General features: G+C 42.0%; 4 protein-coding genes and 2 long non-coding RNA genes across 11 annotated transcripts; 4 read left to right on the plus strand and 2 right to left on the minus strand.

The window, feature by feature from the left end:
• Positions 1 to 8,629: 8,629 nt before the first annotated feature.
• Positions 8,630 to 16,991, minus strand: LOC116354446 (uncharacterized). Its single transcript, XR_004203752.1, has 2 exons — positions 16,820 to 16,991; positions 8,630 to 8,885 (listed from the first exon to the last, which is right to left on the minus strand). It is a non-coding gene; the product is annotated as an uncharacterized LOC116354446 (long non-coding RNA).
• On the plus strand, positions 15,531 to 32,554 carry LOC109866372 (uncharacterized). 3 transcript variants are annotated; one of them, XR_004203751.1, is made up of 9 exons: positions 15,531 to 15,730; positions 23,560 to 23,717; positions 24,422 to 24,507; positions 24,644 to 24,742; positions 27,211 to 27,537; positions 27,778 to 27,971; positions 28,283 to 28,496; positions 32,199 to 32,349; positions 32,437 to 32,554. It is a non-coding gene; the product is annotated as an uncharacterized LOC109866372 (long non-coding RNA). The 3 variants fall into 3 exon arrangements; XR_004203750.1 differs by having other exon boundaries at positions 27,211 to 28,228; positions 28,339 to 28,496; XR_002251680.2 differs by having other exon boundaries at positions 27,211 to 27,971.
• Positions 32,555 to 33,433: 879 nt separating this feature from the next.
• Positions 33,434 to 34,794, plus strand: LOC109904208 (tetratricopeptide repeat protein 21B-like). Its single transcript, XM_031802102.1, has 2 exons — positions 33,434 to 33,637; positions 33,999 to 34,794. Exons 1-2 carry the CDS (start codon positions 33,434 to 33,436, stop codon positions 34,530 to 34,532), a joined length of 738 nt encoding a protein of 245 aa, XP_031657962.1. The 3' UTR covers positions 34,533 to 34,794.
• Positions 34,795 to 37,137: 2,343 nt separating this feature from the next.
• LOC109866337 (polypeptide N-acetylgalactosaminyltransferase 3) lies at positions 37,138 to 54,518 on the plus strand. Its single transcript, XM_020454977.2, has 11 exons — positions 37,138 to 38,736; positions 39,061 to 39,636; positions 40,350 to 40,522; positions 42,370 to 42,519; positions 42,961 to 43,195; positions 43,345 to 43,462; positions 43,659 to 43,859; positions 51,095 to 51,226; positions 51,448 to 51,549; positions 51,662 to 51,814; positions 52,024 to 54,518. The coding sequence occupies exons 2-11, from the start codon at positions 39,137 to 39,139 to the stop codon at positions 52,135 to 52,137; spliced, it is 1,878 nt and encodes a 625-aa protein (XP_020310566.1). The 5' UTR covers positions 37,138 to 38,736; positions 39,061 to 39,136; the 3' UTR covers positions 52,138 to 54,518.
• Positions 53,984 to 86,631, minus strand: LOC109866352 (cysteine/serine-rich nuclear protein 3). 4 transcript variants are annotated; one of them, XM_020454995.2, is made up of 7 exons: positions 86,516 to 86,631; positions 86,346 to 86,423; positions 85,526 to 85,569; positions 61,679 to 61,858; positions 58,299 to 58,558; positions 57,410 to 57,706; positions 53,984 to 57,101 (listed from the first exon to the last, which is right to left on the minus strand). In XM_020454995.2, exons 4-7 carry the CDS (start codon positions 61,827 to 61,829, stop codon positions 55,995 to 55,997), a joined length of 1,815 nt encoding a protein of 604 aa, XP_020310584.1. In that variant the 5' UTR covers positions 61,830 to 61,858; positions 85,526 to 85,569; positions 86,346 to 86,423; positions 86,516 to 86,631; the 3' UTR covers positions 53,984 to 55,994. The 4 variants fall into 4 exon arrangements, with proteins under 4 accessions (XP_020310584.1, XP_031650615.1, XP_031650608.1 ...); XM_031794755.1 differs by adding an exon at positions 70,661 to 70,832 and having other exon boundaries at positions 86,346 to 86,631; XM_031794748.1 differs by having other exon boundaries at positions 86,346 to 86,631.
• A 31,495-nt stretch (positions 86,632 to 118,126) lies between these two features.
• LOC109866383 (xin actin-binding repeat-containing protein 2-like) lies at positions 118,127 to 139,784 on the plus strand. Its single transcript, XM_020455035.2, has 9 exons — positions 118,127 to 118,256; positions 121,298 to 121,795; positions 122,758 to 122,886; positions 123,757 to 123,849; positions 124,127 to 124,184; positions 125,798 to 125,886; positions 126,294 to 136,230; positions 137,886 to 138,016; positions 138,428 to 139,784. The coding sequence occupies exons 2-8, from the start codon at positions 121,736 to 121,738 to the stop codon at positions 137,975 to 137,977; spliced, it is 10,458 nt and encodes a 3,485-aa protein (XP_020310624.1). The 5' UTR covers positions 118,127 to 118,256; positions 121,298 to 121,735; the 3' UTR covers positions 137,978 to 138,016; positions 138,428 to 139,784.
• Positions 139,785 to 144,179: the final 4,395 nt, after the last annotated feature.

Below are 144,179 nucleotides of genomic sequence, written 5' to 3' on the forward strand. Positions count from 1 at the left end.
GGCATCGAAGAGGCTAAACCAGAGAAAGGCCAGGTGAGCTCTACTCTTCGCCAGGTTCCAATTCACGCTTTCCTATAGGCCAGACTCTAAGAACGTGAAGGCAGACGCCCTGTCTCGCCTCTATGATGCAGAGGAGAGGCAGGGAGAGGAGACCCCCATCATCCCTCTGTTCCGTATCATCGTGCCTGTGGTGTGGGAAATGGACGCCGACTTACGGCAGGCCCTGCAAACGGAACCTGCACCTGCACAGTGCCCAGAGAACCGTGCCTACGTGCCCAAGTGACCGCCTCCTTACCTGGGCGCACATGGCATCTGTGTCGGGCCATCCTGGGATAGGTCATACCATCGCCTGCCTGACTGAGTACTGGTGGCCCATCTTGGCTAGGGACATCCAGGTTTATGTCTCTTCCTGCTCCAGTTGTTGCCCAGTCTAAGACACCCAGACACCTCCCTTATGGAAAGCTCTTTCCCCCTGCCGGTTCCACAATGACCCTGGTCTCACCTCTCGGTGGACTTTGTCACTGACCTTCCCCCTCCCAGGGGAACACCACCGTTCTTGTAGTTGTGGACCAGTTTTCCAAAGCTTGTCGCCTCTTTCCTCTGCCTGGGCTCCCGTTGGCCTTGCAAACCGCGGAGGCTCTTTTTTCACACGTCTTCCGGCACTACGAGATCCTGGAGGACATTGTGTCAGACCGTGACCCTCACAGTTCACCTCACGCGTATTGAACTAATGTGCAGGTGGAGAGGGTCAATCAGGAGGTGGTAAGGTTCCTGAGGTATTACTGTCAGGACCGGCCGGGGGAGTGGGCAGATTTTCTTCCTTGGGCTGAGTACGCACAGAATTCCCTTTGCCACTCCTCCACTAACCGCACTGCTTTCCAGTGCGTGTTGGGCTATTAGCCGGCCCTAGCACCTTGGCATCCATGCCAGACCGAGGCCCCTGCGGTGGACGAGTGGTTTCGGTGCACTGAGGAGACCTGGAGCACTGTGCACACTTGTCTCCAGTGTGCTGTGCATTGGCACAAGGAACAGCGCCTGTTGCTGAGCTCATGGTTTGTGGGGCCGTTGAGAGTCCTGAAGAGGGTTAATGAGGTAACGTACAGTTTACAACTCTCTGCTGATTACCGCATTAACCCGACTATTCATGTGTCTCCCCTCAGGTACGGGGCGTCTCCAGTACCTCATCGACTAGTAGGGGTACAGCCCCTACCAACTGTAGAAGATAATGTTCTGCAGTTGTAATATGCTTGCCGTGCCTATTCCATAATTATAAATGTTATGTATTTGACCACGAGCCATCAAGGACAAACATGTCTACCACACCCTCTCTCCTTGGCACGTATGTACAGACCCCTGTCTTTACCTTTGTTTCCCTCATGGTGTTGTGCATGTTTGTTCTGTGTTAAACTGTCGCTTATATTTGTGAGCTGGATTATTTTTCTGGATTATATTTTGTTGTTCATCTTGTTGGCTGACGAAAAGTAAATGTGGACAGTCCAATTTCTTCAATATGCACCTTGGAATTGGATAAGGACGCATGCAGTTGTGTCCCTGATGTGGTTTCCACACATATGCTGGCTTCCACAGATAGCCTACAAGCCCCCGATGCATACCTTTAGAACATATGCATTTTAAATAGTCTAATAGATCCATTTAATATAGCCTATATCTTCACAATCAATCCACTATTTATTTTAGACAGGTCTAAAGAAGCATGATATAAAGAAAATGTAGTCTATTTCAAAAGAACGGAATAGCATACTCTGAGTTGTGCTTGTTAGCCAAACAATTTGAGGTCGCACATGCGTCTATTCTGTGTTGAGCGCTTAACAAAGAAATAGGTATTCCTACATGCTTAATTGAAAGTTATTATTAATGTAACTTTAGTTGTTCTACAAACGTTGGGCTATATGTTTCGATTTTTAATAGCAATACGAGGTGGATATTATTACAGCATAATCTGACAGATGGCTAGGGGCTAGAGCTGACCTGGCTAAATTCATACATCTCAGTTGAGAGGGGATGAAACATTAGCTAACATCAGTCAACTCAAGAGTAGCCAGTATATGCACTGCTTGATTTTGCAACTTGGAGAAAGAGCGCAACACATACACACCGTCAACAGCTGCCTCTGTTCAACTCTCCCTTGCCAGTTCTAAACCAGCCTTTCAGACACAGACTGTCCGATCGCTCTGCTCTGAGGCGTCCGCATGGTCCTAACGCACATCCCTACAATGATAAAACTGCGGGGGGCAAAAATGCTATTTCAGAATGTGTTGGGGACATGACCCCCCTGTACTCAGTGAAAGTTATACCCCTGTTTAATGTAATTGATGTTCTCCAAATAACTGCTGGGTCAACCCAACACCTACTGTAGTTATGTCATCACTATAGTGGATAGGATGAACAATTTAGGAATTGTTCAAATTCAAATGCATTGCTGTGACCCATGTCCTTAGTTAAAACTGCATTATCCAAAGTTAATGAGAGAGCAACATGGGGTTACTGTGTTACTAAATATGTTCGGTGACTAAAAAGAGCAGATAACCCCCTTGATGTAAACAGTGGCAGGTCTGGGGGAGCTCTTATTGGAGTCAATTAAATGAGGAGTTATGCTGCAGATTCTCCTCGCCTGTTGCCTGGCAACCTGACATCCCAGCTACTCTGTGTGAGTGATCAGCTGGTTCCTCATTTCTCAGACCTTTACTGCCTGCCTTCCAGAATGCTCTGTACAAATGGGAAATCTGCCCTGGCTGTCCTCCCCTCCCCCACTCTTCCCCTTCATTTTCATGTGCGAAAATGTCCATCTATCTGGAGGGCAAATGCAACTATGGAGTTTGCCTTGATCTTGGCCATATGATGGGTGTACATAAAGAATACAACTGTGAAAAAGAGAAACATAAGAACAGATTTTTTGCTTTATATAGATGGAATGGTCTTCTTGACAGGAAAGGGATTCCCATTAGCTATAGATAGTGAGGACCCCACCTCCCGCAGCACACGTACACTGACACAGCACAAACAGGCATGGACACCTGAGCTAATAGCAAATATTTCCGCCGGCGGTTAGCTGGGATGCCCAAGGTAATGAGCCAGAAAGGTTGATGCCTAACCTATTTACTCTCAATACACATGGTTAGTAATCTGATATTATGCTTTTATGCAAAGAGCAGTCCTGTTTATGCTGCTATAGATTACCATCATGAAGATGTATGCATTTCTCTCACCCTTAATACAATCACTAACCGTCCAAATTGACCTACTGTAAAGCTATATTAATTAATAGGATCATACAGTAAGCTACTGTATATGTATTTGAAGTATCACATTTTTATTAAGCCAAAAGAGAAGTGTGTGTTATGGAGTGGGACACTTGGATCAACAAGTAGCCTATTACAGAGAGAAGCCACAATGGAAGAGGCCAGTAATATATAGCAGGATACAGCCCAGGGACACATTTAACAGGTTTTTGTAATGGGTTCTTGTTACCAGCTACTGTACAATATCCTACTGCTCCTCACAGTGCTAATCCCTCAAACGACAACACTACAGTTCCACAATAACATGTACAAACATTTTGTTCATGTGTGTTTATGGGGTTGTTTCTACAACTATATAAAAAAAACAACACTCAAACCGCATTTGACATGTAGTGGTTTGTTAATTTATCCTTTATGATCAATGACTGTTTAGCAGCAGCTCTGTGAGATCACAACAAGGTGTGTACTACAGTACATGTTAAAGGGGATGATGTATGGCCCACAGTTGCCCATGCTCAGAGCTCGACAGCAACCTGATTTACTCATCCATTAATGTGTACTGCAGAAAGTAATGATTTATGTGCCCGTGTTTGTGTTAAATAGTGTCTGACAAGGCATGGAAAGGTCTCCCATGGGACAGCTGTTCTGTGCACATGCACACTGGACATTGGATGTTCTAACCATGAATTCCCATATTTCCATCGCACATGAGAGGAACCAATTTGTGGGAAGTGGGAGTTCGGACAACATGCTATGACTAACAGCAATAGTCATAATGGTTTCTGATAAGTATACTGTGCCTGGACTTTCGTTTAACCTATCTATGGTTGTGTATTTTCCCGGTAGTTTACAAATCGTCCATCACCAGAAAAATTCACTATTCTTCCACGTTACCGCCAAAACCGAAAGTGTCATTCAAAAGCATTATAAAATATATACTGTAAATGTCTGGATTTGATCAGAGCTTTGATCAGCATGAAATGCTACATGTGCCCGATGAGCAATGTATTAAACACATATTATGAGCCCTACATTAATGACATTTAATGAGTCCAAGCCCATAAAGGCCCAAATGATTGTGTTGTTATCTAATTGGCTACATACTGTAGGTACATTAAGCACTACAGAAAAATGTAAGAACCCATAGATGTAATTAGCTATATGCTCCCTTAAGGTAAATAAATTGATCTAGCTCCAGTAGGCTAATCTTTTTGAGTGTGAACTATATTACTGTATTGTGTTATACTGTATTATATGGACTGAAATTACGCACATCGTTCAAACCATGGTAAAGCAGAAGAGAACGTGCGATTCTGGTGCAGCACATGCGGCCTACAAAATTACCAATATAGGCTAGCAAATTTGATATTGAAATATAATTGTTGTATGCCTATTTGTATAATTTGCAGGCTGACGCATACGGTACAGTGCATTCGGGAAAGTATTCCATCCACATCAATCTACACACAATACCCCATAATGACAAAGCGAAAACAGGTTTTAGAAATGTTTGCAAATGCACAAAAAATTCAAAACAGAAATACCTTATTTACATAAGTGTTCAGACCTTTTGCTATGAGACGAAATTGAGGTCAGGTGCATCCTGTTTGCATTGATTATGTTTCTACAACTTGATTGGAGTCCACCTGTGGTAAATTCAATTGATTGGACATGATTTGGAAAGGCACACACCTGTCTATTTAAGATCCAACAGTTGACCGTGCATGTCAGAGCAATAACAAGGCCATGAGGCCCGAGACAGGATTGTTTCGAGGCACAGATCTGGGAAAGGGAGCATTGAAGGTCCCCAAGAACACAGTGGCCTTCATCATTCTTAAATGGAAGAAATTTGGCACCACCAAGACTCTTCCTAGAGCTGGCCACCCAGCCAAACTGAACAATCAGGGGAGAAGGGAATAGGTCAGGGAGGTGGCCAAGAACCTGATGGCCACTCTGACAGAGCTCCAGGGTTCCTCTGTGGAGATGGGAGTGGCCAGACGGAAGCCACTCCTCAGTAAAAGGCACACGACAGCCTGCTTGGAGTTTGAAAAAAAAGAAATGTAAAGGACTCAGACCATGAGAAACAAGATTCGCTGGTCTGATGAAAACACGATTGAACTCTTTGGCCTGAATGCCAAGCGTCTGGAGGAAACCTGGCACCATCCCTACAGTGAAGGATGGTGGTGGCAGCATCGTGCTGTGGGGATGTTTTTCAGCGGCAGGGACTGGGAGACTAGTCAGGATCTAAGTAAAGATGAACGGAGCAAAGTACAGAGAGATCCTTGATGAAAACCTGCTCCAGAGTGCTCAGGACCTCAGACTGTGGCCAAGATTCACCTTCCAACAGGACAATGACCCTAAGCACACAGCCAAGACAACACAGGTGTGGCTTCGGGACAAGTCTTTGAATGTCCTTGAGTGGCCCAGCCAAAGCACGGACTTGAACCTGATCGAACATATCTAGAGAGACCTGAAAATAGCCGTGAAGCGACGCTTCCCATCCAACCTGACAGAGGTTGAGAGGATCTGTTGAGAAGAATGGGAGAAACTCCCCAAATACATATGTGCCAAGCTTGTAGCATCATGCCCAAGAAGACTCAAGGCTGTAATCACTGCAGAATAATTTTTTAAATTTTTTAGAATAACAATAAACTAAGAAGACTTGGGGGACCAAATAAAATCACCTATTTGAGAACCCTATTAAATTATTGCCTATTGGGGAACCCTGGTCTAGGGTTAATAATATATTTCAAAATGGCCCCCTAGGGCTTCTATTGGTCATATTTTGTACAACTCATTTACCAGTCACATCATGTTTTTTATTTTTATTCCTGTTGTGATTGGTCCCTGAACCCACGAGGCCATTTTGAACTATATAAAGCCTCATTTGTCAATCAATCTGTGAAACCCTATCGGGCAGATGGGAATTAACAATGAAGAAGAAGAAGAAGAAGAAGAAGAAGAAGAAGAAGAAGAAGAAGAAGAAGAAGAAGAAGAAGAAGAAGAAGAAGCAGCAGCAGCAGCACTGGCTTTAAAACTCCCACAGTCCACCAAGGGTTGACAAATGTCTTTATCACTTCAGATCACTCTTAATTCATGGTGCTTAGTTGAAGAGCAAGGTCTTGGCAGAGTTCCCTTCCCTTTGCAAAGTTCTCAGAATGAGGCCTATTTCTGACTCGTTTCAGGAAACGAGGCATATGTGGTGTATCACTACTTCACAGGAGAGGCAGTTAAATGTAAACATTTGATTTTTTATCAAGAAATGGCAGAAATGCCTTCTGGATAATGTTCCTTAATAACAAACTTATATGCCACGTGTAAATACGAATACAATTGTTAAATTACGAGCATAGTTGGTTTAGCCATGGAAAAAGAAGGGGACCTTCCCGCTAGCCATGATTGGCTGAGATAATGGATGGGCTGGGCATGCCTAGAAATGAGTTCTGATTGGTCTGAAATGTAGCACGCTTCTGTCTATAACATGAGCTTCCCAGTATGTGTAGGTAGTCCTTTCTGAGACAGCTTTTTTGAAAGATATCGCAAAGATATGCAAAGGTGTTTGATTGCAAATATGCGGAGGCAGTCAAAAAGAGAAAGGGCAACCATGGCATCTGTTAAATAGATAGTTTACATGTGTAATTTTGTCAGAAAGTTGTTTTCATGGCAAGTTAACGTGTACTTTTAGCTAGCTAGCTAACTTTACCTGGCTGGCTCGCTAGCTAACGTTACGAGTATGATCTGTGCAGTAATAGTATTCGTATCTCATAGCCATTTGCATTACTATGAATAGCCCAATGTTAGCTCGCTAGCTAACACTGAACCTAGTTGGCTAGCTTTAGCTACAGATTCATGCAGGGTAGTAACATTATGTGTTGGGGTTATGGTTCATCATTTGAGTTTATTTTATTTTTACAGGGACAGTGCACATTAATCAACGTTTCAGTAAAAGTGCCAGTTTTAGCCAGCCGGTTAATTTTCAACCGCAGTCCCTGGGCAGGTTATTAAAAACAATTACAATATAGACAATCATTGAGCAGTGAGCACACGCAGAGCAACATAGGTCAAGCAAGACATAGCATACAGACAAAGCAACATAGGACAAGCAAGACATAGCATACAGACAGAGCAACATAGAACAAAAAGACAAAATTCATAAAAGCAACAAAGTGTTTCCACACCTCACAAGCTACAGACAACAGACAGCATAGAAAGCGGAAATACACAGCTAGGGATTATGTTCACAAATCTGATTCACCTTTAGCCATCTCTTCATGCATTTTGTGAAACTGTGATATGTGGTGCAGTTATGTGTGTCTGGTGGCAGTGTATTCAAGACATGGGAAGCTCTCACAGAGAAAGCGGATTTACTAAAGGTGCTTTTCCTTAAGGGAACTATACAGTCACCTTTCATGGCAGACCTTGTGGATCTGCTGCCATATGTTTGGGTTTTCTGTTTAACAAAAATAATGATTGGAGGGGGAGCCAGGGCATTTAGGATTTTGAATACAAGACATGCGTCGGTGTATTGCACAAGATTTTCCCAAGTCAGGAGCTCGTGCTCTCTGAGGATGTAACAGTGATGATGGCTATTGGGCTTCTTATCAAGCACTTTGAGAGCCTGTTTGTAGACAGACTGAATAGGTTTTAATGTTGTACAGCAAGCTTGGGCCCCAACTAGTCAAGCAGTATGTTAAGTGGGGGAGTATCATAGATTTGAAGTACTGTTTTGCTACCTCTGTAGTCAAACAATTTCGTATAAATCGGAAATTAGCTAGTTTGAATTTGGTTATCTGAATTACCTTTTATCACATGCTTTTTAAAAGAGAGGTTGGAATCAAGTATGATGCCAAGGTACTTAAAATCAGATACCACCTGGAGCATCTCCCCTGACACATAGACATCTGGCTCAGTAGCATCTGTTTCCCTCTTTGTGAAGAACATGCAAACAGTTTTTTTCACATTGAGATGCAAACACGAGTTTAGCTAGCTACATGTCTAAACAAAAGACTCCATCCACTATGCAAGTAACCATTTTACTGTACTGTTTACACCTTCTGGATCCTGTGCATGTGAGAAATAAACATATATTTTATTTTATAAAGTGTGTGTATACCAGAGAGGGAAATGTGAAGAACAACAGGACCTGCACAAAAGTCAAATTAGGATGTATCGTTATGCCAACGAAACAGTGTCTAAGTTCTAAAATTCTCTGGTAGAATGCCCTTCTTTATTTCTTCACACTCACAACCATAAGTAATTTTCTGTAATTAGCTCGCCATTAACTTGTAAATCAGGATCTTGTTGTGAGTTTATTTTCTTGTAATAATTTATACAAATTGTTGTGCACTTGAGTGAGGACCCAAAAGCGGTTTAACAAAAACAGAGTCCTTTAATGTAAACACAGGGAAGACATAGATCCTCTTCAGATGTAGATAATGGGAAAATAGACAACCCGCAGAGAGGGCGACAAATGAAACAAAAAGTCCTTCTGATAATTACAAAAGAGCCCCCTTCTTAGCAGCAGAGGAGAATAGCTGGGTTAGCGGCGACAGGCTGCAGGTCTCTCCGGGTAGGCGCGGGTCGTAGAGGAACAGTGGTACCTGATCTCACGTAGCATCAGATGAACTGGACACAGTACAAACGATAAGACAGTTAGCTGAGTACAGGATGCACTTGCCAGGCAGATTCCGACAGGACGGGACAAGGGTGAAGCAAACGAGACGATACTTTGCTTCTGGCATGAGAAACTCAAACGAGAATCTGACAAAGAAAGAAGCAGGAACAGAGAGAGAAATAGAGACCTAATCAGAGGGAAAAAAGGGAACAGGTGGGAAAAGGGTGAACGAGGTAGTTAGAGGAGATGAGGAACAGCTGGAGGAGGAGAGAAAGAGAAGGTAACCTAATACGACCAGCAGAGGGAGACAGAGTGAAGAGAAAGAACAGGAACAAGACATAATATGACAAGACATGACACAAATGAGTTAAAATTAAGATGTTGTCAGCTATATGATATGGTAATTATTTGAACAGGCTAGCCAGCTAACTTAACATGAGGTAGCTAGCTAACAAGCTAGAAACGAACTATAACATTGTTTAGAAAGTTGCGTTTAGTTGCCTGGTTTGCTAAACGGACATATACTGAATTCATTTTTAAACTGATGGGTTTATTGGTGTTAAAATACACCAGTTATGTCTTTTGGACCATCAGGCTGTTGATGTCATGCAGCCTGTCATTTTTTGTTGTGTTTATATTTTTTCATAATAACAATGACAAGTTTGATGTCAGGTGACAATAGAATGTTCATGATGTCACTGCGACAAATGTCTACCAGCCTTTAGCCTTAATCTTTGGTTGTTTAGTACACTACTGTACACACTCTGTTTAGCACATGACCTCACATGTGAATCATTAATGAGATGGGTGGGGCTAAGGCTTAATTAAGAGGGTGTGAATGATGCTGAATGGGTGTAGGCAAAGAAGAGCTCTCCAGTAGGTGTACCAAAACATTCATTTTCTCAAACGTGGCATTACAAGTTTATCAACCTTCGAAGCTGAATTACTTTCCCATTGTTCCTCAACTGTAGTGTATGATATACAATTTTCTATCTCTGAGTCTCTACTTTTATCCCATGTAAAAAAAAAGCACAATTTAAAATGTTTCTACATAAGACTCGAATCGAGCCAGTTGGTCACATTTAGGCCAATATAATATGGCTCTGCTTAAGCCTATTGTACACAGTATGTAGGGAACAGACCAAAAAATCCATGACATATTACAGGTAGGGCTAGTAGGCCGTTCCATCTCTATGGGATCGAAAGGGTCCCGAAGGAGATGGAGGAAGAGGTTGAGCACTAACAGGTATTTTGACCAATCAAATCAGCTCTGGAAAAAATTGATGTGAAAAGATCTGATGTGATTGGTATTGACATTTAGTTACAAAATGTAAATGTACAGGCTTTACATACTGTATGCATTCACAAACAACCTGAGAAGGTAGGTCACTATGAGGTCAAAAACAAACAATGGCACATTTCAAACAGAGCACACAGACACTCTGCATGTAAAAATAAGGTTGTCTCTTTGAGTATATGTCAATGATTCCATTTCTGATTTGCCAATTGCTCCCATCCACAGAGGTCGAATCTGTGTGGTCACACGATTGTCGTGTGTGTGTATGGGCCATCTGTTTTTCAGATGTGCACACTTCCAGCAGCAAAGCGTTGCTCAGGGTTTTCCAGTCAAATATGCAGACACATGGAAATAAAACCAGAACATATGGAAAAGAGCAGCGCTATGAGGTTTCTGGCTTGGGAATTGCAGGTCAGACACCAAATATAGGCATAAAGTAGTATAGATTTAAGGTTGAATGGCGGGAACCCGGTTACTGAGATTTACTGCCCAAAACCACTCCATTTTCTAGGGTAAATAACTGTGAGAAACCGGTAAATTATAATAAATTATTTATATGAACAACATGGTGTTAAATGGAACTCTTAAAATATATGCTATGTCTAAATCTGACTTCTCTACAGCCTCTGCATGATGAATAATCAATGCTCAGGATGGGGACAGACAGCCCATATCAGTATGGAGCATGTAGGCCTATCATCTCATCATGGTAACTTATTTTTCCTGTGACAGGTAGACCTACATTTGCTGCAGCATAGCCCATGCTCCAGTAATATAAAGAGAATGCACATCTAATTTATCCATCTCCATCTGGCTTTCAGTGCAATTAATTAACAAGGTGACCATCAGTCTTTTTTTATTGCAGCTACAAATCAAATCAGATCAAATGTATTTATATAGCCCTTCGTACATCAGCTGATATCTCAAAGTGCTGTACAGAAACCCAGCCTAAAACCCCAAACAGCAAGCAATGCAGGTGTAGAAGCACGGTGGCTAGGAAAAACTCCCTAGAAAGGCCAAAGCCTAGGAAGAAACCTAGAGAGGAACCAGGCTATGTGGGGTGGCCAGTCCTCTTCTGGCTGTGCCGGGTGGAGATTATAACAGAACATGGCCAAGATGTTCAAATGTTCATAAATGAACCTTGAAATCAGCCCTTGCCTTGACAGGAAGCCAGTGTAGGGAGGCTAGCACTGGAGTAATATGATCAAATTTTTGGGTTCTAGTCAGGATTCTAGCAGCCGTATTTAGCACTAACTGAAGTTTATTTAGTGCTTTATCCGGGTAGCCGGAAAGTAGAGCATTGCAGTAGTCTAACCTAGAAGTGACAAAAGCATGGATGATTTTTTCTGCATCATTTTTGGACAGAAAGTTTCTGATTTTTGTAATGTTACGTAGATGGAAAAAAGCTGTCCTTGAAAAAGTTTTGATATGTTCTTCAAAAGAGAGATCAGGGCCCAGAGTAACACCGAGGTCCTTTACAGTTTTATTTGAGACGACTGTACAACCATTAAGATTAATTGTCAGATTCAACAGAAGATCTCTTTGTTTCTTGGGACCTAGAACAAGCATCTCTGTTTTGTCCGAGTTTAAAAGTAGAAAGTTTGCAGAGTACAGAGTTTTAAAACATCTTTTTACTCAAATATCTTAGCTTTAAATCCATGCAGGTGCGAGCACTCAGTCTTTCTCTCTCTCCATCAACGCCATTCAAATTGCATCCAAAATCGCTAATCCTGTTCTATATATAACCCTATATATAGATGTCTTAGCCTACCTCATTTCAGGTAATACATTCAATGCAGTATTGGCCTTATGTCTTGATAGAACTTATAGCCTCTGGCTCTTTCACAATACACAAGCACCTGTCCTCCACTGGCCTCTCCTTAAAAATCTTACATGTAGTTTGAAAGAAGAGCGACCGCGCGATGGCAGTAGGCCATAGCAGTTATTTATTCAAGGATGTTATTTATTCAGAGGTATAACATCAAGGATGTCATTATAATTGTAAAGATATGGACAAGAAACGTATTTAATTTATTAACTGTTGAAAGCGAGGAAGGAATGAAGTAACAATAGAGAAAGAAAGTGGAGGTAGTCTAATAACTACCTCCATGAAAGATACTAGATACCATGAAAGATACTTTTGGTCATGTTGTCTATGTGGACACCTGCTGGTCGAACATCTCATTCCAAAATCATGGGCATTAATATGAAGTTGGTCCCCCCTTCGCTGTTATAACAGCCTCCACTCTTCTGGGAAGGCTTTCCACTAAATGTTGGAACATTGCTGAACCTTCTTCCATTCAGCCATAAGAGTATTAGTGAGGTCGGGTGCTGATGTTGGGCGATTAGGCCTGGCTCGCAGTCAGCGTTTCAATTCATCCCAAAGGTGTTCGATGGTGTTGTGGTCAGGGCTCTGTGCAGGCCAGTCAAGTTCTTCCACACCGATCTCAAGAAACCATTTCTGTATGGACCTAGCTTTGTGCATGGGGGCATTGTCATGCTGAAACAGAAAATAATCGTTACGAACGTCATTGTATGCTGTAGTGATACGATTTATCTTCACTGGAACTAAGCGGCCTAGCCCAAACCATGGAAAACAGCCCTAGACCATTATTCCTCCTCCACCAAACTTTACAGTTGGCACTATGTATTTGGGCAGGTAGCGTTTTCTTGGCAGCCACCAAACCCAGATTCGTCCATCAGACTGCCAGATGGCAAGCTTTACACCACTCCAGCCGACGCTTGGCATTGCGCATGGTGACCTTAGCCTTGTGCACGGCTTCTCAGCCATGGAAACCCATTTTATGAAACTCCCGATGAACAGTTCTTGTGCTGACATTGCTTTCAGAGGCAGTTTAGAACTCGGTAGTGAGTGTTGCAACCGAGGGCAGACAATTTTTTATGGGCTACGCGATTCAGCACTCGGCGGTCCCATTATGTGAGCTTGTGTGGCCTACCACTGCGCGGCTGAGCCGTTGCTGCTCCTAGAAATGTAAACACACCAGCACTTACTGATGCCTGGGGCAGCTCTAGCAGGGCAGAAATTTGACAAACTGACTTGTTGGAAAGGTGGCATCCTATGACGTTGCCACGTTGAATGTCCCTGAGCTCTTCAGTAAGGCAATTTTACTGACAATGTTTGTCTATGGAGATTGCATGGCTGTGTGCACGATTTTACGACTTTTGTATATATAGTGTATGTACAGTGCATTCAGAAAGTATTCAGACCCTTTTTCCGCATATTTTGTTATGTTACAGTCCCATTTTAAAATGTATTAAATAGTTTTTCCCCCCTCATCAATCTACACAAAATACCCCAGAATGACAAAGCAAAAACAGGTTTTATACATTTATACATTTTCGCAAATAAAAAACTAAATTATTCAAAAAATTAAAGTATTCAAACCCTTTCCTCAGTTTAAAACTTTTACTTAACTAGGCAAGTCAGTTAATTAAGTAAAAATACTTTCAAGTACTACTTATTTTTGACCACTTTTACTTTTACTTCACTACATTCCTAAAAACAATTATGTTCTTTTTACTCCATACATTTTCTCTGACACCCAAAAGTACTTCTTCCATTTTTAATGCTTGGCAGGACAGAAAATGGTCCAATTCAATCACTTATCAAGAGATCATCCCTGGTCTACCCTACCGCCTCTGATCTGTCAGACTCACGACACAAATGCTATGTTTGTAAATTATGTCTGAGTGTTGGAGTGTGCCCCTGGCTATCCGTCAATAAATAAAAACAAGACAAGTGGGGTTATATCCTTCCTGTTTGGCCCTGTCCGGGGGTGTCCTCGGATGGGGCCACAGTGTCTCCTGACCCCTCCTGTCTCAGCCTCCAGTATTTATGCTGCAGAAGTTTATGTGTCGGGGGGCTAGGGTCAGTTTGTTATATCTGGAGTACTTCTCCAGTCCTATTCGGTGTCCTGTGTGAATCGAAGTGTGCGTTCTCTAATTCTCTCCTTCTCTCTTTCTTTCTCTCTCTCAGAGGACCTGAGCCCTAGGACCATGCCCCAGGACTACCTGACATGATGACTCCTTGCTGTCCCCAGTCCACCTGGCCGTGCTGCTGCTCCAGTTTCAACTGTTCTGCCTTATTATTATTCGACCATGCTGGTCATTTAGGAACATTTGAACATCTTGGCCATGTTCTGTTATAATCTCCACCCGGCACAGCCAGAAGAGGACTGGCCACCCCACATATGCTCTCTCTAATTCTCTCTTTCTTTCTCTCTCTCGGAGGACCTGAGCCCTAGGACCATGCCCCAGGACTACCTGACATGATGACTCCTTGCTGTCCCCATTCCACCTGACCGTGCTGCTGCTCCAGTTTCAACTGTTCTGCCTTATTATTATTTCGACCATGCTGGTCATTTATGAACATTTGAACATCTTGGCCATGTTCTGTTATAATCTCCACCCGGCATAGCCAGAAGAGGACTGGCCACCCCACATAGCCTGGTTCCTCTCTAGGTTTCTTCCTAGGTTTTGGCCTTTCTAGGGAGTTTTTCCTAGCCACCGTGCTTCTACACCTGCATTGCTTGCTGTTTGGGGTTTTAGGCTGGGTTTCTGTACAGCACTTTGAGATATCAGCTGATGTACGAAGGGCTATATAAATACATTTGATTTGACAAGTGTGAGTCTGGTTTGCTTAATTTAAGCAATTGCAAGTTATGTATACTTTTACTTTTGATACTTAAGTATATTTTAAACCAAATAGATTTAGACTTTTACTTAAGTAGTATTTTACTGGGTGACTCATGTCATTTTCTATTAAGGTATATTTACTTCTACTCAAATATGACAATTAGGTACTTTTTCCACCACTAGCAATATGTTTGGAACATCAAATCAGAATAAAATCACAGTTTGAATCGCAATACATATAGAATCGTGAGAGTGGCAAAACATATCATATCGCCACCTAAGTATCGAGATAATATCAAATATTGAGGTCCATGGCAATTCCCAGCCCTAACAGACAGACTGGGGGCCTGGGTTTTGGCCATACATTTCTGGTAGAGAAACATCCCAAATAAATGTTTTTATTATTTCATCGATAGTATTTACAATAATGTAATTTTAGCTCACGAGACAAAGACTCAGTGACTTTGAGTGACTAAAGAATGTTTTCAAAGAAACTATGAAATTTGGAAACATATTAAAGGGAGTTCTGTTCACCACTGATACAAAGTAGCCACAAGTGTCCTCTTCTCACAGCCACCGTGCTAAACCACCACAAGCACAAGCATGCGGGTGGTTCAGTATTTTACATTTAGCTTGCTTGGTGCGCCACCTTGTGAAACATTAGTGTTAAATCTAATTTTCAACTTCCTTTACCATTTGAAAATGGCGGCGGTGGTTGTCAAGTAAACGAAAGACGCTAACTAGTTTTTGTAAAATGGCGAAAATGTAGCTAGAATTGGTTGTAGCTTGTTGATTGTTAAGGTGGCTGCGGTATTCAGTGAAGACTTTTACCATCTACTTCATTGCTGCTGTTTTAAGTGAAACATGGTCATGGCAGAAACAGAGGATGAAGAGTCAACTCTGGTAAATTGAAGTGTTGCACCGTAGCTAATTCTCTATTCACTGATTGAGATATGTCACAAAAGTAACCGAGGTAAAAAAAAACAGTTTCAAGTTGGATATTCGCGCTTTCAAACCACTTGAACCACAGACTTCAAATAAGATGTTGAAAAATTGCGCACACATTGCGCAGGTATTACTTTCACGATTTGGAAATGAATTTGCTTTCCAAAACTACTAAACGTGGAAATGTGAGCAGCATTTTGTATTCCGAGTTGAATTAGTTAGGGAGTGTAAACAAAGTACAAACTTTTGTAAACATTCCAATGTCAATAGCTCCTTGGTCATGTGACCTACTTGACTCAAACAAGGTTCAGAATGTCCACTGACTACCCTTCTATATTGCACACACTTTGGTTTGTTCATTTTCATCTCACACGTTTTTACATGAATTTTCAAACTTTCTCATTTCAAAAGCTCCTTGGTCATGTGATCTACTGACTTCAAACAAGGTTCAGAATGTACACTCAGTGGGCCTACACATTGCACACCCTTTAGTTTGTCCATTTTCATCTCACTCAATTTTACATAAATTTTTCAAACTTGAAAATATCAATAGCTCCTTGGTCATGTCAGTTACACACCTAAGAAGCATGCAGTGGATATACACCCATATTACTTAACCTCTAGTCATGTATCTTCTATATTGTTGTATATTAATATTAGTTTGAAAATTAGGGGGTTCAGTCCAGTCCAGTATTTATCTATAATAATTGGTTGTTCTAAGTACTTACTTTACCTTTTTTTAAATTTTGCCACTGTATTTAACAGCAGTACACAATAGGAGAGAGACAGATAATATCTCCTTTCATCGTTAATATCAATCATAAAGGAAAAGGGCAAAGTTCGAGAGTCATGCTATCAATTGTCCAAAGCAGGGTTGGAGAGTGAGCTAGTGAGGTAGGCTGCAGTGGGTTAGCTGGTCAATACATATACTGAACATGTAACCACAGTAATGGTGGCCAGAAAATCAATGAATAAAAATGGATTTTTGACAAATTAAACAGAAATTGTAGAACTGTAATCTTTTCCAACATGTCAACAGACACTTACCTTCAAATAAGTACAAAACATTTCAGTGTTAACTTTCTCTTTATCCCTGGTTGATGTACGTTTCAGAGCCTCTTCAGTGTAGCATACACTTTCAACAACAAAGACAGCACTTCCAGTTTGTGTTCTTCACTCTGAACTCTTGTCTTCATTCCTAGGCACAGCACATGGTTAACCCCCCCCCCCCCCCCCCCCCCCCCCCCCCCCCCCCCCCCCCCCCCCCCGTTGGTATGCAAAACATTAAATCTAAAACAAAACAAAGCATAACACGTTATAAATATTATCAAATTTCAATGCAGTATGACGAATTAGCCATCCATTGTGTTGTATCATAAATTGTCATACATGCCGTCACTGTTGTCAAGAGATTATAAACATGTTAAATAAAGTTACTAACCCAGTCAGTCTTTGGCCCACATCCAGGTTCTTTATCAGTGGTACACATGAAGCAGTTGTTGGCTTTGTTGAACTCTGAAATCATAGGCATGAACTGAATTTATGGCTGTCCCACACAACTACATAAAAATAAAGAATTTACATTTACTTAGAATTAAATGTCATTACATACCAGCCATTTGTAGTATATCCTTTAGCCATTTCTTTTCGCAGTTTGTGAAGGTTCTATGTCAATTTGGGAGGGGATGTTGGGGAAGTTCTGTGCAACTTCCTTGGCCATCTACTCTAAAAAAAATTGACCTAATTGTCACATAACAGCTAACCATTCATTATTGAAAATATAACTATCAAACCTGCATTACAAAGACCCCACAGCTGAAGGTGTCCTGCTGCATGGTGTGAGTTATTTCCCCTCCTTTCCACTTCATGTCCACCCAGTCATCTTTTCCATGGCAGGATCTTCTCATTTTGAAGTATCCTATTTTTTATGTAAACATAATGGAATTCTGATTAGTTATAGGCAAATTAATTCACAGGCCAAAACTGTATGCTGATTTCCTTATCACTATAATCTAGTAGAGGTCATTTCCTTTATGCCCCATTCTACACACAGCCTAAATTATAGGCACTGAACCATTTAAAGGAGAATAATAAAAGTAGCATATAGGATCCAACCCTGTCAGAGTGAATAAATGTAGAGCGTTTGTAGACTTTAAGAAAAAAATATTAAGTGACAGTTTCATCAGTACGTGCTTAAAGAAAGTCATATCACATAGATCACAGATGACAGTGCCCATCAAGTCTATGACAATAGAGAATGAATTATAAGCACCAAAGTGTGTTAAAGTGTGTTTGTCAAAATAATATCTGAAAATGTCAGTTGTTGAACATAATACTTCTATTTGCCATAGCAATTCATGATATATGCAGTTGAGGAATATTCCATGAATCAACACTTCATGTAGGACGGACATAAGCAATTCCCACATACAGTATACACACAGAGGCATTTTTCAGCTATGATTTTACCACTCAGAATCCAGAATGGATATGACAATGGGGCCAGCACAGGATGCATAACACCCTTACACCAATTTACTTTTGGATTTTCTTGACTTCTTATCTGGTAAACTGTTACTGTGTAACAGTAACAGAAAAGAGCCCCAATTATGGCTTAGTGTACTCCAGTAAAAAAGGTCTGGTTTAGATTAAAAACTATTGCCCTGTGTCCCCATTCATAGGGGCATGAGAGACTAGTCACTGGTAGAATTGAGTTGGCACTTTATTAGCCCAAACACCCACAGACCCACAAGGTTGAGGTTACTCATGGACAGTAATTAGTATTCTTTTTTATTTTTTTGCATTAACACATTGTGTCTTATAACTGTCCAAGAATAGGATCCGAATTGTTAGGAAATATTTGTTCCCATAAATACAAAGGAGGATGTCTCTCCTCATACCTCTGGTATTTAGTCAGACTGCCAGACTGTGTAAAAACTTTACGATGGGGCTGGCAATGGAGTTCCCATTAACTAAGCACTACAGAGACCAATAAGGAGAGAATACATACAGGTCAAGGGTGCCAATTGAATGTCAAGGGGTGTGTCTGTGCCTTTTGGATTACTCTCTCTTTGCAGAGAACCCCTGTGGTTCAAGTCAAGAGCTACCCTTCCCCTTTCAGTCTGCTCTGTGCATGTCTGAAAGTGGGTGTAGGCCTGCAGCCAAGAGATTTTTTCACAAAATGTCATATAAAATTATTACACTTATGAATGTATGTAAAATGCTAATATGTATTAGATCCAGTACAATGGAATAACTATAGTAGCTACCCTTATATAGTCAGTGGACCTTTTGAACCTTGTTTGAAGTCAGTCGGTCACATGACCAAGGAGCTATTGAAATGTTAAAGTTTGAAAAATGTATGTAAACATGTGTGAGATGAAAATGGACAAACTAAAGGGTGTGCAATATATAAGGGTCGTCGATGGACATTCGGAACCTTCTTTGAGTTCAGTAGGTGACATGACCAAGAAGCTATTGAAATGTTAAAGTTTACAAATTTAATGTAAAAACGTGTGAGACGAAAATGGACAAACTAAAAGGTGTGCAATATGTAGGCCCACTGAGTGTACATTCCGAACCTTGTTTGAAGTCCAGGCTGAACAGATCTGACCACTGGTAAGGATGCATAGAGAAGAAGGCTGGGAAATACTTTGACGAAGGCTTGAAAGAGAAAGCAGACATTTTTGCTCTGATGGGAAGGTACGAAGGGCACCTGCGTTGAGAATAAATGTTTCACCGCAAAATGCATGATAAAGAGGATTTTGAAACCAACAATCTCAGATTGTTCTGAAATCGTTTCTGTGTATAGTTACAGATACGATTAGCTTTCCTGAAACATTATTTTGTTGAAATACAATTTGATCTCTGAGAAATGAGGCTAATTGTCGGCCCCAAATTGTCAATTTACATTTTCAGGATTCAGATAATATTCAACAAATATTGTATCAAACATCCATTTTGAAGCAAACTTCTTAGTGCCAATAGGTAATTTTTTTTGTTGTTGTTAAAAGCCACCGGAACCCCCACACATCATGCGGCTATTGTTTCTCCGTACTATGTCATGTATTCCCTGTGTATCTGGTGATATTTTTTTCCCTGTTCAGAGAAATTAATCATTGAAGTTGCTTGCATTATTTACCATAAAGTAGTGTGAAAGTACAAGGTTCTGACCACTAGATGCAGTTGTTGTTGCTATAACAACACACTCTTTTATACATTTTTCTGGTCTCTTGTGTTTATTATACAGTTGAAGTCGGAAGTTTACATACACTTGGAGTCATTAAAACTCGTTTTTCAACCACTCCACAAATTTCTTGTTAACAAACAATAGATTTGGCAAGTCAGTTAGGACATCTACTTTGTGCATGACACAAGTAATTTTTCCAACAATTGTTTCCTGACAGATTATTTCACTTATAATTCACGGTGTCACAATTCCAGTGGATCAGACGTTTACATACACTAAGTTGACTGTGCCTTTAAACAGCTTGGAAAATTCCAGAAAATGATGTCATGGCTTTTGAAGCTTCTGATGTCTGATCTGATGAAACAAAAATAGAACTGTTTAGCCATAATGACCATCGTTGTGTTTGGAGGAAAAAGAGGGAGGCTTGCAAGCCGAAGAACACCATCCCAACCGTGAAGCATGGGGGTGGCAGCATCATTTTGTGGGGGTGCTTTGCTGCAGGAGGGTCTGGTGCACTTTACAAAATAGATGGCATCATGAGGAGAGGAAAATTATGTGGATATATTGAAGCAACATCTCAAGACATCTGTCAGGAAGTAAAAGCTTGTTTGCAAATGTTTCTTCCAAATGGACAATGACCCCAAGCATAGTTCCAAAGTTGTGGCAAAATGCCTTAATGATAACGAAGTCAAGTTATTGGAGTGGCCATCACAAAGCCCTGACCTCAACCCCATAGAAAATTAGTGGGTCGAACTGAAAATGCGTGTGCGAAGAAGGAGGCCTACACCAGCTCTTTCAGGAGGAATGGGCCAAAATTCACCCAACTTATTGTGGGAAACTTGTGGAAGGCTTCCCAAAATGTTTGACCCAAGTTTTACCATTTTAAGGCAATGCTACCAAATACTAATTGAGTGTGTAAACTTCTGACCCACTGGGAATGTGATGAAAGAAATAAAAGCTGAAATAAATTATTCTCTTTGCTATTATTCTGACATTTCACATTCTTAAAATAAAGTGGTGATCCTAACTGACCTAAGACAGGGAATCTTTACTAGGATTAAATGTCAGGAATTGTGAAAACTGAGTTTAAATGTATTTGGCTAAGGTGTATGTTAACTTCAACCGTATATATCACAACATTTTCTTTGCAACTTTGGGTAGAAAACCAATATTATGAAATAAAATTGTGTGGTCGTCCTCCATGCAAGCAATTCAGTTTGTCCTTCTCATAGCTACCAAATGCTTCAACCACACTCTCCTTGTATAGTCCAACAAGTAGCTGCTCTCTGAGAGGGCTTTCCCTATGCAATTGTCATTTGAAACTTTCCCCATGCCCTAAACTTTGATGGAGAAACAGTCTAGCTACTAAAATAATGAATTGCATGGCAGTCAGATGTTTTTGAAAATATGTATTGTGATTAGTGACATTCAACATTAAACCCAACACAAACCAATACCATTATAATTGCAAAATATGGCACAGTGTGTGTTTGGGCCTTTTACCATTGAAGACCACTAGAGACCTTAACATTTAAACCATTAGAACTGATGTAGCCTAATGGTTTGCTTGTTCACCAGGAATGGTCTAACAGTAACTAATCCCTTTTTTGAAGTGAATAAACCACACGCAAAGGGGCCATTTCCTGGAGACAGATTAAGCATATTAGAAGGACAAACTCATTTGCTTTTATGGAGGACTGGCTTGACTTGTGAGGATGACCACAGAAAGGATTGTCATCATGAGCAAATCTATTGTTTTTTTTACCCAAAGTTGCAAAGGAAATGTTGTGATCTGTTTAATAATTAGGGATAGCCCCTTTAAAAAAAATGTTTGCCTAAAATGACATACCCAAATCTAACTGCCTGTAGCTCAGGCCCTGAAGCAAGTATCTGTATGTTCTTGGTACCATTTGAAAGGAAACACTTTGAAGTTTGTGGAATGTAGGAGAATATAACACAACAGATCTGGTAGAAGAAAATACAAAGAATAAACTAACCGTTTTGTTTTTTTCTACCACCATCTTTGAGATGCAACAGAAAGGTCCCAAATCTAGCCATCACTCTGGTTGTTTCACACTACTTCACTCAATCCGATGGTGTCCACAAGATGACAGCAGTGTATGTGCAATGTTTCAGACGGATAACTCGAAGTATGAGCAAACTACATGACTTTTAGTGTGAAGTCCCCAGGTACATTTGGGGAAATCATGAAGGAGACATTCGCATTCATATTCCATTTTTCTGCAAGAATATTATCAAATCTGTATACTTGGACTTTGATTTAGCTTTCCAAGTATTAGTAGCCATATTATAAATTCAACATTTGCAAAAAAAATTGTACAAAAGGAAAAGGCTTGCTGTCGCACAAGGTTAGCAGCTACATTTTGTGACAGATACGTAAAGCCCAGCTCATAGGCTATCTAGCTAGCGTTGTTTGACCCCGATTGGTGCCTATTTGACAAAGTTACAGTCGATCAAGTGAAGACCGCCCGCATCATCGGCGTGCCATGAAAGCGTTGTTCTCAAATGTGGTGTCCTATAGGATATACTACACCCTTAATGATATGGTGAAGTCTGGTTACGTTGTAGGATCTCTGAGGAATAAGTATGAATGTGATTTGACTGGTTGAAACAACGTTTAGGGTTAGATTTTCGCAGATTCCTTTCTTTGCAAATTGAACGAGTGAAAATACACAATCGTGCATGCTATATGGACCTTTTTAGGATATGAAAAAGGATTTTATCTAACAAAATGGCACTTCCTGCTATCTCTGAGACCCTTTGGATGATAAATCAGAGCAGGATTTCAGAATGAAAGTACACATTTCACCTTTAGAGGTGAATTTATCAAACCTATCGTGGTGAAAAAAGTGTTTTGTTGTTAGGAGCTCTCAAACAATAGCATGGCATTTTTTCGCAGTAATACTACTTGTCAAACATATAGAAATGATACTGTACAGTATAATGGTTGTTGGGGTGGGATGGGTGTGGGGGATCTGTGGGTGGCTTCTTACAGTTTTTGGGGATTCCTTATGTGTTACTCATTGGTAGGAAAAAGTTTGGTCCAAATCTGATGTTGGGTACTATATTTATTCAATGTTATCTGAATCCTATAAATTTAAATTGCCAATTTGGGTTTTATCAATGAATTTCTCTGGGATAAAATGACATTTCAACAAAATAATGTTTCAGGAATGCCAATCTTACCTGTTTCTAACTACAGAAACCATTTCAGAACAATCTGAGATGGTGGGTGTCATGGCAACTCATTGGAGACATTGTTGAGTCACTTCTCATAATTTCATGTGGCGCTTAGTTACTGTACTTCAATGTGCTAGATTTTCTGTGTCCCACATCCTTACTAGGATGACTGAGTTTATTATTCACTAACACAATCTGTGTCTCAATTTGTGTCATATCTAACCATATATTGAATCGATCGTTTTGCCTTATCTGTGGTAATACAGTGAGACCTAATGCTAGCTTGCTTCCTTTTGCTCTTTTTGTAGAGTAATTTTCTGTTGAAACAGATGTACAACAATGCGTTTGACTTTCCCTCGACATGTCCATAAATTATGTGATATTTTGTCTGTTTCAGGCACATTACTATGAGTATCAACATAATTATTCCGGAGCTTTGGAGGCAGTCAACCAAGTGACTGTTAGTTTCCCTGGGTTTCTCCCTGCCTTTATTAAGAATATGAAGCTTCTATTGACCCTGCAGGACTGTAAGAAAACTGTAGGCGCAGCACAGAGGTGAAGTATCCCATCTTATAGGTGTTTTTGCTCTAGAAATGGGGTTTTCTTGTTAACTTAAAATAATGATACTGGAAATATTAGCTGGCTTAATTTGCAGTTTATAAAGATTTGTTTGGATCAAATAAACACTTTCATTACTGGATTTGGCCAATCAATAGCAGCCATGTAAAGAACGAGCCAGTCAGCCTTTGCAAGTGGGTCCGTATTCAAGTGCAAATGAAAATGGAGCGTGATGCCTGGAACCAGTGCATAATGACTAAACCATTGTTCCTGACTGCTCGCCCGCTGGACCCTGGCCAGAGCCAGAGAATATAAAAAGGCCTTTGAGTTGAAGCGCTAGAGCTACACGTTTCCCAGGATGCACTCCTCCAGGTTCTATGAACTGCAGGAAGGAGGATCACTCAGGTGGAGCCTGTTTCTAAGGGAATTAAGCCCAAGACCAGAGCCACTGGTTTAGCCCTGCTGAGCCGTAGCTTTGTGAACAGGGATGGACACATGCAGTGCACAGTCCTGCTCTTTTTTTTCTCATTGTCTAACTCGGTGTTCTTCCTTAGATTGTATTCTCTACTTTTGCTCCAGCCTTGTCTGTCACATAAGCCATCATGGGAAAAACTAATATAAAACCCTGACAGCACCAAGTTTTCATTAGGATCAAACAAACAGTGTTGGTCATTAATGTGATGTTTCCTACCCCATTCCAGACTCTTGCAGAAGGATTAAAAACAACCTGAAAGCCCTGAGAATGCTCACTTTTCCCTCCTTATGCAGAGAGGGAGACATCACAGAGGTAAAGTTCAAACAGTACGAGCTAACATGGGAAACAGATTACACTATAACCCATTGCCACACAACTAATTGTGAAGGGTGACTGTTTTCATGATGTGTACGTGGTCAAACGGGATACCCTTTTTCCTTTTTGGCAGTCAGTGAACCAGCTCTCAAATCTCATCAGCAGCTTGGACACCCAAGAGCCTCACAGCCCAGAGCTTTTCTACAGGATGCCCTTCGCTTTCACATGGGTGGTAAGACGTGTTTGATGGTTTGCAATAAACATATTTTACGTAAAAGACACTGGTTACACCTCTGAAGAGATGTCGAACCCCTTCACTTCACCCTTGTAACATTGCACAGTCTCTGAACACAGTCTCTGAACCAGTACATGCCATGTGTGACATGAGGTATACACAAAGAAATACTCTAAAATTATAATTTACTAGTGTGGAAGAAATCAAATCAAATGTATTTATATAGCCCTTCGTACTTCAGCTGATATCTCAAAGTGCTGTACAGAAACCCAGCCTAAAACCCCAAACAGCAATCAATGCAGGTGTAGAAGTACGGTAGAAATAGAAATTAGACAGTGATTCAGCAGAACCACATCATGGTGGACAAAGCCTTCTCCCAAGCCCAAGGGGATGCTTATCTGGCCACAGAGCTGCGCTACCAGTTGGTTCTGCAGGGAAGAATCAAATGGGCTATGAAGTGATACAAGACTGCCATGACTCTGGATGAAACAAGTGTCTCAGCTTTGACAGGTTAAGCTGATTGTTCTAGCATATGCTTTTTAGCTTTAATGCAGCAATGTACAGTGCCTTGCGAAAGTATTCGGCCCCCTTGAACTTTGCGACCTTTTGCCACATTTCAGGCTTCAAACATAAAGATATAAAACTGTATTTTTTTGTGAAGAATCAACAACAAGTGGGACACAATCATGAAGTGGAACGACATTTATTGGATATTTGAAACTTTTTTAACAAATCAAAAACTGAAAAATTGGGCGTGCAAAATTATTCAGCCCCCTTAAGTTAATACTTTGTAGCACCACCTTTTGCTGCGATTACAGCTGTAAGTCGCTTGGGGTATGTCTCTATCAGTTTTGCACATCGAGAGACTGAAATTTTTTCCCATTCCTCCTTGCAAAACAGCTCGAGCTCAGTGAGGTTGGATGGAGAGCATTTTGTGAACAGCAGTTTTCAGTTCTTTCCACAGATTCTCGATTGGATTCAGGTCTAGACTTTGACTTGGCCATTCTAACACCTGGATATGTTTATTTTTGAACCATTCCATTGTAGATTTTGCTTTATGTTTTGGATCATTGTCTTGTTGGAAGACAAATCTCCGTCCCAGTCTCAGGTCTTTTGCAGACTCCATCAGGTTTTCTTCCAGAATGGTCCTGTATTTGGCTCCATCCATCTTCCCATCAATTTTAACCATCTTCCCTGTCCCTGCTGAAGAAAAGCAGGCCCAAACCATGATGCTGCCACCACTATGTTTGACAGTGGGGATGGTGTGTTCAGGGTGATGAGCTGTGTTGCTTTTACGCCAAACATAACGTTTTGCATTGTTGCCAAAAAGTTCAATTTTGGTTTCATCTGACCAGAGCACCTTCTTCCACATGTTTGGTGTGTCTCCCAGGTGGCTTGTGGCAAACTTTAAACGACACATTTTATGGATTTTCCATAAAGGCCAGATTTGTGCAATATACGACTGAATGTTGTCCTATGGACAGAGTCTCCCACCTCAGCTGTAGATCTCTGCAGTTCATCCAGAGTGATCATGGGCCTCTTGGCTGCATCTCTGATCAGTCTTCTCCTTGTATGAGCTGAAAGTTTAGAGGGACGGCCAGGTCTTGGTAGATTTGCAGTCGTCTGATACTCCTTCCATTTCAATATTATCGTTTGCACAGTGCTCATTGGGATGTTTAAAGCTTGGGAAATATTTTTGTATCCAAATCCGGCTTTAAACTTCTTCACAACAGTATCTCGGACCTGCCTGGTGTGTTCCTTGTTCTTCATGATGCTCTCTGCGCTTTTAACGGACCTCTGAGACTATCACAGTGCAGGTGCATTTATACGGAGACTTGATTACACACAGGTGGATTGTATTTATCATCATTAGTCATTTAGGTCAACATTGGATCATTCAGAGATCCTCACTGAACTTCTGGAGAGAGTTTGCTGCACTGAAAGTAAAGGGGCTGAATCATTTTGCACGCCCAATTTTTCAGTTTTTGATTTGTTAAAAAAGTTTGAAATATCCAATAAATGTCGTTCCACTTCATGATTGTGTCCCACTTGTTGTTGATTCTTCACAAAAAAAATACAGTTTTATATCTTTATGTTTGAAGCCTGAAATGTGGCAAAAGGTCGCAAAGTTCAAGGGGGCCGAATACTTTTGCAAGGCACTGTATGTGATCACACAGGGTAGCCTAGTGGTTAGAGCGGTGGACAAGTTACCGAAAGGTTGCGAGTTCAAATCCCCCAGCTGACAAGGTACAAATCTGTCGTTCTGCCCCTGAACAGGCAGTTAACCCACTGTTCCTAGGCCATCATTGAAAATAAGAATTTGTTCTTAACTGAGTTGCCTAGTAAAAAAAAATAAAAAAATACCTATACAAAATAATATTTACTGCTTAGTTGAGAAATTAAAGCAATCTATTAACTAATATTAAACCGTTTTTAAATGACTTACACATTATCTGTATTTCCAGGTATTATCAGGTGCCAGCTGATCGAGGGACACTTAGAGGATGCAGAGCAACAGCTGGAGTGTCTCATAGAGATCCGGCAGTCTATCGGGAAATCAGGGTTAAGGCTGATAGAGGAAAGATATTACTCTGTTTAATCCAGTTCAAAGGCCAAGCCAAAGTAACCCTATTACACTTTTGACATTCTTATCCACTATGTGGAAATAAAGTAAAGCCCAGTAGCCTTTTGCACAACTTTTTGTTGAGTAATTCTTGGTATTTTCTGTGTTTGTTAAGCCATTTACAGTGACATCAGCCTGAATGAGTAACCTCTGAGTAACAGCTGGTTCTGTGAGTCTTTAGTTTTATGGCCTCTGCTGGTCCAGAGGATACTCTCTGGTTATGTCCCAAATGCATTGCTTTTGTAGTACACTATGAAGGGAATAGGGTGCCATTTGGGATGCACATTCTGCTGTACGATTGTGGTATAAACAATACTGTTTATACCAGTAGAGCTACCCTAGTCCTACTGAGCTGAATACTGTGGAGACCCTGTGACACACCCTTGGCTTGCTCTCTCCTCTCATTCAGGAGCTGCTGTACCTGCGCGCTGTGCTGGCTGTGAAGAAACACAGGCCACAGGATGATGTCACCAACCCACTGAACGATGCAGTGGACACACACACTGCAGGGCCTGCCGCTGGTGGTGGAACTATTTTGAGAAGCTCGACCCTGACTTCCTGCTGGAGATTGTCACGGAGTACATAGAACTCTGTCCTGCTAAGGTCAGTCTGGAGGGGGATGTGTGTGGATACATTTGTTCAATACATAATTTCACACTTTATTCAGACAGTGTGGAAATTGTAAGGGGATATACAGTAGAAGGGGCTCTGCACATCTATGGATCCATTTATAGAGATTACTGTCCAGCCTCCTGCCGCTCAGCTCCAGCATTAAACATCTGTTTTGGACACTGTGGTCAAGATAGTACCTGGACTCCTTCAGGGTGGCTTGCCATTGGCCAAAGTCAGGTTTCAGTCAGGTGAGTTTCAACTGTATTGCATGTGACAGAATTCTGCTCTGTTTTCATGCCAAGGGGTTCTCAACATGGATGACAACAATAGGTTTGATGGCAATGCTGATGTCCTTTAGGTGACATTGACACTGCACAGAGCAGCCTCCAATATTGCCTGGACCAGTGTCCCTCCCATGCTGAGGCCTACCTGCTCATGGAACAGATCCACCTCTAACAAGGCAATTACAAGCTCTCCTCCTAGTCTCTAGAGTTCTGCCTCAGCCACAACTTTGAGGTAAGAACAGTATTCCAGATGAATGTGATATTAGATCAAACGAAACTGTAATGGGAACACCCCTCCTCGAATAACTCTGTGTGCCTCTCCCTGCCAGGTCCATGAACATCCTGTGTATCACCTAATAAAGGACCAGGCACAGAATGAGAGAAACTGTAATGACTGAAATATATTATTATGATCATGCGTCTAGGTCTCACCCAAGATATGCGCATAATTCACAACATTGCTATTGATTAGATATACGTGAACCCAGCCTTGTGCTGACCTTTAGGCCTGGGATGTACAGGCCAAGGTGTTGGAGCAGCCAGACGCCGTCCCTATGCAGAAGCAGCCCGCTGCACAGATCTGTGCCGAGATCGCTAAACACTACACGAGTCTTAGAGGCTATGAGAGCGCAGTGAAATTCTACAAGGAAGCTCTTGTCTATTGTGAGAGGGATAGCAAGTTCGGTGCAGCTGAATCAAGCCTTCAAGTGTGTGCTCTCTGCAGCTGTAATTGTGAATCCCTAGCATCTCTTTCTGTCTCTGTTCTGTGCTGTTTTTGTATAGTTTGCTCATTTGCTTATTATGATAGTTTATCTTATCCGCTAAATTATAATATAAATAAGTGACATTTTTGGGGGTGAATGTATGTTTCACACCCGGCCAGATATATTACTACATGTGCTCATAGGAAAGGATAATATTATTACGATGTTAGAAGATAATCGGTTAAGAAAGCTTAATTTTTAATGTTTTCATTGCTAGTAGGTAATGTTGGAGCTGGCTCGGTTGTACCTTACTCTAGATTATGTAAATGGCTGCCAACTGCAATGCAGTGTCATTCTGAAGAGTGACCAGGTCAATGAAGATGCAAAACTGGTTAGTATATGCCATCTCTGTCGAGTCCCATTTGAAAATCTTGTTGTAAAACTTGATTAATCAAATCAAATTGTATTTGTCACATGCGCCAAATACCACAGATGTAGACATTACCGTGAAATGCTTACTTACAAGCCCTTAATCAATAGTGCAGTTCAAGAAATAGAGTTGAGAAAATATTTTCTAAATTAACTAAAGTTAAGGAATTTCATCCCGCTCCACTACAGCAATGTCGTGGTTAATGGGGGCCTGTTCGGCCCTCCTTTTCCACGAGTAGCTCCTTTGTCTTGCTCACATTGAGGGAGAGGTTGTTGTCCTATCTCTGACCTCCCCATAGGCTGTCTCATCGTTGTCGAGTCATACGTGGCCACGCAGTTGTGGGTGAACAGGGAGTACAGGAAGGGACTAAGCACGCACCCCTGAGGGGCCCCAGTGTTAAGAATCAGTGTGGCATATGTGTTGTTGCCTACCCTTACCACCTGGGGGCGGCCCGTCAGGAAGTCCAGGATCCAGTTGCAGAGGGAGGTGTTTAGTCCCAGGGTCCTTAACTTAGTGATAAGGCTTTGTGGGCACTATGGTGTTAAATGCTGAGCTGTAGTCAATGAATAGCATTCTCACATAATGTCGGTGTTCCTTTTGTTCAGGTGGGAAAGGGCAGTGTGGAGTGCGATTGAGATTGCGCTATCAATGTATCTGTTGGGGTGGTTTGCGAATTGGAGTGTGTCTCGTGTTTCTGGCATTATCGTGTTGATGTGAGCCATGACCAGCCTTTCAAAGCACTTCATGGCTACCAACGTGAGTGCTACGGGGCGGTAATCATTTAGGCAGGTTACCTTCGCTTTCTTGGTCATGGGTTCTATGGTGGTCTGTTTGAAACATGTAGGTATTACAGAGTCGGTCAGGGAGAGGTTGAAAATGTCAGTGAAGACACTTGCCAGTTGGTCTGCACATGCCCTGAGTACACGTCCTGGTAATCCATCTGGCCCTGTGGCTTTGTGAATGTTGACCTGTTTAAAGGTCTTGCTCACATCGGCTATGGAGAGCGTGATCATACAGTTGTCCGGAACTGCTGGTGCTCTCATGCTTGCTTCAGTGTTGCTTGCCTCGAAGCGAGCATAAAAGGCATTTAGCTCGTCTGGTAGGCTCGCGTCACTGGGCAGCTTGCGGCTGGTTTTCCCTTTGTAGTCCATACAATTTTTCAAGGCCTGCCACATCCGACAAGCATCAGAGCCGGTGTAGTAGGATTCAATCTTAGTCCTGTATTGACACTTTGCCTGTTTGATGGTTTCGTTTGAGGGCATAGCGGGATTTCTTATTAGCGTCCGGATTAGTGTTCCACCTCTTGAAAGCAGCAGGTCTAGCCTTTAGCTCAGTGCCGATGTTGCGGGTTATCCATGGCTTCAGGTTGGGAAATGTTTTTACTGTCACTGTGGGGATGACATCGTCAATGCCGGTGACTGATGTGGTATACTCCTCAATGCCATTGGATGAATCCCAGAACATATTCCAGTCTGTGATAGCAAAACAGTCCTGTAGTGTAGCATTCGCGTCATCTGACCACTTCCATATTTAGCGAGTCACTGCTACTTCCTGCTTTAGTTTTAGCTTGTAAGCAGGAATCAGGAGGATATGGATGGCGAGGGAGAGGGAGAGCTTTGTATGCTTCTCTGTGTGTGGAGTAAAGTTGGTCAAGAGTTTTTTATTCTCTGGTTGCACATGTGACATGCTGGTAGAAATGAGGTAAAACGGATTTAAGTTTGCCTGCATTAAAGTCCCCGGCCACTAGGAGCGCCGCTTCTGGGTGAGCATTTTCTTGTTTGCTTATTGCCTTATACAGCCCTTTGAGTGCTGTCTTAGTCCCTGCATTGGTTTGTGGTGGTAAATAGACGGCTACGAGTAATATTGATGAGAACTCTGTGTAGATAGTGTGGTCTACAGCTTATCATGAAGTATTCTACCTCAGGGGAGCAATACCTCGAGACTTACCTCAAGAGTTATTGACAAATAGACACACACCCCCGCCCCTCGGGTTACCAGATATAGCTGCCCAGTCCTGCCGATGCACAGAGAAGCCAGCAAGCTCTATAATATCTGTGTCGTCGTTCAGCCACTTCTCGGTGAAACATAAGATATTACCGTTTTTAAATGTCCCGTTTGTAGGATGATCTTAATCGGAGATTGTCCAGTTTGTTTTCCAATGACTGCATGTTGGCCAATAATACGGAGGGAAGCAGTGGTTTACCTACTCGTCTGCAAATTCTTACAAGGCACCCCGCCCTCCTCCCCCTTTTCCTCCGTCTTTTCTATTCGCTAATGATGGGGGATTTGGGCCTTGTCTTGACAAAGCACTATATCCTTCGCATTGGACTCAATAAAGAAAAAGTCTTTGTCCTGTTCAAGGTGAGTCATTGCAGTTCTGATGTCCATAAGCTCTTTTTGGTCATAAGAGGCGGTAGCAGCAACATTAGTTACAAACAATGAGGGGGGAAAAAAAGCCTGTAAATGCCATAGATGCCATAGAATCCCCTCTGGCACCATAGAACCCCCTCCGGCGCCATAGAACCTCTCATTCCTCGTATATGATGGCTGACCTGACTTTCAGGAAGCAGCACTATGAGCAAGTTTTTTTCCCACTTTCAGCAGCTACAGGAGCGCAAACCAGGTGTGACAGGGCTCTGTTACTCCTGGATCTGAATACACAACTTCCCCACTGAAATAGAACTTAAATGGAGATTTGCAAATCTTTAAAAGGAAACTTAAGAACCTCAATGTAAATATACACTGCTGAGTTGACCTCCCCTAGACGGGAAGTAATGTCTTTCCCATATGTTCCTGCTAGACAACTACCCAACACTGGCACGTCTAATCGACCTGCTGAGGAGATCTGGGAAGTTAGAGGAAGTTCCCAGGTTTCTGGAGATGGCTGAAAAACAATCCTCCAGGGCCAAGTTTGACCCTGGGTTTAACTATTGCAAACTACTTTATCTGTGGTAAGTATATGAATAATATTTATTGAATCCATGTACATTTATTTAGAATGGTATGTTTTTAATAATGAGGTTGTATTTGGTGCCCAGGTACACAGGTGAACCCCGTGATGGGTTGTGACACTTCAACAAGGCCTGGAAAGACAACGATTGGGGTCTGTCTTAACCCAGACGACGATACTATGGGAGGAGAAGTCTTTGAGAACTGACATGGTGAGTGTCATTTTGGAGTCACTTTTGTTATAAATAAGAATATAATATGTTTCTAAACACTTCTACATTAATGTGGATGCTATCATGATTATGGATAATCCTGAATGAATTGGTAATAATGATGAGTGAGAAAGTTACAGAGGAATAAATATCATACCCCCCCCCAAAAATGCTAACCTCACCTGTTAGTGTAATGGTGAGAGGTTAGCATGTCTTGGGTGTATGATATTTGTGCATCTGTAACTTTCTCACTAATAATTATTCATGATTCATTCAGGATTATCCGTAATCATGGTAGCATCCACATTAATGCAGAAGTGTTTCGAAACATATTCTGTTCTTATTTACAGTAAAAGTGACTCCAAAATGACACAATACATTGTTTATCATTCCTTTCTATTGGGCTCAAAATATTCTGAAACACAACCAAAACAAACAGAAAATGCATTCAACAAGTTTGTAGAGTCACAAGTAGGAATATGGGACCAAATACTAAACTTTTGACTGCTTTAAAAGACATATTTTCCCCAATACTTTTGGTCTCCTAAAATGGGGGGGGGGGGGGGGGGTCCTATGTACAAAAAGTGCTGTATTTCTCAACAGTTCACCTGATATAGATGAAAATACCCTCAAATTTAAGATGACAGTCTGCACTTTAGCCTCATAGTCATTGTATCATCTCACACCCAAAGTGCTGGAGTACAGAGCCAAAACAACAACAAAATGTGTCACTGTCCCAATACTTTTGGAGCTCAATGTAAAAAAAATGTTTTTTTAACATTAGCTAAATCTGTAAATGAATGTTATCCTTGCTCATTTATCTGGCTGTCAAGTTGTCATTGATGTAACTGCTCTTCATTTTCCATTTTCATCTATGCTCAGGAACTCCACTGAAAAGCAGGAGTCGGAGCAGCTTGCTGTGAGGATGGCAGAGAATCCCCTGAAGGAGTTAAAGCCCCACACAGCCAGTGGACACGTCCAACTACGGATCCTAGAGAACTACTGCTTTCTGGTCACCAAGCAGAAAACCAATGTTGAGAAAGGCCTGAATGTTTTCACAGAGATTGCGAACAATGAGGTAAGTCAACTCCAGATGGTGTACATGAGTGGGCATACACATCCTTAGAGCAACTCTAACCTCACTGGATGCATTATCTCAGGCTTTCTTTTTGCTTAACACTTTATTGAGGTTGATTTTGGAGGTTATCTTAACAGCTTATCTATTGAGCGACTTTCCTTTTTTAAGGTAAGTCGTTTTTACCATAGTCAGAGAAGTTGTGTACGAATGCACAACTTAATTATCCTTATTGCTGACAAGGAAACATTCCAATTTACATTTTTGCATACCCTTGTCTACTTAATAGAAATCAAAAGGCATGTTAGATGTGATTGACTGTAAAACAACACTCAACTAACCAGAGCTCCCTGTTTTAACTTAGAAGGATCTTGTGCCTGCACTGCTAGCCATGGCGACGGCCTACATGATTCTCAAACAAACCCCTCGAGCCAGGAACCAGCTCAAACGCATAGCTAAGATGAACTGGAGCATTGTTGACACTGACGAGCTTGAGAAGATCTGGCTGCTTCTGGCCAACATTTACATCCAGTCAGGGAAAAATGACATGGGCGGGGGCCTCTTGAAAAGATGTCTTTGCCATAATAAGGTCAATGTTGGGGGGTGGGTGGGTGGGGGGAGTAAAATGGTATTTATTACATTATCTGGCTGCATAGTGAAGAGCCATACTGTAAAACCCTTGATCAAAACGAATCAGACTGGATTTTTGTCAATCACAGTAACGGTCATTGTTCATTTTCATGCTGTAAAGCTTCTGAATACATTATGGAGAAGGAGCAGGCATTCCAGGATGCAGCGCAGAACTATGAACCCCACTATAGGTATGTTTAAGGAAATGTTTTATATGCTCATGTTTTCTTTCGGTTTTTGGAGGCTCATCCCAATTATCCAAGGATGAGGAAGGACATCTTTGGACAAAGCTCTGGCAGCTTTGTGGTCTCGGCACACACACACAGAGAGAGAGAGAGAGAGAGAGAGAGAGCGAGAGAGAGACCGTGTTTGATTGTTTGATCTCATTTGATGTTTTTTGTTGACATGCATTATTATTCTTAAGTATTTGGAAGTTATTATGGAGGATATTTTTCTCATCGTGTATCAAGGGAATTTTGGAGAGATGACAAACAGTGCTTTTAATAATCATGTGACTACAATACAAAACACATATTGTTATAGACTTATTTTTACCATGTGTTTTCTTGCAATACAATGAAAACAGTGACTCTGTTGCAACACTCAATGAAGAAAGATATATTGTTGTGCAATAAATGTCACTGAGGCCAGGCACCACTGGCTGAAATGACATTTTAGCATCTACCAATCAATTTGAGATTTGTTGGTATTTTGGTCCATTAATATTAGTATTTTCAAAAAAGTAAACATAAAAATGTCAGTCTTGATGGAAATGTATATTTTCTTTAGTTTATCATACTGACATCATAAAAATGTCAGGAATTTTAACCACTTTAAAATTGACATACACTACATCCATAATTTCAAAGCTCACTACATTGAATTGCACCTCATTTAAAAGTAAATATTATTGAGAATTGAACAAACTGGACTATATGTAGTAACTTACTTTGAAGAGATGGTAATTGGGTCTAAGTAGGTGTTTGGCATTTGGTAGTCTAAATTCTATGTATTTGTCTTTACTGCCATTTCCCGGAAGTAAGACTCTTCCCACACACCAACTCACTTTCCTCAGCTTCAGAAGCATCTACATTCACCAAATATTGTGTGGTTATCCTTAGATATAGGGTACGTTCGTAAATTCACACTGGAGTGCCAGAGTGTGCTCTGGGCATTCTTAAATTCAGAGCGTTTTGCTCTTGGAGATTTCAGGGCGCACACTGGATACTTCTGGCCGAGGAGTAGGGTTGATCAGACATAATTGCAGTCAAGCACTCAAGCTAGATGGCTAAAGGTCCAGTGTTGTACCCTGAACATAAATTAGAGAACATCTCACTCTATTTCTATCGCCCTAGCAGAGCTGGTTAGGCTGTTATCTTACTGCTGGCAATAATTGAATTACGCATTTTTGCTGACGTTTACTGACACCGGCCATATTCAACAGGTGTTGAGCATTTGTAAAATTCATCAATCATTCTGCACGTGTTGAGCGTTCGTAAAATTCATCAGTTATTCTGTGCTCTGGCACATGCAGACGAGAGTGCTCTGAAATCGGAGTAAATAGCCAGAGTGAATATATGAACGCACCCATATTCTCGAGACTTGCCCAGAGGGAATTGTTGATATGTTGTCAGTTATTTATTCTAGAGAACGTTTTCTTCAGAAACATTTGCCAAAAATGCTTTTTACATACACTGTACATGTCTTTAGTATTTTACAGAAAGAAAAATTGTAAAATAATTTATCCACAATCTGCTCTGATTAAGTCCACTTCTGGAGTGTCATAACAAAATAGAACCAAAATATTAACGCTGACTTAGTGTCCTGAAAAATGTATTTGTTGGATATGCAAATACGTGTATATTTACTGAGACTTTGCATATTTTAATACAATATTTCAGATTTTCTTTTAAATATAAAAATAAGTATTATATTGTTATCTACATTCAACTGATAAAAGTGTATTGTGATTTGATTAAGTCATTACATAGCAAATCAGGTCATTTGGGTTATGTCCCAAATGGCCCTGGTCAAAAGTAGTGCACTTCATTGGGAGAGTGCCATTTGGGATGGAGACATGCAGTTATTTCCAAGTTAGGAATGAGTGTGTGCATCCAACTCAGTGCCAGTCAGTTACATTAGGCTTGATTTAGATTTTATGGTGTCATTCACTCTGTTGATAATGTTGTTTTGCTGTTGTTTGTTATACATGTAAGGTTGTTATTTTTTAATGAAGGGAAATACCACTCTGGGAGTGGACAGAACCTTCCCATAGGGAGGTTAAGGGTAGTATATTGAATGTTGACTCCCACTGCCAAGACACACACCCAAACTCGTAAGTATTGTACCAGTAGCCTAATGACCATTGAGCTTTGTTAATGACCCATAACATGTCTTTCAAATGGTTTTCTTTCCAACAGTATTTGAAAAGTCATCTATGAAGTTTTAGTTATAAGAACAGCATGTACATTATGCCAATTACCAGTGTATTGAGAAATAATATTGAAAGGTTCACATACACACCGTAATGGGGAGCAGTGAACTACATGTAGTTCAATTAGTAATTTAATTAGCTTGGTGGTAGTTGAACTAAATTCAAATCGTGGTAGTGTTTTCAGTAGTTAATTCATTTTTGCCATGTAACTAGTGGAACTACACACTACTATTTTTTGCAAAAATAGTTGAAAAGGCAAGAGTTATTTTATTTTTTCGCAATCAGACCTGCCTAATTTTCACATTTTTTTGTGTTTAATCGGCTAAATTACGCATTATGTAAACATCTGACTCCAGAGTGATGTGTTCTTGCAATTTGTAGTCTATGACATTTCACATTTGATCATTTTTCATGAAGTAGTTTGGATGGAGTGAACTACTTTTTCAAAGTAACTTTAGTTCAGTAAACTATATATTTCTTAAGGGTAGCTTTAATGTAGATTAGCTTCTTCCAGAGTGAAGTAATTGGTAGTTTGGTAAACTATGTCTTCAGAGCAGCTTCCCCAACACTGCATGCACACACACTAATGGGAATTGTATGCAGTAACTTCATGTTTTGTAAAGAGTTGATATTAAGAATATAGAATGAATATTCCAACAGTAACTGTTTAGTTTTTACTTTTTCAGTTATGGACATATAAGAGAATGGCTGTTCTACTATTCATATATGCCTATTTCAACTAGAAGATGTACTATAGACCATTCCTGTATTAATGCAAAAGGTCACTTCCACAACTCTGAGCTTGTGCTGTAGGCTAAGTACCAAGAAGGAGAGTTGAGAACAGACATGGTGAATTGTGTCACTTGTTGATCCTACTTGACAAGACTCCTAACTGGGCACCGGAGTATTCCTCCCCCGAATGGCTACCGCGTCCACGTCTTTTCTTTACCCCCTCAAGCATCGGACACTTTATGAATACCATCTGCCAGGGTGACTTGGCAAACAGGAATATGTTGGGATATGTCGCAGAGGGTCCAAAATGTTCGGCGAGTGGCACATTTTCAGTCATTCCTTTTCTTCAGGCTAAAAACTCAAGCTTGGTCTTTGATTTTAGTGTAAACCTCAACGTTAAACGTCGTGTAATGCTCTTTACTGAGCCATCTGATAAGTTATTCTGTAGCTACCGGTTTTGCTTGAATATTTGACCATTCAATATTTGACCGACAGTTCGCTCTCTTATTGTATGACTATACATGACATTCACACGCTACATAATCTAGCATAGCTCAAATTAATATACAGCTATGCTCACTTATTTCTGAAGGGTAGACCTATACTGCGTCTTATGTAGGCGACATTCTGTTATTCTTCTAAGTAGCCTGATTGGATGCGGTGCTTATGAGAGAGGTATAGGATACGTTCCTCCGCTATTTGTAACCCAGCAACCGTCTCAATGAATGGCTGGCTGAACAAATCCTATTATTTTAAGAATTGACACCATTATTAGATCAGACCTATCCCGCAGAGTCGACTATTTCCAATATTGCCTGAGACAAAGTGACTGCAAGATAATACTTTTTTGGGGGGGGGCACACGGAGAGGTCTAGCTTTGTAGCTGGAGTAAATCAAAGTGAGTTTTGCAACTGACACAAATAGACGCATACTTTATGTGCCAAATGACAAATTCATAATTTGTTCTCAGAATGCCTGCTGCTTTGCAATGTTTCACTCATGTAATAATTGCATGGCTTTGGGGTTTGACAGAAAGATCCGTTCTACGTGCACGTGCCAACTAAAAAGGGTTCCACCCTCTACCTGAAAGGAGCGCACCTGGATCCAACGAGACGGAAGTAGTTTGTAGAGATTGAGAAACGCTCCACAACTGTACCGACTCTATTCTTTTGGGGCAACAATTTATCTGGAAATCCGCATATTTTGAAGAGGATTTTCTTTTAGCGATATTCTTGACATAAATTAATTGACTTTTTTTCATCAAGGGTTTTGATTGCAGTTCCCATCCGTATTATGTAATGTTCAGGTAAGTCACATTATCTTTCCGAAAATAATGTTAAACTGCAGTGCTATGACGAGTACATTGTATAGTAGCCTGATCTATCCTGTCGTTTAGGAGACAGTAAAACGTTTCTCCAACTCTTTTAATGGAGAAAGTACTAGAGCCATACTTTCCTGCTTTCACGTGTGGAAGTTCATAATTCAAATAGCATGTAACAGTTCATTCTGTTCACAGCTTTGAAGAAAAACGTTTTTTTTTTCCATGCATGTGAGACTGAGTTATGATCTTGCTTATTGCCTCTGTTTATTTGGCACATTTGTCACATTTCTTTCTAATTAACTTTTTAAGGTTACCTCCTTGCAACTGACTGTGTGTTTGGTGAAGTGCTGTGTCAAATAAATCTACCCCACCCATCTCCAGAAGAATGAGTGGTCTCCGCAGAGTTTTCCGAAGGCGATTACACCCCTTGAAACTGGTGATAGTGGCCCTTACCTTTGTCACATTTTTGTTCCTTATACAACGTGAGGTAGTAAGCCAAAGTCCCACACAAGAAGAGCCCTGGCTGAAGGAGATAGCGGTCAAGCGGGATGCCGTGCTGGGCATGGTGATGGGGGCCGTCAATAACTTCAGGGACGCCATGCCAAAGATGCAGATCAGAGCCCCAGTGCGCCAGCAGGAGACTGCAGGGGACTTTTCCTGTTTGTCAGGGACGTACACGGCTGCTGAGCTGAGGCCAGTCCTAGAGCGTCCACCTCAGGACCCCAACGACCCCGGAGCCTCTGGGAAGCCCTTTCACACAGACAAACTGAGCCCTGCTGAACAGAAGGAGAAGGATCGGGGAGAGGAGAAACACTGCTTTAACCTCTACGCCAGCGACCACATCTCTCTCAGCCGTGACCTGGGCCCTGACACCAGACCACCGGAGTATGTTATTTCTCAATAATTAACTAGCCATTTTTGTGCTGTTATGGTAGCTTTCACAGTTGTTTCCATATACATGCTCTAAAATGTATAGCCGCACTGGCATATGCTTCAGTTCAAACCAACATGGCCATGTAGAAATGTTTAGTAAATCTTGGTGGCCCTGTTTATTATGAAAATTCTATCATTATAGGTTCTGTTGTAAAACAATCTAATGTGAAGCGAACATCTCGAAGGAGGTTTCTCCTCATCACATAGCAGCTCCACCGTGTGGTGTTCAATAGAACCATTCCTCTGTAGAGGGATTCAGTTTCCATATATTTATATGTCTTGTCTCAGTGGCTCAGTATGAAACCAAAGTCACATACTGAATGACCACAGAAGGAAGGAGAAAACAACATTATATATGTCTCCAACGGACAGGATGGTTTTAACCCAAACAAGTCTTTGATATTTTCTTTTAGTTATTGAGGAAAATTTCACTCCAGAGTTTTTCTGTCTGAAACATTGTTTCAGCATGTGTGCCCAGTAACAGTGACTGGGGGACTGTGTCTGATTTTGTTTGCATTTTCAAGGGAGTCTCATATCCCAATGACACAACTGAAACATGCATCCCTTTAAGGGAGGACTTCAGATGTTTCAGCCACAGTCCTGCACTGAAAGCCCTCCCAGGGACCATAAAAGACACCACCTCATTTTGTTATTTTCTTTTGCAGATGTATCGAGCAAACATTCAAGCGTTGTCCACCCTTGCTGACCACCAGCGTGATCATTGTGTTTCACAACGAAGGCTGGAGCACTCTGCTGAGGACGGTGTACAGCGTCCTCCACACCTCCCCTGCCATCTTCCTCAAGGAAATCATCCTGGTGGACGATGCCAGTGTGGACGGTAAGGAACTAACCAGCCGGCCAGGCAGATGGCAGGACCACCGTGTTCTCACTTTTAATTTTAGTCAGGCATCCTGCTTGGTGGCCCGCTGGTGTGCCATGAAATGTGCAGGCTGGCGCCCTGGCTTCTTGTGGAGGGGGTTATAGCAGGAAGCAGCACTGCTAGTGAATGCCTTCCTAAGAGGGGCTAGCTAGTCTGTGGAGAATTGAGTCAGAGTTTGCTCTTGTAAACAGGCGTCAGGCTGAGGGAAACAAGGCCAAGGGAAAATAGGATGGTCATTCCACCTCCAAAAAGCATAAGAAAGATGATTTTAACACCACCATCTTAGATTGTTCTGAAATCGTTTCTGTAATTAGAAACCAATAGGATTAGCATTTATGCAACATTATTTTGTTGAAATATAATTTTATCTCTGAGAAATTAAGCTAATTGATAACACCCAAATTTGCCATTTTAATTTATAGGATCCATATATAGTACCTAACAACCGATTTGGACCAAACTTTTTTCTAACAATGAGTTAGAAATGAAGCGGGCCTCCCGAATGAAGGCACCACCTTGTGGCGGACCTGGCGCCTGCAAGCTGACTTCGGTTGCCAGCTGGACGGTGTTTCCTCCTTCACATTGGTGCAGCTGGCTTCCCCCCCCCCCCCCCACACACACACACACCCCATGCCAATCCCATCCCGACAACAAGTATATAGTATCACTTCTCTGTGTCTGACAAGTACTAGCTGAGCTGCAGCTCAGAGCATAGATTTTTCATCCTATGTAATGTATTCTCAGTGAATTTGGTGACAGTTTCTTTCCCCTGTTTAGTGAAATTAGTCATTGAAGTTGTTTGGTTTATGTCCCATCCTACATCCTGGTTCTGACCACTAGATGGTGCTGTTCCTGCTATTAGGTGATTCTTTTCTAAATAATTTTTGTACCTAACATCCAATTTGGACCAAAATGTTTTGTAAAAACGCGAAAGACATGAAGTGACGAATCCAAAGAAATGATCTATAATTATTGAACATTATGTGAATCCTGTACATTTAAAATGGCAAATTTGTGTGCAATCAATAAGCTAAATTCTCAGATATCAAATTCTAGTTTAATAAAATGTTTCCAAAATGCTTATCTTGTCTGTTTCTAACTACAGAAATGTTTTCAGGACAATCTGAGATGGTGGGTCTCATGGCTTGCTGATATGACATGGAACTCCCCATGATGTTTTGCTAAAGGAAATAGTCAAATGTTAGTGAACCGGGTGAGATGGGTTAGTATGGAGACAACTGAGGGTTGTAAATAAGATTAGAGAGTACTGTATATGTGAGTGACGATAGCTGTAAATAGCAGTAGAAGGTGTATTGTTTGCAGTTAGGGGTGGTAGGTTTGAAATAAAATGGAGGGATTAGAAATTCTGCAAACCATTATTTTTGATATAACCCCAAAACTATCTGCAATATTATACCTGTGATTCCCCGCAGGCAATGCAACCCCACTGAGTGACACTCAAAACTCTGTCATTTGTTGGGAATAGCCTGCTATTAGATGAAAGCCAGGCATCTCACTCACTCTTTCATTCACTCCGTTGAAGTGTAAGCTTCCACACTGGGGGGCCAAGTTGAGGTAGAGGCCTACTCCCCCGGAAACAGTCACTGCGCTGAGGTAGGAATTTTAGCAGAAGATGAAATGACCTGATCATTTCATTGTATTTTGCTTATTGTTTTTTTTACATTTTAAAGCTTTTTTTCTGTACGTCGCTCTAGTAAGTCCTCTCGTATTCAACCTGATTGACACTGTCCATTTATAGATCGGCAGTTCCACAGCTAATGCAGTTGGCTAATTTCCTTTCACAGATGCATTGAAAGAGGAGCTGGATGAGTATTTGAAGCGGCTGCACATTGTGCGCGTGGTACGTCAGCGGGAGAGAAAGGGCCTGATCACTGCTCGGCTGCTGGGAGCCTCTGTGGCCACTGGAGACATCCTCACCTTCCTCGATGCTCACTGTTAGTCCACACACACACGCACACACCATAGCAGTGACGTCAAAACAGCTGAGTCATCAGACTGGAACAACCAGAACAGCTCAGCCTTTTAGACATTTGTTAATCCACCTACACACTAATACTCAGAATACTAGCAAAATTCACATGCTGTTTAGGGCAAGGCAGTAATGCCACAACATATTATTGTTATTAGACTGTAACATGTCTTCTGTTTTTGCGGTGGCTGCTTCCAGGTGGCCTGGTAAAATATCAAATGAGTGTTACATTTATTTGTTCAGCTCACAGGTGATTTAACTTGTGGTATTTTAGGTATATTCTCAAAGTGATTTGCTTTTGTACCACAGGCTTCCATGTTCTTTGTCGATAAAGTGTTTCACATTTAAAATGCAATGCTATTTAGTGGTCGTATTGTTCGGCTGATGGTGAATGCGTATCCAACAGGTGAATGCTTCAATGGCTGGCTGGAGCCTCTACTGGCCAGGATAGCAGAGAACTACACTGCGGTAGTGAGTCCTGACATCACAACCATTGACCTCAACACCTTTGAGTTTATGAAGCCCTCGCCATACGGACAGAACCACAACCGTGGTAACTTTGACTGGGGCCTGTCCTTTGGCTGGGAGAGTCTACCGGACCACGAGAAACAACGGAGAAAGGATGAGACTTATCCTATCAAGTGAGAAGAACTATGTGAATGCCTACTTTCAGGCATGTCAAACACCTCTGTGTATTCCTTGATAGGTGGTTGTGAATGGTCTATTCCTCAGCTGAGTAGAAAAAAAAAGATCTGGACCCTCTATTCAGTGGAATTCTTTTACTTCACAGGACACCAACTTTTGCTGGGGGACTCTTCTCTATCTCCAAGGACTACTTCTATCTTATCGGAAGCTATGATGAGCAAATGGAAATCTGGGGAGGGGAGAATATCGAAATGTCTTTCAGAGTAAGAAAGGGATCACTTGCTTTTCTACATAGATAGATGGACAACAGCATGTGTTAGGGTGTCATCAGTGCTATTGTAAGTGATTCATCCTGTTTTCATATTATGCAGCAATACCGGTTACAGTATAGTCATCATGCCTAGTATTTCTAACAGTGCTGGGTGTGTTACCTCCGTCTGTCTGCCTGCCTGTCTGTAGGTGTGGCAGTGTGGGGGTCAGCTAGAAATAATCCCTTGCTCCATCGTGGGTCATGTGTTCCGCACCAAGAGTCCGCACACCTTCCCCAAGGGCACCCAGGTGATCGCACGCAACCAGGTGCGGCTGGCCGAGGTCTGGATGGATGACTACAAGGAAATCTTCTACCGACGCAACCAACAAGCTGCACAGCTGGCCAAAGACGTATGTGGTATTTCTGAGTGACATTGTTATATTTTTGTACATTTAAACTCAGATAGGCAGGCTGATAACCCCAGAAATAGGACAGGCGTTCTGAAACCATTAATCCATCCCCTACAGCAGGGATGTGTGACTCGCGTCTGGTCCCCCTTTTGAAGGCCCCCGTGTGTGTATTTGATTTATTTACAGTATACCAAATATTAAGAATTAATATTGAGTTGCACCACCCCTGCTGTAGGGGTTGAGGTCAGGGCTCTGTGCAGGCCAGTCAACTTCTTCCACACTGATCTCGACAAACCATTTCTGTATGGACCTCGCTTGGTGCACAGGGGCATTGTCATGCTGAGACAGAAAAGGGCCTTCCCCAAACTGTTGCCACCAAGTTGAAATCACAGAAATGTCTAGAATGTCATTGTAGGCTGTACTGTTACGGGGCCTAGCCCGAACCATGGAAAACAGGCATTTTGGAACTCGGTAGTGAGTGTTGTAACTGAGGACAAAAATGTATATGCACTTCAGCACTTGGCGGTCCCATTCTGTGAACTTGTGTGGCTTACCACTTCGCCGCTGAGCCGTTGTTGCTCTTAGACGTTTCCACTTCACAATAACAGCACTTAAAGTTGAACGGGGCAACTCTAGCAGAACAGAATTTGACATGCTGATATTTTGGAAAGGTGGCATCCTATGATTGTGCCACGTTGAAAATCACTGCGCTCTTAAGTAAGACTATTCTACTGCCAGAAACCGGTGTTGCTGAAATAGTCAAATCCACTCATTTGATGGGGTGTCCACATACTTTTGTACATGTAGTGTGTGAGAGATATATATGTGTGTGTGTGTGTGTATAAATGACTGAACAACTTACTGTTATTTAGAATAGTAGAATACACAAGATGCAATTTCGAAATTTGGTTGAGCATCAGCAGTTTTCATCTTGTTATATCAGTCTCTGATAGTCTGTCAATTAGTCCATGTCAACAAACATTTTGTAGATTGGAAGGTTAGTTTAGCGGGCAGATATCTAAACTTGTTTTCATGGTCGAATTACCGGCCAGGTGGCCCCCATTGATTTTGTTAGTCAGTCTCACTCAGATATCCTATTATACACGGCTAACCTTTCTCTCCACCCTATGGGAGAATGTATAGAATTGCAGCAAACTTGCTTTAAAACTGCAACAGTTTCTCTACACCATGGCAAAATATGTAGAACTGCATGAAATCATTGACATTTTTATCTCAGTTTATATTTTTGTCGTGGATCCCCACCGCCAGCAAAGTTGCCCACCCCTGCCCAACAGTAATGTTTTCACAGTAGCAGTTTGCTTTGGACATACTGATGTTCTCATTCTGACTGCAGATTAGTTATTATCCCACTTGTAAGGGAACATTATTATAAGCCTTCCTCCCCTCGGCAGCCTTCCTCCCCTCGGCAGCCTCCTATGCCACACTCTGGGCCTAGGCCGTCTGTTGGTTACATATAGTCTGGACAAAGTCTGAACAAGGTCACATATGCAAACACATTCTCCAGAAGGGAACATCAATTTTGATGTCCATTGTACAGTAAGTGCAATGGACATTGTATGAGATGTGAAATAAGAAGAATTGACTAATATCCTTTGTGACTGAGAGAAATCCATTTGAGGAAAACCTTCTGTGCTCAAGGCTATTAGTAGGTTATAGTTGTTAACAGGCAGGATGTCTCTAATAGCTTCAGGGAGCACAGCTACAGCAGTTATCAGCACACACACTGCTGTTTACATAATCTGCGTCACTGTCTCTCTCAAATGCTCTCATTACTGAAAGCCTGCCTCGAGAAGATTTCTCAGTTCCTTGAAATACTCTGCGTTTGTACTGTGTGTGAATCAATAACTGAGTAATGTCTGTTCTGCACTCTTTTGAAACGTTGAACGCTGGGTTGATTCCATGAATGAATTTAAATGAAGCAAAGAGAGGGAAAAGGCAGACATTTCTGGACTAGAGGGTTCATAATTTGCAATGGTATTTCAGCTGAGTTGTCTTATGTACAGATTTAGGATCTTAATTCGAGCCAGTTTGCTACAGCAGGAAAATAACGAAATTCAGAAGCCTTTTTAATACTCAAATACACTATAAGCATTGCAGGAAAGTTCTCCTGCAACGGGAGGATCAAATTAAGATTCTACATCTGTATGTGTACAAAAAATGACTTGAAACGGGATTGGGAAGACTGAAACTCTGCCATACATGGTGCTGTCTTTCGAGCCGTCACCCATCAAGTCAATCAATCAATCAAACTTTATTTTTCACATGTGCCGAGTACAACAAGTGTAGACCTTAACGTGAAATGCTTAGATACAAGCCCTTAACCAATGGTGCAGTTCAAGAAGAGTTAAGATAATATTTACCAAATAACCTAAAGTAACAAATAAATACATAAAAATGAAATATATAAAAAATACATAACAATAACGATGATATTTGCGGGGGTACAGGTTATTTGAGGTAATTTTTACATGTACAGTTGAAGTCGGAAGTTTACATACACTTAGGTTGGAGTCATTAAAACTAGTTATTCAACCACTCTACCAATTTCTTGTTAACAAACTAGTTTTGGCAAGTCAGTTAGGACATCTACTGTGTGCAGGACACAAGTAATTTTTCAAGCAATTGTTTACAGACAGTTAATTATAAGTGAAATAATCTATCACAATTCCAGTGGGTCAGAAGTTTACATACACTAAGTTAACTGTGCCTTTTAAACAGCTTGGAAAATTTCAGAAAATGTTGTCATGGCTTCTGATAGGCTAAATGACATAATTTGAGTCAATTGGAGGTGTACCTGTGGATGTATTTCAAGGCCTACCTTCAAACTCAGTGCCTCTTTGCTTGACATCATGGGAGAGTCAAAAGAAATCAGCCAAGACCTCAGAAAAAAATTGTATACCTCCACAAATCTGGTTCATCCTTGGAAGCAATTTCCAAATGCCTGAAGGTACCACGTTCATCTGTACAAGCAATAGCACGCGAGTATTAACACCATGGGACCACGCAGCCGTCATACCACTCAGGAAGGAGATGCGTTCTGTCTCCTAGAAATGAACTTACTTTGGTGCGAAAAGTGCAAATCAATCCCAGAACAACAGCAAAGGAACTTGTGAAGATGCTGGAGGAAACGGGTACAAAAGTATCTATATCCACAGTTAAACAAGTCCTATATCGACATAACCTGAAAGGCCGCTCAGTGAGGAAGAAGCCACTGCTCCAAAACCGCCATAAAAAAGCCAGACGACGGTTTGCAACTGCACATGGGGACAAATATCATACTTTTTGGAGAAATGTCCTCAGGTCTGATGAAACAAAAATAGAACTATTTGGCAGAAATTACATCTTTATGTTTGGAGGAAAAAGGGGGAGGCTTGCAAGCAGAAGAACACCATCCCAACCGTGAAGCATGGGGGTAGCAGCATCATGTTGTGGGGGTGCTTTGCTGCATGAGGGACTGGTGCACTTTACAAAATAGATGGCCCCATGAGGAGAGGAAAGGTAAGGTATGTTGATTTATTGAAGCAACATCTCAAGACATCAGTCAGGAAATTAAAGCTTGGTCGCAAATGGGTCTTCCAAATGGACAATGACCTCAAGCATACTTCCAAAGTTGTGGCAAAATGGCTTAAGGACAACAAATTCAAGGTAGTGGAGTGGCCATCACCAAGCCCTGTCTTCAATCCCATTGAAAATCTGTTGGCAGAACTGAAAAAGCATGTACGAGCAAGGAGACCTACAAACCTGACTCAGTTACACCTGCTCTGTCAGGAGGAATAGGCCAAAATTCACCCAACTTATTGTCGGAAGCTTGTGGAAGGCTACCTGAAACGTTTGACCCAAGTTAAACAATTTAAAAAGGCAATGCTATCAAATACTAATTGAGTGTATATAAACTTCTGACTCACTTGGAATGTGATGAAAGAAAAAGCTGAAATAAATCATTCTCTCTACTATTATTCTGACATCTCACATTCTTAAAATAAAATTCAAATAAAGTGGTGATCCTAACTGATCTCAGACAGGGAATTTTTACTAGGATTAAATTTCAGGAATTTTGAAAAACGGAGTTTAAATGTATTTGGCTAAGGTGTATGTAAACCTCTGACTTCAACTGTAGGTAGGGGTGAAGTGACTGCATATATAATAGAAAGCGAGCAGCAGTGTACAAACATGGATGGTGGGGGGGGTAAAAGTAATAGTCAAGGTGGCCATTTGATAAAATTTTCAGCGGTCTTATGGCCTGGAGGTAGAAGCTGTTAAGGAGACTTTTGGTCCTAGACTTATCGCTCCGGTACCACTTGCCATGCGGTAGCAGATAGACTCCAGTCACCCACGTCATAGACTGTTCTATGACAATTTTATGGCTTTCCTCTGACACCGCCTATTATATAGGCCTACCCTCTGTAGTGCCTTGCACTCTGATGCCGAGCAGTTGCCAAACCAGGCGGTGATGCAACCGGTCAGGATGCTCTTGATGGCACAGCTGTAGAACGTTTTGAGGATCTGGGGACCCATGCCACATATTTTCAGTCTCCTGATGGGGAAAGGTTTTGTCGTGCCTTCTTCATGACTGTTTTGGTGTGTTTGGACCATGATAGTTCTTTGGTGTTGTGGACACTAAGGAACTTAACTCTTGACCCGCTCCCCTACAGCCCCGTTGATGTTAATGGGGGCCTGTTTGGCCTACCTTTTCCTGTAGTCCACGATCATCTCCTTTTGTCTTGCTCACATTGAGGGAGAGGTTGTTGTCCTGGCACCAATCTGCCAGGTCTCTGACCTCCTCCCTGTAGGCTGTCTCATCGTTGTCGGTGATCAGGCCTACCACTGTTGTGTCGTCAGCAAACTTCATGATGGTGTTGGAGTCATGTTTGGCCATGCAGTTGTAGGTGAACAGGGAGTACAGGAGGGGGAGGGGACTAAGTACACACCCCTGAGGGGCCCCAGTGTTGAGGATCAGTGTGGCAGACGTGTTGTTATCTACCCTTACCATCTGGGGGTCGCCCGTCAGGAAGTCCAGGATCCAGTTGCAGAGGGAGGTGTTTATTCCCATGGTCCTTAGCTTAGTGAAGACATTTGTGTGCACTATGGTGTTGAAAGCTGAGCTGTAGTCAATGAACAGCATTCTCACATGGGTGTTCCTTTTGTCTAGGTGGGAAAGGGCAGTATGGAGTGCGATTGAGATTGCGTCATCTGTGGATCTGTTGGGGTGGTATGCTAATTGGAGTGAGTCTAGGGTGCCTGGGAGGATGCTGTTATGAGCCATGACCAGCCTTTAAAAGCACTTCATGGCTACCGACGTGAGTTCTACGGGGAGGTTATCATTTAGGCAGGTTACCTTTCCTACCTTTGGCACAGGGACTATGTGGTCTGCTTGAAACATGTTGCTATTACAGACTCAGTCAGGGAGAGGTTGAAAATGTCAGTGAAGACACTTGCCAGTTGGTCCATGCATGCCCTGATTACAGGTTCTGGTAATCCATCTGGCCCTGCAGCTTTGTGAATATTCGCCTGTTTAAAGGTCTTGCTCACATTGACTACTGAGAGTGTTATCACACAGTCATCCAGAACAGCTGGTGCTTTCGGGCATGCTTCAGTGTTGCCTTTTATGCTCGCTTTGAGGCAAGCATTTAGCTCATCCGGTAGGCTCACTTTGCTGGGGAGCTCGCTGCTGGGTTTCCAGCAATAATAGTTTTCAAGCCCTGCCACACCCGATGAGTGTCAGAGCCGGTGTAGTAGGATTCAATCTTAATCCTGTATTGACACTTTGCTTGTTTGATTGTTCATCTGAGGGCATAGCGGGACTTCTAATAAGTGTCCGGATTAGTGTCCCGCTCCTTGAAAGCGGCAGCTCTAGCCTTTAGCTCGATGCGGATGTTGCCTGTATGCCATGGCTTCTGGTTGGGATATGTACGTACGGTCACTGGGGGGACGACGTCGTCGTCGATGACTGCGGTGGTATACTCCTCAATGCCATTGGATGAATCCCGGAACATATTCCAGTCTGTGCTACTAAAACAGTCCTGTAGCGTAGCATCTGCGTCATCTGACCACTTCCGTAATTGGCGAGTCACTGGTACTTCCTGTTTTAGCTTGTAAGCAGGAATCAGGAGGATAGAATTATGGTCAGGTTTTCCAAATGTAGGGTGGGGGAGAGCTTTGTATGCATCTCTTTGTATGGAGTAAAGGTGGTATAGAGTCTTTATTTTCCTCTGGTGGCACTTGACAATTTTGTAAAACTGATTTAAGTTTGCATGCATTACAATCCCCGGCGACTAGGAGCGCTGCTTCTGGATGAGCATTTTCTTGTTTGCTTATGGCCTTACAGAGTTGGTTGAGTGCGGCCTTAGTGCCAGCATCGGTCTGTGGTGGTAAGTAGACGGCTACAAATAATATAGATGAGAACTCTCTTGGTAGATAGTGTGGTCTACAGCTTATCATAAGGTACTCTACTTCATGCGAGCAATACCTCGATACTTCTTTAATATTAGACATTGCGCACCAACTATTATTGGCAAAAAGACACCCCCCACCCCTAGCTTCTCTGTTCTGCCGGTGCATTGAAAATCCTGCCTGCTCTATATTATCTGTGTCGTCATTCATCCACGACTCGGTGAAACATAAGATATTACAGTTCCTAATGTCCTGTTGGTAGGATAATCGTAACCATAGGTCATCAATTTTATTTTCCAATGGTTACATGTTAGCGAAGTAGGATGGATGGCAGTGGGAGTTTACTCTCTCGCCTACGGATTCTCAGAAGGCAGCCCGATCTGCGTCCCTTTTTCCTCCGTCTTCTCTTCACGCAAATGATGGGGATCTTGGTCTGTTCCCTGGAGAGCAGTATATCATTCTCGTCGGACTCGTTAAAGGAAAAAGTTTTTCTTCCAGTTTGTGGTGAGTAGCAATTCTGATGTCCAGAAGTTATTTTCGGTCATAAGAGACGGTAGCAGCAACATTTATATACAGAATAAGATTAAAAAAGAAGTTACAAACAACGCAAATCAAACTAACAAAATAGCACAATTGGTTAGGAGCATGTAAGACCTCAGCCATCCTCTTCGGTGCCATCTTCAACCACGGAGCTCCAGCGCTAGACGGGTTGTGGGGTAAAGTGGTAATGGAGGCTTCCCTCCCAGTTCAAAGCCTGGGCAGTGTGAGTAATTAAGAAAGTACCCCTCCTCTTTAATGGCTGCTGCCTGGAATTGTTTCCACAGAGGGCCTTCGGAGACATTGCGCAGCGTGTGGACCTCCGGGAGCGACTGCAGTGCAAGAGCTTCTCCTGGTATTTGAAGAACGTGTATCCAGAGGTCTTCATGCCCGATCTCAACCCACTCCACTTTGGCTCGGTAAGCCCCACGTCATTATCCCCTCTCCTAGGCTCTTTCCTGACCACAGAGAGATACAGTATGTCTGGCCACAGTGGGTTTCCATTTAGCAGCTCCAGAGGGCTCAGAGGAGGGCTCCAGGCCAGGGGAGTGAGCAGCTTCGCACCACTTAAGGTAGACGCAGCTGGGCTTGTTTGAACCGCTTGTGTGGCTCACTGAAATCCCTTTCCTTGTGCCTCCAGGTGAAGAATGTAGGTAAAGACTCGTGTCTGGATGCAGGGGAGAACAACGAGGGAGGGAAGCGGCTGATCTTGTATCCATGCCACGGACTCGGAGGAAACCAGGTCAGAGGGAAGGGAATAAAGTGACTGGGTTCAGTCATGAAGGAATTAAGTACTTTGTCTGTCGCTTTCGAAATCAAGAGGATGACTCATCGAGCTCTTTGTTATCCCTCAGTATTTTGAGTACTCGACCCATCACGAGATCCGGCACAATATTCAGAAGGAGCTGTGTTTGCATGGGACGGAGGCAGACGTGAAGCTGGAAGACTGCCAGTATAAAGGCCGCATCACATTTGTAGGAGCAGAACAGAAGTGGGAGTTAAGGGAGGTGAGACCAAAGACGCACATCTCTACTCTAATGGGCTCAGTCAAGATTTCTACTTTAAGTCCTGGGGTTCATCCTTTTGACTGTGAAATAATACCAAATTGTTGGATGTTGATGCCTGCTTCACTTTCATTATCTTCACCATAGACATGGATGTTAGTTATTTTCTACTGAGGATGTTGGTGACTAATCTGTTTCTTCTCTCTGCGTAGAACCAGTTATTCTTCATCCCAGGATGGAATCTGTGTCTGAGTGCCCGTCATGAGCACCCCTCCTTGGTTGCCTGTAACCCCTCAGACAGATACCAACTGTGGCTCTTTGTCTGAGGACATGACACATGGACCTCGGCACTAATGATGACGTGTGCCTGGGCATTCTAGGACCTTTAGAACAAGTAGCAATTGGCGTGCATTTTTAAACATGTTATCAAATTGAATGTGTATTTATTTTTAAATGTAGAAGAACTGCTGCTGGAAAGTTGGGGATTTTGAGGAGAATATGCAACCTCGGGAAGGAAGCATTCAAACTGATACTGAAGAATTAAAAAGGAATACACTTTTTTATTTTTATCACGGTTTGGGTTAAGGGATTATTTTTCTTCTGCCATTCAAGCCAACTGCTGCTTGTGGATTGACGGCACTACCTGGGACTGGAATTAGTGACTTTGGATGGGTACTTAATGAAGAGATTTCCACTTGTCTTTTGTCTCTTCTGTTTCTGTCTTACTCCAGAGGGAAATCAACATTCCATTTGATTTTATTTAATTACAAAGGCTTGTTCTTTATTGCCTACACTGAATAATTTATTAATGCAGTAGATATGTGAAAACCAACAGCAAAATGGAATCTCAAACAATGCAATAGTGAACGTGCATTTTGCATGAACAGAATAGCTAAGATTGTATGCACCAAAGACTCGTCAAGGGTTACTTTTGTATTAAAAGAAATGTTTGTTTTTATAGGTTATTCAATATCTACCACTACTGCCTCTTTTTGTTATGCAAAGTAATTATATCAGGAAGGTACTAGACATGCATTCTCCCTTACCACCGCTAGAGGGTCTAATTCCCCTCTCACCCAGCTAGTTTTCCTCACAAGCCAATTGAGGATCAGAGGCGCTGTCCATAGAGTGCCTCTGGTTATCTTGTGTATATGCTGTACTTTATGAACAGCTAATTATGATTTAAATGTAAATTCTCCAAAGTTGCATTTTAACCAAGGGGCTTGAGTTGTGTGCTACTGTTATATTTGGCATCCCAAATTCATAATAATCTGGTATTTGCAAGATAAGTCATCTTTTCTTTTGCTTTTCCGTATTGCTTTGATGGAGCGTTCAGAGGTGTTTTAATCATAAGTATGTTTACCTTTCTGGGACAGGCTTTAGTAACGTAACATTTTCAAACACAATTCCACAGTCACAGAGGTGGTATTTGAAACAATCTGTTGTGTACAGTTTGACTGCATACCCCCCAAAAAATGTAACTTTATATCTCTACAAGAATAGCTGGATTTTTCTTAGGCCCCAGACCCCAGGTACTTTAAACAAAACATTTAATAAAGTAAACTAATGTTTTTAGATGTCAGGGAATAATGTAAGGTTGACACATCTTAACAAGAGGTACTTTTGGATAGTTTAGTTCTTTGTAATGTCTTTTTCTATGCTTGACAACGCATTTAGAAAATATTTTTCTTTAGACTAAAATGCATTTACATGTTTTTGTATAATGTTCATGGGATCTGAAGAAAGGGAAACATTTTAAGATTTGTTTACAACATGGAATATATGATTGTAGTTTTGATTCAAGTCTGAGTTCCCAGTATCCCACAGACATCAGTGTTTTGATCCAAGGATGTGGGATAGATTTGTATAAACTGTTTGTGTCAGTGTTAACTGACAATGGAATGTTAGAATTTTGTTGAATTTAGGGATATGACTGGTCCTAGAACCAAATGCCCTCGTGACTGAGTCTTCTATTTGGATACTTGAGGTTTTTCATTTCTTATGTTCAACAGGAGAGGGCGCTGTGCACAAAATAATTCATCCTTGACGCATCCCTGTCTATAATTTTTACTGGGCCTTCAGTTATTGCAGGTGTACCCTTTCTCTAAACACACGTACAGCAGATGTTTTTTTTACAGAAAGAGTTCAAGCTAAAATCATTAAACATATGAAGAGAAGTAACACATGGTTTCATTTTATTTCCAAGCGATGTATTGTTAAAAAGCAGAAACACAACAAAAACGAAACATTTTGGCTTTATCTAACGTTAAGAAACCAAAACACATATTGAAACATTTATACCATTTTGGGCAAAAAAGATTGTTTCACAGAAGCAAACATGATAGTAACCAACATAATGAAATCAGGCATATGGAGCTGTACAATTCACAACCATCATAAAACAAGTGAAATTTAAGACCAAAACATGTTTTTATTCAATACAGACTGTTCAGTATACCACAAATACACGTTTAAATATCATTCATAATAAGCACTGAAAATCATACACACAGCAGAATGACTCAACTGGATACAATGTCACCATATTTTGCCTTCTCTTAAAAGCTTTGGCACTGATACTAAGTCATACTAATACAGTGACACTGATTCCCTGACAGCTGGATACACTTTACTTTGCCACTGAGGTGGTAACATTCTTACTCACCTCAGTGAGGAGTCAGGAGCAGAAACTTAAATCAAGTAGTAATCACATACAGGAGTGTATGAGCATGTTGGATGACTACTCCCACTTTAGGCTTCGAATAGGACAACGATACATGCAGGGGTTCCCACTCTTTTTTTATGGTGAGGGAATGTTGGTATTTAATTGTAAAGGCTGTTTGGAGTCACTGCTGTCCCTAACATTTCAGAACAGTTAAATCAATACATATCTGGAAGAATTTAGTTCAATGGCCTGTACTTGTAAGTTATTTGAAGGTGGTCTCAGTTATTTACAGATTTTTGGCTAATTATAGTTTCCTACCAATCCCCCGTGCTGATCAGTCATTTCTTAACTTGGTGCTGATATGAATCATTGGTGTGATTTAACCTTTGATTGTCCAACCTCAATTTTTTTTATTTTTAATATATAGATATTTTTTACAGTAACTGAGATCTGCATTTTATGCGCAACACTGATGTGGCTCTCAAGACTATGACGTGTAGTGATCGTTTGAGCTGTCGTAAACACTTCCACGTGTAAGTTTCATTTTGCATTTCCTGTTACCATTGCACCGTTCAATAATTGCGTCACACAATGTTTGTCCAGACACAAACATCAATCTCATGTATTTACGGTCAGTCGTCATAGGAGAATGGAATGTGGAGCTAAATATGTCCTTGAAATCATTCCCCTGTCCAACTCAGCAATATAGTGTCCTCAGTTAAAAGAGCTACATATTTTTATATTGACATGTATTTGAAATGAGGCCCCATAAAATAGTATTTATTGATTGGATAGTTGTATATGATCTTTGAGAAATGAAGGTCAATGTGCCGCATTAGTATATCACCTTCACAAAAGTGCAAACAGCTGTGAATCATTTAGACTTCAACGTCACCCATGAAATAATGCTCTTAGCATTACAATTCCAAATAAATAACTAAACGTTGTAGTCCGTTTCAAGCTTTTCCAAACAATGTAAAAGATCACAGGCGACAACACAATAAAGGTTTGTACAGTACATTAATACAGATTTTATAAACCCAAATTGAACATGGTCAATTTCTCATAAATGCCATTTGAAAGACCCAAAATAACATGCATTTATAAATATCAAACCATTTATAAGTATACACGTACTTCAGAACCAATAAATAAACTCGGGACAATTCATTTTTTGCACATTTGACATATAGACATAGAAAAGTTCCCATTCACAATATATCCTTAAAACTTTACCTTTAAAATGACAAGATACATTGCACGGGCGTACAGCTTTCAGTTTTTGTTGACTGATTCCATCTCGCAGTTTAGAATACTAGAAATCAGGGGTTTCATTAGAAATGTTTCTCATCGTGGAACCTGCAGCTAAATAATGTCAATCTAATGTATGGTCTTGTAAATGACTTGGTAAGTTGAGCTCCCATTAAAAGGCCATATACTCCATAAATAACACTTGGTCAGCCTTGTTCATTAAGAAAAGACAACATGAAGCCTACACAGACAGGTGAGTTAGGCCCACTAAACTGGTGCGACCTGGGGGAGATTCTCTGCTAATGCAGGGATCTTTGTGCTGACTGCTAAAGAAGGCCCTTCAGACAGACCATTAACGCTAGACACTTCCTTTGGCTGCTCTGCCACAAAACACTTCTTATTGTTCAGGTAGTTGTTGTGGAACTCCATCTGGCTGAGGCCCCCAGGCTGCTCAGGGAATGTTCCTTTAGACGGGACCATGTTGTTCTCCAGGTCAGGTGTGCAGCAGCCCATGGCTGTGGTTGCTGCTGTGCCATTGGTCAGGGTGAAGCGCTGATTGGCGTACTGTTCCTCAGCCTGGCGGGGGTAATCTGTGTACTGCTCTGCAATGTCGACGGCCATGTTAAATGGTTCTTGTGGCACGGTACTGTTAGTAGTGCTTACTGTGTGTGGGAATGATAAGACCTCTCCATAGGGTTCACTGGGTTGGCTGGCTGTCCCGTTGGCTGAGGCAACAGCACTGGGAGTCTCCAACTGATAATAATCTGTTGGGGAGCTGAATAAATAAGAGTTTCCATTTATGTGGTCGTCAATGTGGTTGTCGTGTGGCAGAATGGCATCAGAGTAACACAACACAGAGGACAGGGGGGCAACCTCCGTGTTGGCGACAGGCGGCTTGCTGACTCCATTCTCAAAGTCCTCCGACGTGTCCTCCTCATCGCCATCCTCTTCCTCAGAGTCACTGTTCGCCAAGCTCTGAGTGCTGGAGTCAGACAGTGCACTGCATAAACTGCTGCTGTCCTCTTCATCCTCGTCATCTTCCTCATTCTCCTCATCATCCTCATCTTCGTCTTCATCATCCAGAGGCTCGTCCATGTCGTCAGCAGTCTGGAGGTGCATGAGAGCAGACTGTTGGACTGTTGGGTCTGACAGAGAGTATTGGGTCTGGACCAGCGGGTTGCCATAGCCGTTGCTTTCGCCATGGTAACCGTTGGCAGGGGAGGCCTGCTGCTGCTCGCGGCTCTTCTCCAGCTCTAGCTTCATGATGGTGTGCAGGAAGTGGGTCCGCACGCGGATGGGGTTAAACTCCACCCGGCCGGCCGCGTTGCTACAGCCCTCTTTGGTACAGCCACAGGGAAAAGACATGCGGTCCACCTGTAGATTGGACCACCTTGGGTTATATGACCATATATTCTGCAGTTTGCATGTAATAGATTAATGAATGTAATACTTTGGCAATATCAGATAAGCTACTGTAGATGATACAGTACTTTTTCAATGATACAGTACTTTCATCTACAACGTCTAAAATATTTGATCGCTTAATCACCCTTCCATTGAAATGCATTTGCCTGAAGACTAGGGGCCGCATAGAAGGCTTAATTCCAGAGCGGATAGAGTGTGGCACATCTGTGTCAATATGAGAGTGTGTACAAGTATGGTCAGACTACCCAGGGATTTACCTGGCACTTGATTCCTGCTACACTGCATGCACAGGTCTCTGGGTCACAGAACACTCTGCAGTCGCAGCCACAGTCCTCCCTGGACACCCGGATGGCCCGCAGCTCGTGCTTCTCCTCCACGTCAATCTTCTTCACCCCCGAGGTCCGCAGCAGAGCCCGGCGCTTCTTAGTAGTGAGGGGCTGTAGAAAGAAGTACTCGTCCACCTCTGTGTTTTCCAGATCAATGTCATCGTCAGAGATGTCCTCTGCCATGAGCGTGTTGGCCTCCTCCGACTCCACTGTACCGTTCTTAGTCAGCTGAAAACAAACGAGAAGGGATCACATTTAGTCTGGTTTGAACCAGCTGAAACCAATGACATGCTGCTTCTCGGCAGTTGGAAACATATAACATTCTATATTTATAAAAAGGACACAATATATCATAACTGTATTTATAAACTGGATGGTTCGAGCCCTGAATGCTGATTGGCTGACAGCCGTGGGTTATCAGACCGTATGCCACGGGTATGACAAAACCATTTTTTACTCTTGTAATTATGTTGGTAACCAGTTTATAATAGAAATAAGGCACCACGGGGGGGTTGTGGTATACGGCCAATATACCACAGCTTGGCGCTGTATCCAGGCACTCCACGTTGCGTCATGCTTAAAAACAGCACTTAGCCATGGTATATTGGCCATATATCAAACCCCCTCGGGCCTTATTGCTTAAGTATTTCTTTATTTTATTTTTTATTTAACCTTTATTTAACCAGGCAAGTCAGTTAAGAACAAATTCTTATTTGCAATGACGGCCTACATTGGCCAAACCCGGACGACGCTGGGCCAATTGTGCGCCGCCTCATGAGACTCCCAATCACAGTGATACAGCCTGGATTCGAACCAATACCTTGAGTTTCATGGAGTTGAGTTTCTCCTCCTTCAGATGGTCTCGGAGCATGTCTCTGTGGATTCTCTCTTGCTCCAGGGCAAACTCTCCCAGGGAGTACTGCCTGACACCGCTGTGTCTGTTGGACATGCCCAGAGTACTGCCCCCCTGACTGGGCACACTGGTGAAGCCCTGGCGCCGGCTGAAGTAGTACACCGTCACATTGTCAAAATGTACCCTCCTTGTTCTCACACGCTTCTCCCTCTTCAGTATAGAATCAGCTACAGAGTCAAAAGACGAGGGGAGAAGATGGTGAAAGGAAGCTGGTGATAGCCCACTTCTTCGTACATATAAATAATAGGGAAAGCAGGGTTATTGCTTCATACATGGATGAAAGATTAACCAGTTCGATGTGGTGGAAAGAATAGCCCATTTTAAATCAAGAAAGAGAATGTGAAATCACCAGTATGAGAAAAAGCTAGATTAACCACCTTGACAGCATACGCGCGCACTGTTTCAAGAGAAAGCACTTATTTAAAATCGGAATCATGTACATAGGAAAGAGTTGTATGTTGTTGCTCACCATGTGCTCTCAATGGTGTACAGTATGTGTGCAGCCATACTATAACAAGATAAAACGCTAGTCTGCTTGCTTACGATTTGCAGGATTTGAATGCCTGCTTTTATTTGACTTTTAATGAACCTCGGGAGTCCTCTTGCTAACACTCAGACAACTCAACCCAGCTTAGTAGAGCAGTGTTTCATCATCCCAACTCTGCCAATTGGCATGTCAGTACTACGTGTGGCTTTTCAAAGGACCGTTCTATGAGAGGGAGGGAAGGAGGGAAGGAGGTAGGGAAGGAGGGAAGAAGGGAAGAAGGGAAGGAGGGAGGGAAGGAGGGAAGAAGGGAAGGAGGGAGGGAAGAAGGGAAGAAGGGAGGGAAGGAGGGAAGGAGGGAAGAAGGGAAGGAGGGAGGGAAGGAGGGAGGGAAGGAGGGAAGAAGGGAAGGAGGGAGGGAGGGAGGGAGGGAGGAAAAAGAAAGCAAAGACAGAGAGCATAAATAATCCCCCTCCTGGCTCAGATCTGGAGTGGTTGAGCACAGCTTTCCCAGCGCTCACTTGATGTCAGAAAAACAGGACAAATGGGAACCATCTGGTTCCAGCAGCACTCCACCCTGTGCCATAAGGACAATGCATTCATTACAGGCATGGCAGCGCCAGTCTGGCCTTGTTGATGGGAGTTTCGCTTTATCCTCCCTCCCCCCCCCAAAAAAGGTTTATCAGACTTTGTTTAGGGTATCCATGTGGTTTTACTGAATGAGGTCATTTTCAAGCTTGCAATACATAACAGAGTTCGATATCTCTGTATTTCTTCCTATTTCTTGTTCGGCCATATTCTAGTGACTTGTAATATTAGGGTTGCTATGACCATGTAGTTCTAACAATAAATCTGAGAGAATACATAGAAGCCCTTCGTCAAAGACCTCCCGATTCAGATTCAGAAATTCCAAGGCTTTGTTTTGCTCCTCTAAAAGCAGTCCCACAAGGAGAGGGGCTGGATTATTTCTCCAACACTAACGCAGCCCAAGACGGAGTTGTACTGTATTCTCCAGGCAACAATGCTACTGTACATCTCGGCACCACGCCTGACACAGTGTGACACCTCTTTAGTGAGGAGAAGCTCTGGGAGCCGTGTGCTCTGCTGCATGAACTGCTCTCTGATTCCCTTGGCTTAAAGCAACATCCTCCTGGTTGCCTTTATCTGCAGCATCTGACCCAGAAGGCTCAGGAGTCTGGGGAAACAGCACCCTTGTCCCTGATCTCCTCGCCCCCTGCCCCCCATCCCCACCCCCAAACACGTGCGCACGTATGGACTTACACAAGCGCATACGTGCACACCAGAGGAGGCTGGTGGGAGGCGCTAAAGGAGGAGGGGCTCATTGTAATGGCTGGAATGGAATAAATGTTTGATATTGTTACATTTATTCCCTTTTCAGCCATTACAATGAGCCTGCACACACGCACATGTGTGCAGGCTCCTCCCACAACACAGGGAGGAGCCCTGTCACTTACACCCACAATAAACCAGGGTAGGGTTACTGTATCCGTCTTTCACCAACACACAACATAGATCTGTCACCTGAGGAACCATCCACTGACAATCCACACATTTTCCCCCAGGCTGACTACCAATAACATCTGCTCATAGAAAAAAGCAGGCCATCTAAAACACAGGTCTTTTTAAAAAAAAATTATCAGTGGCACCATCAGATGTGCCTGCCAAACTGACCGAAGCCTTTCCGATGACAGATTTACTTAACTCATAGCTTCTCAGAGCCTGCAAGACACACCACAACGCTAGAGACTAGAGAGCATCAGCTCATTCATCAGGCTGTACTGTGCTGTACTGCGCTGTGCCTGCTGACGCAACACCTAATGAGAGACTGTTGTGCTGCTGCGGCGCTGCATTCATTCCCCTTTATTACAGCCCAGCTACACCAGCCCAGCACAGTCCATCCAGCCGTCCTCATGGCTACTCAGCTGTCCACACAGACACCAGCCCAGCACAGTCCATCCAGCCGCCCAATGGCTACTCAGCTGTCCACACAGACACCAGCCCAGCACAGTCCATCCAGCCGTCCTCATGGCTACTCAGCTGTCCACACAGACACCAGCCCAGCACAGTCCATCCAGCCGTCCTCATGGCTACTCAGCTGTCCACACAGACACCAGCCCAGCACAGTCCATCCAGCCGTCCTCATGGCTACTCAGCTGTCCACACAGACACCAGCCCAGCACAGTCCATCCAGCCATCCTCATGGCTACTCAGCTGTCCACACAGACACCAGCCCAGCACAGTCCATCCAGCCGTCCTCATGGCTACTCAGCTGTCCACACAGACACCAGCCCAGCACAGTCCATCCAGCCGTCCTCATGGCTACTCAGCTGTCCACACAGACACCAGCACAGTCCATCCAGCCGTCCTCATGGCTACTCTGCTGTCAACACAGACACCAGCTCAGCTCGCACAATGCCATGGATTGCATCTCTTCTCCTCTTTTAAAGCACACCCATTGATGCAGCTTTTTGAATTTCCTCTTCAACCGAGTTATCTGAATGACATTTCTAACCGAGGGTTGTAATTGTGCTTCAGCAAGTCATCACAATGACGTGTTATTGGCATGCTGTTTCCTAATACACTCAACGTCCATTTTAGAAGAAACAATTACGATACAGAAGTATAATCTGAATGACACATGCTTCATTCAAAAAGTCTCTTTCACTAAACTACAATATGAATAATGCATGTAGCTTTCTGTCTGTTCGTGTCAGACTGTATCAGTGTTGAGTATATGTATAGCAGGAGAGAGCAGTGTGTGTGTGTGTGTGTGTGTGCTCACGGGTGAAGGGGCCCGAGGTTGAAGGGTTGACACTGTCACTGCTGTCTCCGCTCTCGCTGCAGGAGACCTCGTCATCAGACTCCTGCAAGGAGGAGCACGGCGAGGAGGACGCCTCCACCTCGTCAAACTTCCTCTTAAGTATACCGCTCATGGCCCTCCTCTCCGTCTCCACCGCTGCACCTGCAACAGCCAGCACAAGGAAGGGTACACATTATTTAATGCCCAGCTTAGGCCCTGCCGGCCTCCACAGTCCTCCTCAACACAGTCAATTAGCAGTGAGCCAAAGAACACAACAACCCCTCCTGCTACCCTCCCGTCACTACCTACCCGATGGTCCCCAGGCAATTTATCACCTTGACACAAAGGAGCTCGGGATGCGAGGCGAAGGATGCTAATTGCATGACGTGTCTACCTTGTTCACTCTGCTGTCTTTGATTGAGCGACGACACTGGGGTGAAATTTTGCCTGCATTCATGATGGTATTTCTAAAAACACTGCCTGAATATTTTTTTATCACAAAAGAACAACATGGGGCAAAAATTCAATGAGACGTTTCCGCCCAAAGCAGGATTGTAATATCTGCCCACAGCAGCATATGCAAACTAAAAACATAATGTGACTGTACTTAATTGCTGTTGCACCTCAAAAACACAATGCATGCATCCAGCCGGCTACTGATTCAAAATATCCCTTGGCTTCAAAATTAATTAATTTCCATCTTATGGGAAATTTAAAAAAGGCTGACTACGGCTTTACTTATTCTGGGATAGGCAGTGAATTAAAATATGCCTGAATGTGTGTGCATGCACACGTGAATGTGTGCGCGTGTGTCCGTGCGCTCGCATGTGTGTGCATAAGTAAAATAGTGATTTTGTACAATGTGTAATGTTGCACATTCAGTGCTCCCTAGAGGGGTTCCAATCTGGGGCATGACTGAAGATAGTTTATAGTGGTTAGGAGGATATTATGACTGACATGGTTATACTCTCTATAGAAGAAAGAACGTGAAAATGTTCAAATGGACCGGGGGGAGCACCCAGAGGGATGTGCTGCTGAAGTCAGAGTGTTTAATAGCTCCCAGGTTCATAGAAACTGAGGACAGGCCCTGGCTGCATCTCAAATTGTACCCTATTCCCTATATAGCACACTACTTTTGACCAGGGCTCTGGTCAACAGTAATGCACTACGGTGCCTTCAGAAAGTATTCATACCCCTTGACTTATTGCACATTTGGCTGTGTTACAGTCAATTCAAAATGGGTGAAATAATATAGTTTTCCCCCCTCATCCATCTACACAAAATACCCCATAATGACAAAGTGAAAATATTTTTTGAGAAATGTTTGCAAATATATTGAAAATAAAAGACAGAAATATAATTTTTTATTTATTTAAGTATTGAGTATCAATACATGTTAGAATCACCTTTGACAGCGAACTGCATCAGTGAGTCTTTTTGGGTAAGTCTGTAAGAGCTTGGCACAACTGGATTGTACAATATATGCACATGATTACTTAGAAAATTCTGCAATCTCTGTCAAGTTGGTTGTTGATCATTGCTAGACACCCATTTTCAAGTATTGCCATAGATTTTCAAGCCAATTTAAATCAAAACTGTAACTAGGCCACTCAGGAACATTCAATGCCGTCTTGGTAAGCAACTCCAGTATTATATTTGTCCTTGTGTTTGGGGTTATTGTCCTTCTGAAAGGTGAATTTGTCTCCCAGTGTCTGTTGGAAAGCAGGCTGAACCAGGTTTTCCTCTAAGATTTTGCATGTGCTTAGCTCTATTCCATTTATTTTAATCCTAAAAAAAATGTCCTAGTCCTCAGTGATGTGTGATACTCAGTGATGTGTTGTGTTGGATTTGCACCAAACATAACGCTTTGTATTCAGGATATTTCTTTGCAATTTTTTTAGCAGTTTTACTTTAGTAAACAGGATGCATGTTTTGGAATATTTTTTCTGTAAAGGCTTCCTTCTTTTCATTTAGATGAGTATTGTCATGTAACTACAATGTTGTTGATACATCCTCAGTTTTCTCCTATCACCATTAAACTCTGTAACTGTTTTAAAAGTCACCATTGACCTCATGGTGAAATCCCTGAGCGGTTTCCTTCCTCTCCGGCAACTGAGTTAGGAAAGACACCTGTATCTTTGCAGTGACTGGGTCTATTGAAACACCATGCAAAGTGTAATTAATAACTTCACCATGCTCAAAGGGAAATGTTTACCCATCTACCAATAGGTGCCTTACTTTGGCATTGGAAAACCTCCCTGGTCTTTGTGGTTGAATCTGTTTTTGAAATTTACTACTCGACTGACGGACCTTACAGATAATTGTATGTGTAGGGTACAGAGATGGGGTAGTCATTAAAAAAATCATGATAAACCCTATATTTGCAGAGAAATTCCATGAAACTTATGTGACATGTTATGCAAATATTTACTCCTGAACTTATTTAGGCTTGACATAACAAAAGGAGTTGAATACTTATTGACTCAAGACATTTCAGCTTTTCATTTTTTTTTTTTATATCTAAAAACATAATTCCACTTTGATATTATGGAGTATTGTGTGTAGGCCAGTGACACAGCATTTATATTGAATCCATTTTAAATTCAGCCAGTAACACAACAAAATGTGGAAAAAAGTGTGAATACTTTCTGAAGGCACTGTATATAGGGAATAGGTTGCCATTAGGAATAGGGTGCCATTTGGGATGCACACCTTGCCGAGTCACTCATCCTCCCCAATGCCACTACAGAGGCCAGTGGAGAACAGCCGCCAGTGACAGCCATTAAACTCTGACTGATGGTGTAATTAAACAAATCAAAACAAGACCTGGTTCATCAGTCAACTGCACAAATACTACTGTAAGTGCCAAATTAGGCTACTGTAATAAGTGTTGAATTGTAACTGTCAAACAATGGGTTGTTGGAACTTGCTGCCTTTCCTCCACAAATCATTCTCCATATTTCCATCAACATGTCTTCAGCCAGCCATTGCTTATATCAGTAATCAAGTTGCAATTATTTTTGATCCATTTTGTCTAATATGTCCCTAAACACAGTTGATGTAGTGTATGTGACAACAGTCTGGCTTTTGGTTCTCTTACTACATGATGTGGGTTGCCATCTTCTAAAACACATCTAATAAGATTTTTTTATGTTTAGGGGGTGGATCAGCTTTAATATTGCAAATAGATTGTGGCTTCTATCAATGTAATTGTCTGCATCATTTCCAATTCCATATACAGTGAGGCAAAAAAGTATTTAGTCAGCCACCAATTGTGCAAGTTCTCCCACTTAAAAAGATAAGAGAGGCCTGTAACTTTCATCATAGGTACACTTCAACTATGACAGACAAAATGAGAAAAAAAAATCCAGAAAATCACATTGTAGGATTTTTTATGAATTTATTTGCAAAATAAGTATTTGGTCACCTACAAACAAACAAGATTTCTGGCTCTCACAGACCTGTAACTTCTTCTTTAAGAGGCTCCTCTGTCCTCCACTCGTTACCTGTATTAATGGCACCTGTTTGAACTTGTTATCAGTATAAAAGACACCTGTCCACAATCTCAAACAGTCACACTCCAAACTTCACTATGGCCAAGACCAAAGAGCTGTCAAAGGACACCAGAAACAAAATTGTAGACCTGCACCAGGCTGGGAAGACTGAATCTGCAATAGGTAAGCAGCTTGGTTTGAAGAAATCAACTGTGGGAGCAATTATTAGGAAATGGAAGACATACAAGACCACTGATAATCTCCCTCGATCTGGGGCTCCACGCAAGATCTCACCCCGTGGGGTCAAAATTATCACAAGAACGGTGAGCAAAAATCCCAGAACCACACAGGGGGACCTAGTGAATGACCTGCAGAGAGCTGGGACCAAAGTAACAAAGCCTACCATCAGTAACACACTACGCCACCAGGGACTCAAATCCTGCAGTGCCAGACGTGTCTCCCTGCTTAAGCCAGTACATGTCCAGGCCCACCTGAAGTTTGCTAGAGAGCATTTGGATGATCCAGAAGAAGATTGGGAGAATGTCATATGGTCAGATGAAACCAAAATAGAACTTTTTGGTAAAAACTCAACTCGTCCTGTTTGGAGGACAAAGAATGCTGAGTTGCATCCAAAGAACACCATACCTACTGTGAAGCATGGGGGTGGAAACATCATGCTTTGGGGCTGTTTTTCTGCAAATGGACCAGGATGACTGATCCGTGTAAAGGAAAGAATGAATGGGGCCATGTATCGTGAGATTTTGAGTGAAAACCTCCCTCCATCAGCAAGGGCATTGAAGATGAAACGTGGCTGGGTCTTTCAGCATGACAATGATCCCAAACACACCGCCCGGGCAAGAAGGAGTGGCTTCGTAAGAAGCATTTCAAGGTCCTGGAGTGGCCTAGCCAGTCTCCAGATCTCAACCCCATAGAAAATCTTTGGAGGGAGCTGAAAGTCCGTGTTGCCCAGCAACAGCCCCAAAACATCACTGCTGTAGAGGAGATCTGCATGGAGGAATGGGCCAAAATACCAGCAACAGTGTGTGAAAACCTTGTGAAGACTTACAGAAAACGTTTGACCTCTGTCAATGCCATCAAAGTGTATATAACAAAGTATTGAGATAAACTTTTGTTATTGACCAAATACTTATTTTCCACCATAATTTGCAAATTAATTAATTAAAAATCCTACAATGTGATTTTCTGGATTTTTTTCTCATTTTGTCTGTCATAGTTGAAGTGTACCTATGATGAAAATTACAGGCCTCTCATCTTTTTAAGTGGGAGAACTTGCACAATTGGTGGCTGACTAAATACTTTTTTGCCCCACTGTGTGTGTGTGTATATATAATTTCTTTCTCCTTTATTATTTTCCCCTAACCCTACCACCGCTCCCTTAATTGGAGTAAACTAATGGACAACACCACTTAGGCTTTTACTTCCAGCTTATACATACTATATTTGTTTAATGGACACAGTATATTTTACAATAGTTCTCTTTTGTTTGTTTTTAGTCCCATCCTTCAGCTACCATCAACACCTCCCATCCATCTTTTAAACATCATCCAGTTTTGATTTATTTTTGTCATATATTTTTCAACTGTAATGTTTCACGTCAGTTCTGAACCTTTCTATTCTCATAGTTTCTACAGATTGTAAATTAAAGATAACAATTTTGGCTAAGAGTATTATTATATTATTGATATATTGACTATGACTTTTCAGATCACCCAGCAGTGCTATTTGCAGAGTTCTTCAGCCATTCCTGAACCTGTGACCAAAAACAAGCTACATATGGACAGTACCCAAACAAATGATCTAATGATTCTGTCTCTTCACAGCAAAATATTCAGAGCTGGGATAATTGTACCCCCATATATATAACATTATATTGGTTGCAAGAATTTTGTATGATAAATTCAATGGAAAAACAACGTTTTGAATCTGCCTTCGTTTTGTGTATCAGTTCATAAACCATGTGCCATGAAATACATTTTACATCTGAAATACATCTGAAATCTCTTCCCAACTATTTTGCAATCTGTATGGCACAGCTGTCAATGTTTTGGTCCTTAAATGTAATTGGTATACTTTTTTATTCATCACTCTCCGACTCGTCTTTGACACGGAAATAAAGAAACAGTCTCGGTCCCAGTATCAGCCTGAGCAGCTTGTGGTGGAGTTCCATTCAGAGAGACGTGCCCATTCATCTGGAGCCGCTCTCTGCTATCAACTCATTACACATGCAAATACTGCTGCTGCCTTAAGGACAGTGTATGCGCCCCTATGTAGTGCATTACCTTCACATACATCCCAAATGGCACTATAGTCCCTATATTGTGCACTACTTTTGCACTATATAGGGAATAAGGTGCCATTTGGGACGCATCCAGTGTGGTGGAACCTGGAGAGAAATCACGCCGCTGCCAAAGGACCATTGTTCCCAAGTGTCTGTGGTTGTACTGTGACATGGGTCTGCTTGCACCTGGAGGAGATCCAACGTAAACTACAGTACTTAGCGCTGTGGAATGTTCAATGTTTGGCACCAGGACACCCATTTTAATGATTGTCTGTCCCTCTGCACAGTAGACCAATCATTGAAATACACTAAAGCTAACATATGGAATTGTTTGTTTGATTTTGAATTTTAGGACCCCTGTAGATATTGAAAAACAAATATTAAACCATTACTACTATAGACCATAGAAACGCATTGAATAACACATTCATAAATGGCAAAACAGACAGATTAAAAATAAATCATGAAGAATATGGATTTAATGTGTATTTCCTATATATAAGAAAGCTGGGGGGGGGGGGGGGGGGGGAACACACATATTTAACCTTTTTTTATTTTGGGGCACACTAGCTCCGCACTTCCATTAAAATGTTTCGACCGGTAACGGTGTCCAGTGAGAGCCTCATCTGTCCATAGAGTGGTCATATTAGTTTGTAGCCCAAACGGTTCGGAGGCCACAGACGTTTGTGTGAGAAGACACATTTTCGGGGTTGTTCTGACAAACACCACTGTAGCTTGGCCAGCTTCCACGGAGGATTAAAACAATCTCTACATATTTTGAACCAAAACATATCAGCGTTTCCTGTTGGTACCGTTGATGAAATATTGAATCAGTCTAAAATGGTTACTGGCCCTCATCATTTAGCATTAAAGGTTGCACAAATAACACAGCTATCAGAGACTGCCTGAATGCAAATACATTTTTATGTAGCCTATAACCAATGGAATTACATTTTTATATGGCCTATAACCAATGGAATTACATTTTTATATAGCCTATAACCAATGGAATTACATTTTTATGTAGCCTATAACCAATGGAATTACATTTTTATGTAGCTTATAACCAATGGAATGACATTTTTATATGGCCTATCACCAATGGAATTACATTTTTATGTAGCCTATAACCAATGGAATTACATTTTTATATGGCCTATAACCAATGGAATTAAATTTTTATGTAGCCTATAACCAATGGAATTACATTTTTCTGTAGTTATAACCAATGGAATGACATTTTTATATGGCCTATAACCAATGGAATTACATTTTTATGTAGCTTATAACCAATGGAATTACATTTTTATGTAGCTTATAACCAATGGAATGACATTTTTATATGGCCTATAACCAATGGAATGACATTTTTATATAGCCTATAACCAATGGAATTACATTTTTATGTAGCCTATAACCAATGGAATTACATTTTTATGTAGCTTATAACCAATGGAATGACATTTTTATATGGCCTATAACCAATGGAATTACATTTTTATGTAGCCTATAACCAATGGAATTACATTTTTATATGGCCTATAACCAATGGAATTACATTTTTATGTAGCCTATAACCAATGGAATTACATTTTTATGTAGCTTATAACCAATGGAATGACATTTTTATATGGCCTATAACCAATGGAATTACATTTTTATGTAGCCTATAACCAATGGAATGACATTTTTATATGGCCTATAACCAATGGAATGACATTTTTATGTAGCCTATAACCAATGGAATGACATTTTTATATGGCCTATAACCAATGGAATGACATTTTTATGTAGCTTATAACCAATGGAATGACATTTTTATGTAGCCTATAACCAATGGAATGACATTTTTATTTAGCTTATAACCAATGGAATGACATTTTTAAATGCATTAGTTACTTAGTACCTCCTTTTCTACGGTTGTCATAATGGGCAGCTGGACAATCCTCACTGTAATTCAGGAAGAATACAAAATAGTACAGACAATTTAGTTCTATTTTCCACATGGGATGGCCCAAGTCTATTTTCCACATGGGATGGCCCAAGTCTATTTTCCACATGGGATGGCCCAAGTCTATTTTCCACATGGGATGGCCCAAGTCTATTTTCCACATGGGATGGCCCAAGTCTATTTTCCACATGGGATGGCCCAAGTCTATTTTCCACATGGGATGGCCCAAGTCTATTTTCCACATGGGATGGCCCAAGTCTATTTTGTAATCATTTTAATTAGTTCCCCATTGTTGGAAATCCATTCGTATTCTTAGCCCTCAGCAGATGCTGCAATATGCTATGATAGCCAAAGTGGTTTCCATGGCGATGCCAACATATGAGCAGAAATAGTGATTTCATGTCTGAAAGTGATTCTGCTCCAGTCCTCATGTCTGTGAAACATAAATATCATAGTATGACTACATCTGACAACACATTATCACAGTATAGTTTAAAGAGGAAGATTTGAGGCACACAATTAAGAAAAATTGAATAAGATGGATATAGCTACACTCAAAATCCAAATCAATGCATATCGTTTTCTGTAAGAACAAGGATTACGCTTATTTCATATTGTAGCTGTCCTTAAATAGACCGGTCCAATCTGGATAGGGTATCATCTCCTTAACACAGTGAATAGGCATGACATCAAATGCAACTCAGTGGTTCATGCAAGCAGACTTCACTTCTTCGGGGCTTAGCAGCACAAGCCAGAGAGCAGAGCTAGTTCCTCCTCGACATTTCTTTGTCTCCTCCACTGTTGTGTTCCAACTAATCATGGCTAGGCTGGGCATACACCACGGTGCAAGAGAAAATGCTGGGTGGAAATAATGCAGCAAAAGTCTGCTTGCAAAAGCCCCTCCCTGTGCTGGCTTCACTAAGCGCACACACATGCACCGTACAAACCAACTGTATTCCTTTATGAACTACATCCACAGCCCTACGTGACACACGCATATTCTGAATGTTCCCCGTAAGGTTCATCTATCACTGTACACAGAGGTGACACACAAGCCTCACGCTGCAGACCTGCCATACAGAGAGAGTCACAACGAAAGCTCTCGTTCCCAAGCAATACTAACAAGCCCCAGCATCTGTAGCAAGTCGTCACACATCAGCCCTGCAAAAAAAAAATAGATAACAGGGCACTTTGTGCCAGCCCTGAAAGAAACCACTGACCTGTGTCCACTGGCGTGTTCCGACTCCTCTGGCCCCCTTTCTTAACGTGACACTTGGGAGCAAAATCTAAATGAAGCACTTAGAATGAAGTGAAACATAATAAATGATAGGCTCCCATCTTGCTTTAGTCCACTGACTTGCTGCGACCCCAGTACTCTGAGGGCATGAGAACCTGGTGAGAGGGAGGGAGAGGGAGACACACAGAGACTTGTAAATTTCCCAGCCCTGACGGCCACTGCCGGTACCATATGCTTTATTGTTAAATGACAATATTTAACTCTCCCTTCCTTTATTGTTAAACGACAATAGGTGCCTCTCTTTAACTCTCCCTCTCCCTTCCCTCCTTCTCTCTCTTATTCACCCTAGCCACACAAAGACTCATTAGTTGCTGCCGGCTGAAAGGCTGGAGCCTGACTGGAGCAGAGGGAGGCAGCCTGTGAGATCACATGGGTGGTATGTCTGAGAGAGAGTCAGGCGTGCCTCTGCTCCTGCTGTCTGCAGATCATTTTACCAGCATGAGCCAGGGAGGGAAGAGAGAGAGAGAGAGAGAGATGCTGAAGAAGCGAGAATGGTGAAGGGGAGGGGGAGGGGGAAGAGAGTTCGAGCGAGTGAGTGAGTGAGAGAATAAAGAGGAGAGAGAGGGGCAGGGAGAGGAAGAGAAAGATTTGATTTCAGGCACAGCACAATAACCCAGTCCGATGAATGGTCACAAGGCTTAAAACCGCAGGAGAAAACATTGTGTGGTTCACAACATCGACATTAGAAGCAAAATCTCCAAGTAGTGACAAATCCAGCATGAGAACATTCTTTGTGCTTATTTTAAAAGTCTTCTATCCACGGAAAAATGATGTATGCCTCAGACAAAAGGGAATTACCACATACAAGCTAATTAAACTTAAGTTACCATCATAGGGATCACAGTGAATGCTACAGTATATGACCCACAGCCTGTATATCTATGAAATAGTTATCCCCATTGAAGTGATTACAGTACAACCACTTCCTATCCCAGGAAGTCCTGGTGATTGTAAGTGAGGCCACGGCCAGTGAAGTGAAAGAGGAATGATATCATTCTCACACTCAATTAAAGCACTGCACTTCCTCCAATAGCTTTGGCCTAATCTACTGCTTTACAGCCAGCAGGGAAATAGAATCAACGCTGGAGCAGTGCTGTATTAAGGAGCATGGCACAATCACTAACGTGGCTGATTGCAGACAAAAGACAAACATACAGAGCCAAAGTTACAACAAAGGTCAATAAATCTACTTCATTACACGCACAAATACATTCTATTTACTCCTCTGCTGAGGAAATGTGTATTCCAAGATGAAGACATGTAAACAAATTGTGCCAGTGCCTTATACACAGTGCATAATGTACATTAAATCCACCAGTGCATCTGTCAAAAACCGATGTTTAGTGAGCAGTTTCAGTGTGACGAGCATGTTTTTTGACAGTGTGACGGGATTACATTGTTTTATTGATGAACCATTAAAACCCAACTGCAATTCCTCCCAGGTAGTGGCAGTCTGCTGCTTCACATGTGTCCTCGCTGAACCTACTGAACTTTCCCTTGACAGAGATTCTGCTGCCCTCCTCCTACCCTCTCCTCTCCTCCTCCCAGAGGACTTATCTTCCACTCTGCTGTGACAAGTAGCCTAAATCAAGTCCTGGCACAGGATGAACTCCAACCAACCACAGACAGACCATTACAGTATCTACAGTGAGGCATGTCACCTTTGCACTTTGACCTACGGCTCTTCGACATGAACCACGATGCTTGAGTCATATAGCTATTATACAGGGACTGAAGAGGACCTCTGTTGACAGGAGGCTACAGTTGATCCCTATGTTGATTAGTCCTTTATGCCAAAACAGTTCATAATTGAAACCAGACCCTGGTCACTGTGTTGCCTTGGGGTCGGGTTTTCGAGCCTATTTGTTGATCCCTTTGTGTTACAGTAGATCCCTTTGTGTTAACTAGCATATGTTTTCTGTAACACATCCTTTATGAGACCATATTAGTCTGAGGAGGTTTTTATACATTGTAAACGCAGCGAGAAGTCATTCTGGCCTTTAAGAGACGTGGCTGCTTTGGTACAAGTGATTAACATACCAGCCACAGTGCACATTGTGAACAAGCCCAACGGTTATGCATATTGATAGCGATCTGTGAGCTGCTGAGCTCTCCAACACAAGATTAGAGTAAATCAACTCAAGCTGGACCAGATGTATCACAAGACATGCAAGTTTAATGTCATTCTTTCAGCATTGCTCTAATGCTTTAATAACAGTGGATACTTCAATGACAGTAGGTTAGGCATAGTGAGTTGGTGACTTGTCAAAATAAAAAAGACATTTATGAATGATAAATAGCACACAGCATAAAAATCTAGTGAGAATATATAGTGTATTCAGAATGTATTCAGACCCCTTGACTTTTTCCACATTGTGTTACGTTACAGCCTTATTCTAAAATGGATTAAAACTAAATGTTTTCATCAATCTACACACAATACCCCATAATGAAAAGAAAAAGTGAAAACAGGTTTGAAAAATGTATAAATAAAAAATAAAATGTATTTACATGATTATTCAGACCCTTTGCTTTGAGACTCGAAATTGAACTCGGGTGCATCCTGTTTCCATTGATCATCCTTGAGATGCTTCTACAACTTGATTGGAGTCCACCTGTGGTAAATTCAATTGATTGGACATGTCAGAGCAAAAAATAAGCCACGAGGTCGAAAGGATTGTCTGTAGAGCTCCGAGACAGGATTATGTGGAGGCACAGATCAAGGGAAGGGTAACAAAACATGTCTGCAGCATTGAAGGTCCCCAAGAACAGAGGGGCCTCCATCATTCTTCAATGGAAGAAGTTTAGAACCACCAAGACTCTTCCTAGAGCTGGCGACCCGGCTGAACTGAGCAATCGGGGGAGAAGGGCCTTGGTCAGGTAGGTGACCAAGAACCCAATGGTCACTCTGACAAAACTCCAGAGTTCCTCTGTGCAGATGGGAGAACCTTCCAGGAGGACAACCGTCTCTGCAGCACTCCACCAATCAGGCCTTAATGGTAGTGACCAGACATAAACCACTACTCAGTAAAAGGCACATGACAGCCCGTTTGGAGTTTGCCAAAAGGCACTTAAAGACTTTTAGACCATGAGAAACAAGATTATTTGGTCTGATGAAACCAAGATTGAACTCTTGGCCTGAATGCTAAGCATCATGCCTGGAGGAAACCTGGCACCATCCCTTCGGTGAAGCATGGTGGCGGCAGCATCATGCTGTGCGAATGTTTTTCAGCGGCAGGGACTGGGAGACTAGTCAGGATCGAGGGAAAGATGAACGGCGCAAGGTACAGAGAGATCGTTGATGAAGTCCTGAGCGCTCTGGACCAGGTTCTCAGACTGGGGAGAAGGTTCACCGTCCAACAGAACAATGACCATAAGCACAAACCCAAGACAATGCTGGAGTGGCTTGGGGACATGTCTCTGAATGTCCTTGAGTGACCCAGCCAGAGCCGGGTCTTGAAACCGATCGAACATCTCTGGAGAGACATGGTAATAGCTGTGCAGTGACACTCCCCATCCAACCTGAAAGTGCTTGATAGCATCTGCAGAGAAGAATGGGAGAAACTCCCCAAATGCAGGTGTGCCAAGCTTGTAGCATCATACCCAAGAAGACTTGAGGCTATAATCGCTGCCAAAGGTGCTTCAACAAAGTACTGAGTAAAGGGTATGAATACTTATGTAAATGTGATATTTCAGCTTTTCTTTTTTTTAACCTTTTTTTGAGTTGTCATTATGGGGTATTGTGTGTAGATTGACTAAATCGTTTTTTCCCCCTATCAATTTTGGAATAAGGTTGTAATGTAACAAAATATCAAGGGGTCTGAATACTTTCCGAATGCACTGTACACTGAACAAAAAAAAAGTGTTGGTCCCATGTTTTATGCACATTTTGTTTCACATCCCTGTTAGTGAGCATTTCTCATTTGCCAAGATAAGATGTCTGTAATAAAGCCCATTTTGTGGGGAAAAACATATTCTTATTGGCTGGGCCTGGCTCCCAACTGGGTGGGCCTATGCCCTCCAAGGCCCACCTATGGCTACACCCCTGCACAGTCATGTCCAATCCACATATTAAGTCCTAATGACATTTATTTAAATTGACTGAATTGATTCCTAATATGAAATGTAGCTCAGTCAATTCTTAGTAACTGTTGCATGTTGCGTTTATATTTTTATTCAGTATTCTTTTACTCCGTAGTATTTTCCCCTTACTTCTTCTCTAACTAAATATCCATCATTTTCTAAATGGAATGCAGTACCTTATCTGTATTCTGTTGTATCCTTCTCTTATGGGTATCACATACTTTATGCAGCTACATTACATAAAAATGCAAAAAACATAAGCTAGAGAGATGGCATTTTGTTACAAACACTACCATTGCACCACAGCTATTGACCTATATTGTCTGATTTGCAAGAGGAGTTTTGATTTTGATGAAGCAAGTTTGTGACAGCAGGCATGAAAATAAACATACAAAAAAATATATTTTAATCATCTGTGCCCAAGCTGTGCTGTTGTATTGAGGTCATATGCTAATGACATGTCTGACCCAGAATGCTCAGTCAAGACATGATATTAGAAAATAGGAAATATAATTGAAGAAACATTTTGAAATAAATATATTTACTATATCTCATGCATTGGTGAATAACTAATAATACTGTCCTAGAGTCATATTTCCTCCATAAACACATACCTGTTGTTCATCATAAACACAGGGTCAAATAGGCATTTCTGTGTAATTATCTTAAATCTTGAAGCCGACATTGTGTGGATTGGCTGAGCTGTGACTGAGATTGTATCTGATTAATATGTGTTATCCTGCACATAGTTTTTAAAGCCTACATGCACATCTCCACCTTGAGTTTGTGCTGATCGTTTTAAACTAATCAAGGGCTGAAGAAGCATTAGCAGGAGCCCATATTTCAGGTTTTACTCTATTGAAAATCATATGCACAGTCTCTCTAGATCCCTTGACAGTGTAGTAGTGGTGATGCTGTTGCATAGGTGATTTAAATATAGACTGGCTTTCATCAAGCTGCCCACTCAAGAAAAAGCTTCAAATTGGTTCAGGTTATCAGTCAACCTACCAGGCTAGTTACAAACAGCACAGGAATTAAATCATCAACATGTATGTGTCACACCCTGACCTTAGAGAGACGTTTTATTTCTCTACTTGGTAAGGTCAGGGTGTGATGTGGGGTGGGCATTCTATGTTCTATATTTCGCCGAGTGTGGTTCCCAATCCGAGGCAGCTGTCGATCGTTGTATCTGATTGGGAATCATACTTAGGTAGCCTTTTTTTCCCACCTATGTTGTGGGATCTTGTTTTTGTACAGCTCTTGTAGCCTACGGAACGGTACGTTCGTTTTGGTTTCACTTTGTTATTTTGTTGCTGGTTCTCATTGAAATAAATATGATGACCACAAATTACGCTGCGCCTTGGTCCCCTTCAAACAACGTACGTTACAGTATCGATCAAATCTTTACTAATGCTGCAGACATTTTCTTTAAAGCAGTATCCGAAATCCATCGGATGTAGTGATCACAATATAGTAGCCATATCTAGGAAAACCAAAGTTCCAAAGGCTGGGCCTAATATAGTGTATAAGAGGTCATGACATACCAGCAACAAACGCTGACACTACACATCCAAGTATAAATTAACAAATTATGAAAGACAAGCATTGTAATTTTGAATTCCGTAAAGTGAGTGTGGAAGAAGATGAAAAACGTATTGCTGTCTAACAGCAATGACAAGCCACCAGGGTCTGACAACTGGGAATATTACTGAGGATATTAGTGGACGATATTGCCACTCCAAATTTGTCATATCTTTAATCTAAGCCTACTAGAAAGTGTGTGCCCTCAGGCCTGGAGGGAAGCAAAAGTAATTCCGCTACCCAAGAATAGTAACGCCCCTTTACCGGCTCAAATAGTCGACCAATCAGCCTGTTACCAACCCTTAGTAAACTTTTGGGAAAAACTGTGTTTGACCAGATACAATGCTATTTTACTGTAAAATAAATTGACAACAAACTTTCAGCACGCTTATAGGGAAGAACATTCAATAAGCATGGCACTTACACTAATGACCAATGATTGGCTGAGAGAAATGATTGATAAAAAGATTGTTAGACTTCAGTGCGGCTGTTGACATTATCAATCACAATCTGCTGATGGAAAAACATATGTGTTGTGGCTTTACACCCCCTGCTATATTGTGGATAAAGAGTTACCTGTCTAACAGAACACAGAGGGTGTTCTTTAATGGAAGCATCTCCAACATAATCCAGGTAGAATCAGGAATTCCCCAGGGCAGCTGTCTAGGCCTCTTACTTTTTAAAATATTTACTAATGACATGCCAATGGCCTTGAGTAAAGCCAGTGTGTCTATGTATGTGGATGACTCATTACTATAATCCCTGCTAAACGTAAAAAAGAGCTGTAGTTAGTTTCAGAATGGGTGGCAAGGAATAAGTTAGTCCTACATATTTTAATAACTAAAAGCATTGTATTTGGGACAAATCATTCACTAAACCTTAAACCTCAACTAAAACTTGCAATAAATAATGTGGATATTGAGCAAATTGAGGTGACTAAACTGCTTGGAGTAGCCCTGGATTGTAAACTGTCATGGTCCAAACATGTTGATACAACAGTAGCTAACAAGCGGTGCTCTGACTTTTTAACAACACTATCAACAAGGCAAGTTCTACAGGTACTAGTTTTGTCGCAACTGGACTACTGTTCAGTCGTGTGGTCAGGTGCCACAAAGAGGGACCTCTGGAAAATTACAATTGGTTCAGAACAGGGCAGCACGGCTGGCCCTTAAACGTACACAGGGCGCTAACATTAATAACGTGCATGTCAATCACTCATGGCTCAAAGTGGAGGAGAAATTGACTTCATCACTACTTGTTTTTGTAAGTGTTAACATGCTGAATGGCCCGAGGTGCCTGTTTAAACTACTAGCACACAGCTCAGACACCCATGCATACCCCACAAGACATGCCACCAGAGGTCTCTTCACAATCACCAAGTTAAGAACAGACTGTGAGGCGCACAGTACTACAAAGAGCCATGGCTACATAACTCTATTCCACATCAGGTAACTGATGTAAGTAGTAGAATCAGATTTAAAAACAGATAAAAATACACCTTATGGAACAGCAGGGACTGTGAAGAGAAAACACACAGGCACAGACACACAAACATACACGGATAAGACATGCACTCTACACACACCTACACATGGATTTTGTATTGTAGATATTGGATCGTAGAGTAGTGGCCTGAGAGAACGCACTTGATGTGTTGTGAAAAGTAATGTCATGTAACATTTTAAATGGTATATAACTGGCTTAATGTTGCTGGACCCCAGGTAGAGTAGCTGCTGACTTGGCAGCAGCTAATGGGGATCCCTAATAAATACAAATACAATACAATACAATACAATACAATACAATAGCAGCAACCTGGTCTCAGAGCATTTTGTATTATTCTGTACATAAATCCGTGAACTCAATTTAGTATGATATGTTACGTTTGGTATGGCTTCATAAGACAGAGGGTTATGTAAGGTAAAAACAAAAGGAAGGTGGTTGGTTGGGGTGGATGGTTAGGCGTATAACGCAAATGTCTAACAGCCCAAAAGGTTGCAAGTTTGAATCTCATCACAGATAACGGTTATAATTTTAGCTAATTAGCACATTTTCAACTACTTGCTACTTTGCAACTACTTAGCATGTTAGCTAACCCTTCCCCTAGCCTTAACCATTTACCCTAACTACTAAACTTAACACTAACCCCTAGCCTCGCTAATGTTAGTGAGCTAGCTAACATTAGCCACCTAGCTAGAATTCGTAACATATACGTTTAGCAAATTCAAAACATATTGTACGTTTAGCAAATTCGTAACATATAATACAAATTGTAATGCTAAACATATCATGTGAAATGGGTGATGGACATCCACAAATGAATACATACCATAGGAAACTCAACATGCCCCGGATTTACGTACAGAATAATATGAAATGCTCTGAGACCAGATTGATAATGGACATTGGTGCAGGGAGTGGGCAATGTATTTCTGATTTTGTGAAGCTAGAGACAAGGGAACCGACTATAGACACCACAGCCTACATTCCAAATGACACCCTATTCCCTACATAGTGCACTACTTTTTATGAGGGCCCATAGGAAATAGGGTGTAATTTGGGACATATTCCTGTCGCTCTCTCTCTCTGAAGCCTGGGGAGAGGACCTCGCCAGTCTCAGCTAACACTCAATATGGCGTCTCATTCCAAAGTGCTAGTGTTTTAATTGTCATCATACAGCACTGTGCAAACATCCACGCAACCCAGATGGCTAGGCTGATTTTTGTCTAGTGGGAGATTCAGCTATATGCCAATAGGCAGACTGTCTAGGAGACTAGGGCCATTAAAGCCATACAATGAGATTGCACAGTGAAGAAGAAGAACCCATAACCACTAAAGATCTTCTGCCATGTTAGCAGTCCGAGGTTGGGCTTAACCTCATAAATCACTGGTGTGAGGCACGGCCATAAACAGCAACCTTTAGAGGCAGGCAGGGTCTCAGCTGGGCTCCCTGAGGAGAAGCTGTGGCCTGGATGATTATAGATCTACAGATGATGTCGATGGAGGATTCCTGCAACCGATGGCGGAGGGAACATAAACACAACATTGATGGATTTCACATTCAATGGCACTGTTTAAAAATAAATTATACATGGAAAGGCCACAGAGGAATATGTTTGTTGAGGGGGTCAGAGGGGACTCGCTCTCTCTCTCATAATCATGGGTTCAGGAATAACAGAATGCTCAAGGCAATTTTGTCAAAATTGAGTTATTGACATAGCCTTGTTCTGTTCAATTTTCTCCTCTATATAGTACTCTAAATACCCAAATTCATGTTGTTAAATTCAAAAGAATATACAAGATAGAAAAATTGTTGACACCATTCAAATCAATGAGGGTTCGGAACTTTAAAGCCAATTATCTCAGAATCATCTTTTGCAGATAGAACCTTATAGTCCCAAGTTTCCCAAGCTTTTCGGTATATCAATCCGCACACAAAATCGAATGACATGCATTTGCATACTTAACTATGAAATAATTAAATATGGTGGAGAGGGCATATTTATATTCAAACACTCAACGTTTCTGAGGCACCAATAACACAATAATATAATCTACATCTTACTCATCCATGATCAGATCATGGTCAAATTAAATTGAGAGGAGAACAACAAAGAGTCCAAGAGAATTGGAAAGTCACATGCACAAGGAACCATACACCAATTAAACACAAAGGAATCCATTTAAGGAAATGTAGCACATCTACAGACTTATGCAAATCAGACTTTCGAAATGCGCTCTGTACATTTGTTAACTTGCAGCTGCCTGAGGCTGTAGACTGCTCCACACACATGAAAGGAAAGGAGGGAGTCAGACCAGCCCACTGCTGTACACGGAGGGAGCTTGCCTGCCTGCTGCAGCTAGCACAGGGACCATTGATCTATCTCCCCCTCCTCACAGAACAATAGAGGAAACGCCAGCGCTGTCTTTTATCAATGCAGGTCCAGGGATAAGTGAGATAGAGGCTAATGCCAAGAATTAGGATGTTTAGGGTGATATTATATCAAACTGGGCTGCTCTGTTCCATTTCATAACATCGATAATGCATCGACATACAACTCCAAATAATATGAGTTCAGAGTTGCTAAGGGGGATGTTGTCAGTACAATTCAATGATGGGTAAATAAAATAACATTATGTTGTATGCACCCAATATGGTTGGTTATTGTTTGGTTATTTTCAAAGGCAATTTGTGTATAAAAAAAAAGCAGGTCATTTTATTATTCACATTTCCTCTTTTAAACAAACATTTATAAAATGTTACAATTACTAAAAGGCAAGCTGATGCTTTTGCACATGAATTCATCTGACATTAGTCCGACAACATACACTGAGTATACAAAACATTAAGAACACCTGCTTTTTCCATGACAGGTGAATCCTGGTGAAAGCTATGATCCCTCATTAATGTCACTTGTTAAATCCACTCCAATCGGTGTAGATGAAGGGGAGGAAACAGGTTAAAGAAGGATTTTTAAGCCTTGAGACAATTGAGACAGGAATTGTGTATGTGTTGCATTCAGAGGGTGAATGGGCAGGACAAAATATTGAAGTGCCAGGCGCATCGGTTTGTGTCAAGAACTGCAACGCTGCTGGGTTTTTCCACACTCAAACAATTTCCTGCATGTATCAAGAATGGTCCACCACCCAAAGGACAGTTGGGAAGCATTGGAGTCAACATGGGGGGTGGGGGGGGGGGGGGGGGGAAGGTGTTCACTGTATATCAATCCCTTTTGTCTGCCATAATTAGTCAACCGAATGATGCAAAAACAGCTAAACTTGTTGGTGTAATTCCAGTCATGCACTGTGGAGGCATAATCGGGTACTTTCACCCTAGTTGTCAATCACAATCCTCAGCCAAATTATTCATAAAAGCATATTTTATTTATGGATGCATTTTCCCAAGCTACCTAAAAGTTTGCATAAGCCCTAGCTCTGGCAGAGACAGAACTGCCAAGGCACCTCACAGAGACATAGATGCTTTCATCTCTCATACAAGCAGAGGGAGCCAAGGTGGTGTTGATCCATGTTAGGCAGACATTCTTATCATTTATATATAGTATTATCTGTTGAGATCTTCAAGCATTTTCACATGCAAAACATTAGCTCTGTTATTTGGGAAAATTCATGAAGCAGGTTATACTGTAGTTGTAGGTGGACAGTGCAAATCTAATTGTATTCATCTGAAATGAGAGAGCAAGAAATAAAGATTTCAACTTGAAGATATATTTTATTTGTACTATAAATAATCTAAATAGACCAAATGAAAACATATCGCCTTTGTAGGCTAAAAACGATATGCAGCTCTCACATTTCGGAGGCTAAATTTAGCCTAATTAACTAACTTCATCCTAACGGATACAGACTCCCGCAAGCTGCCTCGGAGATAGAAATAGAGTCATCACCACCAGACAAACTCAGTTATCCATATACAAAACATCATCATTTTACTCACATGATTTTCTTTGTCACTAGAATATCTACTGTAAATGGAAATCAAATACAGTCCATGAATGCAGGGGGATGCAAAAATATGATCATATCGTTATACTCACATAAATATAATGATTGTTTTAATTATGTGGTTACATTAAATCAACCCTTGGTGATTCACACATTTACTGTAAAAAAAAAAAAGATATATTAATTTGACAGTATTACATTATTTCTGACTAATGATCTGACAAAATAAAAACATATACCACAATGGTAGTCAATTTACTAAAGAGTTTTTCGCCACATTAAAACTGGTTGCCATAGTGATGGCAGGCATAATGAGCAGATTAACTGCATGCTGGAAATCATTTGTTGAGAATTTATTCAGAGAAATGTGACATCCCAAACTCGTAGGAATAGGAAAAGGGGTGCTCTTAATTTTCCATGGAATCAAAACAAATTGAGAAAAATTCACTTCCAAACGAAAACAAGTCTTGATAAGTATGCAGGCCCATTACCAATGAGAGTACATCAAATGAGATAGCATAATTATGGTTATAGGTTAAAGTTGGCATAATTATGGTACTGTATCTATCACATTCAGAGTTACTAACAGTAGTAAAATGGATTTCCAGGGCAATATGTTTATGTGGGCTGGGCTCCAGCAACTAACTGTTAATGTCAGATCCTTGTCATTTATTTCCAGTGACACAAAATAAACTACAAGACATAGATAGACTGGGACAGTAACCGAAAGGTTTCTGGATCAAATCCCCGAGCTGACAAGGTAAAAATCTGTCGTTCTGCCCCTGAGCAATCCAGTTAACCCACTGTTCCCCGGGCGCCAAAGACGTGCATGTCGATTAAGGCCCCCCCCCCCCCCCCCCCCCCTCTCTGATTCAGAGGGGTTGGGTTAAATGCAGAAGACACATTTCAGTTGAATACATTCAGTTGGACAACTGACTAGGTAGCCCCCTTTCCCTTTCCTTATAAATAGAACCATCACTTTAAGCTCATCTAAATAAAATGGAGGGGAAAAGAACATTTCAAGTCAACCTATAATAAGCAGGAGAGAGAAAGCACTTTCCACATTGGTGTCATGGCAACATCTCATGGGAGCCAGCCAAACCCTGAACAACCTCGCTAGCCTGCACAGAGCCAGACCAAAGACCCTCAAGGACTCGTCACATCATAGACATTAAGATTAGAAACCAACATTCCTTCTGAGAGTGAGACAAGTATTCTGTTTTATATGAGTTGATATTTGTGCTGTTTGACTTAATTCAATACTGGAATACATATTAAGTCGATAAAATGGATTGACATGGTCTTCCATTTGCAAGAGGGGTGTTACATTTAGTTGAGACATTAAAGCCTTCAGGTGAGAAAGAAAATAAGAATATCATAAAATCATTGTTTCTCCAAGATAGATTTTTTAAAAATAGTGTAATTGTTTTTTTGTTTTTTTTTGTTCCCTGAACAATAAAACAGACAATGTCCTGTTCAGCCTACAGACATGCTTCCTACAGGGCACAACATTCCAACTGATAAACAAGATGTGAACCGGTGATCTAAAGCACAAGCTACTCCCTACCCAAAACAATCTTCTAGCTTGACCTTTTTGCCCGTTTTACAAGTCACTATGAATGGAGCTGCAGGTCAACTTTAAAGCCAAACATGAATCCCTGTCATTTCCACATAAAAGGATGCCAAATTGATTTGGCGCTGAATGTGAACCTCCGTGTGAAGACTACTCACCCGCGCAGGAGTCATGCAGGGAGATTCTACTCTGTACGGTTATCTTTAAAAGCCGTGCCACCTTCCCTGTGAATCTTTAATGGACCCCATTCAATGTGACAGAGCCCAAGCCATCTGTGCTACAATATGTAATAGCAACACATGGCAGATTCAATGTACCAGATTAATGATCCAGCCTAGCACCCAGTAAATACATTTAGTGAATGTTTCAATGTCCCCTAACTATGTCACATGTACTAATTCAATTATATTGCTGACCGATTGGATATACAAACAGATGGATCAGGGAGGACAAAATTCACAGCCAAGGTAAGAGAAGGAGCTCCACTCTTGCCTCACAGATATCAATCTCTTTGCTGGAATGTGTGTGTGTGTGTGTGTGTGTGTGTGTGTGTGTGTGTGTGTGTGTGCTGCACATTGCTGTCTCAGTGGCTCCTTCCTGTTTGACAAAAGAGGATGGTTGAGGGACAACAAAGAGGGTAGTGCTGGATAATGAGGCACGTTGCCATATTCAAACCCAGTTCACTGCTTTACTGGCACAGCGTGCCTTCCCAGCTGCTGCCAATGCTGACATCCAATTACATGACCTTTGCCATCTAACCCATTTTGATAAGGCATTGAATAATCAGCCTTGCAATTATACCTCAAATCTATTGCTATTTTTCGTTTTTTTTTTATTACTATTTGACCGACGTCGATTAAAATATTGAAATTCTATTTAGCTTTTTTTCTGAGCTCAATGCACAGTTTCTCTAGAGATGAATCAGATCAAGCCTGAATAAGGCGATGTATGAGTTATAGTTTCCAACAGGCCAATATTCTACATAGTATAGTGCAGAAAACGTGGTAATTGACTACAATGCCCATAATCCATTGCATTCCTACTTGTCCGGTCTGTGTGGCAACGGAGAGAAGAGAGAAGAACGTGAGATTGAGAGGGATAGAGAGCAATTGCTTCACGAGGTAACTCTACCTGAAAATACATGATCTAAGTGATTGATAGTTGGTATTCAGCAGTCATAAAAGTATACCTCATTTACTTTGAAGAACTACAAACATTTTGATTTTGTCAGCATAGATAGCAGCTCTATAGAGATGAGATGATGACCTGGAATGAAATAATAAAGTCATAAAATAAAATGAATGTAATATACACAACAACTGAAATATTTTTGTAAAGTAATGTAAATAAATGATGGTTAATAAGCCACAAAAAGTATCAAAACTGAAATTTAAAAAATATATATTATTTTTTAATGTAACCGAAACTGAACCGACCGCAAAGAGCACACATTTTTTGGTCTTTTAAAATGGCACTCATCATACTGACGTATACTACTGCTTGGTAAAGCCTGTAATTGTGTCTGTTGAAGAAAATAAAGGCACGTCCACCATCAAGGACTACCTTTTCAGCCTATTATCAACAAGGCCCTATAATGTAAGCCACTGGGTGTTTCCCCACATCAAAAGCCATTGGGAAATTATTTCATGCACTGTAGATTCTGACACATTGCAGCATGTATTGAGTACCTAATGTCTTATTATAATCTCATAATGATCATGACTGAATAACAGCCAACATGCACATGTCATAGATGTTACAATGTGTTTTGTATTCATTTAATATACCAGAAGCTGTGCCTTGTCTAACAATTCCTGACTACTGTATCGTTGTTTCTACTTCATAACCAGTCACTGTTGAGTAGACACTGTAACACAGTTCTCTCTCTGAATATCAAGATCAAATCTTAAGATAGCTTGTTGAGATATTTTGTAGCAAAACTGCAACAGCTGTGCAAAGCTTTTAATTGATTCTCAGAGCCAACGAATTCTACCAAAGGCAGGTGGCATCACATTTCTGCATTCCACTGAAACACATGACATGTTAGGCAGTATAAATGAGAGATACAATATACTTAGCTAGTCTTACCTTAAATAAAAGATGTAGGTATGCTGTAGCAAATTGTCTCTATTCTGTGGAAGAAAATAAATGAATTTAGATGTAAATGAGCCTAGAGTCAACTATTATTTCCAGAGGCAGTGCCACATAAAAATCAGGTTGAAAGCGACTATAAAATATAACCACCAATGAACTCAAGGTGATACAGGTAACAGAGAATACGGTGCTTTACATCTTTTTTCACTGGGAACGTCTGTAAAGATTGACCCGTTGAAAATTGTGTTTTTCATTATTCCTTTGAATAATGCACAGCAACGTTAAAGATAACTACTGTAAATGAATAAATTGCTCAGTTAAAAATGGAAAATGTATCTTGTCATGCCAGCAAGCTCTGTTATAGGAAAAAATATACTGAAAATGTGTGTTGATTAAAATCATGGTAGTAGCCGATTGGCAGTGCTCTTTCTGCACTCACCCTCTCAGTAAGAGAGAGAGAGAGAGGGAGTAGAGTGTGCACTATGCCTGACACAGATACATGTTCTCCAGGAGGACTCTGCAGAGAGCCAGCCTCTCCCAAATCGCACTGCTCTGCATGGGAGCATTTTAGCTACTTGGGTTCACATGTGTATGTACAGATATTAATAACACACACAGGCATGCATTTAAACGCGCGCGCACGCACGCCCACGCACGCGCGCACACACACAAACACACACACACACACACGATATTCAATTATATGCCCCAATATATACACAGATTATACTGTCAATGAAAACTGTAACCAAACACATGATTTAACTCTATGCCAGATTGATAAGGATAATGAGGTCCAAATTGCGGCACTTACCATTCATTTCATGTTTCAGCCGTTGCAACGCCTGCTTGTTCAATGACGTCCCTCTCTCTGAGTAGCCTAATTAAGCATCTAAATTATACGTGTTTTTTTTTGTTGAGAATGTCATTCACTCCATTCATAAAAAAGCTTTTTTAGGCGCACACTATTTCAGATTTGCCTACCTGGCACAGTCGTGTCACATCCACAGTGCACATTCATAGGCAGTTCTTCCGGTTTCTCTTGGAACAATGGTGCAGCATCGGTCTGACAGACACATCAGCAACGTGACTTCCCTTAACCAATCATTTCACATGGTTTAAGGAATCAGGAATCGTCCTCTCAAACCTTTGTACACGGTTTTGCCTACTTTAGGCAAAGCTGGGAAGACAATGTGCGTCAATGCTAGTAACTATAGCCAATGGCAATATGGCGTTTATACACTCAACTTGGATACAATTGTATATTTTATAGTCAACGGTGTCGAACTTGGCGTATGCATAACTTCGTCCCACGGAAGTGTCTGGGAACGGGATTAGTTTATAAATTACAATTAAAAATAATCACATGGTGTTGTTCTCCTACCACATTTAATTTCAATGTAAAGTATTCATAAATAACCTATGAATATAGTCACTACCATCTTCTCTGTTTTAATGCTCAATGTATTATGTTATTGACAAAACATTGTAGGGGAGTGGGGTACAATTAGCTATTTTTTACATTCAGCGTCACCCTGTCAAGGGAAATATAGTATTCTTTCTAACAAAGATATGTGTATATTTCAGGATGTTGCATATCCCTGAAATAATGCAAACATTACAGGTTTGGAAACATAGCTTGTCCCCAAAAAAGTGGTATCTTGGCACAATTTACCCCGGTATGGGGTAAGTTTAGCCACGGGACAGGGTAAATTAAGACACCTACAAATGTCTGTACTTAATGAAATATTACCACTACATTTTTAAAACCATGTCTATCTTTATTTCCCAAACTCAATTCAACACAACCCCAATCGCGTTTTGTCTTTTAATAATTTTAAGCATCTTTTAAATCTGCACTATGTAACCTATGGGGTGACCCAACCAAATTAAAATAGAAATGTGAGTTATAGATCTGTCATTCCCATTGAAAGCAAGTCTAAGAAGCGGAAGATATGTTCTATGTGTACTATTTCTATGCTTCATGTTCTTAAATTTCGTTTTTGCTTTTACTTTCGGTTTTGTCCACCATCTTAAAACAGCTGAAAATACAATATTTTTGTTTATTGAAAATATATTTCACAGAGGTTTAGATGGTACAATGATTCTCAACACTATTTATTGCTTGTTTTGTCAAACTGAAATTAGATTAACTATTAGAATTTTAGGAAAATGGGGGAGAGATTTCTGCATATTAACACAGGCTTGACACCTAACAAACGCTTTTCAAAATCACTTTTAGCATTGGCCAGGCCCTATCGTTACCTCATATCCCAGTGATAATCCCTTGCATTACCCCTGGGATGAAAACACTTCAATTTGCTATACTCGCCATTGCCTCAACTTGCCCCAAGGCAAACATTTTGACTATATTAGCCCACACAGCTACAAGCTTTTAGAGACCCCCAACTGATGTATAGAACAATTATCTACTTTGGTTTACATTCATTTGTGTTGGTAAAACTCGTTTTTCGGACCTAACTTGCGTACCACTTTTTCTATATGGTTTATTCCCTCACAGACTCCATAAAATGATGGCATCTTCCTAAATATTTGGTCAAATTAATTTTGTGTATGGTTTCCTAGAAACAAAGGTGGCTCAATTTACCGGACTCGCCCCTATTAGTATACATTACATAGACCTAGAAAGAAATGTTTCTATAGTCTACACCAAAATTGTGTGTGTACACTATGTTAAGTATTTGGGAAATTATCAAAACCATAAGCCTCGTGTTTACCACCATGATTTGCCTTGACTTAAGTTTCTGACTGTTGCAGATTGCTGAAGTACACTCCCATCTAGTGGATACTATATGAAGATACATTATTTTCTCAACAACGTGTGAGAGATGTTTACCACAGTATTGCACACCCTCTATTGATCAATTCCACCCAGGCCTATGGAAGAAGGGACTCAGAAGACCGACTTCTTTGAGATCCTAAGTCAAAGACGGTACACGTGTGCAGTAGCCTGTGCATTTCAGTGCATTGCAGTAGCCTGTGCATTACCTAGACACCCACGTTCTATGTACACAATGCTCTCTCTAACACCATGGCAGCTGGGTGGGGGATGTGCTTCTCTGAAAGAACAGTAGATGATGCTAGTAGTTCACTTGCAGCAGGGATGTGTAGAAATACACAATATGCTACGGTACTCATTCATTATGCAGTGATCATTATTTTTGAAATGTTTTCCTTATTTTACACATTCTCATTTACAGCAACGACCTGGGGAATAGTTACATTTTCAGTACTGTTTCCTGTACTATTGTATAAAGAGCAATTCATCTACAAGAGGCCTGAATAGAGAATACACGTATCATTCACTGTAAATGACCAATTATCATCCAATTGGTTTGGACTATTTGTGTATTATGAATTGTTAAAAATACTTTTTTTGTGATACATTGCAGTGACTACAGTATGAATTGTGTGAAGATCTACCATTATATAATATTGTGTTTTATTAGTACTACCAGACAGAGAAAAAAACTATTTACTCTACTACTTAGATTAATGAAGTGAACTAAATGTTTTATATTCATGTTGTGTTTTGTAATTCCCTCGTCCTTGTTTTACTCACAGTGACTATTTGTTTTTGGCATCTCCATTAGAATGTATCTGAAGAATTTCCTCTGTAATGCTTATTAGCCCCTGGCACATTACAAAATCGCATAATTATAACCAATGTGTTTATATTCTATGAGAAACAAGGTGCTCATTATTGACTTCATTAATTTCAAAGTTTGAGACAATAATGGCAGCTGTGCTATTATGACTAATGGTGAAACGTCTGTGTTTGTCTGTTAAAGCCGTGTGTAGTAGTATCTTAATTGTCTTTGGTCTAGCTGCCTCTGGGGTGTGTAACACAAGCATTCTGAATAGATAGAGGATCCAGCTCAATGTGACACCCTGCTCTGGCCTGTCCTGAATTATGCAACCATCTCAAGTGAACTGAGGATATCTGGTGTCCTTCCATCACCGTTGTATTTTGGAGACATGTGTCATGGTCGTGCATCAGGATGAAACCTCTCTTCAGTCACAGCAAGCAATGTTTACATTTAGAGAACATTTAAAAGTTAGGGTTTTAAAGTCTTGCCGCGAGTTACGGTGTGGTCAAGTTGCAACGTTAACACTGAAGTATGAAATGTGGTGTAAAAAAAGAGTGTTGAACACAGTAGAATTTCAGTGTGTGCGTGTCTGTGTGTGTGTGTGTGCTCCTCAGAGGTCTTAATGTCCAAAGCCAGTCAGTTATCTCAGTCTGTTGAAAGAGACCTCTCAGACTTCAAAGAAAGTGGAACCCTGTGGAGTGTATTGAGCTGTGTCCTCCCTCCCCATACATGTAGCCTGTGTACCTGGACCAGGCCGATACGGTTTCCCAATGGTGGAAATTCAATCAACCTGCGTATCAACCTGCATAAGTGAGAGGAGCCCTCGACCACAAACGCTCTCGTCTCTCTCCAAACCACAAGTGGTCACTGCCTCTTAGGGCTGGGAATTGCCAGGGACCTCATGATACAATATTATCATGATACTTCGGTGCCGATACGATATATATTGCGATTCTCACGATTCTATATGTATTGTGATTTGATATTGTGATTTTATTGCGATTCAATGTTCCAAACATATTGCTCACCATATGTTTGCTGCAGAGGCACAGGAGAGTTTGTTTTGGTGCAGGTACAGCCAACTATTGCAACTATACGATATATTGTCAAAAGTAATATCCCAAAATGTAACTGCATAGTCTTCCCCCCCACATCACTACTGCCTATAATACACCGGCTAAGGGAGAACTCCAAGTCAACAAGAAGAGAAGGGAGGTTAGGTATTTCAGAGGTAAGACTGAAGAATACCTCAGCACAGCAAACTGTGAGTATGTTGTTCTCTCATGTTATCAAAACACTTGTATTTTTATTTATTCCATTTATGTAGATGGAGATATGGCATTTGGATCATTTTGAAGAAAAGCTTTGTGTAACTTGAGATGCATGGATTGTATGTCTCTAGAGCAGGTCTCAATTGAAATGCACTCGTAAAATAAATAGAGACAAAGTGGAGTTCTGAATGAATTTGTCTCAATACAAGTGCACCATTTCTTTCTGTGACGCCATAAACATTTACGGAAGTGTGTAATTTACATGCATAAAAGCAGCAGGCCCACTGTTACCGAGTGATAGTCCAGCTCTTTTTTTTTCCCTATAAACCATCATTATAGCTAACCTAACGTAGTAGGAGTAAAAGCAATGCCTGAAACTAGATCAAATCAAATTCAAATCAAATTTATTTATATAGCCCTTCGTACATCAGCTGATATCTCAAAGTGCTGTAGAGAAACCCAGCCTAAAACCCCAAGCAGCAAGCAATGCAGGTGTTGAAGCAGGTTGGCTAGGAAAAACTCCCTAGAAAGGCCAAAACCTAGGAAGAAACCTAGAGAGGAACCAGGCTATGAGGGGTGGCCAGTCCTCTTCTGGCTGTGCCAGGTGGAGATTATAACAGAACATGTCCAAGATGTTCAAATGTTCATAAATGACTAGCATGGTCAAATAATAGGTCTGAGACAGGTAGCACGTCCGGTGAACAGGTCAGGATTCCATAGCCGCAGGGAGAACAGTTGAAACTGGAGCAGCAGCACGGCCAGGTGGACTGGGGACAGCAAGGAGTCATCATGCCAGGTAGTCCTGAGGCATGGTCTAGGGCTCAGGTCCTCCGAGAGAGAGAAAGAAAGAGAGAGAGAGAGAATTAGAGAGAGCATATTTAAATTCACACAGGACACCGGATAAGACATTAGTAAGGAGAAGTACTCCAGATATAACAAACTGACCCTAGCCTCCCGACACATAAACTACTGCAGCATAAATACTGGAGGGTGAGATAGGAGGGGTCAGGAGACACTGTGGCCCCATCCGATGATACCCCCGGACAGGGCCAAACAGGAAGGATATAACCCCACCTACTTTGCAAAAGCACAGCCCCCACACCACATCAGAGGGATATCTTCAATCACCAACTTACCATCCTGAGACAAGGCCGAGTATAGCCCACAAAGATCTTCCCCACGGCACAACCCAAGGGGGTTGGGAGATCACATCAGTGACTCAACCCACTCAAGTGACGCACCCCTCCTAGGGACGGCATGAAAGAGCACCAGTAAGACAGTGACTCAGCCCCTGTAATAGGGTTAGAGGCAGAGAATCCCAGTGGAGAGAGGGGAACGTGCCAGGCAGAGACAGCAAGGGCGGTTCGTTGCTCCAGAGCCTTTCCGCTCACCTTCACACTCCTGGGCCAGACTACACTCAAGCATATGACACACTGAAGAGATGAGTCTTCAGTAAAGACTTAACGGTTGAGACCGAGTTTGCTTCTCTCACATGGGTAGGCAGACCATTCCATAAAAATGGAGCTCTATAGGAGAAAGCCCTGCCTCCAGCTGTTTGCTTAGAAATTCTAGGGACAATTAGGAAGCCTGCGTCTTGTGACCATAGCGTACGTGTAGGCATGTACGGCAGGACCAAATCAGAGAGATAGGTAGGAGCAAGCCCATGTAATGCTTTGTAGGTTAGCAGTAAAACCTTGAAATCAGCCCTTGCCTTGACAGGAAGCCATTGTAGGGAGGCTAGCACTGGAGTAATATGATCAAATGTTTTGGTTCTAGTCAGGATTCTAGCAGCCATATTTAGCACTAACTGAAGTTTATTTAGTGCTTTATCCGGGTAGCCGGAAAGTAGAGCATTGCAGTAGTCTAACCTGTAAGTAACAAAAGCAGAAAGTTTCTGATTTTTGCAATGTTACGCAGATGGAAAAAATCTGTCCTTGAAACAGTCTTGATATGTTCGGCAAAAGAGAGATCAGGGTCCAGAGTAACACCGAGGTCCTTCACAGTTTTATTTGAGACAACTGTACAACCATTAAGATTCATTGTCAGATTCAACAGAAGATCCCCTGCAAACTGGTCTTGACTAGAAGGGGAAAAACACTGTCAGGGGAGGTTCTCTTCTGCACTGTTCAACCAATCCAGTGGATGTGGAGGAGGAGTTAAGATGGAGTGTATCCTTGTTTACGTCCAAAATCAGAAGTTTTCTTTCCATTTCAGCTGAAAACCGGAACATCCAGACGTTTGGGACTCGGCAGAGGCTATACACCAGCAAACGTGATATCCTCTTTCATGTTTCATCCATCCCACCTTTTACAATCATAAGTGCTCGACATAAAAGCACTAGGGATAGTGTCAAAACCTGAGCAAGTGATGACGCTACCTCAACAAAACATGGCCTGAGTGCCGTTTTAAGTACAAGAGTAGTACATTACCGCACACAATCTTCATTCAACATTCAAGGACTGCACAAGTAGGTTTGGATAATGTTAAAAACTGAAAACAGTTTCAGTGAGTGAGGAGATAAACAGTCAAAAGCACTCCACGTCTCTGTGGGGTTTATGATGACAACTATGAGATGATCCAAGGTAATTGAGGACCCACCCGCCTAGATTTTTCGCACTCATTTATATGATTATGATTTCACTGTAACCTATTTGTGATGATTAGGCAACATTCTCTTGGTGTCTAACCAGTGGCAGGTTGTGTCTCTGGTTCATTGAGTTGGGTGATTTTTTCCCCCCTTCCTCGCATCCTGATATAATACCTTGTTAGAATAATGTGCTTTCTGTCATGTCAGAGGGAATTAAAGCAGTCTGAAATCCTTGGGTGCTACTCCTACGATATACACTGAACAAAAATATAAATGCAACATGTAAAGTGTTGGTCCCATGTTTCATGAGCTGAAATAAAAGATCCCAGAAATGTTATGCACAAAAAGCTTATTTCTCTAAAATGTTGTGCACACATTTTTTTTACACCTCTGTTAGTGAGTATTTATCATTTGCCAAGATAATCCATCCACCTGACAGGTGTGGCATATCAAGACTGATTAAACAGAATGATCATTACAAAGGTGCACCTTGTGCTGGGGACAATAAAAGCCCACATTAAAATGTGCAGTTTTGTCACACAACACAATGCCACAGATGTCTCAAGTTTTGAGGGAGCGTGCAATTGGCATGCTGACTGCAGGAGTGTCCACCAGGGCTGTTGCCAAAGCATTTGTTTATTTTTCTACCATAAGCCGCCTCCAACGTTGTTTTAGAGAATTTGGCAGCACGTCCAATCGGCCTCATAACTGCAGACCACATGTAACCACACCAGCCAAGGACCTCCACATCCAGCTTCTTCTGAGACCAGCCACCCAGAGAGCTGACAAAACTGTGGGTTTGCACAACTGAAGAATTTCTGCACACACTGTCAGAAACCGTCTCAGGCAAGCTCATCTGCGTGCTCGCCGTCCTCACCAGGGTCTTGACCTGACTGCAGTTCGGCGTCGTAACCGACTTCAGTGGGTAAATGCTCACCTTCGATGGCCACTGGCACTCTAGAGAGGGGAGATGGCATGGCGTAGTGTGGGCAGGTGGTTTTCTGATGTCAACGTTGTGAACAGAGTGCCCGATGGTGGCGGTGGGGTTATGATATGGGTAGGCATAAGCTATAGACAATGAACACAATTGCATTTTATTGATGACAATTTGAATGCACAGAGATAATGTGACAAGATCCCGAGGCCCATTGTCGCACCATTCATCTGCCCCGATCACCTTATGTTTCACCATGGTAATGCATGGCCCCATGTCACAATTCCTGGAAGCTGAAAATGTCCCAGTTCTTTCATGGCCTGCATACTCACCAGCCATGTCACCGATTGAGCATGTTTGGGATGCTCTGGGTCTACGTGTACAACAACGGGTTTCTGTTCCTGCCAATATCGAGCAACTTCACATAGCCATTGAAGAGGAGTGGGGCCACAATCAACAGCCTGATCAACTCTATGCGAAGGAGATGTTGCACTGCATGGTGGTTACACCAGATACGGACTGGTTTTCTGATCCACGACCCTACCTTTTTTAAAAAGGTATCTGTGACAAACATATGCTTATCTGTATTCCCAGTCATGTGAAATCCATAGATTAGGACTTAATGAATTTATTTCAATTGACTGATTTTCTTATATGAACTGTTACTCAGTAAAATCGTTGAAATTGTTGCACGTTGCACATATTTTTGTTCATTGTAGAAATATCTGAATGATTGAATTCAAGTAACACAGCCCTGTAAATGCTGTGTATTTGCAGCCCTCAAGAACAAATACGTTTTAATGGCCTAAGATTCAAACTCAAAATACATTATTCCTGCAAGTCAAAGACATTTGATTCCGTTAAAATGTATACGAATAGGGATCTATGGATGACTCACCGTCTTGATACAGTAATATGACCATTTAAAAACATTAAACATGACATCCACTTTGTTCCAGATTTGGGTGACCTTTAACTCTCATTACTATTATCTGATAGCAGTGTGAAAGTTTAGATCAGGCTTTGACTAACTTTGTGGATTGTGAGCGTGTGGCTATGAGAGGACTGGACTTGTCTTGATTTGTCTAACTTTGGGATAGAAGAGCAGGATTAGGACAGACCCAACAGCAACCCTAATTGCTAGTCTAATGTTGCCCTGACCAAAACGTGCACCAAGTTTTGCTCCCCTGTAGGAAAAAGCCAATCCTCGTACTGTGTGAGATGGCAAGGCTCACAGTGACCACTGATTAGAATGCCCAGTGCATTCACAAACTCTCTCTATCCAGGAATGACCTAGTTGATATGTCTGGGATGAATGTCTGTCACTTCTGTCTGTGTCTAATTTGCTTGAGTAATATATTTTGACCTTCCCTGTATTATAAATAATGAGTTTTAATGACACATGCCCTCCTGTCATTTTCTTTACGGCCACCATCTTGTCCCCCTCTGTCTGTGGGGATTGTTTAATTCACTTTCATCCTGAATCAGATTATTGCTGTGTTCTCGTTTGCAACAAGGTGACCTGATATAAATAATGAGCATGTCTCACGCTGGTGGTAATTATACTCGATCAAGTTGTGGCATTGTGACTGAACTCATGACATTTAATTCTGTAGATTATGGGATTCAAAAGCCAATCAAATTGTCAGTATGTTCTTCATCACTGTCATTTGTGTACCCCCCCCCCCCTCCCCCTGACAAAGTCACGGCTGGACTTCGTAACGTAATATAGGCTACGGCTGTTAACACAATGCAGGGTAATAGGCCTCATTGTTTTTACATTAAATACAACAAAGCCTTAGCCGAGTCAATTGGGTAATACATTTTTCTCTAATGTTTCAGATTTAACTTTGCTTCATTGGACGGTTATGTTGTGCAAGAGATAACAAGCACATAGACTTACACTAATACGAATATATTTTATTTGGAAAGGCAGTCCTATCGCAAGACATGCATGATTACTAGCTTCTTATTCTGCTAATGGAAGCCAATCTTGTCGCTTGTCAGCCCTGTGTATGGCTGATGGATCAGAGTGACGGGACATTAGTGAGTAAATGACAGCCGTGTGATCCATGACAGGCTCGCCATTGTCTAGCTAGCAGCTGTATGGCAGTGCAGGTAAAAGATTTGTGCTTGAACACAACACTTGATCCCTACCATAGTTGAACACTGTAAGGTGTTGTGTTCGATTCATAGTTGAGAATTTTGTATAGGCTCTCTGCAATGCATTGCAGGCGGTCTTCAGTATAGTGTAATGACTTGACTCTACCATAGAGTGGCAGCCAAGAGTCTAGACACCAGCAAATCCAGTGTTCCTCAACCTTTTCTATTATATACCATGGACTGACTCTTTGAGGTTTGGGCCCCCTTCTTGAAAGACTGTCTATATTGAGCTCTTGCAAATGAAGTCACAATGTGACAGACAGGTTCTGTTTATTTTATTTTATTATTTTTTATTTAACCTTTATTTAACCAGGTAGGCTAGTTGAGAACAAGTTCTCATTTACAACTGCGACCTGGCCAAGATAAAGCATAGCAGTGTGAGCAGACAACAAAGAGTTACACATGGAGTAAACAATTAACAAGTCAATAACACAGTAGAAAACAAAGGGGGAGTCTATATACAATGTGTGCAAAAGAAATGAGGAGGTAGGCAAATAATTAAAATTTTGCAGATTAACACTGGAGTGATGAATGATCAGATGGTCATGTACAGGTAGAGATATTGGTGTGCAAAAGAGCAGAAAAGTAAATAAATAAAAACAGTATGGGGATGAGGTAGGTGAAGAAGGGTGGGCTATTTACCAATAGACTATGTACAGCTGCAGCGATCGGTTAGCTGCTCAGATAGCTGATGTTTGAAGTTGGTGAGGGAGATAAAAGTCTCCAACTTCAGCGATTTTTGCAATTCGTTCCAGTCACAGGCAGCAGAGTACTGGAACGAAAGGCGGCCGAATGAGGTGTTGGCTTTAGGGATGATCAGTGAGATACACCTGCTGGAGCGCGTGCTACGGATGGGTGTTGCCATCGTGACCAGTGAGCTGAGATAAGGCGGAGCTTTACCTAGCATGGACTTGTAGATGACCTGGAGCCAGTGGGTCTGGCGACGAATATGTAGCGAGGGCCAGCCGACTAGAGCATACAAGTCGCAGTGGTGGGTGGTATAAGGTGCTTTAGTGACAAAACGGATGGCACTGTGATAAACTGCATCCAGTTTGCTGAGTAGAGTGTTGGAAGCCATTTTGTAGATGACATCGCCGAAGTCGAGGATCGGTAGGATAGTCAGTTTTACTAGGGTAAGCTTGGCGGCGTGAGTGAAGGAGGCTTTGTTGCGGAATAGAAAACCGACTCTTGATTTGATTTTCGATTGGAGATGTTTGATATGAGTCTGGAAGGAGAGTTTGCAGTCTAGCCAGACACCTAGGTACTTATAGACGTCCACATATTCTAGGTCGGAACCATCCAGGGTGGTGATGCTAGTCGGGCATGCGGGTGCAGGCAGCGACCGGTTGAAAAGCATGCATTTGGTTTTACTAGCGTTTAAGAGCAGTTGGAGGCCACGGAAGGAGTGTTGTATGGCATTGAAGCTTGTTTGGAGGTTAGATAGCACAGTGTCCAAAGACGGGCCGAAAGTATATAGAATGGTGTCGTCTGCGTAGAGGTGGATCAGGGAATCGCCCGCAGCAAGAGCAACATCATTGATATACACAGAGAAAAGAGTCGGCCCGGTCTGTGGCAATTGATGTATTGGTTGTTTGTCAATAAGTTTGCCAATCTTTTGACAATACCAAATATCTGTAAAAAATATATATATAATTTAAAAAAATGTCGCCCTGTGTCAATATGTTTATCATAGCAGGATTTGACAGGCATTTTTATGTTACATATCAGTCTCATATTATTTATTCTGAGATGGCCTCGTGAGTCTCTGGCTGCAGTGCACAGAGCCTTTTGGTTTTATCAGATACAGTCAGTATCACACCCATGTCATCATGGCCTCCTGAGAAGATGTTGTTTCATGTACTGTACCTATACATAAGCAGTCATTTCAGGCAACACTCCAACGAGACACACAGCTACAGTACCAGTCAAAAGTTTGGTCACACCTACTAATTCCATTTTGTAATTATTTTTTAAAACTATTTTCTACATTGTAGTGTCATGACTGTCCTGACCAGGTCAGGTTACAGGAGACCACAGCCCTACAGATTATCTATCAACCCCAACAGAGGAGGAGAGATCTAGGGGTCTGAAGATGTGGGGGGTTTTATGACCCCTCACGCCCCTGGTAAATCTCAGGCCACAGACAAATCATTTGTCCTGTTACTATGGAGAACCAACCTCAGAACATTAAACATGAAATAAAGGGACTTTGGAACAATGGTTTCCGTCAGCCACAATGGTGGTCATGACGATAGATGGAATATCATTTTTGTTTTGTTATTAAAGGTTAATAGATGACGTTATTACGAAAACATTGTAATGTGAAGAGTTTTCCTAGTATATGTTTGATGTTTATACATTGTACGTTGTATGGAAAATATCAAAATCAAAGAGAATGTTTTGGGGAAGATGAAATGTTAAGTTAGTTGTCTAAAATTGGATTTGAATAAAATCTAGACCTTGCCTCATTAACTTGGTACGCCCAGAGAATTGCCCTAAAGGCGGTTATGCCCACTTCTGACCCAAGGGTATAAAACCTGTGAGTATAGAATTTACAGGAGGACTATGTGACCCAAGCTGCAGCAAGGTCTAAAAAGTCAACGAACCCAGAACGCAACGCAAGTTTGAAGACAAAATAAATCCTTTTCTACCCAAGCTACGGATGAGTAGCTGTGTCTAAGCGGGTGAATTCAAGTCGAACCACCTAGCCTCCATCTCCCATCGAATCGTGGTATCTAAAGGGTTTCATTCCTATGCTGTGAGCTCTGAGTTACAGATCTGTCTGTCTTCAGAAGACCCCTTCCAGAACAAAGGGTGAGGGAACAGACTCCTAAGCCAAAAGGACATTGGGAGGACGATCAGGGAAGTGCGTCATCGAACAGTTGAACGGTCCACGCAGAGAATCCTCGGAGGTCATCCCCACGTAATTACATCATTATATTCTGACCCATAAGAGCTTCAGTTTGGGGCAAGGCTAGGGTTAGAATAGCATAGCTGACAAATTCACCCAAATGTATATTTCTCTTGTGTACTTTCTTTTTTTCTCTCTCTTTTGAAATCCCCATTGTGGGTAACACGTGCCATAGTGTATTGGCCCGTTATACTAAGTTCTAATCAATAGCCTATAATGTGTTTTGTCTATGTTTATCTTTTATCATTATTTTAGCTTTTTAGTAAATAAATATTCAACTAGGATCGGTGTGGTACGAACTCATTGGTGAGACCCGGGTCCGTGCAGATTCACGGGCTATACGACATTCAGAACGAGATTGGTAGAGGCAACTGGTTAATTAGCAGCTGTTGTAGAAATCGATATTCTGATATTCTTTGAGTTAATTTGGGAAATAGAAACTCAATAAAAACGAGTTTTCCCATGTTGCCCCAGGTTAATGAGTTAATAATTGCTTGATTCAGTTAATCACGCAATTAGAAACTTTAATCATTCGATGAACAACAGTCATCCCATTAACTAATACAACGTCACGACAGTAGAATAATAGTGAAGACATCAAAACTATGAAATAATACATATGGAATCATGTAGTAACTATAAGAGTGTTAAATATATTTTGATTTGTTTGATATTCTTCAAAGTAGCCACCCTTTGCCTTGATGATCATAACCACCATCGATAAAAGACAGTACTGGGCTGCCGTCTTCATCGACCTGGCCAAAGCTTTCGACTCTGTCAATCACCATATTCTTATCGGCAGACTCAGTAGCCTTGGTTTTTCTAATGACTGCCTTTCCTGGTTCACCAACTACTTTGCAGACAGAGTTCAGTGTGTCAAATCGGAGGGCATGTTCGGTCTCTGGCAGTCTCTATGGGGGTACCACAGGGTTCAATTCTCGGGCCGACTCTTTTCTCTGTATATATCAATGATGTTGCTCTTGCTGCGGGCGATTCCCTGATCCACCTGTACGCAGACGACACCATTCTGTATACATCTGGCCCTTCCTTGGACACTGTGCTATCTAACCTCCAAACGAGCTTCAATGCCATACAACACTCCTTCCGTGGCCTCCAATGCATGCTTTTCAACCATTCGCTGTCTGCACCCGCACGCCGGACTAGCATCACCACCCTGGATGGTTCCAACCTAGAATATGTGGACATCTATAAGTACCTAGGTGTCTGGCTAGACTGCAAACTCTCCTTCCAGACTCATATCAAACATCTCCAATCCAAAATCAAATCTAGAGTCGGCTTTCTATTTCGTAACAAAGCCTCCTTCACTCACGCCGCAAAACTTACCCTAGTAAAACTGACTATCGACTTTGGGCGATGTCATCTACAAAATAGCTTCCAATACTCTACTCAGCAAAGTGGATGCAGTTTATCACAGTGCCATCCGTTTTGTTACTAAAGCACCTTATACCACCCACCACTGCGACCTGTATGCTCTAGCCGGCTGGCCCCCGCTACATGTTCGTCGCCAGACCCACTGGCTCCAGGTCATCTACAAGTCTATGCTAGGTAAAGCACCGCCTTATCTCAGTTCACTGGTCACGATGGCAACACCCACCCGTAGCACACGCTCCAGCAGGTGTATCTCGCTGATCATCCCTAAAGCCAAAACCTCATTTGGCCGCCTTTCCTTCCAGTTCTCTGCTGCCTGCGACTGGAACGAATTGCAAAAATCGCTGAAGTTGGAGACTTTTATCTCCCTCACCAACTTTAAACATCTGCTATCTGAGCAGCTAACCGATCGCTGCAGCTGTACATAGTCCATCGGTAAATAGCCCACCCAATTTACCTACCTCATCCCCATACTGTTTTTATTTATTTACTTTTCTGCTCTTTTGCCCACCAGTATCTCTGCCTGCACATGTTCATCTGATCATTTATCACGCCAGTGTTAATCTGCTAAATTGTAATTATTCACTCCTATGGCCTATTTATTGCCTAACTCCTCATACCTTTTGCACACAATGTATATAGATTCTTTTTTTTCTACTATGTTATTGACTTGTTTATTGTTTACTCCATGTGTAACTCTGTGTTGTTGTCTGTTCACACTGCTATGCTTTATCTTGGCCAGGTCGCAGATGCAAATGAGAACTTGTTCTCAACTAGCCTACCTGGTTAAATAAAGCTTTGCACACATTCCCATGGGTAAAATATGTTTTAACGGATGAACGGATGATCTCCGCTTGTGTCATGGCTCTTTTTTCACTTGAGACAGTTATTTTTAGATAATTTCTTTGAGTTTCCGTCGTGGCTTTGAGGGTCTGGGATAGGGTGTCAGGCTTAGGCTTGACTGTGTGTCATAGGACAAGCACAGGCTAAATATATGTTCTGTTACTATCAATGTGGACCTTGTGCTCATCCTAACATGTGTTGCTGTCTACTTGACAGCCGCTGTGTTTGCTGTGTATTTCACACCTTAAGATATGTTTGGTCACAGGTCGTTGAAGCCGAGTTGGGTACATGGTTACGTTGGGATATTTGTCATCTCTCAGCCCACACGTCACTTGTTTTCTCTGAATGCATCCTTTTTTAGGTGTCCCGTTTAGCTGGATTTGACACATTTGTCTGTTATGGTCTTGTTCCTAGCCTCACCATTATCTTTATACTGCTCCTCAGGGCAGCTGGGCCTCATGCTGTGGTAAAGTTAAGAGATGGACAAACTTCTGGTAGATGAGGGTGAAGTCACGGGGGATTATTTTACAGAGACCTGAGGGTGTAAGTCACGGACAGCTGTGCATGTATGTGTGTGGGTAAGCAGAACAGCCATATGTCTGCCTTGTTTCTGTTCAACATAATGATTTGTGGGGAAGGCCATACCTGACATTACATTTGAATGATGTGCCTGCTCAGGTAGAATATCTACCCAAATAGTTTATCAACCTCTGTGCAGTCTTCTCATTACAAGTCATGTCAGACATCGAGCAAAAGAAGTGATACTAATTCACAAAATATTTTTTTAATGGCTCTATATCTCCTGTGGTGTGACGGAGTAAAGTAAGAGGGTAAACCATTTGAATCACAATATGTGAGTCAGATTGGAATATTAGATGTGTCATTTTAATCATCCTCCCATGTAGTAATCCTCCTCCCAAAAATGTGCCAAATAATTTTTGAATTACATTTCAAAACTTGGCCACGGATCTAATTGAGGTGAGGAAAGCTCTCTGACTGGTCTAGAGCTCTCTCACATGTGCTGAATCCCTCCTATTTGTATTTGTATTTATTATGGATCCCCATTAGCAGCTACTCTTCCTGGGGTCCAGCAAAATTAAGGCAGTTATACATTTTAAAACATTACAATACATTCATAACAGATTTCACAACATATTAACTGTGTGTCTTCAGGCCCCTACTCTACTACCACATATCTATAACACTAAATACATGGGTACATGTGTGTATAGTGTTATCATGTGTTTTTATTCATGTGTCTATGTTTTGTGTTGCTTCACAGTCCCTGCTGTTCCATAAGGTATATTTTTATCTGTTTTTTAAATCTAATTTTACTGCTTGCATGAGTTACTTACGTGGAATAGAGCATCATGTAGTCATGGCTCTATGTAGTGCTGTGCGCCTCCCATAGTCTGTTCTGGACTTGGGGACTGTGAAGAAACCTCTGGTGGCATGTCTTGTGGGGTATGCATGGGTGTACCTCTCACAAATACAAGTAGTGATGAAGTAGATCTCTCCTTCACTTTGAGCCAGTAAAGACTGACATGCTCATTATTAATTTTAGCTCTCTGTTTACATCCAAGGGCCAGCCGTGCTGCCCTGTTCTAAGCCAATTGATATTTTCCTAAATCCCTCTTTGTGGCACCTGACCATAAGACTGAACAGTAGTCTTGGTGCGACAAAACCAGGGCCTGTAGTGTGGTGTGGTGACCATGAAGAACACAGGTAGACCAAGCTAATGCTATACTCCAGTCCTTCAGCACTGACCCTCCAGCACCCAGCCTTACATCTCTACTCTTTCCTTCAATACTGACCCTCCAGCACCCAACCTTACGTCTCTCCTCTGTCCTTCAGCACTGACCCTCCAGCACCCAGCCTTACGTCTCTACTCTGTCCTTCAGCACTGACCCTCCAGCACCCAGCCTTACATCTCTACTCTTTCCTTCAATACTGACCCTCCAGCACCCAACCTTACGTCTCTCCTCTGTCCTTCAGCACTGACCCTCCAGCACCCAGCCTCACGTCTCTACTCTGTCCTTCAGCACTGACCCTCCAGCACCCAGCCTCACGTCTCTACTCTGTCCTTCAGCACTGACCCTCCAGCACCCAGCCTCACGTCTATACTATGTCCTTCAGCACTGACCCTCCAGCACCCAGCCTTACGTCTCTACTCTGTCCTTCAGCACTGACCCTCCAGCAACCCAACCTTACGTCTCTACTCTGTCCTTCAGCACTGACCCTCCAGCACCCAGCCTCACGTCTCCACTCTGTTCTTCAGCACTGACCCTACAGCACCCATCCTCACGTCTCTACTCTGTCCTTCAGCACTGACCCTCCAGCACCCAGCCTCACGTCTCTACTCTGTCCTTCAGCACTGACCCTCCAGCACCCAGCCTTACGTCTCTACTCTGTCCTTCAGCACTGACCCTCCAGCACCCAGCCTCACGTCTCTACTCTGTCCTTCAGCACTGACCCTCCAGCACCCAGCCTTACGTCTCTACTCTGTCCTTCAGCACTGACCCTCCAGCACCCAGCCTTACGTCTCTACTCTGTCCTTCAGCACTGACCCTCCAGCACCCAGCCTTATGTCTCTACTCTGAATTAAACATCCAGCCCATACATCCAGCCTTTTCCCATTCTGCCTGCCTGCCTGCATGAATCCAAACGGGTCATTCCTCACATTGTCAAACTGCCATTTGGTTCTTTCCAGTGAGGAGTTTTCTGTGCTGCCACTAAGCTTCACACAAATTAGAATTTTTAATCCACCCACATCCTCGTGAGACCCAGACATCCTTGGTGAGAGGAAGCAATATGCTCTCTGCCTCAGCATGAATTATTCCAACAAAAAGTGTTATCTTCAGGCACACCCTGTCGCAGACCACCACAATACAGCTTCTTAGCCAAATACAGTCAGGGGTTTTATACAGTATATGGTGCATTGTTTTCTTTGTGGAACATATTGTAATAAAGCTCACTAGAAAACCCGAGAGGTGGGGCAAGTACTGGATTGAGCAGAGTAGCGTGATGCTGCCACCACATTCGTTTGACCGGTATGGTCAGCGTCAGAGGGTAGAACACCAAAACTCAACACAGACATAGCAAACAATGATCTTTATTAACGACACAATTTCACAAGACGGCGTGCATGAAGTGCTAGGCGACCTACCTAATTACTGCAGTCTCTGTAACCCAATCAGAAGTGCAGCAATGACCTGAAGTAGGTGTAAGACACACGTGCTGTTAAGTGTGATAACATGCTAAAAAGTGACACTACAAACACTAGTGAGGTATACAGTTAAAGAGAACTGAACATCCAAGGTTCTGCTACTACCTCACTGCAAACCGTGCCTAGCCCAATGAAACGCAATCGAACAACCATTTCAAATTCACTGCACACAGAGGCATAATAACCTACACACGGTCCAGAGACCCACACATGATAATAAAGTCTTTGACCCCCCCCCCACTTTGAGCTACGTAGACTGCACTCCCCGTTCTCTTCGGCCTACATAACCCATGCTGTATTTTTTTTTAAACATCCTGAAAACATTTAAACACCCCCCCCCCTCCCCCATGGAGTTTGGCGTTTGCACCAACCATTGGGCCAGTTGGTGTGGCTAATGGCAATACGGCAGTGGATAAGTGTCCATGGTGCACTGAATAAGTCATACCATGGATCATTTCGCTATTTGATTTGGAATTTTATGTATCCCAAAAATATTTAATTTGGCCTTTACTACTTTAGCCCATAGAAACACACATAATAAGGGGTTAAATATTATTTAACCTCTTGTTTTTGTTGGCACAAAACTACCATACTTCCATTTGTTTGTATTGTTTGTATGGGTTACCTTCAGACGAGTCCTGTGACACTTGTTCGTGAGAGTCTCCTCTTTCCATAGGGTGGTCATATTCATTTGTAGGCCAAACCGTTTAGACGTTTTCGTTTTCGTCTCATGGTCTGACAAACACCACTGTAGCTCGGCCACCTTCCAACTTCCAGATGCGGACGACCGACATAGGAAGATGCTGTGGATTGAGACGCAGCCCATGATGCAGCCCATGCTTAAACTAACGGATCTTTAACTTTCAACTGCGTGAATGACCACTGGCAGTTTCCCCCCCCCCCCCGTTGAAACCGTCTTCCTTTTTCAGTAAACTGGTGCAAAGGGCGTGGCTATTTCAGCTAACCTTTTCACAGGCCGCCTATAACAAGACGCCAGCCCCACAAACCTCTTTACTTCAGTCTGGTTCTTAGGAATGCAGTTTCTACCTTGGCTGGATCTGCCATCACCCTTTCGGCTGACATTTGGCCCAGATACTGTACTTGAGAGACAAAGAGATTGCACTTGGAGGGCTTGACCTTGAGATGAACCTGGCACAGCTTGGATAAAACTTCATGCAAATGGAGATTTTCTTGAAAGGTACAACCGAACACGATAACGTCATCCAAATGTGAATCTGCTAGGACTACGTCCATCAACCTCTGGAAGGTTCTTGGTGCGTTGCATAAACCAAAACTTCAAATGAATTTAAACAATATATTGTTTTTGGTCTGTCTTTAGGGTCCACCTCGACCTGCTTGTGGTCACTGGCCAGGTCGAGGGTGGAGAACCAGCGATCCTTGCTCAAACTGTCAAAAGCATTGTTAATTCTCAGGAGTGGGTAAGCATCTTCCTCAGTGACATCATTGAGTCTCCGACAAAAGCATAATGGGCTGCCCATGAGCTACATGACGGCAGGAGGATGCCAGGAACATCTGCTCAATGTGGTCTATGGCTTCCTATTTCAGTTGAAGGGTGATTCTGAGCGGGGGCCATCTGCCTTACTGGTATCTAACTGATCCACCGTAAGGCGAGTTCGCCCTAGATCTGTATCTACTGAACTAAAAACAGAAGTGTGTCGATGGAGCTGTTCACAAATGGAAGGAAGTTCGCCGGGTTTGAAACCTATCTTCCAAACCAAATTGTACCACAAGTGTGTTTACAGACCAGGGCGGCGTGACGCCCTCTTCATTCCACTTTTCGGAGTCTCCTGCTTCACTGTGTACCTCCACCTGAGTGAACAGTGTGCCAATTTTCATACATATGAGATGTGTAATGCCAAATATGTAAACATTATTAAAGTGACTAGTGTTCCATTTATTAAAGTGGCCAGTGATTTTAATGTCTATGTATATAAGCAGCAGCCTCTAACATGCTAGTGATTACTATTTAACAGTCTGATGGCCTTGAGACAGAAGCTGTTTTTCAGTCTCTTGTTCCCAGCGTTGATGCACCTGTACTGACCTCACCTTCTGGATGATAGTGGGGTGAATAGGCAGTGGCTCGGTTGGTTGTTGTCCCTGATGATCTTTTTGGCCTTCCTGTGGCATCGGGTGCTGTAAGTGTCCTGGAGGGCATGTAGTTTGCCCCTGGTGATGCATTGGGCAGACCGCATCACCCTCTGGAGAGCCCTATGGTTGCGGGCGGTGCAGTTACCCATACCAGGTGGCGATACAGCACAACAGGATGCTCTCAACTGTGCACCTGTAAAAGTTGGTGAGGGATTTAGGTGCAAAGCCAAATTTATTCAGCCTCCTGAGATTGAAGATAAACTGTTGTGACTTCTTCACCACACTCTGTGTGGGTGGACCATTTCAGTATGTCAGTGATGTGTACGTCGAGGAACCTGAAGGTTTCCACCTTCTCCACTACGGTCCCGTCAATGTGGATAGGGAGGTGCTCCCTCTGCTGCTTCCTGAAGTCCACGATCATCTCGTTTGTTTTGGTAACGTTGAGTGAGAGGTTATTTTTCTGGCAGCATACTCCCAGAGCCCTCACCTCCTCCCTGTAGGCTGTCTCGTCATTATTGGTAATCAAGCCTACTACTGTTGTGCCGTCTGTAAACTTGATGATTGAGTTGGCCATGCAGTCATGGGTGAACAAGGAGTACAGGAGGGGGCTGAGCACGTACCCTTGCGGGGCTCCAGTGTTGAGGATCAAGTGGAGGTGTTGTTTCCTACCTTCACCACCTGGGGGCGGCCCACCAGGAAGTCCAGGACCCAGTTGCACAGGGTCAAACTATTGTTTGCGCAGTGCTGTTCTATGTTATTCTGGTACTAACTCATTTTAGTAAAGCTCGTAGGAAGAGAGGAAGATTTTGACCCTGTAGCAGAACAGCTAGCAAGCAGTGACGACGAGGGGAGAGCTGACGAGAACTAGGCGGCAGATCAAAGACCCGTGGAGCCGGAGGTAAAGAGAATGGCTAGCATCAGGAAAAGAGATGTGTTTGAAGACATGCAATAAAACTGGGCAACTTACATTGAACGACTAGAACAGTACTTCATTGCAAACGGCATTGCTGATGACAAGAGAGTACCAGCGTTGTTGGAATTGTCAAAATGAAGCGGCTCGCAAGGAGGCACTTCTGGTGGCCAGGTCTGGATCAACAGATAGAGAATATGGCGAAGAACTGTAGCGGATGTTTGGAAACCCATCACAGGCCTGCTCCTGTCCCAATCCACCCATGGGAATGGCCCACAGAGCCATGGCAGAGAATTCCTGTGGACTACGCTGGTCCCTTTGAAAAGCACATGTTTCTGGTTATACAGTAGTTGATGCCCATTCCAAATGGCCAGAGGTGTTTTGCACTGACTCATACACCTCAGCTCAGACGATAGAGTGTCTCAGAACAACGTTTGCACGCTTCGGATTGCCGCTGCAGCTGGTAAGTAACAACGCGCAAGCTTTTGTAAGTGACGAGTTTACAAGATTCATGACAGTAAATGGAATCAAACACTCAAACTCAGCTCCGTACCACCCTGCCACCAATGGGTTGGCAGAACGCTTTGTGCAAACCCTAAAGCAAAACGAGAGGAAGGGACTTTGCAAACCAAACTGGCCAAGTTCCTGGCCTCCTACCGAAACACCACACATGCCATGACAAATGAAAGCCCAGCCGCACTGATGTTCGGGAGGCCTCTCCGCACACAGCTGGACATCATGAAGCCAAACAGGCGTAATAAAGTGCTGAACAAACAAGCCAAGATGCTCTCCGGTGGCCGGGAGCACCATCTCCAAACAGGACAGGAAGTGATGGTGCGAGATTACAGAAGAGGAGGGAAATGGACAAGAGGGACCGTACATACACAAACGGGACCCAGAACTTACCAGGTTCAAGTGAGCCCAGACATAATGTGGCGGTGTCACATTAACCAAATGCATTCTACGGAAAACAGCACACCAATCGAGAGAGAACAGGCACAGAGAGATCCTGAGTGACACACAGGGAACTGTAGAGGACGGTGGGGCAGTAAAGAGACCCCAGGCTGAAAGAAGGGAACGTGTTGATGAAGGTGCTGCTATAGCAGAAGCTATAATGGAACAAGCACACACTGAGGATGTTCAGGAGCCTCCAGACAATCCGAGGCGCTACCCAGAACGAAGACACCGCCCACCAGACAGACTGGACTTATAAACAAACAAACAGAAACGAACTGTTCAAGTTCAAATTAAAAGATGCAAAATAACTGCAACAAGTTCTGGGAAATATTTCAGTTGTGGTTTGGTACAAAATAACTCTGATTGTATAAGACAAGGAATGTTATGTTCTGGTAATTACTGATGTCCCCTTTAAGGATGGAGCACCCTTGGTCAAGCGCAGTGTTGTTCTATGTTATTCTGGTACTAACTCGTTTTAGTACATGTGAAGCTCCAGTTCAATTTATTGTATTCAGAGTCTTTCTTATTATATAAATAACTAATAAGAGCTAAGACACTACAGTGTTCTTAATGTTTTGTACACTCAGTGTATATGAATACATCTAAGAAAAAGAAGACATTTAACAATAAATGCAATATCTGAATGGGCATCAAAATCACTGAACAAGAGTAAAATGTTGTATGTGCTAAATTTAAGTCAATATCTGCTGTTTTATAAAAATGCAAAACGTTTGGAGTATCTTCATCTATTGTCCAACTGTTGCATTTATTAGAATTGTTTTTAAAACCTTTTAACAATGTCGATGACCATTGCTAGTTGTATAGCACACATATTCCCTCTTAGGTGTCATGAACTACATAATGTATTGGCCCTGATATATCAACAAACACATTATCTTTATATACTGTATGTACTGTAGCACTAAAGGCCCCAAACAGTCCTCAGACATCCACTCAGACAATCCCATAAGCCCGGTTAGTCTACCCTCTCCCATGCTTGAACGGTGGTAAACCCCTAGAAGCCAGTTCAGTGCAGCATTCAGCACTCTGTTGTGTCTGAGACAGTGGCAGAGCTGTGTCTGCAGCTCCATGGCTGGTGCATGTAGGAAAATACCTCTTGATAAAGCCTACAGTGTTGGCTACACATTTATCCAGTCATCAGGGCGGACGGACAGTGCACTTGGTCTCCAATTACCATCTCACAAACACACGCACACGCGCACACACACACACACACACACACACACACACACACACACACACACACACACACACACACACACACACACACACACACACACTGTGCCTGGTGAGGAAGCAGGTCCGCGGTCCACTGCTCATCCACGGTCCCCTGCCATTGCACTTGTCCTCTCACAACAGAAACAAAGAACTGCTGCCTCGGTGCAGTGGATAATCACATTACAGACATAGAGCATCATAACAATTTGATTTGATTTTATATTGGGGCTGTGTTATGAATACACAGGCTAATGTATTCTTCCAGTGTTAATGCTTATGTAGACACAAAAAAGAGACTTATGTACATTGGCAGTTTTAGCTCTGAATCAATATGGACAACACTTGAGGAGAGGTAAATCACATGAAATATATGTACTTGAAGCTTAATGTCCTCATCTTTGATATTCATAAGACATTATTTTTCTGTCTGTGTTTTACTGTTACCAACTGAACTTCTAATAGGCATGTTGAATATGTCCACCTTCTTAGGCAGAAAGTTGACGCTAATCAGCAGCAAAGACTTGACAGAGATTGCAACAGAAAACGTCCCAATCCAGAAAACGATCATGCAAGGCAGTTATGCACAAAATGATGAGCCTGGGAGAAAGAGAGAGTGAGAGAGAGATCTGGAATTTGAATTGAACACTCTTCCTGAACAGTCACACATGAGCTGCCTCTGTCCGTCAGCTTTTTCAAATAAGGCATCCCCAAAAGGCCGGCTTTGCCAAGCTGGGAGGGAGAGATAGAGCTGCTTTTCACACAAATCCCTGGTCTTTCTATCATCGGTGGTGCTCAACAGTCTACAGCAGCACAGGTTACATCTCAATCTGTCTCGCTGATCTGGGTAATCACAATTGGAAATCAGTTGGCACACCCGAAAAACTGACAGACAGAGCCACACTGTTTGATGCGTGGTGATGGCCGGGAATGCTTTCCCTCATAACTGATTGGCAGGGTTGGGTGAATGAAACCATAGTGGCTGCACCATGAGTGTAGAATGATGAATTGTGCTGCTGATAGATCAGACGTTTATGTGTATTGTCTGTGTACAGTATATTTCAACAGAATCCTGTATTAGAGCTATTTGAGGACAAACTGGATTTAGTGCCAAATGGAATGTTGTTGCAATTACTGAAAATGACATTGCTATTTACTTTTGGAAGTATAGATGTTTTCCTTTTTATGCATAGACAGATTAGGTGTTAGTCAGTTACTTTCTACAGTAATCCAACACCGTCTGGGACCTAAATGTGTCTGAGACAAACATAGATATGGATATGTTCCTGAAACCCGGACTCTGAACTCCCGTTTAAATCCGTCACGCTTAATCCTGCCCTCAAACGCAGCACGTCTATATGTATCAGCGTTGATATGTCAGTAAGAAGAATAAAAAAACAACTGTTTTTTGCTCAACATAAATATTTTATTTACCTCGCCGCAAGACAACAGAATGCATTAGTGGGGAACAATCTGTGTTATGTGCTATGAGCTGCAGTGTGGGGTACAAAAGATCACAGTGTATTTTTGAGATATGTTGAAGAGGGAAAGCAGACGTTCTGAGGAAACTAAGGAAGGCAATAATTTGATCCAGGGGGAGGCTTTCAATTATTTTTTTCTTCTCTCCTCTGACTGTTTAGCATTACTGATCTTCCCGGGCTTGGGATTACAGGCAGGCATCACACAAAGCTTTAAAAGTGAGGTTTGAGTTACTTGTGCTTTGCTGGTTGTTAGAGAGGTTTGGCTCTATCTACCTCCCCCTTCTCTACCTAATCCCCCAGAGAGCCTTTTGGGAAGCATAGTCAGGGGTGTATTTTGATTTGCAAACAATTTTGCAAACAAAAGAGAGGTATTTCTGTGCCCTGTAGGGCTGATTAGCAGCTAGGAATATATACTCACAGCTTTAGCTTCTCGCTCCCCTAAGAGCTTTTATACAAAACACAAGAAGTAAGCATATTTTGTGTGTGATGTCACTTACCTTCTCCTCCGTGGCAATTAGGATACAGCTGCCATGGATCTGTTGTAGTGAAATGTTTCTATCCTGTTTCAGACAGTGAGGATGGCATACCGCACAAAACTCACTGCAAATTATGTATGGAATGTGTGGGGAATTTATATGAATACAAAAAAGACCCATCTTGCAGTGGGATTTGGATTATTTTTAGGGTATACTGTTAAGACAGGGAGCATGAATAGCACTGTCATCATTACTCCTTAGTTGTCCTCGCCCCAATCTCTCTCTGGGACAGAAATGTCTGCCAGTACATCAGACAGCACATCACAGACATCTCTCTGGGGAGACGTGCCTGGATGGCCTATCTAGGAGAACTGTAGGTCAGAGGAACAGACCACCAGTGTGACAGAGAAGTGTTTCCCAAATGGCACCCTATACCCTTCATAGTGCACTACTTTTGTTCCAAAGTACTGAACTAAATAGGAAATAGGATGCCACCACTTTTTAGCCAGTATTTCTGAAAGTAGTGCTCAGGAGACAAAAGTGGTCCTGGAAAATATGTACAGATACAGTATGTGCACCACGTCATTGCTCTCTCTCTCGCTCTGCTGTGTGTGCTTCTTGCTAGTTGTCACTCAAATGGTGAGGGGCTGAAGCTCATTGGCTTAAACCCGAATTGCTAGGGGGCTGGCCCAAAAATTTGGGAAAATGGCATAGCACAACTTCTAGGAAACAGTCACTTTAAAACTAGGGATTTCGTGGATAATTTAGGTAAGACAGTAATTATGCTCATAGATTACGCATGTATGAACTACACATTGACACATTCAGCCCAAAGTGGGAGGTTTAAAAAATACCAACGTTAAAGAGCATGTCTTCAGTTGACCACAATATCAACATTTTGCAACGGTCTCCGGACTTGAAACCCATTGAAAACCTGTGGTTTCAATTGAAATGGGCAGTCTATAAGCGCAGACAAAGGATATCAAGGATCTGGAAGGATTCTGTATGGAGGAATGGTCTGTGTTCTAAAACCTTTTAGAAAAAGGCAAAGTGAGGTATTGAAAACAGAGGTGTCAATCATTTTCAAATGTTTATTACAGATAGTGCACTGTCAATCACAGTCGTATTATCGGATGATAAAAGAGTGTGATAAAATCCAAGACGCCTTGTAATTTATTGTTCCATATCTAATAGCATCTCACCTCATTCGGATGCACCCCACCGTGGTATCTTTCGTCTGCCTGCCCTGCAGTGTTCAATGAGCTCAGGAGTAACGCCAACGACAGTAAGGCTCTCTCACTTCTAGAGCCAGAATCAAAAGCAGTTCTATTGCAGCAGTGCTGTACTTTACTGTACAGATGCTGTGAGGAGTCTAGTAAAATAGCATTATGTGACAACCAGTCTGGGAGAGAGGCCAAGGCTGGACACGGACAGTGACATTTGTCTCTGAAGTGCCTGCTTTAGGCACTTAGTGACGGGCATGCTGATTCCTGACATGAGGGTCAGTTGTAGACCAGCAGATGGTGTTATCGCTGAAACCCTGGAATGACTAATTCCCTGCAGTGTGCAGGATCATCACTCACTTCACATAAACCAGAGAACGGAAAGAGGTGACATTCAGGTAACAGTAATAGCACTTGGTTATTACTCTACAGTTAGAATTGGTGACGGTACAGTCATTTCAGTTGACGTGTCTGACGGCTGGGCTATTTAATTAACACTGGCAACAATCTGCGTGATTCTCCAATGATTAAACTGTTGTATTAAAAGCACAGCGGGGAAAAGGTAGATTACATTTCTCATTGTAATTTTAGAATGTTCGGGAGAACATTAGCATTCAATAGGAAAAAATAACTATTTGTAGACAAACATTAAACAAACAAATGGGTTTGCAATTAGCTGGAATATGATGATGTTTCTCAGCCATAACATGACCATTACATAGGAAGAAATGTTGCTCAATGCACATTTACTTGCATTTATAATTTGGTCTGCATCTAACTGTAAGCCTACTGTACAACAATAAGAATAAAAAGCCAATAATACAATTCCCTGCTGAGTTCAATCGTGTACGGATTGAAACACGCTATTTGATGACTCAAAGGAGGACTTACATTACATTTAAAGAATTCATTACAAAAGGAAAGGTAATAAAAGTGCTTCTCTCAGGCAATGGAGATTGTGCCAGAAATACATCAGACAACGATATTTGATGGCTTTTGTGACTTAACTCTGTCTGAACTCTCTTAAACCCGCTCAGTAGAGGAGAACATGTTGTGCTTTCACCGAGTGTCTGTTTATATAAATATAGCTGGAAGACATGTTTCACTAGTCTCTCTTGAAAGGTACAGGATGTGTACTGTAGGCCTATTTGTCATCCCGGTGTACTGTAGATCTTGGTCCTGGATCTTTCTTGTCTCCCTTGCATGTGCCATTTTTTTTGTCACATAGTAAAAAATTGTGATGCGCATTCCAGTGAGCCGTGTCATTTGGCTCTGTTGACGTAAAAGATCCGCGTCATTTGGCTCCCAAATGGCTCTACATTCAAAATGCTTGAAAATCGACCTACTGTAGGACCATGTAAAACGTGCAAATCTCTCATGTAAAGCCCAAAATGTAGGCTCGCATTATGTCAGATGGTGATATGCACCTTCAAATACATTTTTTAGCTGGCCTTCAAAATATGTACAGTGCATTTGGAAAATATTCAGAGCCCTTGACTTTTTCCGCATGTTGTTACGTTACAGCCTTATTCTAAAATGTATTAAATAGTTTTTTCACCTCATCAAAAAATCTTTTTTCGCTTTGTCATTATGGGGTATTGTGTGTAGATTGCTGAGGAACAAAAATTATTTAATACATTTTAGAAGGCTGTAACATAACAAACTGTGGAAAAAGTCCTCACAGTTCCTCAACTGGCAGCTTCATTAAATAGTATCCGCAAAACACCAATCTCAAAGTCAACAGTGAAGAGATGACTCCGGGATGCTGGCCTTCTAGGCAGAGTTCCTCTGTCCAGTGTCTGTGTTCTTTTTATCTGAATCTTTTCTTTGAGATATGTCTTTTTCTTTGCAACTCTGCCTAGAAGGCCAGCATCCCAGAGTCGCCTGTTTTGTGGGTACTATTTAATGAAGCTGCCAGTTGAGGACTTGTGAGGCGTCTGTTTCTCAAACTAGACACTCTAATGTACTTGTCCTCTTGCTCAATTTTGCACCGGGCCTCTCACTCCTTTCTATTCTGGTTAGAGACAGTTTGCCCTGTTCTGTGAAGGGACTAGTACACAGCGTTGTATGAGATCTTCAGTTTCTTGGAATTTTCTCGCATGGAATACCCTTCATTTCTCAGAACAAGAATAGACTGACAAGTTTCAGAAGAAAGTTCTTTGTTTCTAGATATTTTGAGCCTGTAATCGAACCCACAAATGCTTATGCTCCAGATACTCAACTAGTCTAATGAAGGCCAGTTTTATTGCTTCTTTAATCAGGACAACAGTTTTCAGCTGTGCTAACATAATTGAAAAATGGTTTTCTAATGATCAATTAGCCTTTTAAAATGATAAACTTGGATTAGCTAACACAACGTACCGTTGGAACACAGGAGTGACGGTTGCTGATAATGGTCCTCTGTACGCCTATGTAGATATTCCATTTAAAAAATCTGCCTTTTCAAGATAGAATAGTCATTTACAATATTAACAATGTCTACACTGTATTTCTTATCAATTTGATGCTATTTTAATGGACAAAAAAATGTGCTTTTCTTTCGAAAACAAGGACATTTCTAAGTGACCATACACTTTTGAACAGTAGTGCAAAAATGAGCGTGGACCAGAATGACGTGCTCTCCCCACTATTTATTGTATCTGCAGTGACGATTCACCGTCTTCAGATAATTCTTTTTTTTAAAACATTTTGCAGATAATCTTTGTTTGAAGCTCAAAAAGCAGTAGCAGTATGCAAATCAAGGAGCCAAATGAACGTCTCTTTCTGCGATGCAATCCCCAACGCTCAGCAAAAAGAGCCGTTCAAGAAGAGAAAATGTCCCTTTATGAAAGATGTAAATGCATTTTGATACTGTACATTGTGTTCTCTGCAGCAGGCAGTGACAAATATATGAATTTCAACATTTTCCTTTATGGGAAACATTGTCTGTTGATTTAAGTAAAGGGCAATGAATGAGCTCACGCTGCAGTTTCTCTTGAGACCAGTTTAGATTGTTTGCTGAGTTTTCATATGTAAGATATTATGCATAGTGTGCTTGTCTGTCCTTACCGGTAGGCTAATATAAACATACTGTACGCTTACATAATCCCAGACTGTATCGTTACCTACAGTATGTATAGGGTTCTGACCTACTGTATTCTGAAGCTGTCTGTAGAGAAACAGTAACTCATAGTAGCATGTATCTGGGCCCAGAATGAAATACAGCATGGCGCTTCTCCCATGGAGCAGAGGTAGTGAAAGATACTGTCTCTGAAACAGTTAGCGCATTATTCCTTTCCTGGCACGCTTGACATCTGTTCAGTGATATGCAAAGGCTCTAAAGCCTTGTTCACACTGCGTGTCTTAATGCTCAAATCAGTTTTGTTTTTCAAATCCGTTTTGGATTATTGACTGTCCAAACAGCAAGTTACATGTGACCAAATCGTATTTGTGCGTGTTCTGACAGCAGTCATTTGCTGACATGGCTATGCTAGTTGTCATATTAATGACGGGCATGTGAGCAGTGGTGCAGGCTGATTAGTGGTGGTGCTCGTGCTTCCTATCACTCAAAAATTGTGTAGCAAGCTAACGTAACAACAATGACTGCCATGGATGTTTCCCAGTTGATTTGAATGTTCAAAATCATAGTGTAAGAACACTTTTAAAGCCTCAAAGGAAACATTTAAAACGAGTCCTTTTTGGCTATCCACACCAGTCAACTAGCTAGCTAGCCACACCAGTCAACTAGCTAGCTAGCTAGCCACACCAGTCAACTAGCTAGCCAGGTAACGTTAGCTGTTTAGCTCTCTAGCACGTTCACTAATGTGTTTGTAAACACTTAACACCTAGTTATCTACCACATGTTCTTGTCAAACTGTCAACAGAGTAGCTAGTGACCAACAAGATATGCCAAATAACAGTCTAAAAACCACACGAGGGCAAATAAATCAGATTTGACCGTTCAGACATGTCACATGGCCAGGAATCAGATTTGTATCTGTGGCTTGAAATATCCAATTCCATGTGCTTTTTTGGCTGTTCAGGATATGCAAAGAAATAGGATTTGAGTCACTTCAAACCAATGTGAACAAGGCTTTAGTGTCTGATGGAAGTCACTTCTTATCTCCAGTGAGGGGCTGGGTATGGGAATGGGTCCACCTGACAGGCTCTGCTAGTGGAGAGGCTGCTGCTGCCTCCTCTCCACCACTCTGCATGACTTACCCCTCTGTTATGGATCAGAGAACTAACTCCAAGCAGAATAAAAAGAGCCGCTATGAAAATAAGATGAGGCTCAATAAATTCCCTGAAAGTTGGCTGATTGTATTCACATTGACAGTTTCTTTCACTCACTGAGATTGAATGGATAACTAACTTCGGCACCTCCCTACCCTTTAAGAGTAATGTGACTTATTCTTTGGACATTTACTCAAGCCACGAGAAGCGTCCTGTGTCAAATGAATTGAGGCTGTCTCCATGATCAAGATTCATTGGAGAGTGTTGTGTTCGAAAGATCTTAGGTTTCCGTGTAGAGTGGCGGCGGTAGGAATGCGTCAGACGGGGTTCTTTAGGGCAGGTGACATATAGAGAGGCGGGTGTGGGTTACACATGGGGTAAACGGGCCCTGCGGTGATGCATGGCTGCCACGTCTGGCCTCCACACATCCCCGGCCTTCAGGGCATAGCAGAGTCAGCCTAGCACCGCTGCTCTCCAGCTGGGCTAAAGAGGACGAATGAGAGGAGTGAGAGGAGCGAGAGCTCTCCGAACCTCAGGTGTCTCTTGCAATGTCTGCCTTTGGTATTACATCACCGCTGACCCCATTCCAAACCCCTGGATGACGCATCACATGGGTCCGATTTCTCTCTAACTGTAACTTATCATTCAAATGAGCAGCACTTTCCTTGGATCGAGCAGCTCATGCTGCGAGGGGTAATTTAAGACTGTAGAACGGTAGAGATACCTAAAGCATTAGATATATGACTGAATGTGTATGTTTTTGGCGTGTATAAATAGGTCATGATGACAGCTGTAGTTACAGAGTGGACAGTGAGCTATGATGGAATCTGTGATGATGAAACTGCAGTGGTCGGATTTATTAGTAGAGTAGGCTGTAAAAGAGGGTGGCCTAGGAAGTATTCACATGTAGATTCCCCGGACTCAACATGGAAGGCACCAAGGCCTCACCCTCTAAAAAAAGCACCTCTGGCCCATCTTACGGGAGGGGGGGGGGGGTCTAAAATAAAATCAGCTGTCACTGTCTGCTCGTTGGACAGAGGTGATCACGTACTGCTGGAGCTGGACTCCAACGCCAAAAGGGATTTGACTTGTGGCAAGGAAAGACGCCCTGCGGGCCAGGGGTTTCAGTGGCCTTCCTGTGGGATTCTATCGACTGAGTTGCATTTTTCTATTTTTCACAGACCTGGTAGGTGGAGAAGCGTCTTGGAGCAACTTTGTCTGTGTTGGTTGGGTGGTCTTGGACTTCTACATAGCTAATGTTGTTGTTCATAAGCCATTCAAAAGTGATTCATTGATGCATGCATAAATGGCTCCGTTTGCTACTTTTGCACATCATAGGCTTTCTGAGTCATGTAGTATTCATTGATTTCAGTCATTAATATGATGTTAGGAAGCAGAACAGTTGAATTAATATTCGCAGTGGAGAAATAAAAATGTGCTTTAGTTCTCCTTTCCCATGTTTTCATTATGTGTCAGTATTCGATTATGTTATTTAATGCATGGACATAACTAGTAGTTAGAAGGAGAGCTGAGGGGCAAGGTTATGTTCTTGTGCTGTTTGAAAGCCTTATTATTTTCCTCACAGACCAGACATTGTCTTTGAGGTCCTTTCTTGCGAAGTAACAGGCAAATCAGAACTTCCCAAGGGCCAGTAGAACTGTAATTAAATATTTTTGGATTCAGACAGTAAGCTAACCTTGAGTAATGTGAACTGCATTTTTATCTGGAAAATACTGGATTCGCCTCTGTAGCCTTATTGCCCAAGTGGACAGACTGTCATTCCTTGTCTCATAATCGCAGATAGCAGAAGTGCTGATGTCATAGACCACAGCTGAGTTCAATATAGCTTTTGAGCTCTGCATACCAAAAGCAAGGCTCCTGTCTGTCTGAAAACAGTTCCTCAGAAGGTTCTTACTGCCATAGACTACTGAGAGTTTTGAATGGAAAATACAATTAAACTCACTTGATGTGTGGATGTAAGAACATTGTAGGTGTGACCTCAGACACACAAAAAATGTTATTTACATATTACTGTAAGTCCAAAACAGGACAGTCTGGAAATGGGTCTTCCAAGCTTTAAAAATCTTGTCCTCCCAGTTTGTCTCCAGCTCTCACTGAGAAATACGACTCTGCAGGACTCCAAAGTTTAAAATAGGGTGGATTTATTTTTGCAGGTAGTTGGCGCCTAGATTACTTCACTTTCCTGTTATGTGAGCTCTCAACTGAACATAACATGTCACAAGATATCCAAAGATTGTTGACACATTTCTGGGCCTTAAAGTTTCCAAAATCCTTAATTAACACTATAGCTACATGGCCTCCAGTTGCCAAAGGCAATGGTAGGAATTGAACTTTCTCCTATATCTGATATAAGAAAACATTTCCTATGGCGCCAGGTATGTTGAAGCTACCTGGATTTATGGTTTTGGACCAGGGCGAAACGTATCTTATTTTGGGAGGTGGCTATGCTTGTCCTGCTCCCATCCCTCTTGACAGGCTGATAGGTTTACACTAGCATGCTGATCATGCCTCTAGGCTAAAATAGATGGTCAGTTACAGCTTTGCCCCAACACTGTCTTGTCCACACAATCCTATGATACTGTACTTATCAACAGCATCAATCCCCAGCAGGACTATCATTAGGTTTTCATTGTCCTCCTGGGTGATCAAACGTTTAAAGTCTCAATGTGTTTATAGAATGTTTAGAGCACAAATAGATAAGTGTAACAGTGACTAGCCTATTTGTGGCTTCAAGGTAGTATGCATATCCTTCAGATTAAAAAAAATATTATTCACAGCATTTAAAGCTATGAAATACAGTTTGATTTGAAGTGATTCAATCTGTAATTTCCTGTCATTCATATTATGTAAGTGAAATATCATCTCCAGTCTATTCATTTTTCATTCAGTTTGAGAAAGCAACCATTTGTGGCTGTACAGAGATCCAACTTTGTGTAATGCACGTTGAATCTGTTTTTAATTTGATTAATGCTGATTAGGCTTCATACAGCCTGCCAATTAAAAAAAACTGAAATACTCATGAATTAGGACATTCCTCTTAATGAGTGTCCCTTACGTGATTCCAAAGTGATGCTTTTACGGTGGTGTATGTTCCACAAACCCCAAATTATCTTTAGTGCCTCTGTAGTGAAACGTGAAACTGTGCATCCATGCTTCCCTAAAACCAGACCACCAGAGCTGAAGTATGCCCCCATCACATGTCATGAGGTGTCCATGCTGGCTCAGCACCAAGGCTAATGTGCACTCTGTGTGGGTTATAAACAGTTTGGGGTGTCAGGGAAACATTACCATAACCATGTTTTACAGCACACCGACAAACATAAATCTTTATTCTCCCACTGTTTAATTGACCATCCACTGGGACGGCTGTAATTGATTTGAATGATGCTCCTGTGTTGGAGAGGGACTGTCTCATTCACTAGAGCACCTGCGCACCCTCATGGGAAACACTGTGAATTCCCTTTCTGCTGGATGTGTATGGTCGCTGTATAAGAAACGGTTACAACAAAGAATGACTTCACCCACTCTCCATGTCACGATGTTGATTACAGAACAAAAAATTCTAGTCTACTGTCAATGTTAGATTTAAAGATTGAAAGCCTTTTCAAAGCTCAGTTGCCAGTCATTCATGTGGATGTTTGTGTATGTACCCTTCCTTTAAAATAATGCCAAATGGCAGAATGGCACATAAAGCGAACATACTGCCCATCCCTGTGCTTTAAGATTGGACTGTAAACTCGTTGTAAGGTCTTCAGCTATATTAAAACAATTGTCGCCAGTTTGCAATCATTTAATGTATGTTAACAGTCGAAAGCATGCCATGTGATTGCACTGTACCCTTTAGAAATGTACTGTGTAGCTACAAAATAGATCTCCTTCTCTTAAATCTGTGTCCCCTATTTGAACTGGTGAGGGAGGTGTTGATATTGTAGCTCTGCAAAGCCGCCTGATCTCACGCGCTTTGCGAAGCGAATATCCATGTAAACCCGCGAGATCAGACGGCTTGTGGGGCAATTGATATTCTGCAACTCCATGTAATGCACCTCTTTCATAAGCAAGCGTATTATCGCCCCCATTGAAACGCAAGGCTGGTCACAGACAACACATTGCCCTAAATGCTCTACTAGTGAAATAGTCCAACCATGTGATTGTGTATAGCATAGACTGTTGGGTAAATGTTATAATTAATGACGGTTGTTCCCTTAGCTGCTGGCAGCGCAGGTGTAACTACCAGGTTAGGACTTCCTGAGGAAGCTATGAACTCAGAGGAACAGGATTCACTCTGAAGACTCAGATCCCATTGACAGGAACCAACTGACAAGACCTCCTGACACCAGGATCCACTGACACCAGGATATATTGACCACCAGTACCCACTGACACCAGTAGCCACTGAAACCAGGATCCACTGACACCAGGATCCACTGACACCAGTAGTCACTGACACCAGTAACCACTGACACCAGTAACCACTGACACCAGTAGCCACTGACACCAGGATCTACTGACACCAGTAGCCACTGACACCAGGATCCACTGACACCAGTAGCCACTGACACCAGGATCCACTGACACCAGGATCCACTGACACCAGTAGGTACTGACACCAGGATCCACTGACACCAGGATCCACTGACCGTACCCATGGCCATGTACCAGCAGGCAGCTGACTCCAAGCAGCATGACAACATCTTCTCCAGCGGGGTAGGCAGACACACACAATACATTATAAAGATATGGTCATACATTTATGGATGTATTCTTCAATGACCAGTTTTAGGTCGTACTACCTGACTTACTGACATACCTAACCATAGAAGCCGCTAACAATGTAGGTGATAAGATTTTTTTAAATATATATTTTTAGTGTCCATTGTAATGAGCCAACTACATCATTTTTAGATTAATTGTATGTTTCGTCATGCCCACCCTGGTAACCCTGCCATGTTTAGTGTGACTGTAAGGACTTGGGACGTTAGATTTTGCAGTCTAGAAGTAATTTATTCCACATTTTGAATGAGGCTGCATAATTCTGGTATTCACAGTAGATAATTCCGAGCATGTTCTAAAGCAGTTGCAGTCATGCAAAGAAAGAGTCAAAGTGTTGTGATTGTTGTGAAAGCCACTGATGGCTTTGTGGTGCTATGTTAGTGGAAAGTGATGACAGCTGACCAGTGGGAGAGTTCAGTGGCCCTGCAGACCCACGGAAACATGACTCCTCTCATGGGGCTCAGAGTGGAAACAAGGGCAGACAGGCAACACAATGGGCAATCTGTGCCCCCTGCAGGATCCCATTAGTCATGTTTTAGACCTCAAAAGCTGTCAACTCTACTCTGCAGGGTGGGCAAAACAACTATCTGCCTGGACAACATGCTGTGACGCACCACCCCCAAAAAGCAAGCAACTAGAAAGATTGCTCTGCCATTGTGTAAACATAATGCCACATGGTGTCAGGAGGCCTACATTGAAATGGGCATGTGTGTGTGTGTGTGTGTGCATCTGTGTGTGTAAACACTCTGCAGTCTCAGTACTGGCTGCTCCAGTATTTTCTATGAATTTGCAGAAGTCTGCAATGAAACCCAAGTTCAATAGGCCTATCAGGCATAAGTCTGATCCCAGGCCATGTAGACATGCAGGCAGCTAATGATGTTTCACCGCTTCATTAGGTCATGGAGGAGTCGGAGGTCTGCTCCGTGCCTGGGGGGCTCGCCGGCATCAGGGCACAATTTGAGACCCAGGAAACTGCCACATCGCACAACGTCACCCAGTTCCTCTTCCGCCACAGAGAGGTGCAGGTACTGTAATTAATGCAGGCTAATCTCAGGCATGCGGTGCATGGGGGGAACGCGCAGATGTGGTATGACCTACGCTGGTTAAATCCCAGCCTACAATCTAGCTATCCATCCATCCGCACCACTGTGTCCCTGCCCGCATTACGTCCCCTGCCGAGTGTAAGTCACTCACTCAGGGAGTGACCCTTAATCTGGGCGAATAGTCAATTATTGAAAATGCTGGGGAGGTGCCTGCTGCTGCATGATTTTTCTCCAAAGGCTTAAAGTACAGATGTTAGATTTCATTTGATGCACTGCTAGACAGTGCTGGCCAACTTGGCAATGGAGAAGAATACAGATCCCTGTGTCTGTCAAAGACCCCTGGATTTCACACTCACATTGCTACTGCTTTAATTGCCACTATGTGTATAGCTTGGAATCCTCAGCTGAAGTGACACAAAGGGGCATGAAACAAATGAAGTATTCTTTGTCCCTGTATTCATTGTGATAGCTACCGTGTTTGATTAAGGTGAAGCTACTGTGTTTGATTAAGGTGAACCATCCATGGAATCGTCCCTTCTCGTCTGTCATTCTCTCTTTGTCTGTGATTAGTGTAATTTAACTGCAGTAAGCCATCTAATTATCAAGCTTCTATCCCATATTGTTCTCAGTGATGCACACTCTATCTGCTACTGTTTGAGCATTAATTAAACTCACTGCCGCTGCTGCTTGCGCTGGGCTGTCAATGAGTGTGAGCCATTCCCTGCTGTGTGTGTGTGTGTGTCTGAGCGTGTGCGCGTGCCTGTGTGTGTGTGTGCCTGTGTGCGTGTGCCTGTGCGCGTGTGTGTGCGCGTGTGTGCCTTTATGTGATAGCCAATGTCTTCGATCTCACAGGAAGTGGAATTGAACTCTGAGTTGAGAATGATGAGCAGCTCCAGGGAAGTCATCCCAGCCTCTCAGCAGGCTATTTCCCATCAGGATGAACAGGTACATGTAGACCTTCTGGATACCTCTGAGTCATCACACAACAGTGAAGCTGGGCTGAAAACCCAGACGTTAATGTCTTATATGTGTTAACAATTGTAAAAACTTTTTCATTAGAGAAAAGATCTTTACTGACCACGGTCAGTACGCTGACAACAAGAGACCTAGTAGAGAGTGGATTAACTCTAAAAAGCTTGATCAATTCAGTTAATGGTCATTACATAACACAGATTCGCTTTACATGTGGAAATTGTCCTAATAGGCTGCCATTCTGATACAGGTCACACATGAAGAAAACTTGGCCTCCAGTTATGAAAACAACCATAACAATGAAGCAGGTAGGATGTGACTACAGTTTATGTTCGTCATATTTTACAGTATGCACATCATTAAGATAAATAACACTGTTAAAAGTATTTTTAATTCAATCATATGAGGTTGATGGATGAATCTTGCATTCAGAAAGTATTCAGACCCCTTCCGTTTGTCCACATTTTGTTACGCTACAGCCTTATTCTAAAATGGATTTTAAAAATGTTTTCCTCATCAATCTACACACAATACCCCACAATGACAAAGGCAAAACAGGTTCATAGAAATGATTGCAAATGTATTAAAAACAAAAAACAGAAATATCTTATTTACATAAGTTTTCAGACCCTTTGCTATGAGATTTCGAAATTGAGCTCAGGTGCATCCTGTTTCCATTGACCATCCTTGAGATGTTTCTATAACTTGATTGGAGTCCACCTGTGGTAAATTCAATTGATTGGACATGATTTGGAAAGGCACACACCTGTCTATATAAGGTCCCAGAGTTGATAGTGCATGTCAGAGCAAAAACCAATCTATGAGGTTGAAGGAATTGTCCATAGAGCTCTGAGACAGGATTGTGTCGAGGCACAGATCTGGGGAAGGGTACTAAAAACTGTCTGCAGCATTGAAGGTCCCCAAGAACACAGTGGCCTCCATCATTCTTACATGGAAGAAGTTTGTAACCACCAAGACTCTTCCTAGAGCTGGCCGTCCGGCCAAACTGAGCAATCGGGGGAGAAGGGCCTTAGTAAGGGAGGTGATAGAGAACCAGAAATGGCCACTCTGACAGAGCTCCAGAATTCATCTGTGGAGATGGGAGAAACATCCAGAAGGACAACCATCTCTGCAGCACTCCACCAATCAGGCCTTTATGGTAGAGTGGCCAGACGGAAGGCACTCCTCATTAAAAGGCACATGACGGCCCACTTGGAGTTTGCCAAAAGGCACCTAAAGGATTCTCAGACCAGGAGAAACAAGAGTCCCTGGTCTGATGAAACCAAAATTAAACTCTTTGGCCTAAATGCCAAGAGTCACGTCTGGAGGAAACCTGACACCATCCCAACAGTGAAGCATGGCGGTGCCAGCATCATACTGTGGGGATGTTTTTCAGTGGCAAGTCAGGATCGAGTGAAAGATGAACGGAGCCCAGTACAGAGGAAAACCTGCTCCAGACTACTCAGGACCTCAGACTGGGGCAAAGGTTCACCTTCCAACAGGACAACGACCCTAAGCAAACAGCCAAGACAACGCACGAGTGGCTTCGGGACAAGTCTCTGAATGTCCTTGAGTGGCCCAACCAGAGCCTGGACTTGAACCCGATCTAACATCTCTGAAGAGACCTGAAAATAGTTGTGCAGCGACACTTCCCATCCAACCTGACAGAGCTTGAGAGGATCTGCAAAGATATATGGGGGAAACTCCCCAAATACAAGTGTGCCAAGCTTGTAGTGTCACACACATTTGCAAAAATGTCTAAAACCTGTTTATGGGGTATTGTGTGTAGATTGATGAGGGGGAAAAACAATGTAATACATTTTAGAATAAGGCTGAGACGTAACAAAACGTGAGAAAAATCAAGGGGTCTGAATACTTTCTGAATGCACTGTATGCTGCTTTGTCCTCTTGACATTGTTAGAGGAGGAAGGTCCTAGACTTACAACCAAGGAATTGAGAGATCATTTTGAGAGAACCATCGAGGAAGCTACCCCAAGCAAGCCAATGAAGGTAATTGGACATGCTTGTCTTAAACCCGTTTTACTTAAGTGGACAGAAACTGCATCATTTTGGCTTAGGTTACACACAAACCCTTCTGCTTTTTATCACCATTGTCAAACAAGTTATTAACTTTGAATTGAAATTTGTTGCAGTGTAGCTAATATGTAAATACAGCTTGTTTAATAACACTACAAGACGTTTTTTCTTAGCTTGTTTTAAAAATGATCAAGATTCTTCTATTAAACCATGTCAGGCACCAATCCCTCAGTTAATAACAATGAGACTGGATATTGACAATTAGTGACAAACAAACAGTTGGCATGCTATATATACATGTAATGTTTGCATTCAATTTGGTTTCTGAAAACATGTCAGGGACCTCTAATGACCCCAATCATTATTTTCTTCCCAAAAAGATTGGCCGAGCTGACATCAATAGGTCTCAGTGGGCCTCAAATGTATCACAAAAACAAGTCTCAACAAGTGAGATACACAATTTATCGTCAAGTACTTTACAGAATTTCTCATCAAGTGAGATACATAATGTTTCATCAAGTGAGATATGGGAAGATTCTGCTACTGAAGCAATAGAGGACACATCTGCTGTTGCTGTTGACTACGAGAATACAGAATATTTCCCTCCGCCACCTCCAGAAGACTTAGAGTACTTCCCACCTCCACCCCCAGACTTACTGCAGGTCCCATCAGAAAGTCCAGATATAACAGTAGAGTGCTACTACTCACCTGAGCCTCCGGAATCAGCTTACCCCTCTAAACGTCCACTCAGTAGACAGGAATACTCCAGGCAGAGAAACCAGTATGAGTTGAAGCGCCTTTACAAGCATATCCATCCTGAGGTTCGTAAAAACATAGAGATGTATAGTGATGCGGCTGAGTATGAGAACACCCGACAGGGGAGTCAGGAGGAGTTCACGGGGGAGACCAGGTATATATACGAGGATAACGGTAGCAGCCCCAACGACTGCATTAGCCCAGAAGAAGAGTACCTGGAATGGGATGAGATCCTCAGAGGGGAGGTGCAGTCAATGCGCTGGATGTTTGAGAACAAACCTCTGGATGCCATCAAAGACGACGCCTCAAATGAGGGTGACGACCAAAACATGGAACAGGAGATGATTGTTGGGAGTGATGTAAAAAGCAAAGCATGGATGTTTGAGACCAAGCCCATGGACACGTTGGGATCAGACAACATAGCTTCAACTAAATATAGAAACAGATTCAATAAGTTGGACAAAGGAGATGTCCGTGCTGCAGCCTGGTTGTTTGAAAACCAGCCTATGGAGACCCTGAACAAAATGCATGGCGATGAAGAGCTAACCAAAGAGATAGTATTTACCCAGGAAGATGGCAGCTCTACCATATACATGCTTGAATATCAGTACATGGAAACTTTAGGTCATACTGAGACCATTGATGACAGTCACCTCCTGAGTTTGAGGTCAGCGCTTGAGGATATAAAGGGAGAAGTGAAGACGATCACAAGCACATTTGAGACTCAGTTTATATGCGTCCTCATGGGACAGTCGGGCCAGATGTTGGAGATAACATCTATACGCAAAGTGGAGACTGAGAAGGGGGACACTAGAACATCAACCTGGCTTTTTGATACTCAAGCCCTGGACATGACTAATAGACTCCCTGCCCCAGTGAAACTTGTGTGTAGCCTGTCCATGGAAGACAACTACAAAGGAGATGTTTACAGGGGTAGATGGTTGTTTGAGACAAAGACCTTAGACTCCATTAACAAAGATGAATGGGAAAGCTCGACGCTGCAAAAGGAAGAGATAATCGGAGCTGATGTCCGAAAACATTGCTTAGCGTTTGAAACTCAGCCAATGGATTCTCTGAAAGATGATTCAAATGCGAGACCCCTGACTATCGAAGACGTTATTGGCGGTAATGTTAGATCTGCAAGACACTTCTTTGAGACTAGTCCCAAGGCAGCTTTGAAGGATATCAATGAGGTAGGGAGGCTCAAAAAGGTAGTGGCAGCTGAAGAAGAGAAGGGTGATGTAAGGCACCAAAAATGGATGTTTGAGAATGAACGACTAGAGAACATAAGAGATGAGAAGAAGGAGACTATTCGCACTGTGAACTTTGAAAATCTGACTGAAGAGGAAGGTACAAGCTACAATGCAGATGTCCGTAAGAATTGCATGGTATTTGAGACTCAGCCAATGGACACTTTGAAAGATGATTCAAATGTTAGAGCCTTTTCAAAGACGGAAATTGTCAGAGGCAACGTCAGATCAGCTAAACATTACTTTGAAACTGCTCCAGCTGACAATTTAAAAGACCTTGCTGAGGTTGGGAAACTACAAAAAATGGTGAGACTTGATGAAGAGAAGGGGGATGTGAGACACCAGAAGTGGGTTTTCGAAAGTCAACCCCTGGAGCACATTAAAGAGGAAAAGAAGGAGGTCGTTCGAACCATTAACCTGGAGGAAATCGATAAAGTGGATGTCTCAAACTACAAGCAAATATTTGAAACCACAGACTTAACCAGATGGGATGAATCTCAAAAGATACTCGTGGAGGGTGTAACATGTGGCTCTGTGAAATCTAACAAACATCTGTTTGAGTCTACACCAATGTACGCCATGCAAGACAGCTCTGGCCATTACCATGAAGTGAAAACAGTGCATCGGGAAGAGGTTGTCAAGGGAGACGTAACAAGCTGCAAATGGATGTTTGAAACACGCCCCATTGACCAGTTTGATGAAAGTATCAGTAATTACCAAATTATTAAAGGAATATCCAAAGAAGTTGAGTCTGGTGATGTTAAAACTGCCAAGTGGCTGTTTGAAACACAGCCTCTAGATGCAATTAAATACTTCAGCAATATTGAAGATGAGGAAACTACAACCAAGGAAAGTGTTGAGATTGTAAAAGGTGATGTTAAAACCGGTAAATGGTTATTCGAGACTAAACTAATGAATGTCCCATACGAGAAGGAGGAGTTGAAGAGTGAAAATGAGAGTGAGGAGGTACACAAAGGAGATGTAAAAACCTGCACATGGTTGTTTGAGACAAAGGCACTGGACACTATCCGAGATGAAACCGAAACTGTTCTACAAACATGCACAGTAAATCAAGAAGATGTCCAGGGCAAAGATGTACGAATGGCTCGTTTTCTATTTGAGACAGAAAAACTCGAGAATATCACAGGAGAGGATGAAAGTTTTAAGAAGGTTACTGATATAGACATTCAGTCAGGAGATGTGAATAGAATCAAGTATATCTTTGAGAACCAGTCCTCTGATATCATGACCTCAACATCTGAGGAGGTTATGCAAATGCTCAAAACTACACAATCAGAGGACATCCAGAAAGGAAATGTGGGGAACTGCAAATGGCTCTTTGAGAACCAGTCGATAGATGCCATACATGATACCCAAGACGAGGCTCTGGAGACCCGCACTGTGATGGATGTACAAGGAGGTAATGTGGATAAAGGCCGTTTCATTTTTGAGACCTACTCCTTGGACAAAATCCAGGAGGTGTCCTCAGAGACAGAGACCGATATCACAAAGTTGCAGAAAATCACCCGTGAAGAGGAAGAGAAAGGGGATGTAAGGAACTACACCATGATGTTTGAAACTCAGCCTCTTTATGCCATTCAAGACAAACAGGGTCATTATCATGAGGTCACCACTGTCACAAGCGAGGAGATATTGAAGGGTGATGTGATCGGGTCCCGGTGGTTGTTTGAAACTAAGCCTCTTGATTCTATCAGGGATACAGATGAGGTCTATATAATCAAATCTGTCACACAGGAGGATGTTCAGAAAGGAGATGTTACTTCAGCCAAGTGGAGATTTGAAACACAACCTCTTGATAAGATTGCAGAGGACATAAAAATGTCAGTTAAAACCGTTGAAGATATTCAAGGAGGAGATGTTAGAATGAATAAACAGCGTTTTGAATCTGATGAGCTGTCACAGAAGTCTGTGCGAACAGTTAATGTGAGTGAAATCCAAAAAGGTGATGTCAGGACAGCCAAATGGATGTTTGAAACTCAAACAATGGATAAAATACGTAGCCAGAGCGAAGAGAATTTAATAGAAACCGTCATGAAAGAGGAGGTCCTAAAGGGAGATGTTAGACAATCAGTGTGGCTCTTTGAACAGAATCCCCTTGACCATATAAAGGAGATAGATGAGGACAATACAGTAGTTGTTCAAGAGGAGATCCCCAAAGCCGATGTAAAGACAACAACATGGCTGTTTGAAACAACTCCATTCCATGACTTTAATGAGAACAGTGTTGAGAAGTCAGAAATCCTAGGTAAAAGTATCAAAGGAACCCTTGAGGAACTTTATAGCCAGAAAATGGTTAATTCAAAAGGAATACTCATTGAAGCAGATGAAATTGGGGACGTTAGAATGGCAAAATACCAGCTAATGAATACGGATTCCCCAGAGATCCAAAGAGAGGAAATTATCAGCGGTGATCTGAACAACATTATGATGAATCTTTTGAACCGCCGGGAAACAATTGAGAGAGGAGTAGTGGTAGAGTCAGAGGAGAAGGGTAATATCAGTACAACAGTGCATCAATTGTTCAACCAAGAGAGGGGCATCAATGTGGAAAAGGAGGAAATATTAAGAGGTGACATCCAGGAAGCTGTAAACAATCTTCTCAAGGAGGGAGGATCTGCTAAACGTGGTATACTCCTTCAAGAGGATGAGAAGGGAGATGTGCAAATGACTATTTATTCTCTTCTAAATAAACAAGAGGACATCAGTGTTGACAAAGAGGATATAATCAAAGGCAATATAAGGAATGCTCTCCAAAGACTATCCAACCCAGAAAACCAAGAGCAGATGAGGATAAAGGTGGATGAGACAGAAAAGGGAAACGTAAACTTTTACTCCACATGCATTGAATCTGGGGCGCTCGACTATCTCAAACAACTCCAGGTAGAGCCAGATGAGACTCCACCTGAAAAGATAGAGAAAGAGGAGATCATTAGAGGAGATATAAAGGGGACAAAGCTCATTCTTGGCAGTAGTCGAGCACAAATTGAGCGTACGGTAGTTGAAGAGGACATAGTGTGTGGAGATGTTCGCAAATCCGTCAAGGTTTTCATGAGCGAACCCACACACTCACTGGATGGCCTACAAAAAGAGCAAATTGTGAGGGGTGATTTGAAAGCAGCTATGAACTCACTGTCTCAGTCTGTAAATCAGACAGTGGTTGTAGAGAAAGAGGAGGTGGTGAGAGGTAACATACACGAAACCAGAAGACACCTTGAGTGTGCCCATAGACGGCCCAAAGAGGTGGAAAAGACAGAGATTGTCCACGGCAACATCAAAGGGGCACTGAAGTCCCTAGAGAAATCTGCAACCTCCAAAGTTGAAGTTGTCATCGAAGATTTAGTTCCTGGAGACATCAAAGGTACCTTAAAATCCCTGGAGCAGGCAAAGCAAACAGTCAGGGCAATCGAGAAGGAAGAGATTGTAAAGGGTAACATTCATACAGCAAAGCAGTGTTTACGAGATGCTACTAATGACAGAAGGACATGTCAACAGGAAATAGATGTTCAGGGAAATGTGAGAGGCACTATTGAGCTCTTATTGGAACCTCCAGCTTCTCCAAGAATGACACGAAGGCCCAGCTTCGAGGGTGATGTGAAAATGTCCATTAAGTCACTCTACGAGACACATGAGGTGCATGAGACGGGGGAGGAACAAACTCAACCAGAGAAAGAGGAGGTGATAAAGGGTGACGTTAAAGGCACAATCAAATCCTTGCTGGAATCAGCTCAGCGTGCAGCTCCTAAAATCAGAGTGGGAGCTAGAAGGGTCAAAGTCCCTGTGAAATCTCCATTGCGCTCACAGCATGGAAGCCCTCTATCGCGTTCACAGCAAGGTAGCCCTGAATGTTCTGTTGCAACCAAAGCTGAGAGTGAGACACTTAAAAATAAGTATCAAAGCATTGAAGCACAGAGAAACATACAAAAAATAAAGACAGCTAATTCGGCCAAAACTGAGAGCTCAACACAAGAGAATCAATCCCTCTCAACTCAAACCGCAACCAATGCATCTGAATCACAGACTACTCAACAATCAAAGACAGTAATGCAACACACGACCATCACTCAAAACCATGGCATTAAAACTTTGGAGACTAAGTTCCGTAACCTTAATTCAAGTCGAAAGGGTATGATCAGACTAGATAAAACCAAAGTGAAAACAAATGTTCATACCCCAACACGGACATTGTCTGAGTCTGAACTTTCTCTCCCTCCCCCACCTCCACCATGTGACGATCAATCATCCCTAACCCCAGCATCCTCTATCAATAGGCTGGACTTGGACCTTCCTCCTCCCCCAACTCCTCCTCCCCCACCACCTGTTGACTCTGAGCCTGATCATTTCCCTCCGCCACCACAGGATTTCCTTCCACCCCCTCCCTCGCAGCATGAACTGGACTCTATGCCATACCAGACACCTCATCCATCACCAGCAAAAGCCACAAAAATGATGGTCAAAAAGGTGAAAGGTCCTGCATTGCATCAAGTCTCGAAACTTGAACCAACCGGTCAGATTCAGAAAATTCAACAGGCAACCTCGGAGAAACATACAACCACAGCCAACAAATCTGTGTTGGAAATCAGCAAAACTCAAAATGAATTAACTGTTTTGTCTGAAATCCCAAAACCCCCAGAATCACCACGACCATTAAAGAAAGTTTACGTCGCCCCTATAAGATTTACTCCTCCACCTTCTCCTCCTCCCTTCATGAGATCCACTAAATTCAAAACTCCATTAATACAGGCAGAGGAAAAGTACAGAAAACAGAAAGTGGATAGTACACCACCTGCTACACCGAGCCCCATTTTCATGCATGAGTCAGTCACTGCTGCCCTTGAAATGCTTTCCACTGAGGAGGCAGGTATGAAGCAATCAAAAAAGAGCATGGCGTTTGGTTTCACTCAAGACGTGGCTGAAAAGACTATGACTAATGTTAAGTCAGACACACTATCATCTGATTTATCCAAGCAGGCACAAATCTCAGATACTCCTTCAAGCAAGACTTTGGTCTCTGCTGTATATGGGAAAAATCTCCCTGAATCTGCGGTTATTTCTGCAACTAAACAGCATATTGTCTCTGATCAGACATCCAAAGTCGTCTCAGTTCAGCACCAGACCACATCTATTTCCTCCACAAAGCAACAGACAGTTACTGCAACTAAACAACAGGTAACTTCAGCATCCGCCAAGCACTCACACTCTGCTGTAAGTAGCTCTCAATTCCAGATCTTATCCAGTGATGCTAAAAAGGTTGAAAATACAAAAGCAGATGTTCAAAATTTCAAAGTTTACTCTCAAGGAACAAAAACAGACGTCCAGAAGGATGTAAAAAATAAAGGTTCTCATAAATCTGAGGAGAAAAAGAACAAGGATAATTCTGCATCCCAAGTTCCCGAGAAGGTTTCTGACCAGCCTCAAGAAACAGTAAAGGGAACCCAAGAAACAAATGTCAAAGCAGCGAAATCAACCTCAGAAGACAAAAATAAAAATGACAATTCTGTATCACAAGCACCTGAGAAGGTTGCTAATCAACCTATCAAAGTAGAAAAGTTAACCCCAGAAACTAATGTCAAATCAGGCAAAAAGAAGAAGGCCAAAGGGATAGAAAAGCAAGTAGAAGTAAAAGAAACAAAACAGCCAGATGAAACTAAGACGGAAAACATTTCACAGGTGAAGGATGTGAAGGTGGAAGTAAAGGAAGACACAAAGTTGAAGGTTTCTAGTGAGCAAACACATGCCCAGACTGACGTCAAGGTCAAGGAGGGCAGTCAGAAAGCTCCTGCTATTAAAGACAACCAACCAGCAACTCCAACTTCTGCAAGAAAGAAGAAGAAGAAGAAGTCAAAAGCTAAAGATGCAGCTGCCACCACAGAATCAACTAAATCTCTTTCTGAAAGTTCCACTCAAAGTCAGGAGATGCAAACAGCCCATCAAGAGGAGCAGATCCAGGTACATAAGGAAGTTATTATCACTGAAAGCAAAGTTGAAAGAAAAGTTCATCAAAGTGTCCAGCAACAGGGAACAGTTAAAGTAGAAAAGCAGGTCAAGCCATCGCAAAAGAAGAAAGAGTTGACAGGAAGCCAACAGATTCAAGAGAAACCAAAGGAAGAGTACAGAAATGTTCCAGTCAAAGTGGAAAGTGGAAAAATGACAAACATGTCAGCCCGAAAGGAACCTGCGAGGACCTCAACAGAGAGCACTGAGGATTCTCAAAGACGAGAACATGCCCAGGAGTTAATCTCGCATATAACAGAGTTAGAGGGAGCTTCAGGAAAAATAGATTCTAAATCTGTGAAGACACTGCTCAATACTATTCCACAGTGGCTCATTGGTCCTGAGGAAAATCTTTATTTGGAGGGAACTGCAGTTGAGCATAATATACAAAAGCTTACAGAAATTGTTTCATATGTGAAAAAACTAGCAAAGGCAAAGTTGATGTGTTTAGAGGGGATCCACACTAATCTGGAGAGGCATGAGTGTGAACCTACTTCTAAAAAGATCATTGTTGGTGGTGCAACTCAAAGGATACATAAAATAAGTATTGGCTCTTTGAAAGTTGAAAGTCAAAAGAAAGTTGTGGAAAGCAAAGCAACATCACATGAAAGCAAAATGCAAGAGTTGAGTGTAAAATCCATGCGCTCACCCTCACCATTACTAAGGATGCGCTCACCCTCACCAACCTTTATTACCATTGAATCTACCCGGAGAACTGACTCTCCTCAGAGAATAACCCCATCACCTATCCAAACGCACAGACCAGCCACTCCCCCAACACCTCCCCCTCGCAAATCGGAAACTCCTACAACACGCATCAATAGGGCCACACCCTCTCCCACCTTCTCTAGGGCAGAGAACTTGGCGCGGCTAAAAGATACTACAGCCAAGCTTTCCCGTGGGGTGACGCCGCCTCCAGTTTTACTTCCTATGCAACTCACAGAAAAGAAATCTGAGATTGTGGAATCCCCTGCATCATTCCATCGGCAGATCAAAATTGAGGCACAAGCTGAGGGAGCTTCAGAAGTGTCAGACACAACAATTGTCACTCAAGAGGCTCAAAAGGCTGATGTAAAGGTCACAGATAAAGAGTCATTCCATCAAACGGATAAAGAAGTCATGGAAGCTTCTGAAATGTCAGACTCGTCAATGGTGACTATGTCAGTGAGAAACAAGAGGGAGTTTTTTGAAGATGCTCAAAAAGCTGAGGTAAATAAGACCAATGTGCGAAAAGATCCCATCGACATCCCAGAGCACTTGGGCCCAGACAGGGAGGAGCACACAACAACAAACCAAGAGAGTAAGGATGACACACAAAGCACATATGAGAAGGTCACAGAGAACAATGCTGAAATAGTGGGATCTGCAAAGTCAACTGATAAAGAATTGATGGAAGCTTCAAAAATGTCAAACTCATTAGCAGCAACTACATCAGTGAGAGACAAGAGAGAGTTTTTTGAAGAGGCTCATAAAGCTGAGGTAAATAAGACGTACGTTCGAAGGGATCCCATTGATATCCCCGAGCGCTTGGGTCCAGACATGGAGGAGCTCAAACCAGAAAACCAAGAGAACGAGAAGGAGGACCTTCCAAAGGTGGACTTGTCAGGACTAGTCAACAAATTTGAAACACCGGAAGATAAAGTTTACGTCAGAAAGCCTATCACAATGAGAGAAAGACGTGGAAGTGAGATGGAATATACAGAGACTGAAAATACAGTTATTCAAGAACAAGAGATGCCAACGTTTGACATCAAGGCTATTAAAAATGTTTTTGAAATGGTTGAGCAAAGTCCCTCCTTCAAAGGGGAGAAAAATAAACAGGAGGAGCTGGAGTCAAACCTGAGTGAAAACACTAGAGATAGTTCAAAGCAGGATAACACCCAGGAGACACAGAGGGGCTTCGGGCAGATCTCGCCCCTGCCTTCCCAGAAAGAAGTGCAAAACATGTCAGCAGACCCAACGGGCTTCTCTGAAAAGTCAGTCACAGAGCATTTCTCAAGCTTAGATGAATTCGGCAACAAGACAATTGGATCATTGAGCAGCACAACTGTTTCCCAGCACTCAGAGAGCACAATAACCCACCATGCCCCCTTCTCATATGCTGACGTGGTAAAGAAAAAAAGGGGGTCTGAGGTGACGCCGTCTGAATCCCCGGAAGAGGCTTCCACTGAAGAGTTGCTGAGGAATTTCCACAAAACATGGATGGAGAGTGAGAGTGTTTTCAAGAGTCTCGGCTACAATGTTTCGGAGGAGAGAACATCACATGTTGTGTCACATCAAACAAAGACCGTTGTTACTGGTAAAGACAGTTGTACTGCCTGCATGATGGGACTTGAAACTAACAGGATATAATGGCATGTAAAAATGCCCTCTCCGATATTCAATGAGACCTAACATTTTTACATGTGCCTGATTTTAAATGGAGAGAGATTATTGTGAATGGACAAAGAACTAATGCTTCAATGAATGAGTCATGGCAAAAGAGCAAGAGCTAAGCATGATATGATGATAACATGAGGGACATTATGGAATAGAATCACACATATCCTATTTAAATACCAGCATTCATGTTTGACCATAAAATTCAACACAAAGTACAAGTTTGGGTCAATACTGTTTGCCATCAGTAAAGAATGTTTGAGATTTCTGAGAATAATTTTTTGATTTCATCTTTAATGTGATTGCACTTGTTTGAAGATGTATATACACAACCTAGTCTCAGAGCATTTTGTATTATTCTGTATGTAAATCCGAGGGCACAATATGTATTAATTTGTGGATGTCCATCACCGATTTCATATGATATATTACAAATTACATTTTGTATTATATGTTACGAATGTGCAAAATATTAAATATGTTACAATTAAAAAAAAAAGGTACTATATGTTACGAATTTGCAAAACTAGCTAGCTGACTAATGTTAGCAAGGCTAAGGGTTAGGGGTTATGGTTAGGTTTAGGAGTTAAATTGAAGGGTTAAGATTAGGGTTAGGGGAAGGGTTATCTAAAAGAGTGAAGGTTAGGGTTAGGGGAAGGATTAGCTAACATGCTAAGTAGTTGCAAAGAAGCTAAAAAATAGTAAGTAGTTGAAAAATAGCTAAATAGCTAAAATGCTAAAGTAGTTCATGATGAGATTTGAACTTGATGCTAGACTTGCCCATCCACACGACCATCCACCCTACTTTAATTTTTTGCCTTTAGTAACCATCGGTCTTAACATATCGTAACATCTTATACTTATTTGAGTGTTCCGGATTTACGTTGACTATGCTACATCTAGTCTATGAGACCAGGCTGGTATACATATACAGAGTATATACACTGAGTGTACAAAACATTAGGAATAATGAGTTGCATCCCCCCTTTTGACCTCAGAACAGCCTAAAGGTGTCAGGGCATGGACTCTACAATGTCACGAATGTGTTCCACAGGGATGCTGGCCCATGTTGACTTCAATGCTTCCCACAGTTGTGTCAAATTGGCTGGATGTCCTTTGGTTGATGGACCATTCTTGATACACATGGGAAACTGTTGAGCATGAAAAACCCAGTAGCGTTGCAGTTCTTGACACACACAAACCGGTGCGCCTGTCACCTACTACCATACCCAGTTCAAAGGCACTTAAATATTTTGTCTTGCCCATTCAACCTCTGAATGGCACACATACACAATCCATGTCTCAAATCTTAATAAGCATTCTTTAACCTGTCTCCTCCCCTTCATCTACACTGATTGAAGTGGATTTAACAGGTTACATCAATAAGCGATCACAGCTTTCAACTGGATTCACCTGGTCAGTCTAGTCACGGAAAGAGCAGGTGTTCCTAATGTTTTGTACACTCAGCTTATACTACGCATGATCATGACAATTATGCCTTGATAACATTTCTTAATATTATTGAGTCATTGTATGTTGTGTAAAAATACTAGAATGATAACTTTTCTCTGGCAGACTGGAATTCCCCAGTCGGAGCGTTGCACTGTGTGTCAGAGGAGGGTCTAGCCGATGGAAGCTCTAATAGAGGACAGAAAAGAATTCCATAAATCCTGTTTCTGCTGCGAGCACTGCCAAAATAAATGAAGGTAAAGCACATATCACCCAACCAAGGTGAATTCAAAGTAAGTGGATTTTGGCTGTGAACTGGTAAGCAGTGCTTGAATGGGGACGGCAGGGTAGCCTAGCGGTTAGAGTGTTGGACTAGTAATCAAAAGGTTGCAAGTTCATATCCCTGAGCTGACAAGGTACAAATCTGTCATTCTGCCCCTGAACAGGCAGTTAACCCACTGTTCCTTAGGCCGTCATTGAAAATAAGAATTTGTTCTTAACTGACTTGCCTAGTTAAAAAATAAAATGCTTTTGCTCCTACAGTTTGTGTCTGCACACAGGACACCAATTATGTTGTACTCTGTTTGCAAATTAAGCAATAAAAAGTTTGACATGATTGTGGAATCAGCTTCACTGTTTTGAATAATAATTTGTTCTGTCTCCTCCAGCCTTGGCAACTATGTCTCTCTCCATGGACATCTGTGCTGTTTACCACACTACAAACAACTCCAAAGGGAACTACGATAATGGATATGGACAGACACTTACCACTGACTCATCACCTCAGAGCAACTCGATTGGAGGAATTCACAGCAGCATAGGCTCAACTGAAAAGGACAGCTTTGAAAAATAATTTATTAAATCAAATGACGAGAACAAACAAAATAGTAATAAGATACCTGTTGTGTGGCCTCTACAAGCCCACTCCCCACAAAAATCATTTAAAAGTAGGTGAGGACTAATTAAGCTGCCATGGCCTCCGCAGGACAATTCCCCGAAGTCACCCAAACAACAACATAGGAAAGCTATTTCCAGGAGCTCTCTTTGAAAGAGAGCATTTCCACCACCATGGCAGGTAGAAAAAGGCATCATGTATGCCAGAGAAAACTGAAGAAACTTCAAGCAGTCAATGGTAAGGCAACCTATGAGGGCAAAGAGACAGTTGAAATTGGAAAAAGTCTGAGACTGAAGGACAAAAGTACAAGTGCAATAGACACGAAAGGAGATGTGAATGGTAGAAATTGTGTATATATTTATATTGTGTGAGAGTGGAAGAAGATGGTTCAGAAAGTGCTTAGGGTTAGAGGCAAAGACGACTAGAATGACAGAGAGAAACATGAAATGTTATGCTTAGAAATTTGCTCAGGAGGCCAACCTCATTGGTCTTTCAAGTTTGATAATTGAAGACATTAGCTCTGTATTTCACATGGAATTGACCCACATTAGTCACGTTTAATTGATCTATAAAATATAATTTTGATAAGTTCAACGGGGCTCACATCTTCGGGGTAATTGATTTGTTAAATTTAAATTAGTTTAAGTCCATGGAGAGAGTATTGTAGATATCTAAATTTGTCTTGGCTTTTTCTTTCAACATATCAACATTTTTAAATGTACCTTTTTCTAGCACCTGGTGTGCAGCCTAGTAAAAATGATCTTGGAAATACTTTCTTTATAATATATACAATATATATCCTCTTAATTGGTATTAATCATGTTTGTTTTGGACATTTATATCATATTTTACAATGATTATTTTTTTTTGATTAGACTACCTTGCTTTGTACAAGAGAATTGTACAAGAGACTGGTTACTCAACAATTCGTTCAAATTTATTGCTGATCCAGGGGCAATAAAATCATTGAATTGGTCAGTCTCAATCGCCTTCTTTCACATGAATTTCAACATTGTTCACATTAAAGGTCCAATGCAAACGTTTTTATATCAATATCAAATCATTTCTGGGTAACAATTAAGTACCTTACTGTGATTGTTTTCAATGAAAATGGTCCAAAAGAAACAAAATAGCTTCTGAAGCAAAGAGTTATTTCTCAAGACAGAATTTTGCTACAAGTGTCTGGGAGTGGTCTGAGTGGGAGGGGAAAGCTGAAAATGTGTTGTTATTGGCAGAGAGGTCTGGAACTCTTTTTCCTATTGGTCTATTAACTAATTAATATGGTGATGTCAGAATGGAAGGCGAAAACTCGATCCCACCAAACATGCTTAAATGTCAGGTGGTCTTTTCAAAAGCTGTGTAAGCTTTTGGGCTCCCGAGAGGCGCATCAGTCTAAGGCAGCGGTCCCCAACCTTTTTTGCACCATACACTGGTCTCGTACAGACAATAATTTACCAGATAGGCCATCGGGGGGGGGTCACGATACGAGCAGAATATTGATTAGGCCTATAAGTTTAGTATAGCCGCTTTTCATAACATTTTAGTTTAATTAGGTCTAACGTGATGATGTTATAGAAACATAAAGTGCATATTTTTCTCTAATGACCATATATGTAATAAAAACATGACAACTCACCATGTCGCTGAATCAGTGGGAGCCCTGAGCTTGTTTCCCGGCAACAAGATGGTCCCATCTAAGGGTGAATGGAGACAGTGACACCCGAAGCGTGTTCCTTAGGTCCAGTCTACTCCGTGATTTCGTTTTTGTTGCCGTCATTGCGGAAAACCCCGCTTCGCAGAGATCGAAGTGGAAGCAACGTTTTCAGTGCTTTTGTGGCTATCTCAGGATATTCCGCCTTGATTTTAATCCAAAAGGTCGGCAGAGATGAAGTTATCGCAAATATACTTTTAAGGCCACCGTCATTTGCATCCTCAAGGAGTTGATCTTCTTCCTGCGCGGACATGGACGATTCACCTGGGACATTCACAAATGGGTCGCAGATCCATTCCTTCGCACTTCGTGGGTCTTTGGCGGTTGGGAAGTAACGCTCAAACTCCGTTGACAGCGAAGCTAGAGGATCGCGCACCAGCTGGGAGAAAGATGGCCCCGTCTCAGTCTCTCCCAAAATCCATGCTAATGTTGGGAACATGTCAACTATGCTCCTGTCCACTCGCCGTCCCCACAGTTCCAGTTTAGCTTTGACTGCAGGCATTTTATCTGCCGACTTAAAGATAGTTGTCCTTCTCCCCTGAAGTGACAGACTGAGTTCATTGAGCAGGTTGAATATGTCGCACAGGTAAGCGAGTTTTGTGAGCCATTCCTCGTCCTTTAAATGTGCTGCCAGTGGTGACTTTTTCTTTTTAAAGAAATCTCTGCAGCGGCTCTCGTTAATCAAACACTCGGGCAAGCGACCTCCCCCTGGATAGCCATCTGACTTCTGTGTATAAGAGAAGGCATTTGTGCTCTGCGTCCATTTCCTCGCAAAGCTGCCCAAACATACGCGAGTTAAGGGCGTGTGCTTTGATGTGATTGATAACTTTAATATCATCCAATACAAGGTTCGATTCAGGTGACATTTTCTGCTAGCCAGCATTTCTCTGTGAATGACACAGTGCGTAGACTCACATTCAGGCGCAACCTCTTTAACCGGGTAGTGAAACCAGACAGCCATCCAGTCATGGCAGCAACCCCATCTGTGCATACGCCAACACAGAATGACCAATCCAATTTTCCTGACATGTAATCATCCAAAGACTTGAATATTTCTGAGGCTGTTGTGTTAGTCGGCAGGGATAGCACACACAACATATCCGCGTGCACATCATCCTGAAATGTATATCGCACATAAACAAGCAGTATTGCCTTGTTGTCGACATCGGTAGATTTGTCAACCTGGATTGCATACCACCGCGACTCGTTAAGCCTCTCTAACAATTGAGCCTCGACGTCCTCCCGCTCTTTCATCAATTTGCCTAGTGACGGTGGTAGCTGAAAGAGGAACCTGTGCTATCTTTTTAGCTGCAGCCTCTCCTAAGAGTTCACGGCAAATGTCCTTAGCAGCAGGTAGAATCAACTCCTTGCCAAAAGTGAAAGGCTTCTTGGCCTTAGCAATACGGCTAGCCACTAAGTATGACACTAAGTGTAGCCACGTTTGTTGATGCGGTGGCTTTCAAGACTTGCTTCTGTCCTTCTGTTTCACGTTTTCTTCGCTCAAAGAATTCAACAGGTTTGTCTTTAAGTGCAGAGTGCTTGGATTCGATGTGCCGAAGCAGTTTTGAGGGATTCATTGTCTCGTTAGATAGCCTATCTCCACATACTACGCACAGGGGGCTTGGAGCATGTGAATCACCTGTCGCAATAAAGCCATATTTTAGATAGGACTCATCATATTTTCTATTGAATGAGGCTTTCATTTTTTTTGTAGTCTCGGACTCTGCTGTCTCTGCATTATCGACATCGTCATTGGGCCTTTTATCTCCCTTACTCCTTCTGAAGAAGCTCTCCGGCGACATTTGTTTGTTTTTATTCATGTCAGCTAACATAGCTAGCTAGTACAAAGTTGGCGGGCAACACAGCTCAGGCAGACCGTGATGAACTCGTATTACTCAAGTTCAAAATCTGTAAACTGTTGTGGGTGTGACAGAGATGTTAGAGTGGTGAGAAAAGGACCAACAGACTGCACCAAGTTCAATGTAATGACTGCACAAATAGCCTATAATTGTATATCATTATTATTTTATTTTACAGATAAAAAATGGTTAAAACATTTTTTAAAATCCTTTCTGTGTGGCCCGGAAGCGAATTTGCTGCGGCCAAGTGGTTGGGGACCGCTGGTCTAAGGCACTGCATCTCAATGCAAGAGGTCGTTACTGCAGTCCCTGGTTCAAATCCAGGCTGCATCACTTTCAGCCATGATTGGGAATCCCATAGGGTGGTGTACAATTGGCCCAGTGTCGTCTGGGTTTTGCCGGTGTAGGCCGTCACTGTAATTAAGAATTTGTTCTTTACTGACTTGCCTAGTTAATTAAAGGTTAAATATAAAATATAAACAATTACACTAAAATGGTATTATTATAATTTTCACAATTTCAGTATTATTCCAACCTCACAGTGTGGAAATACATATAACACACAGGTAAATCACGTTTTTGACTGCACTGGGCCTTTTTGACTGCACATATGACATACATTTAGCCATTTTGGTGTAATAAAGCTGTAACTGCTGAAGGACCTGTCTACAAACACATTGATACTGTACTGTAACTCCCAAACAACCCAAATAACATGTTCTCTGCTGCAAAGAAACTCTCATGTAGGTCAGCTGTTACGGACAGGTGAAATGTTTGCTGTGGGAAAGTGCTTGTTTTGCATCTTTTAAATTCCCTATAATGCTTATAATCACATCGATTGATAAACTGATTGATAACTAGCCTACTATAATAAAATAATTCCATACACTATGTTGAACCTATGGTTCAATCCACTCCAGACAACACAGGCTTTAAATAAAGGCATGTAATGTAATTTAACTTAATCCTTATCCATGTTGGCAGTTAACCTATGTGATTAAGTAGAACAAGAAATTTAACTCAATCCCCAGGTGTGCCAGAAACAAGTTCAAGTTAAGATCCCATTCACACTGAAATTTATTTTTTAAATTTACTTTACTTTTTAAAAGTATTTTGAGGAATCAAGAGAGGCAAGACATTCGTGAGACAAGCAAGTGGATCGCTCATCACATCCCTGTCTTAAAATACATGCAACTACCGATTTAAAATAGGATTACGACCAAATGTTGCAGGTCATCCTACCTCCTTAGGCATGCGTACAATGCGGACTCCACCCTGTCGAGCTATTCCATCCACTCCTGTCAATGTGCAAATCATTTTCGATTGTTCAACGCAGGTTAGCGTATTTCGTCATGAATCTTGTTCTGGAAGCTGCTCTGCAGAGTGGTCATTAGCTGTCAAAGCCACAAAGTCATAAAAGCCTTAACACTAACGTCAACCATACTGCTAAACCTAATGCCGAATCCTAACCTTAAAATAAGAAAAAAAAGCAATCTTTACAAACTACACAATTTTGACATTGCAGACGGCATATCTCGCTCAGTTCTGCCTCCAGGACAAGACTAGGGACAATTAGCTGCTTTTTGAACACCCCCACAGCTTTGAGTATTCCCTACTTTTTCTTTCCCCCCCCCAGAATTTTTCCCAAGAAGGCAAGCTGTATTCATGTCATTTTTCCTGTATAGGTTTGAGCACAGTGTGAGCTGAGACTTCTGTAATGCCGGCCCTTACAAAAAAAAGATTGCGTTTTGAAACTGCAGTAAAATTGCAGTAACTGCAGTCGACTGTGGTATTTTGGAGCAGTAATTTCAGAATATACTGCACTCTAACTGCAGTTACAATGCAAAATTACTGCAGCAAAAAAAAAACTCGGTGTTATTTTGGACGCAGTATTTGCAGCATGCTGCAGTTTATACTGCACTCTGACTGCAATCTTTTTTTGTAACGGAGCAGCC

The sequence above is a fragment of the Oncorhynchus kisutch genome, linkage group LG2 (assembly GCF_002021735.2).
Source record: "Oncorhynchus kisutch isolate 150728-3 linkage group LG2, Okis_V2, whole genome shotgun sequence".
Lineage (NCBI taxonomy): Eukaryota > Metazoa > Chordata > Actinopteri > Salmoniformes > Salmonidae > Oncorhynchus > Oncorhynchus kisutch.

Bases quoted from the DNA above. Each gene is read 5' to 3' on its own strand.
- LOC109866337 (XM_020454977.2), top strand. From the start codon at position 39,137: ATGAGTGGTCTCCGCAGAGTTTTCCGAAGGCGATTACACCCCTTGAAA. The intron at 43,196-43,344 runs GTGAGAAGAACT...TTTACTTCACAG, and splicing joins GATGAGACTTATCCTATCAA to GACACCAACTTTTGCTGGGG. The intron at 43,860-51,094 runs GTATGTGGTATT...TTGTTTCCACAG, and splicing joins CTGCACAGCTGGCCAAAGAC to AGGGCCTTCGGAGACATTGC.
- LOC109866352 (XM_020454995.2), bottom strand. From the start codon at position 61,829: ATGAGCGGTATACTTAAGAGGAAGTTTGACGAGGTGGAGGCGTCCTCC. The intron at 58,559-61,678 runs GTGAGCACACAC...TTGACTCTGTAG, and splicing joins AACCTCGGGCCCCTTCACCC to CTGATTCTATACTGAAGAGG. The intron at 57,707-58,298 runs GTATTGGTTCGA...GTTTGTTTTCAG, and splicing joins TCAACTCCATGAAACTCAAG to CTGACTAAGAACGGTACAGT.
- LOC109904208 (XM_031802102.1), top strand. From the start codon at position 33,434: ATGCTCAGGAACTCCACTGAAAAGCAGGAGTCGGAGCAGCTTGCTGTG. The intron at 33,638-33,998 runs GTAAGTCAACTC...GTTTTAACTTAG, and splicing joins CAGAGATTGCGAACAATGAG to AAGGATCTTGTGCCTGCACT.
- LOC109866383 (XM_020455035.2), top strand. From the start codon at position 121,736: ATGGCCATGTACCAGCAGGCAGCTGACTCCAAGCAGCATGACAACATC. The intron at 122,887-123,756 runs GTACTGTAATTA...TCGATCTCACAG, and splicing joins TCCGCCACAGAGAGGTGCAG to GAAGTGGAATTGAACTCTGA. The intron at 123,850-124,126 runs GTACATGTAGAC...ATTCTGATACAG, and splicing joins TTTCCCATCAGGATGAACAG to GTCACACATGAAGAAAACTT.